Source organism: Euleptes europaea, chromosome 18 (assembly GCF_029931775.1).
Source record: "Euleptes europaea isolate rEulEur1 chromosome 18, rEulEur1.hap1, whole genome shotgun sequence".
Taxonomy (NCBI): domain Eukaryota; kingdom Metazoa; phylum Chordata; class Lepidosauria; order Squamata; family Sphaerodactylidae; genus Euleptes; species Euleptes europaea.
Genome location: NC_079329.1, coordinates 40,436,943 through 40,579,317, shown reverse-complemented (window position 1 = coordinate 40,579,317; position 142,375 = coordinate 40,436,943). Strand labels below are relative to the sequence as shown.

The 142,375-nt window shown below is 49.4% G+C and overlaps 3 protein-coding genes across 3 annotated transcripts; 1 reads left to right on the top strand and 2 right to left on the bottom strand.

Moving 5' to 3' along the window:
- Positions 1-25,906: 25,906 nt before the first annotated feature.
- On the bottom strand, positions 25,907-30,861 carry CCR10 (C-C motif chemokine receptor 10). Its single transcript, XM_056864729.1, has 2 exons — positions 30,835-30,861; positions 25,907-26,977 (listed from the first exon to the last, which is right to left on the bottom strand). Exons 1-2 carry the CDS (start codon positions 30,859-30,861, stop codon positions 25,907-25,909), a joined length of 1,098 nt encoding a protein of 365 aa, XP_056720707.1.
- A 9,910-nt stretch (positions 30,862-40,771) lies between these two features.
- Positions 40,772-105,475, top strand: CNTNAP1 (contactin associated protein 1). Its single transcript, XM_056864727.1, has 24 exons — positions 40,772-40,841; positions 46,377-46,478; positions 47,118-47,311; positions 63,662-63,809; positions 68,960-69,163; positions 71,960-72,144; positions 72,483-72,626; positions 73,412-73,685; positions 76,677-76,826; positions 83,062-83,233; positions 90,087-90,193; positions 90,284-90,403; positions 92,154-92,357; positions 93,026-93,182; positions 93,292-93,419; positions 93,535-93,702; positions 98,562-98,780; positions 99,333-99,572; positions 99,687-99,923; positions 103,220-103,347; positions 103,525-103,618; positions 104,247-104,489; positions 104,988-105,038; positions 105,237-105,475. Exons 1-24 carry the CDS (start codon positions 40,772-40,774, stop codon positions 105,473-105,475), a joined length of 3,978 nt encoding a protein of 1,325 aa, XP_056720705.1.
- A 5,544-nt stretch (positions 105,476-111,019) lies between these two features.
- EZH1 (enhancer of zeste 1 polycomb repressive complex 2 subunit) lies at positions 111,020-135,760 on the bottom strand. Its single transcript, XM_056863147.1, has 20 exons — positions 135,741-135,760; positions 130,607-130,727; positions 128,777-128,905; positions 127,636-127,755; positions 121,109-121,229; positions 120,644-120,817; positions 120,094-120,196; positions 119,293-119,456; positions 118,381-118,472; positions 116,074-116,257; positions 115,520-115,716; positions 115,134-115,225; positions 114,788-114,828; positions 114,196-114,321; positions 113,884-114,062; positions 113,116-113,211; positions 112,339-112,420; positions 112,061-112,141; positions 111,238-111,322; positions 111,020-111,151 (listed from the first exon to the last, which is right to left on the bottom strand). The coding sequence occupies exons 2-20, from the start codon at positions 130,721-130,723 to the stop codon at positions 111,091-111,093; spliced, it is 2,244 nt and encodes a 747-aa protein (XP_056719125.1). The 5' UTR covers positions 130,724-130,727; positions 135,741-135,760; the 3' UTR covers positions 111,020-111,090.
- Positions 135,761-142,375: the final 6,615 nt, after the last annotated feature.

The window sequence follows — 142,375 nt, the reverse complement described above, 5'->3', positions numbered from 1 at the left end:
AGCTCTCAGGTATGCATGTAATAAAGCATAATGCCACATGGACTCAACTGCTGGTACTCCCACTGTGACTTCTTTTACATGATCGTATACACATCTTCACTGGCATGCCTACTTGTTGCTCCTGTACCTCTGTGACAATTCTGCAGAAGTTGCTGACTCACCTGGAACTGCATTTCCTGTTAAGAAAGAGCTGAGGGAACATGGCCAGTTTTGCCTCAGGAACAAAAAGAAAAGGATTGGCAGAAGGGAGGGCATTTGGGGCTTGCTATTCTCCGTACTTGTTTCTTCTTGGGTGCCCAGAGGTTTGCAAAGTCCAGGTTGGGAAATTCCTGGAGATGAGGGGGTGAGCCTGGGAAGGACGGGGTTTAGTGAGGGGAGGAACCTCAGTGGGGTATAATGCCATAGAGTCCACCCTCTAAATATCCATTTTCTCCAGGAAAACTGGTCTCTGGGGATCAGTTGTAATTTCAGGAGATCTCCAGGCCTCACATGAAGGTTGGCAACCCATCTTGCCTCCAGATTTTCTGCCCTCATTCTCACTCCCACTTAGATCTCTACTCCCACCCTAGTAGGGTTGCCAACCTCCAGGTGGTGGCTGGAGATCTCCCACTATTACAACTGATCTCCAGGTGACAGTGATCAGTTCCCCTGGAGAAAATGGCTGCTTTGGCAATTGGACTCTATGGCATTAAGTTCCTTCCCTCTCCAAACCCCGCCCTCCTCAGGCTCCACCCCCAAAATATCCAGGTATTTCCCAACCCAGAGCTGGACACCCTCTGCACCCCAGGCAGATGAGCATTACTGGGGAGTTTGTCAGCATTCAGAAATGTTTGTCCAACATTTGAGTTTGCATCCTTGCTTTTGAAACAACAGATGTTTCTCCTATATTAACTCAACTACCCTCACATACTTACTTAATTTCAGCAGTATTTTCACACTTAACTCCCCTGGGCTTTCCCTTGTTTTGAGCTGAGGGAGTGTGACAGATGATCCGCCTTGGAATAGAGATTTTGGAGAGGGGAAAATGAGGAACTGAGGCAAATAGTGGTAACAAGGCAGGAAGTCCTAGAATGTCTAGACAAACTGCAAATTAACAAGTCACAGGGACCATACGGTATTCATCCTAGAGTTCTTCAAGAACTCAAATGGGAAATTGCTGATCTTCTAACAAAGATATGTAATATGTCCCTTCGATCAGCCTCTGTACCAGAGGACTGGAGAACGGCCAATGTAACACCCATTTATAAAAAGATTTCCAGGGGGGACCCAGGAAATCACAGGCCAGTTAGCTTAACGTCTGTTCCGGGTAAATTAGTGGAAAGCATTATTAAAAATAGAATTGTCAAGCATATAGAAGGGCAGGGTCTGCTGGGCAAAACCCAACATGGCTTTTGTAAGGGTAGGTCCTGTCTCACTAACCTATTAGAGTTTTTTGAAAGCGTCAATAAGCATGTGGACAGGAATGAGCCTGTGGATATAGTGTATTTGGATTTCCCAAAAGCTTTTGACAAAGTCCCCCACCAAAGACTGCTAAGCAAACTTCCTAGTCATGGGATAAGAGGACAAGTCCTCTTATGGATTGGGAGCTGGCTGAAAAATAGGAAGCAGACAGTAGGAATCAATGGTCAGTTCTCACAATGGGGGGATGTGAGCAGTGGGGTTCCTCAGGGATCTGTGTTGGGACCGGTGCTTTTCAACCTGTTCATCAATGACCTGGAGTTGGGGTTAAACAGTGAAGTAGCCAAGTTTGCAGATGACACCAAATTATTTAGGGTGGTTAAAACAAAATCGGACTGTGAAGAGCTCCAGAAGGATCTCTGCATACTGGAAGAATGGGCATTAAAATGGCAAATGAGATTCAATGTGAGTAAGTCTAAAGCGATGCATATTGGGGCAAAAAATCCCAACTTCACATATACACTGATGGGATCTGTGCTGGCAGCGACAGACCAAGAAAGGGATCTTGGGGTGGTAGTGGATAGCTCAATGAAGATGTCAACCCAGTGTGCGGCTTCTGTACAAAAAGGCAAATTCCATGCTGGCCATCATTAGACGAGGAATTGAGAATAAAACTGCTGATATCATACTGCCCTTGTACAAATCTATGGTGAGACCACACTTGGAATACTGTGTCCAGTTCTGGTCACCACACCTAAAAAAGGATATTACAGAGCTTGAGAAGGTGCAGAAAAGAGCAACCAAAATGATTAGGGGACTGGAGCAACTGTCCTATGGGGAGCGGTTAAGATGCTTAGGGCTGTTTATCTTGGAAAGAAGGCAGCTGAGGGGAGACATGATAGAGGTCTATAAAATTATGCATGGTTTGGAGAGAGTGGACAGGGAGAGGTTTTTCTCCCTCTCCCATAATACTAGAACACGGGGTCATCTGCTGATGGAGGGTGAGTGATTCAAAACCGATAAAAGGAAGTATTTTTTTACACAACGCATAGTTACATTGTGGAACTCCCAGCCCCAGGATGGGGTGATGGCTGCCAGCTTGGAGGGCTTTAAGAGGGGAGTGGACATATTCATGGAGGAAAGGGATATTCATGGCTATTAGTTAGAATGGATACTAGTCATGCTGCATACCTATTCTCTCTCGTATCAGAGGAGCATGCCTATTATTTTGGGTGTGGTGGAACACAGGCAGGATGGTGCTGCTGCACTCGTCTTGTTTGTGGGCTTCCTAGAGGCACCTGGTTGGCCACTGTGTGAACAGACTGCTGGACTTGATGGGCCTTGGTCTGATCCAGCAGGGCCTTTCTTATGTTCTTATGACTTCAAGGTGGTGCTTGAAAAAAGGGAGATGAAGTTGAAAGCACTTCACCACCAACCGCGTATTTTGTCTTTGGATATTTGCGGGAAAAGAAATAGAGCAGGTAAAGCAATTTAAACACCTAGGTCTCTATTTTGCCTATAATATGTCTTGGTCATCGTAAATCAGCAGTCAATATTGCCACCACTAGTGCATTGGCTATCTCACGCTTTTTCTACAGCAGGGACAATCAATTTGTTCCAACTGCTTAGAAAGTTTTTATGGCCAGAGTAATTCCACAATTACTCTATGCCATTCCAATATGGATTAATGCCTTTGATATCTGTGTTGAAAGGGTTCAATCCAAGTTTGTCCGGAAAATCATGGGTTTCCCATGTTGTGTCCCTTATGCAGCCCTATGCTTAGAAACTGGCCTTACCATGGTCGAAACAAGAGCCTGGCTTATGTCAATCAAGTATTGGCTGCGGATACACTTCCAAGCCGACCCCAGGAGCTTTTTACACCATATGCTGTCTGAATTAAACATCTCTAACTGGGACATTAGTATAATGGGTAAAATAAATCTAATGGGTCTTTCCATTGATTCTCTGTTTACACTTCCCTTCCTAAGTGCATATCAAATGGTTAAACGTAGAATTTTGGACATTGAATTGCAAACCCTTGATAGCCTTGCCAAAAAAATCTGCTCCCCTTTGAGTTTTGAAATCCCCCTAACTACCGGTCGACTGGCTCCTTATTTGTCTGCCCTACATGCTCCGCAAATGCGTAGAGCATTTGCACTTGCTAGGTGCAATGCTCTCCCTTCAGCTGTTACTTTTGGACGATATAACCAAACCAGTCATTCGGCGAGGCTATGTCCCTGCAACTCAAATTCAATTGAGTCAGTTTCCCATATCCTTCTTTATTGTCCTCAGTTTGATGTTATTCGTCACAATCTACTCGATCCTATTTTAACTAATATGTCAGGACACTCGGAGTCCCTGAAAATTTATTGTCTTCTCAATGACTTGTCAACCGACATAACTGAAAAAGTAGCTGTTTTTTTAAGTTCAGTAATCAAAAACAGATTGGTTAAGGTTAATGATTGATGGTGTCCAATATTCCTTGTTTTCCTATAGCTATTCATCATTTGTATGGATCACTTATTGTATTGTATGCCAATAAAGGTCTTGAATTGAATTGGGTGCGGTGGAACGCAGGCAGGATGGTGCTGCTGCACTCGTCTTGTTTGTGGGCTTTCTAGAGGCACCTGGTTGGCCACTGTATGAACAGACTGCTGGACTTGATGGGCCTTGGTCTGATCCAGCAGAGCCTTTCTTATGTTCTTATCCAATATTTTATTCGGAATACAAGCCTGTGTATAATAATTCACACTTTTTATAATAATTCAAGCTGTCTTTTTCTGTAGTTCCTGAAAACATAGTACAAAGCCATTTCCGCACTAATTATTTGTAACGTTTAATGAGACATTTTATCTTTTTGTATCCGCACCATTTCCCCTCCATTTGGTATTGGATATGTTTTCCAATCGTTTAATCTCTTTGTTTTCGGCAAGCGGTTACATGACGATATTTCCCTTTACTCCATTTCCAAGACAACTCCCCCCGAGGTATTTGGGAAGCCATTCATTTCTCCGCCCCTCTATTGTCCACACCCATTTTGTTGCCCATTTCCCTCCAATTCCCCCTCCACTCCCTGCCCACCAACCATTTCCCTGCTTTTAATTTAATGTATTTTGACTAGTGAAGGAATGTAGGGGCTTTGGACTACCCACCCCCTCCGCCCCTGGTTAATTTTGCTGCTTACTCCATTTCGTAGGAGACATTACCCACAAAAGGGGCATGATGGAGCGTTATCTTATATGGTTCTTGCACGAAACAGTCCCAAGGACAGGATTCCCCTTTCCCTCCCGTCCCCCCTGCTCTTTAATTTTTTAAAATTAATTGTATTTTGACTAGTCCAAGAACGCTGGCATGTTGGACTAACATCCCCCCCCCCCCGCTGATTACCTTATTTCCTGTACGTGCATCTCGTTGCTCATTACATTTTTGCTGCTGGAAATTTTTTCCCCTTCAGATTGTGAAGGGGGGCATGGCCATGATTTATTCTGTGATGATGTTCCCGCACAAAATAATCCTACTGCCAGGTTTTATCCTCAGAGATGAAGGGAGAGTTCTGCTTAAAAATGAATTCTGTAGGCTGCCATTCATCAAGAGTACACATCTAATAGCCGAGAGGACGGCAATTCTGTGATTGTTTGTGGTGGGTAAAGGGAATGTGCCTGCATGAAGATTGTGGTTAGGATTATAACATCCATTTTGAGTAAACTGATTTTTTCTACATGCCGTAGAAATTTGGTGATTTCCAAAATGGTGATGTGACACAAGAATCACACAAAAATGGTGAAGGAAACAATTAAAAAAGGAACCCAGTGAGATGGCAGCCAATCACAGCACACCATCACACCATTGTTAGCACTCATGCACAAATACAAAAAAGAGGGGGAGCACCCTACAACATCAAAAATGATCATCCTCGTCACTCTCCTCTGCACCCGCTCAATTCTGTCCACATCCTTTTTGAAGTGAGGCCTCCAGAACTGCACACAAGACTCCAGGAGTGGCCTGACCAATGGTGTATACAGTGGAACTATAACATCTTGCAATTTGGATGTTATGCTTCTGTTGATGCACCCCAAAACAGCATTAGCTACTTTTGTCACTGCATCACACTGGCTGCTCACGTTTAGCTTACGGTCTACCCGTACCCCCAAAATCTTGTTCACACACACTGCTGCCTAGAAGTGTATCCCCCATCCAGTATGCATGTCCCTCATTTCTGTTAACCCTGATGTAGAACTCTGCACGTATCCTTGTTGAATTGCATCTTGTTCACATCTGCCCACTTTTCCAGTGTGTTCAGATCTAGTTGAATTCTATCTGTCTTCTGGTGTGTTTGCTGCTGCTCCCAATTTTGTGTCATCTGCATATTTACTGAGTAGTCCTTCCACACCCTCATCCAGATCATTTATAAAAATATTGAAAATCCTGTGGCACCTCACTGGACACCTCCCTCCATTCAGATGAAAGTACATTGACAACTACTTCTTGAGTGTGGTTCTCCAACCAGTTCCCTGTCAGTCCACAGCCCTCTAGTTTACCCATCAGAACATCATGGGGAACGCTGCCAAAAGCCTTACTGAAATCAACAGCATTCCCTCGATCCAGTACGCTTGTCACTCGATCAAAGTAGGAAACAAGGTTGGTTTGGCAGGACCTGTTGGGGACAAATCCATGCTGACGTCCCCGGTTCACCAATTTGTCTTTCAGATGTTTGCAGATTGATCTCTTTAATATCTCTTCCCTGGGACAGAGGTCAAAACTGACTGGCCTGTAGTTTCCTGGGTCATCCCTTCTCCCTTTTTTGAAAATTGGGATAATGCTCACCCTCCTCCAGTCTTGTGTCACATCTTCCGTCCTCCAAGAGGTCTGGAAGATGATGGACAAAGGCTCTGCAAGCTCTCTAGTAAGTTCTTTGAGCACTCTCGTGTGCACACCATCTGGCCCAGGGAGGCTGGGGAATTTGTACTCATCCAATGCTGCCAGGTGCTTCTCAACTACCTCTCTGTTCATGTCAACCAGCAGCCTGGACACCTTGCCTTGCCTACTATCATCACCTGGAACCATTCTGGGGCTATTAGCTGGGATCTGTCATTGGCAAGTTATTGGGTTCCCCTGGAGAGGGGAAGGGGCTGCAGTGCTTTCGGAACTAGGAATTCCTGCACCCTGCAAGTATATTCTGGTTCATTGTTCTATGTGGATTAGGTGCCTGTCCACGGCACTAATCACAACTATTTCAAAGAACTAGTCACCAGGGTTGGTCTCTGGAATTGCTCATCTGATCAGATTGCTCTCCGAGCAACCGTGCAGGCCCAGGTAGCAGCTCCAGAGGGTGGGTCCTCATAGCTCAGATTGCACTGAGCTCTATAATGGGAAAGGGCCAGCTCGCCGGGGGTGGGGGTTCTGAGCACAGACTGCCTCATGGCCTGGTCCGGTGGCAGAAAGCACTCAGAGAGCACTTGGCACTGTGCACTTCGCACCAACACCCACCCAGGAGGGCAAAAACCCATACTGTCTGTGACTGAGCTGTCCCACTTAAGAAACTTTGCAGGTACACAGCCAGGACCTGACAAGGTGGAAGTGCTAGGTAAGGTAAGCTGGGCACTCTACTTAGAATCCCCCTATGCCCCATACCCTTTCCCTCTGCCAATCAAAACCTTGCATTCAATGGGGGGGGGGGGTGTCAAATTTACTGCCAAGTAACCTAATGGGGGGTCTGTAAATTTAAATTGATCTAATGTGTGTTAAAATTAATTTTCATGCTGTTTTATTGGTTTATCAATAAAATAGCACCATAAAACAAGAACAAATAAATTGGGGAAGGAGTCGGCTTAGAATTAAATAAATGAAAACAATTGAAAAATGGGGCTGCTGGCATTTTGCAACATAGGAGCACATCAGCCAATCACAAAGAGGTGACGCAAATGGAGGTGCCACGCAAATGGGGGTACTCCAGCTTCTCCCCCACTAACTCGCATTTTTTCCGGGGCAGTATGCATGGGAAAATTCATCTCTGATCATATGCAGGGTTGATGTGGGGCAGTAAACCCATGCATATCGTTTTGAGAATTCGGATTAGAAAAGTGTGAGTCAAGAGAGGGTTGAACCCAGGGCATACTAGCCATGCATAAAAGACCTGTAAATAGAACCGGATTGGTAGACGAGGGGGTGTGGCATTGTGTGTTAAGGATGTTGATGCCTGTGAGGAAATTAATAGTTTGGAGGGAGAGGGGTTGGTTGAAATGGTGTGGGAGAAAATGAAAGGAGAGAGTTGGGATGTTAATGTCGAGGGTGTTTATTAAAGACCAGCAAGTTCGAAGCAGGAATCAGATAAGGTATTTTATGATCAATTATCATTAGTATGTGAGAACAAGGAGGTGGTAATGATGGAAGATTTTAACTATCCTGGTATTTGTTGGGAGTCTTACTTTGCTACTAGTGAAAGTTCTAATAGCTTCTTGGCTTGCTCAGCAGACTTTACATTACAGAAACTGGATTTTAGACCTCATTCTTACTAATAGGGAGGAACTTGTAGAGGAGGTTGAGGTAGCTGGATTCCTTTGTGCAAGCTATCATGTTAGTTTGACATCAATTCCAAATTATTAAGGGGTCTGTGTGAAAATTTGGAGAAACATGGTGCAATTGTTAAATTTCAGTGCAGCTTTCTTAGGAATAAGTCATGTCAGACCAATCTGATATATCGTTTTCAATAAAGTTACTAGTTTAGTGGGACTGGGGAATGCTTTGGATGTGGTCTACTTGGATTTTTGTAAAGTTTGACATGGTGCCCCATGATGTTCTTGTTGAAAAGTTGGTGAGAAATGGACTAGATCTCATCACTGTTAGGTGTATTAAGCTCTGGTTAGTAGATTGCACCCAAAGGGTGATAATTTGTGGTTCCCCATCAGCCTGGAGGCATGCAACCAGTGTTCTGGGCCTCAGCATTCTGCTTATTATCTTTATAAATGCCTTAGATGAAGGTGTCCAGGATGTGTGCCAGTTTGCAGATGATAGTAACCTGGCGTGGTAGTTAATACTTTGGAGGATAGAAATAGAATGTAGCTGGACTTGATAAGATAGAAGATTGAGCCCAAGAAATAAAAGAAGATGAAGAAGAGTTGGCTTTTATATGCTGGCTTTCTCCACCACTTAAGGAAGAATCAAACCGGCTTACAATCACCTTCCCTTCCCCTCCCCACAACAGACACCCAGTGAGGAAGATGGGGCTGAGAGAGTGTGACTAGCCCAAGGTCTGGCTTAATGTGGAGGAGTGGAGAAACAAATCCAGTTCACCAGACTAGCCTCCGCTGCTTATGTGGAGGAGCAGGGAATCGAACCCGGTTCTCCAGATCAGAGTCCACCACTCCACCACTCTTAACCACTATACCACCACTACAATTTTAATAGGGACAGGTGTAAAATGTTGAGGTTGGGTAGTAAAATGAGCTATATAAATATTGGATGGGTGAAACCTGGCTGGGTATCACCATCTGTGAAAAGGATCTGGGGGTTCTAATGGACTATAAGCTTAATATGAGCCAGCATTGTGACACGGCTGTAAAAAAGTCTAATGCGATTTTAGGCTCCCTTAACAGAAATGTAATGTTGAGATCATGCAAGGTATTGATGCTGCTGTACACGGCTTTGGTTAGACCACACCTGGAGTACTATGTTCAGCTTTGGGCACCACAGTTTAGGAAGGATGTCAACAAACTGGAAGAAGTCCTGGGTAGGGCAACAAAGCTGGTTGAGGGCTTTGGAGAACGTGTCCTGTGAGGAGAGGTTGAAGGAGCTGGGAATATCTATGTTGAAGAAGAGACGCTTGTGTGGTGACATGGCACCTTTTGATGCCTAAAGGGATGGATATGTTTTTAGGAAAGGAGGTTTTGTCTAAATTTGAAGGGAAACTTCCTGACGGTGAGCTATGTTTAGCACTGGAAGAGTTTCCCTCATGGTGGTGGATTCTTTGTTAGTGGAGCTTTTTAAGTATTGATTGCATACTTACTTGTTGGTGATATTATAGTTGTAGTCCCTGTGTTGCTGGGGTGTTTGACTTGTGGCCCGTTCCAACTCTGGGATTAAATAAATAAAATAAAGAGGTAAGCCCTATTTCAGTGGTCGGCAAACTCATTAGTCAACAGAGCCAAATATCAACAGTACAATGATTGAGATTTTTTTTGAGAGCCAAATTTCTTAAACTTAAACTATATAGGTAGGTACACTGTTTATATGTTCAACATAGAACACTGACCTTTTAGGGGAGGGGCCGTGGCTCAGCAGTAGAGCATCTGCTTGGCATGCAGAAAGTCCCAGGTTCAATCCCTGGCATCCCCAGTTAAAGGGATTAGTCAAGTAGGTGATGCGAAAGACCTCAGCCTGAGATCCTGCCAGTCTGAGTAGACAATACTGACTTCCGATTCAGTAGAAGGCACCTTTATGTGTTCACGGATCGTTTTTGTTGCCGCACCCCGCAACACTTTGATAAGTTTCAGCCCCAAAATTATTCACCGAGTGCACGGGAGGTTTTGCCTTGGCTTTGCCGCTCCGTTGATGCACATCTTCCCCCATGCCACCCCAGCCGCGGCGAGGGAGACTCTGAAGTGGAGGGCGGGGCAGAAGGCAGCGCCCCCGGCCCGCTCTTCCCCACGTCCCCGCCCTGCCCCGCACCTACCTCGGCCGCAGCCGACTCCCCACGGCTCCTCGCCCTCCGGCTCCAGGGGGCGTGCTTCCCCGGCCCGGCCTGCCCGGGCCACGACCCTGCACCTCCGCCCCCTGGCGGAGGGCCGTGAGCCAGGGGGGAGCAGAGGCGAGGCAACAGCCGCCTGCCCGCTCGCCGCCCACCCGCCCACCGCCTCCACCTGCAGTGCGCCGCCGCCTCCTCCTCCTCGAGAGCCGCACTCAACTGGCCAAAGAGCCGCATGCGGCTCGGGAGCCGCATTTTGCTGACCACTGCCCTATTCACATGTTGCAGTGAATGCATGTGCATCCGGCATCTGTTTGTAAGAGCTGTCACATGTTCACAAATGAAACTGGGGACTAGTAGCTGTATAATTGGGAGGGGGGTTAATTGGGGGTTAAATAACACGTTAACCTGTGTATACATTGAATGTAACATGATAATTACTCAATGCACGCATAAAGAATAATCATAGCCCGGTTCACGTTGCAGTGAATGCATGCACAATCTTTGCTCAACATACACTCAGTCCTTATGTATACAGACAGGAAGAAGACAAAAATACACAGCTGGGATAGTTGCTACTAGCCAGATGTTTCCCAACCACTCTTCCCCTCCCTGCCTCCAGAGCTGAGAGCATGCAAGATGGAAGTTGCTATAGCATTTCCTCCTTAACCCTCTGTTTTGTCCTGGGCAAGGCCCTTGGCTTGGCTTCAATGGTTTGAAACCAAGCAACTCTTTCTTAACTTTTCATCACAACGTTTTTTCTTCTTTGGTGTGACACTTTGTCACTGGGGCTGCCTTGAGCTTCTTTGTTGGTATTGCCATATATTACTAATTCTTATATAAATCGTCTCTATTGAGCAATGAAATTTTGATAGAGCAATGTTGCCAGACCTGGGGTATATGAGAGAAAGACAAACTGAAGTGCTGCTTGTTTCAAATGTAAGCAAGAGTTTATTCTTTCTGTAAATCAAACTTCCTTGATTGTACACAACACTACTAGATATACACAAGTGATAAGGGGGTGCAGGGGAAATTGTTTGGTCTTGAATTTTCTGAAATAGCAAATGAACCATTTGTATATTCCTGAGTTTAATTGTTTCCAGTGGTAGGATTCTATGTTGCAGAAGATAAGGAAGTGACTATGAAGGGCTGGAGTGATGGTTTTCAAATCGTTTTTAATGCCCACAGTGAATCAACACTGAGCTTGAATTGGTAAAATGCTTAGATGTTTCAATCCTGGGAGTTGTTGTGTTGTGAATGCCCACAGTGTTTAGGCCTAAGGGAAACCGAGAACAAGAGATGTGACAGGGCTGAAGAACGACAGGCACCGTACCTTCTGGACTGAATGATTTGCTTCCTGATGCACAGTTATTCAGCGATGAAAAACACTCCCTTGGCCCATAGCACAAGACACTGTGAACATTTTTCTGTTGATCAAAATCACATCGAGTTTGGACATATAGCACTATAAATAAAGATTATATTATTTTTATTCTGAATTTTTTAATGGAACCGGAGATTTTGGTAGTGTTGAAATGGTATGCTATGCGTATCCCTCTTCTCCGAGTGCTGAGAAGTTCCAGGGGTAACATTTCCCTGGGCTAACTTCTATTGTGGGAGACAGAACCAGAAGTTTGTGGCATTCACATTTACATACTGTTAACATTTACATACTAACGCTTGTCTGAATTCACTCTCCTCTACTTGAAGACAGATGGATTCACATTCTAGCTGTATCTAAAGAAGTGAGCTGTGGCTCACGAAAGCTCATACCCTGCCAGAAAATATTTTTGTTAGTCTTTAAGGTGCTACTGGACTCTTGCCCTTTTCTACTACTGCAGACAGACTAATACGGCTACCCACTGTGAATTATATGAAGTTTCTGTTTTTTATCCTTACTCTAACATGCCACAATGAATGTGTTTATTTAAATAATATTAAAAGTAAATCATGGACATTCAAATGGTGTCAAGAAGACACAGAGTTGTTCTGCAAGGCCTGGGCAGAAGCAAGTGTGTTTGCTGATTCTACCTGTTCTGCTGCATCTGCAAAAAGCTCTTGCCACTAGCAGCCTTCTGGGGAAGCGGTACCCACGAGAACTTAAGTCTGGTTTACCACACAAAGTGAAGCAAGAGAAAAATCCCTGGGTGATGGGGGCGGGGGGGGGCTGCTTCCTACAGGCTGGTGCAGATTTCCTGGCAAGAGGAAGCCTGTTGCTTAATAGAGCCTGTTTTTCATTTTCGTTTTTTTGTCCAGCGCTCTGTCCTAGAACACGTGATGACAAAGAGCCTCCTTCTGTCACGCACATAGGCTGTTTCCTTCATCATCAGGTGCTAAGCAGAATTAGGGTGGCCCACCTAGCATCAGCCAGAGCCCAGGCCTTTTCATCGAAGCCCCCTGAAGAAGTGAAGCCCCCCCACTCCCTGGTTATTTTCAGGAGGTGCTGCAAGACCTGCCTGTTTGCCAGGGCTGGTTTAAATGGCAGCCATCTTTTAACCATCATTGTAAGGCACCTTGAACCGAGAGGAAAGATGGGATATAAATGTTTTAATGAATAAACAAACAAATCACACCCTTCTCGATCCACAGAAGTCAGTGGCCTGTGAGGGGTCTCCCTTTGCCTAGGATTGTACTGAGATTAGGAAGCCAAATTTTCACGCCAGAGGATCAGGTCCGGGTCATTCCTGAGCCCTGGTGCGTCTCTCGTGGTCAGTTTCTCCTTGGCACAATAAGCCCAGCTGGGCCTCTCGGTCCCTGTTTTCCTTTTTCACCAAGGAGGGCTCAGTGCAAAATGCCTGGCGCGGCTTTCCTGTTCCCTTTCCCCTCCACACCTTGCAGCCTCTCAGACCCTCCCGCCTGCTGCCACGGGCTGCCCAGATTGGATCCTCTGCCCCCAAAGCTGCTGTGCTGGTCGGCGGGGGGAGAAGCCCACCCAGCCCCCGCAGGACTGCTCTGGCTTGGCATTCTGGGGAGAAGCCCAACTGGTTTGGCGGCTTAGCTGTCACTCTAGGCCTGGAGGGTTTGGCTGGGCCAGGAGCCGGAATGACAAGTTCCTCTGAGATGTGTGCAGCCTCTTTCATATTCTTGACCGGGCTTCTGTGCCTTTCAGGAGATGCTGGCAAGCAGATGTTTGACAGGTGCAGCTTTCCCAAGCTGGATTGCTTCCAAATGGCGGGCCAAAAATGTTCCAAGTGCATCACTCCTGTGCTGCTGCTGCTACTACTCAAGGCAAACCTGCCCTGCTGGGGAAAGTGCTGGCAACCCGGATCTAGGGTTGCCAACCTCCAGCTATTACAACTGATCTCCAGCCGATAGAGATCGTTTCACTTGGAGAAAATGGCTGCTTTGGCAATGGGACTCTATGGCATTGAAGTCCCTCCCATTCCTAAACCCCTCCTTCCTCAGGCTCTGCCCCAAAAGCCTCCCGCCGGTGGCAAAGAGGGACCTGGCAACCCTACCCTGATCCCTATAGGGAAAAGAGTGGAAAGGAAGAAATAGACTGCCTAGTTAGGTTTACCAACTCCAGACTGGGAAGTTCCTGGGGATTGGGGGGGGGGGGTGCCTGGGGAGGGGGCAGTTTGAGGGGGAGGCATCTCAGCAGGGGCATGATGCCATAGGGCCCACTCCCTAAAGCTGCCATTTCCTCCAGGGGGACTGATCTGTGTCATTTGGAGATTCGGTTATAATTCTGGCAGAACTCCAGGACCTGCCTGAAGGTTGGAAACTGGCAGCCCGTTGGCTGGAGGTCTAGACTTTATTCCCTGTGGACTCCCTTGAAGGGCTCCTGCTCAGCTGCTCAGCAGTAGGGTGGGCATAAGAGTGGCATTCTCCTCACAGTTGTGGAGTGGGAATATCAGGCTGGGGAGAGGGGGAGAAGTTGGGGGAGTGATTGCATGTGGTAGGGGAGGGCTCAAGTTCAATAGGGCTAGGGCCCTCCCCTCAGCTCTCCCGCCCCACCTGGGAAGTTTTAAAGGCCTTTAACTTAAGTTACTAATGGCAAGTAAAAACTCGCAAAATGGTCTAGAAAGCTTCAGTCTACTTTGTTAGAAGCAAAGTCCTTGGGAGTGGGGCGACGCTTCCTGTCATGGACAGCTTGTATTGGGATGCGCATAGGGAGGGCGCTGCTGCTTCTCCTGCAGCTTGCCTGCGACTCATCTGCAGGAGCTACCTCTCATGGTTTGCTCTATGTCTCTCCTTCTGCAGGGGCATACCTCCGCTAAGCTGGGATGTGCTGAGCTGCCGAGGGACCTTCTGGGCTGGGTGCTCATGCTGCAGATCGCCTTTCCATCCCTTCCAGATCTGGGGTTTGAGGGTTCTAACAAACTTTGTAGTGGTTTGTGCACAGTGAGCCCGCGTGCTGCTGTTTGGTTACATTCTCTTGGTTTCTTCACGTACTCACCAGTTTTCCGTACATTAACCACAATGCTGTTTTCTGTGACGCCACAATGATTTATGCTTTATTCTGATAATGCAATCGCATCTCTACAGTCTTGGCAAACGATCTAAAATGGCAGGCATCCCACACTTAAATCCAGCTATTTTTATAAGCTGCAGAACACCAGTGAAAGTACATCCAGCGGGGCAAGGGGCCAAGCAGCACTGGAACATCGTCTAGGAGAGGTGGGGCAACGTTGCCAGGGGTTGTCAGCAGGGGTTCTTCATTAAGGCACAACATTCATGATCTGCTTTTCACACAATCCTCTCCCAACGTGGCTGACATCAGTCCGGGGGGGGGGGGCTGACCTCAGGCCTCCAAGTGAAAAAAGGGGAGGGGAGGAGAGAGGAGAGGAGTGTCAGCCTCTGTATCCAGTTAGGGCCAAATTGATCACCCTAGGAAGGAGGGAAAGGGTGCAACCTCCCTGTTAAGTCCGAGTGGGGAGGACACACGAGGTTGAGACGGAGTTCCAACAACAATGCAGCTTTATTGATTTCAGCAATGAACAGAACTGGAAACAGAACGACCTGGCCCTGCTTATATGTCCCCCTGGTCACCCGCGGCTATGCCCCCCCTTATCCGTGATAGGGGGGAACAACCCCGGAGTACCAATGGCGTGTCCTGGCTTAGGGCCAATAGCATTCGCCCACGATGGCCGGCAGTGGCCAATAGGGAATGCAGGCTTAGGAGCCTTCGTCAGGGACTCAAGCTCCTAAGGTTCGTCCTGCAGATCCACCCAACTATGTACATACATAACACCCCTCCCCCCTAAGTACAGACAATGCTGGAACATACAAAGTCCTTGAGGTGTTGAGGTCTTGTTTGTGCTCTTTGAGAACGGCAGGGTGCTGGAACGGGTGTTGGCGGATTGGGTGCTGTCCCCCCCGTGGGGACAGTGGCTTCCGCGGCGCTTGCTGCGGAGGCCCCGTCGGCGCCTGACGCCGGTGGATGCTCTTGTTCGCAGCCATCGTCTTCCCTTGCTCCAGCAGTCGGGTCGCTGGGCAGTGGCCGCTCCGGAGCCACAGTGTGGGTTTCTACATCCGGCGCATCACTCGGGTGGCGGCGCAGCTGGTCAATGTGCCACCGTAAGATGCGACCTTCCGGAGTGGCGACCCGGTAAGACACCGGGCCGGTTGCTTCCTGGACCGTGGCCGGGATCCAGGCAGGTCCCGCCCCGTAGTTCCACGCGGGATCATCTGGCTCTACGACCCTTGGGGCGTTCCTGGACTCCTTGTGGCTCGGGTACGCTGGTGCGTGGTCAGGGTGAAGTCTGTCAAGCAGGGTTTTTGGCCGTCGGCCCATTAGTAACTCAGCAGGACTCCTGCCGGTCACGGAGTAAGGGGTGGTGTGTTGGTCAAGTAGGAACCGTGCCAGGTGCGCATCCCAGTCGCCGTGGCCAAGGCGGCTCAGTGTGTCCTTAGTCGTCCGCACCATCCACTCCGCCTGGCAGTTGGTGGCAGGGTGGAAAGGCGCGGAGGTCACATGCGGAATCAAGTTTTTTGTCATGAATTCCGCCAACGTGAATTGGGCCCCGTTGTCCGAGACCACAGTGTCCAGCAGGCCGTGCGTCGCGAAGAGCTGGCGCAGCACCCGGACGACCACCCGGGAGGTCATGGAAAAAATGGCCACAACCTCCAGCCACTTAGAATACGAGTCTACAACAATGAGGAATGTCTTGCCCTGGAACGGTCCCGCAAAGTCTATGTGTATGCGGGACCAGGGCGTGCATGTAGATTCCCAGTGTTGGGTTGGTGCGCTCGGCATTTCTGGTCGCGACTCCTGACAGAGCTGGCAGCGCTTGACCCATTCTTCTACCGTGGCGTCAATGCCCGGCCACCAGACATAGCTCCTGGCCACGGCTTTCATCCTGACGATCCCTGGGTGGCAGGCGTGCAAGTCTTCCAGGACTTGGGTCCAGAGTTTGGCTGGGACCACGACGCGGCTCCCCCAGAAAAGGCAGCCCTTGTTCAGGGAGAGTTCATGTTGCCAGGTGGCGAACAGCGCAAATTCCCCGCCCAGCCAGGCTTCAGGCCACCCCTTCCCCACCCAGTTCAGAACCCGGGCCAGGGTCCGATCTTTAGCCGAGTGTGCCGCAATATCAGCGACCTGCACGGGCGGTTCAGGCAGTGACACGAGGAGCAGGACATTGTACCCCAGGGACGGGTTGGAGTCCCGGAGGGGCAGGCGGCTGAGGGCGTCAGCGTTGCCGATAGACTTCCCGGAATGGTGGAGGAGGCGGAACTCGTACGCGTTCAAGAAGATGGACCACCGGAGCATACAAGGCGACAGGATTTGGGGTGTCTGCCGGTCAGGCAGGAAGAGTCCAAGCAGCGGCTTGTGGTTGGTAACGATGTCGAACGGCCGGCCATAAACGTAATCATGGAACTTCTTCACTCCGGCGACAAGTGCAAGGGCTTCCCTGTCTATTTGGGCGTAGTTCCTCACCGACGTGGTCAAGGTGCGGGAATAAAAGGCGACTGGGGCCTCTCGCCCGTCAGGTAGGCGGTGGTTCAGGACAGCGCCTATGCCGTAGGGTGAGGCGTCGCACGTTAAGACCACCGGTAGATGCTCGTCAAAATGGACGAGGAGGCTGGACGAGGACAGGAGAGCCTTGGCGGCCTCAAACGCCTTTTGCTGCGGCGCACCTCAGGACCAAGGGGCCGCCCTGTCAAGGAGCCAGTGAAGGGGCTCCGCAACTGATACCTTGTTGGGCAAAAAGGCATGGTAAAAGTTCAAGAGTCTGAGGAACGATTGGAGTTCCTGCTTGTTCCGCGGCAGGGGCGCACTGTGGATGGCCTTGATTTTGTCCGGAGTGGGGTGAATTCCGTCGGCGTCGACCAAGTACCCCAGGAACTCCACCTGCAGCAGGCCCAGTTGGCATTTTTCCCTCTTCACCGTGAGGCCCACATCCAGGAGCACCCCGTGGACATGCTCCACGAGCTCGCTCTCGGAGCCGGTGTCAGGCCTGTGCTTCAGTTGGTTTCGTTTTCTCACCGACTCTTCCTCAAGGATTGTTTTGCATTCCTGCTCTCTTTGAAGCCTGCAGATGTCCGTGGGAGCAATGGCGCCTCTGTACTGTTTGTAATGTGTTCAAAATAATCTCATGAGACTGTACTGCTGAGTGTTTTTTGCAATGCTTTATATTATCAAGTGCATGCCAGTTTCCTCCATTGCTGTCTTGGGTTCTCTATGCTCTGCTTACCTATGCTACCATTAAACCAACTTCTTTGGACAACCTCGTCTCCTGCTGGAACTGTACCTGCACGTGAGTGATGCCCCGGACCGGAACCCAGCCAAACTGGTAGTCAGAGATGAGGAAGCCGGCCGGCTGCAGTTCGGGCAGGATGGCGCGGTGCCCCAGGGCGTGGTACGTGTCCCAGGACATGAGGGAGAGGGCAGAGCCCGAGTCAATCTCCATGTCGCAGGGGGCACCCTCAATCAGGACGGAGATGGAAATCTTGTCCACACCGGTGACTTTGTGCACGTGGATGCTGTGCAGTTTAACCTCGCGGCGGGCGCGGTAGGGCGAGGAGGGCTCATCGTCAACGAAGTCGTGGACTGTAAGCACTTGAGAAGAGAGCAGGACTGTGCGGCGCCATTCTTTCTGGCCGGGCCCGCCGGCCAGCCTTTCCTCACCGAGCGGCAGACATTCATGATGTGGCCGACCTGGCCGCAACCACGGCAGGAGGCATCTTGGAACCGGCAGGTCCGGCGATCGTGGTGGTCGCCGTAGCTGGTGCACGGGCGAGCTGCGGGGCCCTGCGACCGGTGCGATCGGGAGGACAACTGGTGAGCCTCGTCCATGGAGTCATCGTCACTGGCGCGTCGTAGTGGACGGATGCAGGCGGCAGGGCTGCGGAGCCCCGGCTTCTCCCTCGGCCGGTGGTGGGCGTTGCTTCCGCCATTGTGGCCTCTTCGACTGCCGCGGTGAGAATGAAGCCACTCCTGGTGATGAGGTGGCGCCGCACTTTCTCACTCTGGAAGCCGAAAACGAACCTGTTGAGGAGGGTGTCGTCGAGGTCCTTGAACTCGCAGAACCAGGCCAACTGGCGAAGGGTGGCGAGGAACGCAGTGGTGGATTCCCCCGGCTCCTGGTCCCGAAGGTAGAACGGCCGACGGCGAGCGAGGCGCGTGGGCTTGGGTGTAAAATGGTTGCCCAGAGCGGCCATTATGTCTTTAAATGGCGCCTCGATCACCTTAGCGGGTGCCAGCAGGGATTGCGCGAGCTGGAACGTTTTGGCCCCGCATACGCTGAGGAATGTGTACCGCTTCTTGTCCTTGTTGTCAATGTTGTTGGCATTGAGGAAGCAGGTAACACAATCTGCGTAGCTCTCCCAGTCGCTAGGGACGGCGGGGTTGAATTCTTCCAGCGAACCCCGGGTGGCCATTTCAGCGAAGTGAAGCGTCTCAGGTGTGTCGAGTGAATTCAGCAAGGCGACCCGGATTGCCTACCGGGCACTGCGAAGTCACGGAGAACCACAGGAGATTCCAGCAAGAGTGATTCGGTAGCAAGCCGGACTGCCTACCAGCCTTCGTCACCACTGTTAAGTCCGCATGGGGAGGACATACGAGGTCGAGACGGAGTTCCAACAACAACGCAGCTTTATTGATTTCAGCAATGAACAGAACTGAACTGGAAACAGAACGACCTGGCCCTGCTTATATGTCCCCCTGGTCACCCTTGGCCACGCCCCCTTATCCGTGATAGGGGGGAACAACCCCGGAGTACCAATGGCGTGTCCTGGCTTAGGGCCAATAGCATTCGCCCGTGATGGCCGGCGGTGGCCAATAGGGCATGAGGGTTAGGAGCCTTCGTCAGGAACTCAAGCTCCTAAGGTTCCTCCTGCAGATCCACCCAACTATGTACATACATAACACTCCCCATGGCCTTTGGACCTCTGGCCAGAATGTCCCTGCACTCACGTTGGCAGTATCAGGGCAGCAGAAAGTAAAGCCAAGTTCTTTCCTGCTGGGGCTGCTGTGATGGTGTGTGTGTGTGTGTCTTGCTCTTGAAACTGTGCCCTTCTATGGAAGGAGGGGGTACAACCTGCCAGGGGCCCTTCCAGAGGACTTGTGGGTTTATTCCTTGAGGATTTATTCAGCTGTTCTTTCCCACTGTAGCATGGTCAGTTCTCAGCAGAGGAGCCGCACACAGGCAGTGGCAAAGGCAAGACCCCTCCCAGGCAAGGACCACCGCCCACGAGGCATCCCCACTGCTGGACCCCCATGCTGACTTGATGGGAGACCACCCTTTGTACACTCAGAAGACACCTTTGTACAAAGAGAAGTTTCTTCAGTCTGTTGGGAACACTACTGGGTCAACCCTTGTATTTAGTACATGGATAAAAGACCTCCAAGGAATACCAGGGTTGGGATGCAGAGGCAGGCAATGGCAAACAACCTCTGAATGTCTCTTGCCTTGAGATCTGGATGGCAGCTAATTGGTCCCCTTTGAAGCTGTTGACCTCCCGCTTTGACTTGGTGGCAAAAAAAAGTAATATTTGTTTGTCATCTGCCTATGAAATTGTAAACTTCTTTGAACAAATATAAAAGAAGAAAAGTGTAAACAAAAATACACATTCAGCAAAGATTTTTTTTTTTAAAGGATGCTTATTTATTTGATTGGAATTTTGCCAAAAGATGTAAAGTCCTTACAGGGCATTTCTATACAGAGTTGCTCCACTCAAAGTCCATTGAAGTGAATGGGCTTAAACTGGAGTGATTCTGCATAAGATTGCACTGTCAGAAAGAGTCCCCCACCCCTAATCCGGACTCAAGCCAGCCATTTACTTGGAAACAAACTGAGGCCAGTAGGTTTTGTTCTCAAGTAAGCATGCATAGAATTTGCAGTCTGCAACTTTTTATTAATAAAGCTCATTACTATTATATGTATGAAAGGATTAAGTACAAAACAGAGAAGCCTAACTGGGTGATATTACCAAGTGGTTTGAGGCTTGGTTGTGGCTAGAGGCAGTTGGACACAACCTACTGAACCAAGGTAAGATACTTTTCTTAAATTCATTAGCATGTTATCTGTTAAGAAACTGATTGCTGTGTTTGAATGCTCTTCATGTGCAAGGAACAATCAGATACGTATATATAATCCCTTAAATCATGAGATGAATTGACTCAATCAAGGAAGCCACGGCCCTCAGTTTGCAAGACCTGAGCAAGGATGTTAACGATCGGACGTTTCAGAGGACATTGATTCATAGGGTCGGGTTGCCATGAGTCGGAAGCAACTTGCCAGCAACACACACAAAAGGGTACTTTGGTGTATATTGACGGCACTTCACACACACACACACACACACACACACACACACACACACACACACACACCTGATTTTGTAGGGACAAATAAGTGGGTTCTAGATCAAATCTATCCTGAACTGTCCCTAGTAGCTAAAATGACTAAACTGAGGCTATGGTACTTTGGTCAGATTATGAGAAGACAAGAGTAACTGGAAAAGATAATAATGCTAGGAAAAGTTGAAGGCAGCAGAAAAAGAGGAAGACCCAACATGAGATGGAGAGAAGCAGAACTCTTCTGATGTTCCCTGTGTGTCCCGAGGGACAGCGTGATGAGGCGAGAGCTTGTTTAAGAAGAGTCTGGATATAATTGTCTAGATATAATACATTCCCTTAAATCATGAAACTGAGCTGAAAAAGAAGTTGACTCATCCCGAATGCACCAGTGAGGAAACTCAACTCTCATGTGATCCTCATCCTGAAAATGGATTGCACAGCACTCACGATCCAGAGGGCCTGCTCTAAACTAGTCTCCAGAACAGGCCTCCTCATGAAGTGCTTTAATGAAAACATCAATGGGACCTCCTCCCTATGGAAGTAGTATTTCTGGTCCCCCAAGAATGTAGGCAATATGGGGTTTTCAAGGCAAGAGACTAACAGAGGTGGTTTGCCAGTGCCTTCCCCTGCACAGCAACCCTGGCATTCCTTGGTGGTCTCCCATCCAAATACTAACCGGGGCCGACCCTGCTTAGCTTCTGAGATCTGATGAGATCAGGCCAGCCTGGGCCATCCAGGTCAAGGCTGGGAGATTTTAATTACCCGGGTATCTGTTGGAAGTCCAACTCTGCTAAAAATGCAAGATCCAATAAATTCCTGCTTCTCTCCCACTGGACTTCTTGGTTCCTCAAGGTGACTACTTGCTTCAGGGTGACCTCTTTGAAACTAGTTTCACAACTAAAATAGCCCTAACCAGTTATAATATGACCAAAGCAAGCTCAAGGAAACTGGAGAAGCCTTCTCCTTACAAGGGCCACCCAGGTGGCTAACCAATTAAAACATACATGGTACAATCACATTTTAAAATTATTAAAATCAACTCCCCAACACACATCATTAAAACAAACTAAAAAGAAAACTAAAATACATACAAAGACACAAAAACAACATTTAAAACCTTGGGCAGGAACGAGAGATCACTGAGAGAATGCCAAATGAAACAAAAAAAAAGTCTTTACTTGCTGGCTGAAGAAGCCAACAGAAGGGGCAGGTGGGTCTCCCCAGGGAGGCAGTTCCAGAGCTTTGGTGACGTGACCGAGAAGGCCCACTCCAGGATTGCCCCCCGCCTAATCTCAGAAGGTGGGACACCTGACCCCACCCAGGGGGAACCAAGAGACTCCCAAGTGGCCCATCCCCAAAGGATTGGGGGCAAATGCTTATCTGTGCCTGAGACACCTTGGCAATATAGGGCTTGACCTGGGGACTTGCTGCATGCTGAGCCTGTGTTGTTCCAGAGTGCCCGGCCTTTCTCTACCAGCTTTTCTGGTTTTGACCCCAAATACCAGCAAGGCTATCGCTTCTGCTTGATCTCCCAGATCTCCCAGATCTGACAGCTATCACACAGCTGTTACTGTCAGATTATTACAACCAACTTGTTACTCTGACAGTAATCTCCTACGTTCAACAAGAACAAAAACAAATAGCAAACACTACCATGTAACTATCTTCTCCTTATCCAATGCCCGTTTCTAATGTGGCTCAACCTGCATTCCAAGCAAACCTATCCACACGTGGCTGGCGTGGGGGCGTTGTCAGCATGCTGCCCCATGATTTTGTGACACTTCCGGCTTTGCTGGTGACGAGCCGGTATCTGGAGTTTAGGATTGAGCTGGTAGACCTTCTCTTCTCTTAATGTGAATGAGGCCTAGGTGACTGTCAGTTAGACCCTAACATTTAAATTGAGCTGTCATTTGTGGGGGGGCATTGAAATACCTCCAGAATGGTTGCTTTGCCATTACAGCAGAACGCAGGTGTTAAGTGGCAGCGGCACAGATTGGTAAGGGCTTTCTACATATGCCTGCTGTCTCTTTGCAGTCATTTGTGACCCAAAATGCAGGGCCTTCTCGCGGGCATCCACCGTGTCCTGGAAAGTGGATGGAAAACATCCTCCGGGCACAGTGCCACCTATGTGTTCTGTTTGGCATCACACCCAAGACCAGGGAATCGGAGGGTGGGGGTGCGGGGGTGGGCAGGACAGGAGCGCTTGTCTCTGCTGCCCCCTATTGGGCCCTTTTGGGACACAGAATTGTGGCTCCATGTTTTTTTTATTTTCATTTTTAATCCACCCTTCCTCCAGGAATCATAGGGCAGTACACAGTGCATAATCCAGTCTCTACCTCTTTATCCTTACAACAGTCTGGGTAGAGAGGTTGAGGAGCAAAGGAGGGGGAGAGAATAAACATGGGCGAAAAGGGCTGGGAATATGGATCTCCCTGGTCTAAATCAGAACCTGAATGGCTGCACCGCGGTGCACTGGATCCATCAGAAAGCTTTTGTCGCATGAATTTGAGAGAATGCCTATTGTTCTTTCTTGGTTTCTTTTCTTCTGCACAATAGACTTGTGTATGTGAAGAAGAAGAGTTGGTTTTTATATGCCGACTTTCTCCACCACTTAAGGGAGAATCAAAGCGGCTTCCAATCCCCTTCCCTTCCCCACCCTGCAACAGGCACTCTGTGAGGTAGCTGAGGCTGAGGGAGCTCCAAGAGAGCCATGACTAGGCCATGGTCACCCAGCTGGCTTCATGTGTAGGAGTGGGGAAACAAATCCAGTTCACCCAGATTAGCGTCCACCACTCATGTGGAGAAGTGGGGAATCAAACCCAGTTCTCCAGATTAGAGTCCACCACTCCAAACCACTGCTTTTAACCACTACACCACACTGGCTGGTGGTGGACAATTTGGTTCCCTGCTGGCCTGGAGCATTGTGTTGGTGGCAGTCAGCGCTGATGGTCCAGTGTGGTCGGCACAACCTTCTGAGGTTCCAGCTGTGTGGGAGGCTAAAAAACCCGTGTCCGTGCCCACCGGGTGCTAAAACCCAGCAGGCACTTTTGTTTAGCTCAGCCCTCCGGCCCATTGCCATCTTGTGGAGAGCCCCCACCACAGCAGCCACGAAGGTGGGGAGACCTTCACTTGTTTGACAAGGTATCATGAAAGCGTCCAGTGTGTGAAGCATGATGTATGAGACCAGTTCAGATCAAAGGGAGCCATTCTGAGGAGTTGAAGCACTGTCGTCTATCTCATGTTTGAATGTGGGTTCTCAAGTCATTCGTTCCAGTTGGCTATGCTTAATACTTTGGGAAGGGAAGGTATCAGATTAGGAAGCTGAAAGGGGTCTGGCAGAAGAAGAGGAGATTCGGAGTGGCCGCATCCTAATGACTAAAATGCTTTCTTGTCCTCATGCTCCTTTAGGTAACCCCTGTTTGGAATCAAACCGAGGGAGTCATCCTTGCAGCCAGTCCTTGCTGGTGTTTATCCAGGTTTCCTCAGAGGATTAATTTGCTGTGGCAATCTGGGTTCAAGGCCAACCTCCAACCTGAGGGGATCAATGAGTTTCTAGCCATTCCCATTGGGGGCAGGACATGCAGTGTTGGGTGGAGGAAGAGACTAGTGGATGTAATCCAGACCTTGGTGTGCTACAAGCAGAAAGCCCTATAGGTGCCCTACAGAACATGTGTAGACAAAGATCTTTTCACAAAGAGGTCCCCTCTCTCCTCCCAAAGACTGGCTTATGAAAGCTCCTAAACTGCACAGCTTGGTCGTAATGCCAACGCTGAGGCCTAGTGATAAGGAGGTAAAAAGAACAAACAGGGCCTGGGTGCCTTTCCTGGTCCGGGGCTGGGGTGGAGGAAGCCGTTCTGCCAAGGATTGGAAGGGCATCAACCAGCTGCAGATCTGGCCTGGACCAAGCTGGCTCAGCCTCCAGAGCCAGACTTTCTACAACCCAGCAGGGGAAGCTGCCAGCCTCAGGCCCCAGGTTTGGGGCTAACATTAAAGCACAGCCAACCATCAGTTACGTCTGTGTTGTTCCTTTCTTTTACCACCATGGGGATTTATGACCACCTGATCCCTCTGCCCGAAGCACCCAAAGAGCTTTCTTTGCCAGTCTAGCTTAAAGGCCCTTCACTTCTTCAGGCTTGCCCAAGGGTACCACACACCCCTCTCCCAGCACAAATGATGTGATTTCGTTGGGAAGAGGAGATCTATGTACTCCTGGGAGCCTGGCAGAAAGGAGAGAAGTGGTTGTTCTGCAAACCACATCTGGCCCAGTGGTGGCCTTTTGGGGACAGGATCCTGGAATGAATCCGTCCCCAAAAACCTGAGCAGAGGAGCTGTTCAGCACTTGCTGAGGGGACAGCCTGTCCATGAGCCGCCTCCCCTCATCCCACCTCCTGGGATGCGCCAAGTCAGTGGGCAGATGGAGGCCGGATTCAGAGCCTCTGCACATGCGGCGGCACTTCCATGGATCCATAACAGGGGGCTCGAGCAAGCAGGCTGGGGCACACCTTCGTGAGTGGCTTGGGACTAGGCATGCTCAGGTGTCTAGGGGTGCCAACTCTGGGTTGGGAAATTCCTGGAGATTTGTGGGTGGAGCTTGGGGGGGGGGAAGAGACCGCAGCAGGATATAATGCCATACAGTCCAGCCCAAAAGCAGCCATTTTCTTCAGGGAAACTGATCTCTGTAGTCTGGAGATCAGATGTACTTCCAGAACCCATTTCCACCTGGAGGTTAGCAACCTTAGGTGTGTAAAACCAGCCCCTGTGCCACTGGCCAGGCTTTGCATGAAAACCCAGCACGGGCCTTTCCCCCGTCCACAGTCAAGCAGGATTGTCTGCTGGGGGGCTGCTCATCTGGCTCTGGGGCTTGCCCAGCTGTAGCCACTGACCTTGGGGGCTTGCAGAATGCCACCAGGGAACTTTCAAAGACACTGTTCTTAGCATTAGCCTAAACAGAAGTTTTATTGTGAAAAAGGTGGATTCGCCTGGAGATGCAGAGCATGCTGGGAGCGGCACAGCTGCCTCCTGAGGGCCTTCACAGATATCTCCCCACGGCAAGACCCCCCCAGCGGGTCCGCAGTCCCCCTGCTTCATGGTGCTCCTGAGGTTCCTTCCAGACAGGCAGTGGAGAGTGATGCCTGCCGGCTGCCTCTCTTCTGGGCTCTTTTGCCACAGCATGCTCCCTGCAGCCGGCAGCCGGCATCTCTGGCCAGCTGCTGCAGATCCCTCCGGAAGCGCACGCCCAGGAAGGCATGGAAGATGGGGTTCAGGCAGCAGCGAGCCAAGGCCAGGCCACTGGTGATGAGCAGGGCCAGCTCCCGCCGGAGGATGGCTGGGCAGCTCGAGGCCTGGCGACCCACCAGGTCAGCTGTGTCCAGGACAGTCAGCAGAGCGTAGGGGAGCTGCAAGACTACAAACAGCAAGACCAAGGCCACGATCAACTGCAAGGCCTTCTGGGACCGGGCACAAGGGGAGGACAGTAGGGTGTGGGCAATGGCCGCATAGCAGACCCCCATCAGAACAAAGGGCAGCACAAAGCCAAGGCCCACCTGGACCAGACTCACTGCAGCTGTCACGACGGCCACCCTGCAGAGCGGAAAGCCGCTGTGGTCCTCCACCCGGGCATACAGGAACTGGGGCAGGGCCAGAGCGGCTGAGAGCAGCCACATCAGACCGGAGCTCAGCCTGCCCCAACGAGCGGCCATGGGGCGCAGGCGGTAGGCAGTGGGGGCCTGCACAATGGCCACGTAGCGGTCCACTGTCAGGCCCATGAGGAAGAGGAAGCCACTGTAGGAGGTGAGGGCATGGAGGCCCTGCAAGGCCTGGCATGTGGCAGAGCCTAGGTGCCAGCTGCCCACCACACCAGCCACACCCACAGGCAGAGTCAGGAGCAGCAGCAAATCAGAGGCCGCTAGGTGCAAGAGGAGGACGTTGCCGAGGGACCGGGAGTGGCGGTAACAGGCCTGGATCAGCAAGAGTAGCCCGTTGCCCAGGACCCCCGGCAGGCAGAACAGGGCGGCCATCACCGGCAGGTAGACTCGTGCCACAGCGCGGATGGCCTGCTTCTCACACAACTCAGGCAAGGCCGGTGTCTTGGCATCATAGTCCCATGGGTACCACTCTGTGCTGGCGGGCGGCTCGTCTGTCCAGGGACTCAGCTCCTGTGGGATGAGTTCAGGGATTTGTTACTAGGGGGATCTGGAATGGAATTAGCACAACAGGGAGGCACTGGAAGTAAGTGGCACTTCCACAGTGTCTGGCCCAGGGTATTAGCATCCTTTGGATTGACAGGGAGTCAGGACCTAGAAGTGGGTCACGGCTTTCTCACAAGTGGGTCAGAAGGCCAGGAGGGAGGAGGAAGAACTGGATTAGCCGGGAGGGGAAGCTCTGGGCAACTCCATGGCAAATCGGAGCTTGCCTCTGAAGAACCTGAAAAAGGCTGTAAAATACAATCTACTGCTCAGTAGGCGCTATTTTATTTATAAATATTGAACGTGAAAAATAAACTATAAACTTGTTTGGTGTTAAGGGCGGTGCGATTCCGGTGTTTTATATAGGGGAGGGGTAAAGTAAGATGGAGTTAATTTGCCAGAGGCTCCTGAAAACTATATGAAGTTAGACGTGGGTCCCCACTTCAAAAAGTGGGAGAATCCCTGACTGGTGAAGGTTTAAACCATGGGTTTAAATTACAGGTGGAAAAGTGTTGGCAGGATATTAGGAAAAAAACATTTTTACAGTCAGAGTAGCTCAGCAGTGGAATCAGCTGCCTAGGGAGGTGGTGAACTCCCCCTTGCTGGACTAAACGCTGGAGTCTAATTTGATTGACAGTGGGTTCTGGGCTCCTCTAGAATCAGCCCCTCCCTTCTGGTGACAGTCACTTGTAACCAACTGTCGCTTGCAACTGTCATTCAGTCTCATTCAGTCAGTCAGTATCACTCTGTGTTCGCTCTCTGCCTCACACTCACTAAAGATATAACAATGTTTCAATTAATATGAGGTAAAAGTAGTAGAAACCTCTCAAGGAAAATGTTGATTGTTTTAAAGGACTTTATCAACATTTATTAACTACAGTTTTCTTCCATTTTAATACGTGTGCTGTTCATATTCCTCCACATAGTTTTTGGCTGTTTTGAACTCTACTGCTTTATACAGGTGGAATATCCCGCACCAAGTGAGTGCTGGGATATCACCCCACATAAGGGATTGGTTTAATTTCCATTTCCCTCCCTACTCCCCTCTCTGGCAGTCTTCAAGCAGAGGCTGGTCAAGCACTTGTCAGGGATGCTCTAACTCAGGGGTGGGGAACCTCTGGCCCACGGGCTGTTTAAGGCCCGCGGCATCATTTGCTGTGGCCCGCAGACTCCCCAGTGGAAGCTGTTGCCATTGCGGCCACAGGGCCGCAAGAGTGCGTGCGTGTGTAAGCCAGGAAGGCTTCACCTCGATTGCGCAGGGGCATATGTGCGGCCGGGTGCATGCGTGTGTATGTGTGTGGGGAGCTGGGAAGGCTTTTCCCTGCTCACACTGGGCCACTTGCGTGGCCAGGTGCCTGTGTGTGTGTGTGTGTGTGTGTGTGTGTGTGTGTGTGTGTGTGTGTGTGTGAGCCAGGAAGGCTTTTCTCCGCTCACGCCAGGCCACTTGCGCAGCCAGGTGCCTGCATGTGTGTGTGTATGGAAGCCGGGAAGGCTTTTCCCCACCCGTGCTGGGCCACTTGCACAGCCAGGTGCTTGCGTGTGGGTGGGTGTGGGGGGAAGGCAGGAAGGCTTTTCCCCACTCGTGCTGGGTCGCTTGTGCGGCCAGGTGCCTGCGTGTGTATGTGTGGAAGCCGGGAAGGCTTAAGCGTGGTTGCGCCTGGCTGCATGTGCAGCCAGGTGTGTGTCTGTGGGGGAGGGCTTTTCTCTCTTCCTCTTTTTCTGTAATTCTCTCTCTTTCCTTTTCTTTCTCTCCCTCTATTTCTCTCTTTTTCTCTCTTTCTTTCTCTCCCTCCCTCTCTTTCCTTCCTTCCTTTCCTTCTTTCCTTCCTTCCTTCCCTCCCTCCCTTTTCTTTTCTGCATAGCCTCTCCTAGGGTTGCCAACCTCCAGGTAGTGTAAAAAATACTCACAATTCTGGTTACCAAAAGCTAAGGGGGAAAAACCAGCACAACTCAATATATTCAACAATTCATTAACAAAGTGCTAACAGTGAAAAACTACCACAAGGTGTACAAATATATACAATTATTTACAATTGATTATCACAAGCCTAATGGCAAAGTCCAAAAGTCTATCCGAGGCAAATTTTCTTCTAATCCAAATGTGGTCGACAATGTCAAAAATTAGTTGGCACGAAGTCCGATCAAAGAAGGAGGAAACGCTATTCCGGAATTTGATTTGTCCTGTTCTTTTATAATTTTATAAAATTATTTTTGGAGAATTGCTATATGTGCCTTTAAATCCTGGGCAGTTCAGTCTGCTTTATTACATCATGTGACCCTCAGGCTCTATATGTGCTTGACGCTGTGAGTTACAGCTTAACTTTGATGCAGAAGGATCAGCAGCCCATTTTTTTTGGGAGCTAAAAAAAATTTATGTTAAAAATATTAAAAAATTGCAAAAGTTAAAATACTATTGAAGCAATTACTGATTGAAATTTTTTTTAAAGACCTAAAAAGACCATAAACCTCCCTAATTGTATGCTTCTAACACATCGTGAGGTAAGCCAGTATTGTCCAATATATTTTCGCATAATGTTTAGTACATGTAATGGAGGCTAAAGGAATGTTGTAATATTTATATAAATTTTATAGGCTGATGAAGCTATGCTTTGGTGAAAGCGCTACAGAGTATCCGGAATAGCGTTTCCTCCTTCTTTGGATCGGACTTCGTGCCAACTAATTTTTGACATTGTCGATCACATTTGGATTAGAAGAAAATTTGCCTCGGATAGACTTTTGGACTTTGCTATTAGGCTTGTGATAATCAATTGTAAATAATTGTATATATTTGTACACCTTGTGGTTGTTTTTCACTGTTAGCACGTCGTTAATGAATTGTTTAATATATTGAGTTGTGCTGGTTTTTTCCCCTTAACCTCCAGGTAGTGGCTGGAGATCTCCTGCTATTACAACTGATCTCCAGCCAATAGAGACCAGTTCCCCTGGAGAAAACAGCCGCTTTGGCCATTGGGCTCTACTATGGCATTGCAGTCCCTCCCCTCCCCAAACCCTGCCCTCCTCAGGCTCCACCCCAAAACCTCCCTCCGGTGGCGAAGAGGACCTGCAACCCTAACCTCCCCCCGCTGCTGGGAGAGCTACGCCTGGTATGGCCCCCGAATGATGTTATAAATATGCAAATGGCCCTTCGCAGGAAATAGGTTCCCCACCCCTGCTCTAGTTGATCTGGCATTGAGCAGGGGGTTGGACTAGATGACCTGTGTGACCCCTTCCAACTCTATGATTCTTTGCCAGTTCCAGACCTGGGAATTTCACCATACAGAACTGTCCTGGGACCAAAAGCAAGGGGAAAACGCCTTGCCTAAAAATAGGTTTTCATTCGAGTTTAGAGTCATTTGGATTCAGAACCTGACCCCTGCTTCCAAGGCTAGGGCTCAGCCCTGGACTACATGGAAAAGAGGGGAAAGCACATGACCAAGTGCAGAGTGCCTTCCCCTCCCCCTATTAACCATGCCACACACCCCTTACTTGCTACACAGGGCTTGCTAGTTACATGAGGTGAGCCCTGGTTTATCTCTGCTGCATATTTATTGTGCCACAGAAGTCTGAACAGGACCGGAATAAACAAACCGGATGTTTATTCAGTAAGCAGTGGGGTTTTTTAAATTTGGAGTCAGATATGAGTCGAGGGTTCCCATCCTTCATTGCAGCTCACCCCTTTTCCCAAATCAAATCAAGCAGTTTTGTGAGTGCCAGAGAACTCCCACAGAATAGGCTGGGGGATGACTGCAGCCCCACCCTGCACTCTTCCAAGGCTGACTCCGGAGCATCCCCTTCCCACTCTGGACAGCAAACGGAGTCCCACTTACCTGAACCTGAGGATTTGGGTCATTCATCGCAAGCCAAGAAATAGCACGTTTGCTAGGTTTTTAATGAGCCGACGGCTGTTCTGTTCAGCCTCGAGCGTTGTTGCGGTTTATTTTGAAAGGACGCATACCCTAGAAGCTGAGAGAAACACACCAAGAATAAACATCCTGTTGACCTCAACTGAAACCAGTATCACAGGTTTACAAGGTTGGAAGAGACCACAAGGGCCATCCAGTCCAACCCCCTGCCATGCAGGATCCCATAATCAAAGGGCTCCTGACACATGGCCATCCAACCTCTGCTTAAAGATCACGTCTGAGCATATACCTTGTCAGGTTCAGGACAGCGGTGGTGGTGGACCACATGGTGCCAAAGAGTCAGGGGTCCCCAAACAATCTGAGTGGATAAAATGGATTTTTTTCACCTAGGTAGCACACACATACCAGAGAAGTGTGGGATCTAATCTGCATTCATGATTCTGCATGCAGAACAAGGGGTGTGTGTGTCCAGATCCCTGAATACAGAAAACAAACCACATCCGACAGTTTCTCCCCAGTGGACGTTTGGTGCCGATGGTGGGGGTTATGCTGAAGTCCCCCTGATACCAACAGCTGTTGCCTTCAGACAGAATGAAAGTTTCAGGCCAGAGAGCAAATGCCCCCCCTTTGCCCCCCCCCCCAACGCACAAAGCGTGTGCTGGCTGGGGCTCACGAATGTCTGGGCTACACATTCTGCGCTTGAAATCTTTCTGCCTGATCTAAGATGGACAATGGTTAGTGGTGAGAGACAGGCACTCTGCACATCCTCCGAGGCATGTTCTTTTTAATTATGAATGCCTACATCCCACAGCTACACCCTGACTCCAAAACAAATGAACAAATACACAGCAGATGCGAACCCCTCGTTCTGGGATTTAATTTCAGGTCCATTGCCTCTTGGGGCTTTATGACTTTTCCAACACATTGACACAAAACATTTCCATAATCTCTTTATTAACAGGCAGATTAAAGGGGGGGGCAGTCTCTCTTCCTGTCAGCTGAAAAAATCAGTTTGGGATCGTAACAGGCTTTTGGACTTCAGTGGCTATAATTTTTGGAGCCACCACCCCAGTATCCTGGCCCCCAAAATAGCTCATTTCATGTGGGCCTTTCTAGTGGAAGAGGATAGTGATAGACAGCCCTACTGTCTATCACTATCCTTGCCCTCCTACGCAAGGGGTGAGGCTGGTGGTGGTTGGATAAAACAGAAACATTCAGGGGTGCTCTAGGCTGATCCTGCATTGAGCAGGGGGTTGGACTTGATGGCCCCTTCCTACTCTGTGGTTCCATTATTCTACTTGTTTGTAAAGGTCTCTGGAGAGGCAGCATAGGAGTCTTCTCAATTACTTGGAGCTTCTATGACATGATTAACCTTCCAGAGGGTGACTGTGTTCGTCTGTTACAGCAAAGTAAGATAGGAACCCGGTGGCACCTGAGAGACAGACAAAATTTATTCCAGAAACTTTCTCGAGTCACAGCTCACTTCATCAGCTGCATGAAGCGTGCATCCACTACATCAGTCCATTTATATACACAACAGAAAGGCAGGGGTGGGGGTGTTACAAAGACAGGCTGTTTAAAACAAAATGCTACCATACTTTGCCTATCTAACAACAGTCCCCCCTCTGTGTGAACCGGTGACTCCTTGGATTGGATCTAATTTTAAACAAGCCTCTTTTTCTAATTTTCTCTCTCTCACACATACACACACACACCACCACCACCTTTCTGTTGCGTACATAACTGGATCTCCCTGCTGGATTAACAATTCCTGTCTTGAGCTTTGGTTCACAAAAGCTTTTGCTGGGATAAATTCTGCTAGGCCTCTTCTACAAGAGGGGTTTACGGTCTAGCTTTGCTGCTGACAGGAAGTGGGCTTTTTCCTCCTCCCACACAGCACCAGGGTGTCCTCGTGCCCATTCTGGCTTTATCCTGCAATGTGTCCTAAACCGGCTTCATTATGATCATTCAGGAACAACCACAACAAGGCTGGGGGGGGAGGGGCGGCTGCCAGGTGGATCTTTCCTGGCCCTCCGTCAGTGCTGCTTTCCTGCCCTGGTTCCCTGCAGTGGCTATTCCTTCCCCTCACCACTGGAGAGCTTTTGGGATTTTTTAAATAATCAGTAATTGCTATAGTCTTATGTCATTATAAGCTGTTTACCAACTCTTCAGAAGTCCCAGCTTTCATGTTTTAAAAACTAAGTCTTTAGACCTTTCTGATGCAGAGATATGCCTTTCCTGTTATATATCCACAATGAAAGGTGCTAGAGGCTTGCATGTTGGTTTAAATGAAAGCTGGTGGTCCAGAGGACCTAAGAGACATCTTTTTGTGATGCTATAACTATGTAGCAATTGCTGGGGGTGTTTTAATCCCCCAAACGCCCACCACTGGCACAGTGGGGAAATAGTTATTGCAGGGGACCGGGGCAGAGCAAATGTAGGGACTTTTGAAAGATGGTCATGTCTTCCACCATGTGGAAGTTCTGCTTCTGTGCTGAATCAGCAGCCAAAGAGACAACAAGAAAACCACAGAGTATCATAGCCACTGGACTCCTGTTCTGGGATGAACATGACTACACACTCCCCACTTGTCCAAATGTGAGAAGTCCCAGGGAGGAGAAAGAGAGAGAGAGCACTGATCGCTAAACATATCAAAACAAACAATAAGAAATTCTTTAAGTACATGAGGAGTGGGAAACCAGCTAGGGAAGCGGATGGACCTTTGGATGACATTGGGAGGAAAGGAACTCTAAGGGAAGATAAAGTGATTGCTGAAAAACTAAATGAATTCTTCTCATCTGTCTTCACTGTTGAAGATACAGGGCGGATTCCTTCTCCTGAACCGAGATTTTGGAGAGGGGAGAACGAGGAACTGAGGCAAATAGTGGTAACAAGGCAGGAAGTCCTAGAACGTCTAGACAAACTGCAAACTAACAAGTGACAGGGACCAAATGGTATTCATCCTAGAGTTCTTCAAGAACTCAAATGGGAAATTGCTGAAATCCTAACAAAGATATGTAACAAGTCCCTTAGATCAGCCTCTGTACCAGAGGACTGGAGAATGGCCAATGTAACACCCATTTATAAAAAAGGTTCCAGGAGGGACCCAGGAAAATTGATGGAAGGCATTATCAAAGATAGAATTGTCAAGCACATAGAAGGGCAAGGCCTGCTGAGCAAAACCCAACATGGCTTCTGTAAAGGTAGGTCCTGTCTCACTAACCTTTTAGAGTTTGTTGAAAGTGTTAATAAGTATTTGGACAGGAGGACACTGTGTGTTTGGATTTCCAAAAGGCTTTTGACAAAGTCCCCCACCAAAGACTGCTAAGCAAACTTCATAGTCACGGGATAAGAGAACAAGTCCTCTTATGGATTGAGAGCTGGCTGAAAAATAGGAAGCAGAGAGTAGGAATCAATGGTCAGTTCTCACAATGGCGGGATGTGAGAAGTGGGGTCCCTCAGGGATCTGTGTTGGGACCGGTGCTTTTCAACCTGTTCATCAATGACCTGGAGTTGGGATTGAACAGTGAGGTGGCCAAGTTTGCAGATGACACCAAATTATTTAGGATGGTTGAAACAAAATCGGACTGTGAAGAGCTCCAAAAGGATCTCTACAAACTGGAAGAATGGGCGTTAAAATGGCAAATGAGTTTCAATGTAAGTGTAAAGTGATGCATACTGGGGCAAAAAATCCCACTGATGGGATCTGTGCTTGCAGTGACAGACCAAGAAAGGGATCTTGGGGTGATAGTGGATAGCTCAATGAAGATGTCAACCCAATGTGCAGCTGCTGTGAAAAAAGGCAAATTCCATGCTGGCCATAATTAGATGAGGAATAGAGAATAAAACTGTTGCTATCATACTGCCCTTGTAAAAATCTATGGTGAGAGTAGACCACACTTGGAATACTGTGTACAGTTCTGGTCACCACACCTAAAAAAGGATATTGCAGAGCTTGAGAAGGTGCAGAAAAAAGCAACCAAAATTATCAGGGGACTAGAGCAACTGTCCTATGGGGAGCGGTTAAGACGCTTAGGGCTGTTTAGCTTGGAAAGAAGGCGGCTAAGGGCAGACATGATAGAGTTCTATAAAATTATGCATGGTTTGGAGAGAGTGGACAGGGAGAAACTTTTCTCCCTCTCTCATAATAATAGAACCCAGTGTCATCTGCTGAAGCTAGAGGGAGAGAGATTCAAAACTGGTAAAAGGAAGTATTTCTTCACACAATGCATAGTTAAATTGTGGAACTCCCTGCCCCAGGATGTGGTGATGGCTGCCAACGTGGAAGTTTTTAAGAGGGGAGTGGACATGTCCATGGAGGAGAGGGGTATCCATGGCTACTAGTTAAAATGGATACTAGTCATGATGCACACCTATTCTCTCCAGGATCAGAAGAGCAGGCCTACTATCTTAGGTGCTGTGGAATGCTGCTACAGTCATCTTGTTTGGGGGCTTCCTAGAGGCACCTGGTTGGCCACCTTGAGAACAGACTGCTGGATTTGATGGGCCTTGGCCTGATCTGGCAGGGCCTTTCTTAGGTTCTTATCAATTTTTGTAGAAGTGTATTTCCTCAATTTAGAATTGTACAGTACAGCTGGAAGCACAGAAACACTCCTGTAGAGGAAAGCAGATCTGTTCTGCCCCATCAGATCCTGAGGCGGATCTTGTGCCACCCAGGAGTTTCAGCCAGCTCAGAGTCATCTGTCTGCCTTTCCCCTTTAAATCCAAGAACTGCCATTTCTTCACGTGCACACATTTTCCTAGGATGCCCCTGTGCTTTCAGCAGCATAAAAGCAGGCTGAAATTTAACAATTGATGCAAAGCTGGTGTAGCACAAAGAACCAGCCAGAAAAGAAGGAAGGCATCAGTAATTCAAACAAGGTTATTGATTGTGACAAATGTGGGTTTCACTCTCAGTCACCACCCCCAAGCACCTGGGACTCTTTGTTCTCACTTTCATCCTCAAGGCCCATCATACGCCCCTCTCTACACCCTCATGGTAGTGGACAGCCCTCTCCCCTAAAGACATGCAAATCCTTTGGAGTAGACAATAATTCACTGAAGAGACACGCAGGGGATCACGTGCCGCAGCATGCCCGGTCCTCTGACTGGGAGAGACTGCTGCTTCATTCACCCATGTGAGCCTGATTAGGGTTGTAATGCAGCGGCAAGGAAGACACTCTGAACACATTCAGAGACCTCCTCAATTACACGTCAGCCCTACCAGTCAAAGGTGGACCTGAGCTGAGCCTTGGTCAAAGGAAACGGAAGGACTGAGAGGGCCCAGGGAGTGGGTGGGCTTATGTGAGGGATCTGATTGGACCGGACATCCAATCTCAAGTCTCCCCCCACAAGGGTTTCCAGCTCTGGGTTGGGAAACTCCTGGAGATTTGGGGGTAGGAGTCTGGAGAGGGTGGGGTTTGGAAAGGGGAGGGACTTCAGTGGGGTATAATGCCATAGAGTCTACCTTCCACAGCGAAAACAAAGGGCCCTTCTTTTCTTCACCTTCCAAAGTGGCCATTTTCTCCAGGGGAACTGATTGCTTTACCCTGGAGACCAGTTACGATTCTGGGCGATCTCCAGCCACCACCTGGAGACTGGAAACCCTAACACCCACCTCCAATAAGCATGAGGATTCTTTTATTAATAAGTAATGAAATATGGGTAACATAAGAATGACAAAATGTGCATGTTGAATTCAAGTATTATCTCTAGAATTTATTTCCAGAATTAGACATTTAATAATTAAAGCCCCATTAAAAAAAACTCTCAACTGAAACTTGATTCACAAAGAGATGGTTTAATTCCTCTGTGAATTTAGAACTTTTTTCTCAAAAGAAACCCTGTAGTTGCCGTGGTCTGAGAGGGGATGTGGGGGCCAGACCCCCCCCCCGGCCACTTTACGGAGGCGTCCCACTCCCTACAGACACCACATAATTCCCCTGCGTTCTGCTCTGTGATCAGAATACTGGGATCGTTTTAATTCTTATCCCCGCTCCTTCTGTTCCAGTCCCCTGGATGACCTTTCTGCCAAGAAGGGGCAGTGGAGATGGGGCGGGTGCTATCTAGGCCACTCAACCACCTCCCCCCACCATTGCCCCTCGGGCCGAAAATGACAACCGGATCGAGACATTGACTCAGTCCCGGGCGGCTTTCACTGTCCTCGCTGAGGATGAAACAGAAATCCTGAAAGCCCCCTGAGGCATTAATCCTTCCTCGCCCTGATTGCAAACCAGCTGTGCATCTGTCGCCGCAGGCCTGGCCCTGCCTGCCTGCCTGCCCAGATGCTGCCGGCACCAGGAGGGGCCCAGCACTCCCCCTTGCCCGCCTGCCCTTTTGTTCTTGCAAGGCTCAGACTGGCTTTAATAACGGTTGCCCCAGGAGGGCCTCCTAGGAGTCAGGTCCGATCCCTGGGGCCAACCCTTCTCTGCATCTGAGTGGTGAGCACCGCACAGATAGGAGCAGCTTCCAGATGACAGACAGCAGCACCCTCGTGGTTCTGCTGCTGGGCCACTGGAAGCCCCCAGATGAAACAAAGAATGTGCTCCATCCCTCTGATCAGCCAGGCTGCACCTCCTCACACAACCACACCTGGCAATGATAGCACATGGGAATGGGGACACACAGAACTAAAGTACTTTAAATTCGGTTCAGTAGCAGGCAAGGCAGCCCTGCCTCCTTGACTTGTGTCAAAAGGTCCATCACTGTTTCCTGGGGTGGGAATTACCTCCTTTTTGCACCTGTGAGATGGTTGTTCCAGATAGAGCAAGGAGAAAGTTGGTCAGATTGAGAGACAGCAGCTTGCTTAGATCATGGCACCTCTGGGCCTGTGTAGAAGAACAGTATTCTTGTTGACAAATTGGGAAAATGTGGTTTAGATCCTGTCACTGTTAGGTGGATCTGTAATTGGTTGACAGATCGCACCCAAAGAGTGCTTGTTAATGGTTCCTCTTCCACTTGGAGAGGAGTGACTAGTGGAGTGCCTCAGGGATCTTTCCTGGGCCCTGTGTTGTTCAACATCTTTATAAATGATTTGGATGAAGGAATAGAGGGGATGTTTATTAAATTTGCAGATGATACTAAATTGGGAGGGGTAGCAAATATGGTAGAAGGAAGAGCCAGGATACAGGATGATCTTGACAGGCTGGAGACTTGGCCTAAAACCAATAAAATGCATTTCAACAGAGATAAATGTAAAGTTCTGCATTTAGGTAGGAAAAATAAAATGGATAATTATAGGATGGGGGAGACTTGTCTTAGCAGTAGTGTGTGTGAAAAGGATCTTGGGGTCTTAGTAGACCAAACACTGAACATGAGTCAGCAGTGTGATGCGGTAGCTAAAAAGGCAAATGCGATCTTGGGCTGCATCAACAGAAGTATAATGTCCAGATCACGCGAAGTGATGGTATCGCTTTACTCTGCTGTGGTTAGACCTCACCTAGAGTACTGTGTTCAGTTTTGGGCACCACAATTTAAGAAAGATGTAGACAAGCTGGAACGTGTCCAGAGGAGAGCAACAAAGATGGTGAGGGGGCTGGAGACCAAGTCCTATGAGGAAAGGTTGAAGGAGCTGGGTATGTTTAGCCTGAAGAGGTGAAGACTAAGAGGGGATATGATAACCATGTTCAAGTACTTGAAGGGCTGTCATATGGAGGAGGGCGCCGAGTTGTTTTCTGTCGCCCCAGAAGGTTGTACCAGAACCAATGGGTTGAAATTAAATCAAAAGTTTCCATCTTGACATTAGTAAGAATTTTCTAACAGAGCGGTTCCTCAGTGGAACAGGCTTCCTCGGGAGGTGGTAAGCGCTCCTTCCCTGGAGGTTTTTAAGCAGAGGCTAGATGGCCATCTGTCAGCAACGCTGACTCTATGACCTTAAGCAGTTCATGGGAGGGAGGGCATCTTGGCCATCTCCTAGGTATAGAGTAGTAGGGGTCACTGGGTGTGTGGGGGGGAGATAGTTGTGAGTTTCCTGCATTGTGCAGGGGGTTGGACTAGATGACCCTGGCGGTCCTTTCTAACTCTATTCGATGAACTTGGAGGTGGGTGAGTAGAGCGCAGGAGGGGCCTCCCCCACCTGCTGCAGTGGACCAGCCCAGGAAGAGGCCAAATAAGAAGGGGGGAAAGAGAAGAAGGGTTGGTTTTTATACGCAGACTTTCTGTATCTTTTTAAAAGGACTCTCAAACCGGTTTACAATCGCCTTCCCTTCCTGCCCCCTTGTAAGGTAGGTGGGGCTGAAATTGTTGCGAGACAGCTGTGACTAGCCCAAGCTGGCTTCACGTGGAGGAGAGGGGAACCCAACCCGGTTCTCCAGATTAGAGGCCGCCGCTCCAAACCACGATCTCGTGCGTTGCAGTGAGCACCTGCCGCTAGCCGCCCCGCACGGGGTGGGAAGGAAGGGGCTGCTAAAGCGACGGGTGCGCCCCCCCCCCCCCCCGCGAACGGGACTGGCCCGGGCACTTGGGGCGCGGGCCCCGCCGGCTGCCGCGGGGAGTTCCTGGTTAGGAAGGAGGGGGGGGGCGCACAACGGCCTCCTGCTCGGGCCGCAGCGCGGGGGCTGGCCGCTGGGCGGGGCGGGGGCGCGGGGGCGCGCGGGCGCGCGCGGGGCTGCCGAGCGCGGGAGCGCACGTGGGACGATGGCCAGGCGGCGTCTGGGCGTCGGCGGCGGCGAGGCGCGCTGAATCGGGCGCTGCGCTGCGGCTGCAGCATGGGCGGCCGGCTGCTGTGCGCCTTGGCGCTGGTGGCTCTCCTGCGCGCCGCGGGCTGCAGCTTCTTCCGCCGTGAGTGTCCCGGGACCCGCGGCCCCGCCAGCTGCATTGCGGCAGGCGGGCGGGCGGGCGGGCGGGGAGAGGGGCCGGGGCGTCCGGCGCGGGGGACCCTCCTCCTCCTCCTCCTCCTTTCTCGGGCTGGGGGAGCGGAGCGGGCGGCGGCGGCGGCTGTCCCGGGGCCCCTTCCCCCCAGAGCGCAGCCTTCGCCGGGCGTCCCGGCAGTGGCGGGGGGGGGCGGGCGGGGTCCCTCCGGCCTGGCCCTGGCCTTCCGCGGCCTCCTCCTGGCCGGGCCTCCCCACGGCCGGGGGTCCGGGGGGGGGCGAGGGCTCGGGCCCCTTCCCCTCAGGCTGCAGCCCGGCCCGGTGACCTTCAGGACGAGGACGCGGAGGAAGGGCTGGGAGGGGCCGGGCCTGTGCCGGCCCTCAGAAGCCCCCCCGGGAGAAACAGCGCGGTGCGGAATAGCGCCGGGGGCCCCCTCCAGTGGCCGCGCGGGGGGTTGGCTTTGCGTGGCCGGCCAGCCTGCAGGGGCCGGAGCCCGAGAGACCCCCTGCCAGACCCAGAGGCGGCCGCCCTGCCCTGCCCTGCCCTGCCCTCCGGAGCATCAGTCAACCATCCCTGCAGTTTGCCACATCCTTGAGTGCTGGGAGCGAGAACTGCCAGAGCCCGGCCGGGGGGGGGGGGGAGGCACGACAGCCCTGAAGCCCGGGAAATGTGCCATTCGGCCACGTCGCATCACCCAAGGGCTCCGGTTTTTAGAGGACGGGGAAGGAAGATCCCCGGCGTGAATGAATGTCATTGAAGTGGGCCTGGTTCAGTCTGTCAACAGATGTTTGCTTTCTTCCAGAGCTTTATGTCTTGTAACACCTTGATTTGTAAGTTCTGGAAAAGGGTTTGTATAGGGGGGGGTGTGTGTGTTAATATGAGGCCACAAAGTGAAAAGGTAAAAACAAGCCACTGAGGTTATGAAGGGTTGGTGCTTCTAACCCATCGGAAGCCCCCAGCCGGTTGAAGTCACGTCCCTCGGTTCTTCTCTTGTGATGCATCCCATTGGGGTGGGGAGGCTAGAATGAAAGCTGATGGTGCAGGTGACAGAGGAGCCAGGGTTGCATTTTTACCTGGTGCTTTCATGGCTAAAATGAAGTGCCAGGTGCCGGCACTGCAGTTCACGTCTGCCTGCCTGGAAGCTCAACCTGCACTAATGGACGGTGGGTGGAGCAGGTCTGGGAAAGTGGCTAAATAAATAAATGTGTGGTCACTCTCTTATGTGAGGGAAACATAAGCATATTTGTTCCTGCCTTGACACTGAGAGAGGCTGATTCTTGGCTCAGATTGATTTAGATACGGCTTTCCTCCCAACAGAGTAGGTAGCACTTAAGATTGTTGGAATTAGCAATGTCTAGCATGCAAAGAAACGAGAAGACGACCCTGCAGGGCCAGCTAGATAGGAATGTAAGGTTAAGGGCCCTCCATCCTCTTGTCTGTCCTTAGACTGATACTCTCAGGGCAATTTCCTCCTATTTGGAAGCTCACTTTACCTTCTCCTCTTAGCCAGCAGGGTAGCTAGAGATGATATGTCTCTCAGCTTTCCTCTCTAAAACGTAGTTCCCTAATAAACATTTCCCTTTGTGTGCAGCCAGTACCTTTTTCCTTATAACACTGCAATGAAAAGGGCTGGAGAGACTTACTAGTTTCCAGCTTTCATTTTTGTAAACAAAGTATAATGTTGCACTAGATTGTTACATTACAAGTGGGAACCCACAAGGTCTTGTGGGTTGCACCTCCTTTCCTCCTCTCCCACTATTTCCTCTTTCCGTTTCCTGAAAACCCCATAGCCTCTCCCCTTTGCCTGCTTCCGTCTCTCCTTCTAGGGTTGCCAACCTCCAGGTGGGGCCTGGAGGTCTCCTGGAATCACAACAGATCTGCCAACTGCAGAAATTAGTTCCCTCTTAGGGTTGACAGCTCTAGGTTGGGAAATTCCTGGAGATCTGGGGAAGGAAGCAACCTCAGCAGGATATAATGCCATAGAGTCCACCTTCCAGTGTAGCCATTGTCTCCAGGGGAACTGATCTCTGTCATCTGGAGAGCAGTTGTACTTGTGGCTGATCTCTAGCCCCGACCTGGAGGTTGGCAACCTTAGTCCCCATGGAGGAAATTGATGCTTTGGAGGGTGAAGTCTATGGCACTGAACCCCTCTGAGGTCCCTCCCCTCCTCCATCCTTCCCCGGTCTCCACCCACCCAAATCTCCAGGAATTTCCTAACCTGGAATTGGCAACCTTATCTCCTTCCCACTCAAAAGCCAACGTACCTTTATCTGCTCTTCTGTCTTGAGCTTTCCCTCTCCCCCCGCACTGGCAGCCTCTACCTAGGAAAACTGTGTGCGTGGTACTAGCTACTAGGCCAGGCCTACTTGCATGGTACCCCTCAAGGACTTGTGGGGTAGCACCTCACTTTCCCTTGTATCCTTCTCTCCACACTATCTCCTCTTTCCCTCCCGCTAGAAACCCCATATCCTCTCCCATTTCCCTGTCTCATTCTCTTTTTCTTTACCTTTTATCTGTCTCCCATCTCCAGCTCTATTTATTATTTATTTACTTCATTTATACCCCACTTTTCTCCACAATGGGAACCAAAGCAACTTGTATTATTCTTGTCTCCTCAATTTTATACACAACTCTGTGAGGTAGATTAGCCTGGAAGTATGTCTGAAATCACCCAGTGAGCTTCCTCAGCAAAATGGGGATTCGAACCTGGGTCTCCCAGACCCTGCTATCAATCTCTAACTGCTATGCCACACTGGCTTTCATAGAGTGGCTGCTGTTGAGCAGAAGCAAACAGCCAGGCCTAGCTGAGTCATGCAAGTCAGGTGGTATGAAGTCCCCCAGGAGTTGCTGCCAGGCCTAGGGATGCCAGCCTCCAGGTAGGACCTGGAGATCCTCCAGAATTACAACTGAACTCCAGATGACAGAGATCTGACCCCCTGGACAAAATAACTGCTTTGGAGGGTGGGTTCTATTATATTCATCTTTTCCCAAGCCCTGCGCTCCTCAGACTCAACCACAAAATCTCCAGGAATTTCCCAAACTGGAGCTGGCAACCATAGTCAGGCCTGGCCCTGGTGAGTCCTCCCTCAAAGGTCAAAATACGCCTGGAAAGGGCCCTGCCCTTTCCTTCTGCCTTTTACTGTTAGAAACTGAAGCCTGGAATGCTGTGGTTGCCAAGCAGTAGCCACTGAGGAAACCTGTTGCTTAAAGTTACAGGCACTCTTTTGATCATTTTCGGATTTTTTAAGTCCCCCAATGTATTTTTTTTTTAATTTCAGATTTTTTTTTGCAAACTTCTCAGGTTCGTAGAAAGATCCATCTTGCTCTAGTCTCCGGATTTAAGTATCCAAAGATTTGGCCGACTTCACTATTAGAATGCTAAATAGAATGTAGGTTCTGTGCATTCTGTGAAGCAAGTGTTGCCAAGGAGTCCTTCCTAAATTTTGCTTCCCTCCCACTCGTCACCCTGAGGAACACTGAGTCCACTTTGGGGACTACCTGTGTTTATCTTAGTCATTGGGGCCTTTCTGCATGGTACTAGCCAAGAACAAAGAGATACACACCATGCAATACCCCTTCTTCTAGATGAAAATGCCTGGTACAGTTCATTTTTTGGGTGCATCTCAGTCTGGATTTAGGGGGACTGACCACACAGGAAAGATGCTGACCATTGGCTCCAATTTTTCCTGTCTAAGGTGGAACAGCAGTTGGATATTTGCATTGTAGTCACTCTCTCCTGTATAGATTATTTTTCTTCCTGTTCATGTATGAAATTGATTCATCACCTACAGCTTGGAAGTCACCTTATATATTGCTGGCTTTTCTTGTTTGCTAACTTTTGAAGTACTTACACTGGCCAAAGTTTAACCTAAAGTATGGTTTGGGAGTGGGAGGATATATTTTATCGGTCTCTTCTTGCCTCCTCCAAAGTTCTGTACCAATGAACAGTAAGGTGTGAGGGGGGGGCCTCCCTCAGGGGCCGGTTCTGTTGAAGCATGGTGGGCAGCTGGTGGTGCCCTCTGGGGCTAGTGGGGTTGAGGGCAGGGCTGCCAATGGCAGGTGGAGCCAACTAGTTCTGATTTGGTCCTCCATCCTGCCCTCTTGCAATGATACCAATAAAATGTTAACTGTTGTGGTGCAGTCCCACAAGTGAAGTGAAGCATAGTCTCGTACCAGGCGTGTGTGTCTTGCCTACTCCATGAAAATAAAGTAGCACAAAGACGCGAATTGTTCAGTTGTCGTGTGATTTCAATCCAGGATTTCTTTAATCAGCCATTGCTCTGTGGACAGCTTTGCTAATGTGTGAAGTCTCTCCTCAGACATTGCATTTCTCAGGAAAGTCTTTACTCTGTGCAGAACGCGGAACGCTTGTTCTGCTTCTGCAGTAGACTTTGGAGCGATCACTGTCATTCTCAGTAACTTCACTGTTCTTGCTGAACATGCCTTCAGATTTTTGTCCCAAAGTGTATGCAGTAGTGTTGAAGCATCCTTGATATTGAGTTCTTGCCTCTTGTTCTGAAAGCTCCGTCTTCAGTTTGTCTTTCTGCAGCTTTGAATGTGCTTCTGTGGTTTCATGCAGTGCTTGTACTGGGAACTTCAACTTATGTGCTCCAAACAAGCTCCAGTGTATCAAGGTTGCACTTACCAGATGTTTGGTGAACTTGAACCGTACTTTGGCATGTGAACTTATAATGTCATAACCTTCTGCTACCAGTTGACTCTGGGTTTCCTTGCTTTTGCTTCTGGGCAGCTGTGACTGCTCAGGTAACTCAGAACAAGCCTTTTATGAAGTCTCTGGCTGAGAGGGTACTCTCTGAGAGGGTACTCTCCTAATTGCTGCCAAGTTAATGGCTCTTTCTTGGAACTCATTGTAGAGAATATCCAATTAGGCATTACTTTCTGGAACCAGAACAAAAAATAGGGGCGCTTCCCATCATCTTCTTTGAGCAGCTGAATAAATCCCTGGCCTCACACACAGCACTAAGATCACAATCCCAGGACTTTATTTCCTTAAAGCATTCAGTGCATGCCTGCCTTTCCTCAAACATCACACTTCTCAAACATCATATTAATCATCTGGACGTTGAAGGCCAGAGACGAATTATGGGATTCATCTTTTCACTGCTGCCTCCACGGCGTCACTCTTTTTTGCTGAACATGCAAAGGACACGGGGAACCCAGAACATCTCATCCTTGATTTGGGATGCAGCGTTTTGCATTATTAATTTCAGTTGGTGTGCATTCATGGCAATGAACATAGAGGGCACCTTGGATCCTTTTCTGGACTCCTCATTGCTGTCCATGCATCGCACTTGCTTCTTCATTACTCTGAACAATGAGTTTCTGCTTGCCAGTCTCCTCAGAAAAATCCATCCAGATTCTGGTGGAAACTCATGGCAGTTTGCTCAGCACGAGAATCCATCATAGAAGAGTTCCACTGTTGAGGCTTCCCCACTGATGTAGTGGGAAACCAGCTCAGTGTGATGGTGCTTCTTCAGTCTCGGCAGCTATGAGCTAAGTGCCTTTCAACTTCTGCTTTAACTCCTGGCTGGTTGTGAGCCTCGTGGTCAAGAAGTTCACTCTGAAAGGGCTTTATCTCATCCCTGTGCCACTCACTCTTCACATTAAGTTCCCCCTCATGTCTTTGTTCTGTGCAAACCTATGAATCCCCTTCTCTTGGCTTTTCCCTCTCGCTAATGGGAAAGGGGCTGCCTCCTCCTGGGTCAGCCTTTTCTCCCACAATAGTGTTTGCCAGCGTGGTGGGGAACGAGCAGAGGTGCTCTAGGAGTCAGAAAAATGAGCGCGTCTCCCCTGAGAAGGAGCAGTACTTCTGGGTTGGCTGGAGTCGCCTCCTTCAGGTATATTCTGTGTTGCCAGCTCTTAAGTGGGGAAGTTCCGGGGGGGGGGGTTGGGTGTGGAACCTGGGAGGGGAGGGGTGCAATGCCGTAGAGATCAGTTATAATTCTGGTCCTGGAGGCTGGCAACCATATGGAACAGAGTGGATCTAGCTAAAAAAAAAAGCAGGCCTAGATGAATAGGGAGGGGGGGCAGTTGCCCGGGGAGGGGGGAAGGCACTCTTTTGCTGAGGCAGCTGTGCTACAGATGAAAGTTGCCACTGGCAGGGAGGTAGCCAGGGTTGCTAGCTCCAAGTTCAGAAATTCCTGGAAATTTGGCTGGTGGAGCCTGGGGAGGGCGGGGTTTGAGGAGGGACATTGGTGGGATATATTCCATAGAATCTACCTTCCAAAGCAGGGGGAATGATCTCTGTCAGCTGGAGATCAGTTGTAATTCCATGGAATCGCCAGGTCCTACCTGGAAGTTGGCAACCCTATAGGGAGTGGACATGTTCATGGAGGAGAGGGCTATCCATGGCTACTAGTCGAAATGGATACTTGTCATGATGCATGCCTATTCTCTTCCGTATCAGAGGGGCAAGCCTATTATAGTAGGTGCTGTGGGACACAGGCAAGATGCTGCTGCAGTTGTCTTGTTTGTGGGCTTCCTAGAGGCACCTGGTTGGCCACTGTGTGAACAGTCTGCTGGATTTGATGGGTCTTGGTCTGATCCAAGGCAAAGGTTGTCCTTCCAAACTTAAGCCCTAGCTCCTGCCCTTGGAAACAAATCTTGGTCATAGGATGTTGGTTCCTGACTGACTTGAACACTGATTTCTTCCTGCTGTCCCTCTCACCACTTGGCAGGGCATTGCTCGGATGAACTGGTTGGCCCCCTCTACGTTTGGAATCTTGGTGCCTCATCTCGGTCCAGCATCTTCCGTGCTGCCACTTTTGCCCGGATCTATGGTGAGTTCAGCATGTGCAGAATCCAGGGAAGAGGCAGACTTTCCAGAACCCCAGCTCCTCAACCTAATAGCATAAGCCTTACAGAATAAAACAGGAGCTGATCTAAGTTTGACAGTAGTCTTCCAAAACTGGCTCAATGCCCAAAGGAGGGCATGATGGTAGCATTCATCTTCTATACTTAACTGTGATTGTATCCGCAATTGGAGAGATGCATGGTTTCTTAACTGCTGAGCTGCACATCTAGTTATCATTGCTAAGCTGCACTAGAAGGTTGATTTTCTGCCCTGAGTTCTTAGAAGGGAATGGTGGGCTACAGATGGGATAGTTACTTTAATCTGATCCTTCTAAAATTCACTGATGAGAGCCATCATCTCTTCCTATGAGAAGGGTTATCATAGACTCTCTTGTGTGAAATCCTTACTTTTTTAATATGACACAATATGGTTCAGAGTTGTCCTAATCCAGATGCTGCCAAGTGGCAGCAATTCAAAGTTTGTTTTAAACTTTGCAGTGGCCCTGGGGGGTGGCATAGCTGCCCTAAGGACACCTGAGGCCTGAGGGAGGGGTGTCCGTATGCATGTTTCAGCCGTGAGAGACGTGTGCCATGTTTCTGCCCTCCCTGCTCCCTCTCTTGTGCAGGGGCTGGCGGCTGGTCACCTGATCCCAATGACAAGCATCCTTGGCTCCAGATCGACCTAACCAAGAAGTGCCGCATCAATGCCATCGCCACACAGGGCACCTTCAACTCCTACAATTGGGTGACACGCTACATCGTCTTGTATGGTGACCATCCCAATAACTGGAAGCCTTATTTTCAACAGGGGAGCAACTGGGTGAGAGAGTAGAGGCTTCCTCTGCCCTCAGCAGAGTGGGTAGCAACGCATGGGGTTTGTGGGTGTCTCCCCCTCTGTATGCATGCCTGCATCCCTCAGACTTCTGGAAATTTATCAGCAGGACAATGCATGTACAGGAGCTGATGTGTTCCACGCTTCCGCAGTGGTACCTTTCAAGGACTGGTTTTTAGTAGGGTGCATAGACATCCATTGTGATACTAATCTTAAACTAATTCCTACAAAAATGGCAGTCATATGAGACAATATGGACATGCATATCCACAATATGTGGTCAAAATATGCAAAAAAATGTGCAGGTTTTAAATATATTTTTTTCTAAAATAGTTGATTGCAGTATTCATTTAATGAATCCACATTTTCATTCATTCTTGTACGATTGACAGAATGCTAATCATATATAAAATCATTCAAGAACTAACATTTCAAAAAATAAGAAATCAGAAAAAGCAGTGAATGGCAACTTAAGAGCAGATGGATGGCCTCTAGCAAAGCAGAGAATGTTATAGAAAACCAGAAAAATGTACAGGAAAGCATTGTAATGAATGCATTCTAATTAAGGGGGGGAACACCACTTAGTTCTCTGACCATTAATTTGTTAGTTTCATCTGTGATTGTGCATTTATTACCAAGCACTGGGGACTATTAAGTGTGCCTGGTGACCCTTCCAGACTAGCTTGGAGATATGTTCAGGAACGAGGTTCACTCAAAACTTACTTTTCTTTGTGGCTGTAGACCAGTGGTTCCCAAAGTGGGCAGTACCACCCCCTGGGGGGCGGTGGGATTACCTAGGGGGGCACTAAGAGGCAAGAAGGCAGCAAGGGGGCGCTAGAGGTGGGCCCCTTCAACTGTGCTGTTCACTAATTTACAATAGATCAAACTATGGCACCATGCTGGAAAATTTGGTGGAAACGATCAGAATTTTTTTCCAGACTTTGAAGAGCTGGTACCACTGGATCAAGTTCATCAGTTTTGTTGAATAAATTTCAACTAAAAAGTTTTAATTTGATTTTGAATAGATGTGCAATTAATTGTTACTGTTTGGAAATTTTATTGTTATTAGCTTCTTTAGTGAGTCAGGCAACCCCCTATTTTGAATAATGCTTTTTATAGGATAGGGTAGGGGGCGCTGGGGTTGAGTTTGTGAAACCAAGGGGGCGGTGGCCTGAAAAGTTTGGGGACCGCTGCTGTAGACCAAGAAGGTGGGACTGTCATCAGCCTCAGAACCTTACTATATTTCTATGTGGCACACTGTGAATATGCTTTTTGCAAGTGGTAATGTGCAGCGCTTCCTGTTGGAGATATGTAGTCACTACCAAAGTTAGTTCTTGCCACAGAGTTTCTTCATACTGAAATATGTTTAGGGTTTTAATTTTCCAGATTCCTTGTGTGCAAAGATACTGGTATTTTGCACCCAGTTTCAATCAGCAGCAGCTAACATTTTGTTGTAATCCAAATAAGTTTCTATTTTCACAGGTATAAAAGTACCATTGATTTGTTTTTCTGAAAGAGAAAACTAGTTGGCTTTCCATTTGTATCCCATCCTTCCTACAAAGGACAGAGCATAGGAAATTTCTAGGTCTTGGTGCTTGCAGGATTTCTTGGCCTACTGGCAGCTTTTTCAGAGAAGAACGTAGAGACAAAGAGAACTATTATAATAACCAGTGTAAAGAAGTAGAAGAGAACATCAAAAAAGGAAGAACAAGATATCTGTTCCACAAGATCCAAGAAATCAAAGGGAAATTTAAAGCATAGTTTGGCGTGCTGAAAGATCAACACAAAAATACATTAACGGAACAAGACAAAAAAAGAAAAGTTGGGAAAAATACACTGAAGAACCATACAGAAGAAATGAAAGGATGACACATTCCTTCTAAGAAGAATCTTTTGAAGAAGAACCTTTAGTTTTAGAAAGTTAAGTGAGAAATGTAAAGTTTGTCAAAGACAAATATAAAGTTCTGCATTTAGGTAGGAAAAATCAAATGCATAATTATAGGATGGGGGAGACTTGTTTGAGCAGTAGTGTGTGTGAAAAGGATCTTGGGGTCTTAGTAGACCAATCACTGAACATGAGTCAGCAGTGTGATGCTGTAACTAAAAAGGCAAATGCAGTCTTGTGCTGCATCAACAGAAGTATAGTGTCCAGATCACGCGAAGTGATGGTATCGCTTTGCTCTGGTTAGACCTCAACTAGAGTACTGTGTTCAGTTTTGTGCACCACAATTTAAGAAATATGCAGACAAGCTGGAACGTGTCCCGAGAAGGGCAACAAAGATGGTGAGGGGTCTGGAGACTAAGTCCTATGAGGAAAGGTTGAAGGAGCTGGGTATGTTTAGCCTGAAGAGGAGAAGACTGGGAGGGGATATGATAACCATGTTCAAGTACTTGAAGGGCTGTCATATAGAGGAGGGTGCCGAGTTGTTTTCTGTTGCTCAAGAAGGTCGGACCAGAACCAATGGGTTGTAATTAAATCAAAAGAGTTTCCGTCTAGACATTAGCAAGAATTTTCTAACAGTGAGTGGAACAGGCTTCCTCGGAAGGTGGTAAGCTCTCCTTCCCTGGAGGTTTTTAAGAATTGGTTAGATGGCCATCTGTCAGCAATGCTGATTCTGTGACCTTAGGCAAATGATGAGAGGGAGGGCATCTTGGCCATCTTCTGGTCACTGGGGGTGTGGAGTGGGGAGGTAGTTGTGAATTTCCTGCATTGTGCGGGGGGTTGGACTTGATGGCCCTGGTGGTCCCTTCCAACTCTATGATTCTATGAGAACAATTGGGAGAAACAAATCACCAGAAATAGATGGGATATCAATAGAGCTATTCTAAGCCACAGAAACAGAGTTCATCAAAATCTTAACAAGAATATGCCAACAAATATCGAAAACAAAACAGTGACCCACAGACTGGTAACGCTTGACCTATATTCCAGTTCTGAAAAAGGAGATGTCAAAGAATGCAGCTATTGAACCATTGCATTAATTTCTCATGCAAGTAAAGTGAAACAAGCTAACAACAAAGACTGTTACGAAATAAGAAATGAGAAAAGCCAGATGTTCAAATTGGGTTCAGAAAAGGAAGAGGCCCTAGCGATCATAGTGAATATTTTCTATTCCTTGGCTCCATCATCAACCCAAAAGAGAGACTGCAACCAAGAAGTCAGAAGGAGACTGAGACTGGGCAGTCAAGGAGCTAGAAAAGATTCTTAAATGTAAGGATGTGTCACTGGCGACCAGGATCAAGATCATTGTATCAATACCACAGTATTCCCCATTACTATGTATTGGTGTGAAAGTTGGACAATGAAGAAAGCTGACAGAAAGAAAGTAGATTCCTTTGAAATGTGGTGTTGGAGGAGAGTTTTACAGATCCCGTGGACCACGAAAAAGACACACAAGTGGGTTATAGATTAAATCAAACCTGAACTGTCCCTAGAAACTACAATGACTAAACTGAGGCTATCATACTTTGGTCACATTATGAAAAGACAAGAGTAACTGAAAAAGACAATCATGCTAGGAAAAGTTGAAGGCAGCAGGGAAAGAGGAAGACCCAACATCAGATGGATTGACTCAATCAAGGAAGCCACAGCCCTCAGTTTACAAGATTTGAGCAAGGCTGTTAATGATGAGACGTTTTGGAGGTCATTAATTCATAGGGCTGCCATAATTCAGAGTGACTTGGCAGCACTTAGAGGAAAAGAAGGCTTCCTTCAGAAACTGGAAGGCTTATACAAATGAGGCAAATGAGGCTGAGAAACTAAATGAATTCTTCTCATCTGTCTTCATTGTTGAAAATATAGGACAGATTCCTTCTCCTGATGTTTTGGGGAGGGGAGAATGAGGTGCTGGGGCACATTGTGGTAACAAGGTGGGAAGCTCTTGAAGTATAGACAAACTGCTAACTAATAAGTCACCGAGACCCGACGGTATTCATCCTAGAGTTCTTGAAGAACTCAAATGGGAAATTGCTGAACTTCTAACAATGATATATAACATGTCCCTGTGGACTTTGTGCATTTGGATTTCCAAAAGGCTTTTGACAAAGTCTGCTAAGCAAAGACTGCTAAGCAGACTTCATAGTCATGGGATAAGAGGACAAGTCCTCTTATGGACTGAGAGCTGGCTAAAAAATAGGAAACAGAGAGTAGGAATAAATGGTCAGTTCTCCCAATGGAGGGATGTGAACAGTGGGGTCCCTCAGGGATCTGTGTTGGGAATAGTGCTTTTCAACCTGCTCATCAATGACCTGGAGCTGGGGTGGACAGTGAGGTGGCCAAGTTTGCAGATGACACCATCCTTCCTTCACCTTACCTGTTAGCCATGGCTGTGACCTCTTGGACTTTATACTACCTTTCCTGGGCTGCAGTATACAATCTAGCTGAGCCTCTAATATTGAGGACTTGAGTACCCCCCAAGCCTTTTCCAGAGATTTAACCCTCTGTTCCTTTCAACTTCCTTTTTACCAGGTTCCTAATTTTAGACCAATTCCCTCTTTTCAAGTAAAATGTAATTGTGTGAGATTTCCCAGGCATTTTACCATATACATATAAATTAAACGTGATGCCATTGTGGTCACTGTTGCCAATTGGTTCAACCATATCCACATTATGCTCTGGCAGCACCATTGAGTATTAAATCCTGGGTTGCCTCACCTCTGATGGGGTTCATGACCATCTGTTCAAGGGCACAGTCACTGAGGATGTCTAGAAATTTTATCTCTTTGGCTTGACTGGAGCATGCATTTATCCAGTCAATATGAGGGTAGTTAAAGTCTCCCATTATTACTACTTTGGCTGCCTCTCTGATTTCATTCACTGGATGCTTCTTTTGGGCAACCCCTTCTTCAATGTAACTTTTCTTAAGAAGCCCTTCCACCCACCTTCCCCTGCAAGCTTGCTAATTACACCCATCAGTGTGATGTACTGAGACCACAAAGCAGTAAAGACAGATTGCTAACCTGTAAATGTTGTTCTGTGAGTGGTCATCTGTGCATTTGCCCAACTTGCCCTCTTTCACCACTGCAGGTACTATGCTTGTTAGCATTCTCAAAGTATTTCCTGACAGTTGCCCTCCTCTACTTTTTCTGAGTTGGTGTGTCAGGTGATCTCTTGCACATGCTCTGGTGAACAATCACATTCTTGTTCTGTCACCACTTTCTTCTTTTATACATATACTGTATTGACACAGTGGGATAATGGGAGGTGGTGTTCCCAGGCCAACAGTGTTTTGCCTTTCCTAGGCCTGGTTTTTTTTTTTTTTTTTGCTTTTGCATGTTTGGACAATTGTTTTCCTGCCTGTGGAAAGTTTGTTGGATGGCTGCTTTGCCATTCCATTATATTTTGAAGCTGCATTTGTAAATGTCCCAGCTTCCCCCTCCACCAAAAACCAGCAAGTCTGTACAGGTGTACTAGAGAGAAACTGCAGTGCAACATAATTCTATATGAACTATGTTTGCCTGGCTTCAGCATATGTAGGTGCTGGGTGGAATAAAATCAACATGTAAAAATAACCCCCCCCCCAAAAAAAAAAAACCAACAACAAGACATTCAACTAACTAGGAAAGATCTCTTTTTCTTTAACTGACTGGTAGCGTGACTTGACTGTTTAGGAAGGCCCACCTGCATGCTGGCAGTTCAGATCACGCAGTCCAGAACCAATGCTGAGAGGACAGTCGTGGGCTGGGAGAGCCAGGGAAGAAGGTGTGAGAGGAGATCTCCGTCCCTCCCCCCTCACACAGACACACACACACACACAGGAGACCAAGAGACCCCTCCTCCATGAGGAGGAGTGGATCTCCTGGGGGTAAAGAGATGTTACCAAGGAGTGGGTCCCAACCTAGGGAGGAGGGTTTGTAGGGAAAGGGTGTAGTTTGGGAGTCCAGGAGAATGTAAGCTTGTCCTTCTTGATCTGCCTGAGGCTGGAAGCAGTAGGAGGGGGAGAGAGAAGTCTTTCTCCCACCCAGCGCCTTGATTTGGGACATGATTGCAAGTGTTGTTTCGTTTTTTAATGGTGGGCCCTGCCAGAGAAACTGAGGCAGCTTGCAAAAAGGAGGCGGCGGCGGCGGCTAGGAAGTGAGTGTGGAAGTGGCCTTTGAAAGGACCTTTAGAAGAGCAGCAGACAGTACAGATGCCACAAGAATACTTCAGGTACTTTCCTTCCAGAAACACCAGTATAAGGGTGGTTTGAAAAAACAGGGGAAGTTGGGAGGAAATCGGCAGAACAGCAATACTTTGTCAGGTTAGAGAAAAGCCAGTGTATTTAAGAAGCCAAGATAGAGCAAAAACTCCCTGTTGAAATGCCCTTTGTCTTCCTTCTGTAATGGGCTTGTAAATCTCTCTCTCAAATTCTTTTGCTTTGTCTGGGCTGGCAGACCCCCCACCCACCCCCCGGCACTCACCCATGAGTCCCGGGGCCGGCAGCACGGACTTCCTATCAGTGGCACCAACCAAAGGCGGAGCTTTTTGAGGCCACTAGTCAAGCAGGGGTGTTGGGGAGACGGAAGTACGAACGAGTCCCCTTTGGCCCGGATGCTGGGATGGGCCAGGTGCTCAGCCCCAGGGGGTGGAGATTGGAGGAGCCCAGCGTGGTCCTGCCCACAATCCACCTGTGGGTGGCCGAGGGCCCAAGCAGCCAGAGAGAGGGTGTATTGAAGGCCAGGGGAGAGAGGACTAAGGGTGTCATGGAACCCCCCACCTCCCATTTGGCTGAGGAGCCCATAGAGCATGCCAGAAAATTGAATGCCGGTGTGTGTGTGTGTGTGTGTGTGTGCCTAAACTAAAGAGTAAAGGCACTAAAGAGTAAAGGCAAGAAAATATCCAGATGCAGGGAGGATCCATAAACCATCTGTTCTGAATAAGTCACAAACGTTTTATCGTCTGGGGCCTTACTGACCTCAGCACTGCTGTACTTTGCGCTCAGGCCGAGTTGTGCAGCGCAGCAGGGGCAGCCCCAGGAAGGAGCTGTGAGGCCCTTGAGGCTCTTCCTATAGCCGCTGTGAACAGCATCGTTTGACTCCTGAAGATAAACCACATACATTTATGCTGTAGTTTGGGGGGGGGAGTTGATCGCTGTGCCCTTGTTCAATCTTGGCAGCTGGGCCACTTTGGGTCCCCTCCCTTTCCTTCCTTTACTCTTCGGGGATCAGCTGCTCAGCCGGAAGACAGATAGTAACTTTGAAGCCCGCTGTCAGATAGGGCTTCTGACAGCTCCGTCCTCAAACAAGAAGGTTCCCCCACAAACAAGATGGAGTTCTCCGTGCACTCCTCCCCCCCCCCCGGTTTAGCACACGAGCTCCGGCCAGAGATTTACAATTGTATTGGGACCCGCCCGTGTAAATCTTTGATCTGATATCAGGTCCCACGCACAAAGCCGAGGGCTCGGCCATCTCCTCCACTGATTGCTCATGATTATTTCTATTTCAGTTTTACTTAAGTCGTTACCGGCAGGAAACGACTACATTGTCTCTTTGTTTCTGTAACCCTATTGTATCAGCCCTATAAATGTATCCCCACTCCTCCTGTCATGTATTCCAACCTTGTTTGTCTCCTTACTGAAATCATTGACTTTCAGAATAAATCTTTGAATCGCTGCTCTGCCTGGATTTGAGTTCTATTGCCTGAAATGCTGTGCATTTGCTGAAGCCTGACATTAGGTTGGAATGCATCTTTTTTATTTTCTACTAGTTAGTTCTTGAGAAAGATGTTCCCCAGTTCGACCTGATCCGCCGAACAGATCCGGCGGTACGAACGCCTCTGCCTGTCGGAACAGCAGGGAGCGGTCCTGACCCGGGAGGAAGCAGCCCCGAGAGGAACAGATCCAAGCCGGGAGGAAGTAACCCTGGGAAGGAGCTCCGCAGAACTTGCGGAGGGGGCACCGCGGATCGCCGGACAGTACGTCCACCAATCAACCACGGGGCCAAACTTCGATCTCCTATATCGAGGCCCGCTGGAGGACCTATACTCCAGGGAGGAGGAACCGCTCCGAGGCCGAGCTGCAGTCACCTCAACCCCGTTCCCCTGAGAAGAGGAACGCCGTCTTCTGCCGGAGCAGAACCACGACCTGACTCGACAGAACCGGGAGCTTCAGGACCAGCTGGAGATCCTAAGGAGGGAGATGACGGCGCTAGCAGGGACGGTGCGAGGACTCCAATCGTCCATCGGCGCTGCAACTACCCTCCCCGTTCATTCTCCACGCACAGTCGCCCGGGACCTGCAGATCTCCTTTGATGGGACCTGAGCCCAGTTACCCCACTTTCTACTGCAACTTTCTGGCTTCATGAACGATCAGGGTGAGACTTTTCCTTCCGAAGAAGCCCGGGTGCGGTACACCATCGGGCTTCTAAAGAAGGAGGCAGTAGAGTGGGCACTGGCAGTGACAGAAGTTAACCCTGGACTTCTGCGCTCCCTCGATGATTTCCTGGAAGCCCTGCACCGCCGGTTTGAAGACCCTCACCGGGCAGAGAGGGCCAAGATTGCTATGCGCAGATTGAGGCAGGGGTCCTGATCTGTGCTAGAATATGCCCAGGAGTTCCAGTCCCTGGCGTGCAAGGTGCGAGAGTGGAGCGACGCCACCAAGGTCCAACACTTCCGCGAGGGACTGCGCTGGGAAGTGTTGGAGGGCTGCCTGACTCTGGGAGACCCTGACACTGTGGAGGGCTGGATCCGGCTGGCAGGGCAAGTAGAACACCGCAAGCTGACCCTGCAGTTCGCCAAGGATCGCCCGGGGAAGGAACCCCCCTCCAGAGGCCCGACCAAGGGGAACACTGCGACGGAGGTACACCGAGGCGAAGGGAATCAAGGCCGTTTCCCGGACGAGAGAGCGCGCCGCTTCTGAGAGGGTTCCTGTCTACGTTGCGGAAGGATGGGACACTTTGCTGCCAAGTGCACCAGTGGATCGCCCAGGCAGGCAACAGACAAGAATGCTCTGACCGGCTAGCCATTTCCGGACCTGAAGAGGATGGAGGGAACACCCACCCGGCGCAGAACGGCGGCGTTAAGCGCGGACCTGGAGCCTGTCCCATGTGAACATCGCTGCTGTTCCAGAGATGTCTCACCGCCAAAAAATGAAGAAAGCTTCCTGTGAGTGAACCGGCACAGGAGGCTACTTTGCAAGAGAACGAGCTGGTTCCGACCTGGGTGAGTGACCAGGGAGAGAGACTACTGGTACCTGTGGTGTTAAAAAATCCCCAGGGAGGGGATCCAATTGCAGTAGTGGGCATTTTGGACTCTGGCTGTTCCAGGACTTTAATAGACCAGGGGGTGTTTGACCGATTGCAGTTGGGGGCGGTGGAATTGGATCAACCCTTGCGCTTCCGCCAGATGGATGGAAGCGACCTCCAGGGGGGCCCCGTTCATTTGCGCTCTGACCCAGTGTTGTTGGGGGTGGGAGATCACTGGGAGCAGATCAGCCTCATTGCTCCTGGGATCGCTTACCCAGTGGTTCTGGGAAGCAACTGGCTGGCAGGCCACAACCCCAGCATTGACTGGGCGCAGTGTCAAGTGGTTTTTGAGTCTCCACAATGCCGGTGGCATTGCCAGGAGGACATGCCCGATGGGGGGAGGGTGACTGCCGTGACAGCAACCCCCGTGATACTGCCCCCGGAATATCAGGACTTTGTGGATGTCTTTGAGGGGAAGGACTGTGACTTGCTACCCCCTCACCGCACTACAGACTGTGCCATTGAGCTCACTGTGGACATGAAGCCCTCCAAAGCCCGGGTTTACCCCATGAACCCCCTGGAAAAGACTGTGTTGCGGGAGTTTCTGGACAAGAATCTGGCTAGGGGGTTCATCCATCCATCCAAGGCCGCATTCTCTTCACCCTGCTTCTTTGTAAAGAAGAAGGGGACTTTGGACCTCAGGTTGTGTGTGGACTATAGGGGTCTCAATGCAGTGACTGAAAAGAATGCTTATCCCATCCCCCTCATCCCTGACCTTCTCAGTCAGTTGCAGGAAGGCAGGATATTTTCAAAACTGGACCTGGCGGAAGCCTATTACCGGGTCCGGATTAAGGAGGGGGACGAGGCGAAGACAGCCTTCTCATGTTGCTTTGGTCTTTTTGAGTTTAGCGTGATGCCGTTCGGGTTGTCTGGAGCTCCGTCCTGCTTCATGCAACTCATCAACGAAATTTTACATGATTTACTGTTTCGGGGGGTTATCGTGTACCTAGATGACATTTTAATCTATTCTCGGGATCCGGAGGAACACCGGAAGTTGGTGCGGGAGGTATTGCGCCGACTGCGGGAGCACCACCTATACGCCAAACTGTCCAAGTGTGCCTTTTATCAGGACAAGCTTGCTTTCCTTGGGTTTGTAGTGTCTCCCAACGGGTTAATCATGGACCCCGAGAACACCCCTGAACCCGTAAGAAGGTTCAGTAATTTCTAGGTTTTGCCAATTTCTATCGGGGATTCATCCCGGATTTTGCCGAGATAGCCCTCCTGATCACGGACCTCCTTAAGACCAAGGGGAGGGGTCAGGCGGCCACGGCCGCTAACCATCAGGTGGCGTGGGACGACCGCTGCCAGGCAGCGTTCGACTTACTAAAGAGCCGGTTCACGTCTAAGCCCATTTTAGCTCACCCCGACTGTTCTCGGCCTTTCGTCCTGCAAGTAGACGCTTCTGACAAAGCAATGGGAGGAGCGCTTCTGCAGAAGGACGCTCAGGGGAAGCTCAGACCTTGCGCCTACTTTTCCCAAAAGTTCTCGGGGGCCGAGCTCAACTGGCCGATTGGGGAAAAGGAGGCCATGGCTATCAAACATGCCCTCACGGTTTGGCGCCAGTTCTTAGAAGGGGTGACGGTGCCGTTTGAGGTTTGGACAGACCACCGAAACCTCGAGGCCATCTTGGGGCAGAGGAGGCTCTCGGCCAAGCAGCTGAGGTGGGCGGACTTTTTCTCTAGGTTCCGCTTCACCATTAAGCACGTTCCCGGGAGGGAGAATTGCCTGGCGGATGGTCTCTCCACATGCCGCAGTACGACTGCAGAGTCGAGCGGCCGCTTGGGTCCCTTTTCACTCCAGAACACCTGGGCTTGGACCTGGAGGGGGCATGCGCGGGAGTTCTGACCCGAGCCTAAACCCGGGCGGCGCCCCCCCCACCTGCCCCGGTACTTCCGCAAGGTGGCACGAGCGGTGCCACTCGTCCCCCAGGGGTTCGGACCCGGGCCCAGACCTGGGCAGCGGTTACCACGCCTGTACTGGACCTCCAGCAAGAGGGAGCACCCAATGCCTCCCCCCCCCAGGGAGTCCGGACCCGGGCCCAAGCCCGGGCGGTGGGTGCCTCCCCCAGCCCTCCCGCAGAGGGAGGCTCACGATTCCACCCACTTCCAGGAGGTTCCTGGAGATCTGCCCTCTGCCGCAAAGACCAGGTGGGAGGAGGCTCTTCGTGAGGAATGAGGGGAGGGTCCCCTTGGGGTGGAGGAAACTGGGACCCCGGAAGGAAGGACTTATGTTCCCCAGAAGCTGTACCGGGAAGCTCTAGAATGGAGCCACAGCTCCAAGACGGGGGGTCACTTTGGTTTCGTTAAGACCCTACCGTTAAGACCCTACACCTGGTACGGCGGCGCTTTTGGTGGCCAGGGATGCGCCAGGACATAGATGGTTTCGTAAGGTCCTGCCCAACGTGTGCTACCAATAAACGTCTCATGGAAAAGCCCCCTGGACTGCTGAAACCCCTGGAGACCCCGGAGGCTCCCTGGCAGGTGATTGGTATGGACTTTGTAACCAATCTCCCTCCTAGCCAGGGGAAAACCGTGCTTTGGGTCATCACGGATCTGTTTTCTAAGCAGATCCACCTTATTCCGTGCGAGGGGTTGCCCTCAGCTCACAAGTTGGCCCGCCTGTTTGTTCAACAGATATTCCGTCTGCACGGTTTTCCTCGGAAGATCGTGAGCGACAGAGGCTCGGTGTTCCTGTCTAAATTCTGGCAGGCGTTTTTGGGAATTGTGGGGGTATAACAAGGTTTGTCGTCAGCCTATCACCCCCAGACGGATGGGCAGATGGAGAGGGTGAATGCTGTCATTGAATGCTACTTGTGCTGCTTCACCAACTATCACCAGGATAATTGGGTCGATCTGTTACCCCTGGCGGAGTACGCCTATAACAACTCTGTGCACTCTGCTACTGGACAGAGTCCGTTTAAGATTGTCTATGGGATGGAATTTGACCCTTTGGGGGCGGTTCTCCTGCTGGGAGGCGACCCTCCGGAGGTATCTGCTTGGTCTAACACCGTCAGAAATACTTGGCCGGGACTTGTTAAACAGTTGGACCAGGCTAAGGAACGGTACAAGGTGCAGGCTGACAAACACAGAGCGCCTCAGTGGGATCTTGTAGTCGGGGAAAAGGTGTACCTTTCCACCAAGAACTTAGTCCCTGCGTCCTTGTAGAAAACTTTGCCAAAAGTACATGGGTCCGTTCACTATATCCCGAGTAATCAACGAGGTCACTGCTGAACTGGACCTCCCCAAAACTCTACAGGGAGTGCACCCCGTGTTTCATGTTAGCCTCCTGAAACCCTTTTCTCCCACCCCTGATTGGCACCCCGAACCCCCAGGGGCAACACCTATCATGGTGCAGGGGGAACAGCATTTTGAAATTTCTAGGGTCCTGGACTCCAGGCTGCGGAGGGGTCTGCTGGAGTATCTGGTACACTGGAAACATTTAAACTCGAGTCACGATGAGTCGGTTGCGGCAGAACACTCTCTGATCACCGAGTTCCATCGGAGTTGTCCCGACCAGCCTGGGAACCCGGGGAGGGGGCCTTTGGAGAGGCAGAATGTCAGATAGGGCTTCTGACAGCTCCGTCCTCAAACAAGAGGGTTCCCCCGCAAACAAGATGGAGTTCTCCGTGCACTCCTTCCCCCCCCCCCGGTTTTGCACTCGAGCTCCGGCCAGAGATTTACAATTGCATTGGGACCCGCCCGTGTAAATCTTCGATCTGATATCGGGTCCCGCGCACAAAGCCGAGAGCTCGGCCATCTCCTCCACTGATTGCCCATGATTGTTTCTGTTTCAATTTTACTTAAGTCGTTACCGGCAGGAAACGACTACATTGTCTCTTTGTTTCTGTAACCCTATTGTATCAGCCCTATAAATGTATCCCCACTCCTCCTGTCATGTATTCCAACCTTGTTTGTCTCCTTACTGAAATCGTTGACTTTCGGAATAAATCTTTGAATCGCTGCTCTGCCTGGATTTGAGTTCTATTGCCTGAAACGCCGTGCATTTGCTGAAGCCTGACACCCGCCATGTCTGTCCTGCGCCCAAGTGCAGATCCCCATGGCACATGCAGGTGCCAGTGGAGGCTCTGGACCTGGGTGCGATGGATTTCCTAACCATCACCTGTCACAATTTCCCCTCCTGTCACAATACAACTTCCTGCCCATCCCTTTGCTCTGGGGTTCCCAGCGGGAAATGCAAAAGAGACAACAGGGTTTGAAGGGATAAGATCTAAGCTTGAATATAACCCATCAAAGCCTGGATGAATAACTGTGGAAGGCTAACAGGCCAAGATGGTTTGCTTTGTAATGTTTATTTCAGGGGGGAAACAATGGAGATGAGTATTAACACTGTTTACTCAAAAGGAAGACAACCCTGAACGTAAGACAGCCCCCTTAAAAATGTTACACACAGAGAGAAAATTGTTATTGGACATAATTGTAACTTGTATGGGAATGTAAGACAACAATACTGTAATCAAGAGTTGTAGGATGTTAGGTTTCCCACCATCCATGACTCAGGTTAACCCTCTGTCGGGTAGGTTTATGACGTATCAATACAGACCAGACACAGCAAATCCCTGCTGGTCTACAGCCGTGCCTTTGTACAATGAGTTCACCAGGTAGGGAAAATTAACCAAATTCAGATCTTTAATTCACATGTCTGTTAGACTAACCTTTCCCTCTCACTCTTCCAAACCTAACTCCTGGACCTCCGCTGGTCCAGCTCTTCACCTGCCTCACAGCCCACAGAGCGCCCTTGCCTGGTTGGCTCCTTGTGTCTCGTGGGGCACATTTCTGTTCTCTGCCTATCACACTTTGTCCATCTGCCCGCCACAAAGATGTCTTCAAGACATCGGGACAGCAGAGCCACGAAGCCTCTGCGTGAGGGAGTCGGAGGGTACAGCACTCCCACCAGGACCTTTCTCCTGCTTACCCAAAGCCTTCTAAAAAGCTTCATGGCACTCCTGGGACAAGGGCCCCCTCTCCCCCTCGCTCAGATCAGCCATCAGATGGTTGAGCTGGTAGAACTGTTAGAATCCTTTTGGCTTTTCTCAGCCTCACTGTTTCTTGCCTCAACTAGCAGCCCTCGTGTCTGCAGCTGCTGGGTCCACCAGAAGATGCTTCTTGGCAGACGCAGCCAGAGTTCATACCAGGGATTACTAGAGGCCCCAGACAAGGAGGCCCCTGGCTCCTGCCTTCCAAGATATCCTTACAGAATTCTGGGCTACACCTGATAAGCATTTCAGCACAGCCGTGCTTGGGTCTTACCCTCTTCTCTAAGGGTCCCCAACCTTTTTGAGTCTGTGGGCATTCTGACATACACTGGTGGCAGAAGCCACAAAATGGCTGCTGAAGGAGGTGGAGCCCACCACAAAATGACTGGGACGCAAAGCATAACTCTTACCAGTAACTTCAACTTTTCAGACAGAAGCTCTGTTTTAAAATGAACATATTGGTTAAAATATTTTAAAAATATTTAATAGCATCACTGCATAACTGAAGATAAGATCTTTGTGCTGTGGTGTTCAGCTCCCACTGAAGCAACTTTTTAAAAATTTGAAGTCAGTCAAGAGCCCCACAGGGCGAAAGCCCCCTCTGCCCCCACCCACTTTCTAAAAACATGGCAGGCACCAGGAAAGGTGGCAGGTGCCCATGGGTACCAAGTTGGGGATCCCCGCTCTCTGCCTTGACTGCATGAACCTTATGGTCCAAAGGACTGATTAGGCAGCCAACTCCTTAGCAAGGGGCTTCTGCTGCTCTTCAGAAGATGGATTGCTTACAGACCAGATGCACATGAATGTTGATATTATCCTGCGTAGTTCTGTAGACTCTCATGCAGTTCTGGCAAAGACAGCGGTGGCATTATCAAAGCATCTCCAAAACGACCTCAGTGGTTGTCCCAGGAACAGCTGCCAGATATTGAGCAGATCAGTTCTCTGCTCAGGGCTTTCCTTGTGTGGTGGATGGCTTGCAGATGGTCTACATCAGGAGGTCACTCAGGAGTGACCAGGCATTCCCCAAGCAATTCAGAAGAGCTCTCTAAAATGAGCTGTCCTCCAGTGCTGCTGTCATAATTTCCTTTTCTTTCCCTTTAAAGCTACTGCTTTAAAGCTACTGCAGTGGCTTCTCACCTCTTTGCACGTGCACCATTGCTTTAGAATAGATGGAAAAACCACAGCACCAGCCTCTCCTGCTGCTCCCCCTTCATCTGTACCCCACACCAACCTTTGCGCTGGATGGGAACAGAGCCGGCGGTTCAGGAGGCTGGCCCACAGATGGAGTAGCACCCCAACCAAGCCCACTTCCTCCGATCCCCTCCTGCTGCCTGCCTCATCACTGTCTTCACCACAGATCTGGGGGTGGGGTGCAGCAGGCTGCCAGCTGTATAGCCAGTTTAATTAAATTAATGCTGAGTGGATTCAGGACAGACTAAAAAAAAGTACTTCTCTGCTCAGTGAGTACTTAAATTGTGGGATCCACTACCAGTGGACATAATGATGGCCACAAACACAGATAGCTTGAAAAGGGAATTAAAGAGATCCATGAAGGAGAGGCCCACCCATGGCTGCTAGCTGCGATGACTAAAGGGAACCTCCGCATTCAGAGGCAGTTAACCTCTGAGTGCAAGGAAAGTGCATTATTTGGGCTGTGTAAATAGCTAGTTTAGTTTTTGTTCTTTCTGGGATTCTTCTGTAGGTGTGGCTTTTGCCTGTTTAATTTCATAAAGAGAAATGCTCATATTCTGCACTTTTCATATGGAAAACATACAGACTCCTCTTGCTGTACTTTATTCTTCTACTCCTTAAACAAAGTTGGATGATTTAAATGTTCTGCTATGTAATAATAAGAGCCCCTTGCTCAGGGGCTGTGGCTATCATGTTCCTGCATGAGAAATACCACACTCTAGCATCTATATCCTGCCCTATCTCTGGTCATAGAGATGGATGGGGGCCACACAGGCCAACTAGTCCAACTCCCTGCTCTATGCAGGATCAGCCTAGAACATCCCTGACAAGTGTTTGTCCAATCGTTGCTTGAAGACTGCCTGTGATCAATACTGATGCTTTGCTGGCAAGGGGAGGCCTTTCATGTCTTGCTTTTGTGCTTTTCTCCCATATAGACATTCTTTGGCAATGTGAACGATAGCGGTGTGGTCCGCCATAACCTTCATTACCCAATCTTGGCTCGCTACATCCGCATTGTTCCTGTGGCTTGGAATCCTCGTGGCGCCATTGGCCTGCGGGTGGGCCTTTATGGGTGCTACTACCGTAAGTGATACAGCCGCTGCACACGTTGGGGTAGCAGCACTTCTTTTTTTAACACTGAAGCAAAATGGAAATGTAAACAGTTGGGACACTGGGTATGCCTGGGGCGGAAATACTGGTTTTCTCCCCCTCGGCAGTAAAAGGAAAAAACATGTGTACCTTATTTTTAATTTGGACTCTGAAATAGTACATCACAAAGATCCCATATGCCATCATCATTCAGGTACAAAAGAAACTTATTCGTAGGGAAGCAGTTTGGGGAATTAATATTGTTCATCCTTTGTTACAAAAGATAAGTTCATCTGATTGTTTTTCATGGAGAAAGGGGAACAGTTTGTTTCCAGATTTCTTTCTGATATGGGGAATCTCCAGTCAGGAATAGGATGAGATGAGAAGGGTCAGTGTTGGGAGAAGATCTGTTGTTTGGAGAGATGCCCCAAGGCAACAAGGAAACTCTTCCCTGCCCAAGTTCTTTAGTATGACTGGCTACCAGAATCACCACTCCTTTCCGAAGATCCCCTGAATCCAGCAAAAATATAGTTTTTTTAAATGTTTTACTAAATGCAAAGGCACAACGGTTCAGTGAAAACTGACAAATACATGATTAACTGAAAAATGAGCTTGAGAATAAGTCTTTAAATGGAAATAATAAATTTTTATTAGATGTCTTGCCATACAACTCGGAATTGAACTGAAGGCACCAGTAAGAAAATATCAGAGTTCCTAAATACATCAATGATGTAAGAAGGAAGGAAGGGAGAGAAATTCTGGTCAGAAATTCATAGTTACCAGTGCCAGCTATGGTATCAGTCGTTAACTTCCTTGGCAAAAAGTGAAACTGCTGGTCTAACTTAATGGCTGGAATCCCTCCGTAGGTAAAGAATAAAGTCCGCAAAGGCTAATTTTAATCATTTGTATTCCTAGTTGAACTATTTTGCATTTGCGGTTTCATGGTTGAGCCAAACCAGTTGGGTGTTTTTGGCCACTGACCCCCCATCTGGATGAATTTCTGTGTAGACTTAGTTTATAGTGTCAATAATTGATTGGTAGTGGTTTCAGTAATTAGGCAGTTATGCTTGCGATGTCCTTGTTCTTGATCTGTCTCCTGCCACATCCGCTGCTTAGACCAGAACTTGCCATTGGTCAAATTTTGGCTGAAGCTCTGCAAATAATGGATATGGTATTTTCACAGAGTCCTGTGTATGGGGTTGTTGCTTTGCCTGGGGCACATCAGGGCCTGTTCTTTGTGCTGTCAGAAGCATATGCCAGCCACATCCATTCTGAACCAGGGTGGCACAGAGGCAGCCGCGGAGGCCAGAGGAGGCCCCACCCGCTGGGCCAAAGGCAGCAGCTGTTCCAAGGCAGAGGGCTGAGCCCCTCGCAAGAAGGCCGCAGCAGCCTGAAAGGCACAGCAGGAGTGGGGGCACAGCCCCACCTGCAGGACGGTCTCCCACTAGGTAGCAGCAGGGGTAGGAGGTTTGGCATTGGCTATGGGCACAGGGGACAGCAAGGGCCCTATACTGTCAGAAACGCCAATCAATAATCAATAATCAATACTCTTATCCCCTTTATCCAATCTTATTTAGGGATAGAGAAGACCAGACACAGAGAGATCTGTTGAAAGCATTTATTTGGCCATAATAAATGGGAGACAGCTTAGCACGTGCAAGTGCTTCTAGCTGCTCAAAGCAAATGGTCCAGTGCTCGCTCTTTTATAGCCCTTCAGAGGCTCAGCCCCTACTGATGCCCGAACGCCGGCCCTTTTGGCTTCCCATGATTGGATAAAACCAAATTACAGTCTTTCCCGACCGCCCTACAATCCATACATGGTATACATTGACATAATTGAAACCCCCATTTCTAAAAATGGTTAAGTTGCTGATCATTGAAGTTTCAATTCTCATGTCCCTTGAGTTGTTTATGGATGATCATGGGCTTATCTTTGCAAAATACTTGCTGACAGTGTAAGTTATTTCTGATGTTTTAGACCTTGTGACTGTCTGAGTTCTACTGTTCACTTCCCCTATTTCCACGACCATCTGTTAAGATTTCCTTGGGTAGATTCCCTAGACTCCCTAGACTCCTCCTCCCATCTCTGACCATCTATTTTAAGTTCTGTCTGAACTTTTAACCTCTCCTTTAATTCTATATGGGAATCTAAAATCTTCTAATACTTTATTGCTAAATCCAAAAATCAATAGCTGAAGGCACTTGGCATTGTCCCCCTACCTAAACCATGAAGCAGCTAGCCTGTTTGTAAACTACCTCCTCAATATTCCAAACCATTAGACCTTTACACAAACATTCTTCATTTAAACAGTATATTGTTGCAGTCTATTTGTTCTTAATAGTTCTTATACTGCCTTAAAAAAGAGACTATTCAATCTTAACAATGGCATTTGGTGGCATAGTTTGTATTTCCCATAGAAATCTAGGCTGCTTATCTTAACTCTGCATATTTGCTGTGTCTTTCCTCTTTCAGTATCTTGAAAGAACTCTATTTTGTACCTCAATGTCACTTTGGCTAAAGCTGAATATCTCTAAGCATTTAATCTATATTTTCTTCTAAAAATCATTTCAGTTCTGCTCTGAACTTTCTTTCAGTGTGTCTCTCAGAAAGAATTCTATTTTTGGCCCTTGTGTCTGTGAGATCTGTACAGGAAAATGGGGAACTGCCTTAGCCTTTTAGATTTCTCTTAATTTATTTATAAGCTAATACTTACAGCTTTAATATACTGTTGCTATTAACTATTAAGTTCAAGCCTGCATTTCTGTTCTATTTTCCTAAGTATAATTTTATTTTACCCTTAATTGCCAAGCCTATCATTTCAGTGTGCTGTAAGATTCAGTTCCTCTTCTTCCCACATGCTTCGTATCAGGCTCCATGGTGCTTGACCTTCTGCACCCACTGTCTGGGTTTAATGGGACTTTGCAGAATCTCACTGAAGATCCAGAGGCTAGACCATTGAACAGAAGATATTTTGGGATGAAATGTTCCCATCCATTAAATGAATCAGGTCATTTTCCCATCTCTCTGTTGCTTCCATTCCAGTCAAGTCCTCTAATCCAGTGATTGAGACTCTCATTCTTGCAGGTCCATTCCATCAACCTTCTTGACAGGGGCAGGCCTGCATAGTTTTTCTCAGCCATGGGAAAGAGGAGAATTTCATCATCATTATGTTTATTTTATTATTCTTATCTATATATGTGAAATAGTATTTTAATCTATTTGCTGTGAATATACTTTTAAACCAGACTGTCTTTCTCTCCCCCTTCTGCCTGTGCTATTTTAAATTCTCTCTGTCTGCTACCATGAGCTCAACAGGAAATCTGTGCCTAGCCGCAGAGAAAGCGGAACTTCTGAGAGGCCCTGTGTGTTTCACAGAGCAAGAAAAATTTCAGCCTTGTCTTCTGCTTCTCAAAAATCCTCCAGCTCTCCCCGGGAGATAAGACATCTTAAAAAGCCATTTTATATGTTTGCCACCTTTATATATACTGTCATGGGTAAACAGGTAGCTGTCTCTATCAATACAAACCCAGCCAGGGTCGCACAAGGCGGGGGGGGGGGGGGCTAAGAGAGGAACAAGGCTTACAGAAGGGAGAGGCCGTGCAGGGCTTGGCCCCAGGAATAGAAAGGGAGATGTCAGAAGGGGGGGCGGAATGAGGAAGGCAAGCTGGCTGGCAAAGGCTGAGAGGGTGCAGAGAAGAGAAGAGGAGGGGCTTCAAGGAGGAGCTGGGGCAAGATAAGGCTACCAAACCAGGGTAGGCTTAGTGGAACTGTGCAAAAGCAGAGGAGCAGCTCCGCCCCCAGAGGTTTTGAAGGGGCAGAAGCTGGTGGGTGAAGAGAGCTGCACTTGTGAGGAAACCTGCGTGGACTTTGCTAAATCCAAATAAAAAGGCGCGCAAGGAGCACCGTTGTGTCTGGTGAGTCCCAGCTGCCTATGGAAGCCAGTTGTGATGTCCTGCTGCCCCCTGGGGAGGCCACAACCAGAAAGAGAAAAGCATAAATAAAAGACATAATCATGTCTTAGGCCAGTCTGCAGACTAGGGTGGCCAGCTCCGGGTTGGGAAATACCTGGAGATTTTGGGGGTGGAGCCTGAGGAGGGCTGGGTTTGGAGAGGGGAGGGACGTCCATCCCAGAGAGTCCAATTGCCAAAGTGGCCATTTTCTCCAGGGGAACTGATCTCTGTCGGCTGGAGATCAGTTGTAATAGCAGGAGATCTCCAGCCACCACCTGGAGGTTCAAAACAAGAAGACCAGCAACTATGGCCAAATCCAATCACAACTTATACATTTCCCAATATATTACGTATATACATGTATGGTATACACATTCTGTGTATTTATTACCACAAAAATAATACACTGGAAAGTCCAATCTTGGAAAGGAATGATTGGATCTGTTGGATGAAAGCAATACGAAACAGGATATAGCGGCGGAGTCCCTGCCTTGCTCTACCACCCATTGGGGCTGGTTTTGGTCAATTTCCATCGCTTCCTCCCCTGATTGAAGTGGGGCTTTTTTACTGTCTACTGAAACTTGGATGTTTCAGCTTCTCGTCATACATTGGATTCTTATTGGCAAGGACGGCATCATGGAAGTGGGGACTTTCCAGTCTTGGTTCTAGAAACCACGTTGTTATATTATTGGACCTTTGTCATACACAATTGTGTTGGAGGATTGCTATCGTTTGACTGCCATTGGCTGATTATATTGACAGTGTATTATTTTTGTGTTAATAAATATATAGAATGTGTATACCATAAATGTATATACGTAGTATATTGGGAAATGTATAAGTTGTGATTTGGATTTGGCCCTAGTTGCTGGTCTTCTTGTTTTGGATTTCCATTATGAGCACAAGTTTTGATTTTATTTGATTTACCACCTGGAGGTTGGCAACCCTACTGCAGACAGTACTCCAAAAATGACATCCTTCTGAAAAAGAGAGAGGTTGCTGACCAAGGCCCTTGTTTTGCTCAGATTTCACCTCCACTCAAGTTCCGCACTGGCCAGAGAGCCAGAGGAAGCAAGCTGAGTCCTGGAGGTTGGCCAGAGGTTTGGTGACCATCCTGCTCGTGAGCCAAGAGACCGCTTGAAGCACCACCATAATCTGTGACAGTATCTGTTTGTGGTTTATTCTCCCTGCAGAATCTGACATCTTGTACTTCGATGGTGATGATGCTATTGCCTACCAGTTCCGCCCCAAAACTGTCCGTACAACCCAAGACATCATTGGGTTCAACTTCAAAACGATGGAGCGTGACGGCATCTTGATGTACGGGGAGGGGATCCAGGGGGACTACATCAGTGTGGAGCTGCGGCAGGCCCGGCTGGTTCTTAACATGAGCCTTGGTGAGGATGCGGGGGGGGGGGGTGACTCACTGCTAACCCTGTGACCAAGGCGAGAGGTGGGGTGGGGGGTTGTGGCATAATTGCTGATACGAAAAACTGAAAGAAACCTTGATTTGACATAAGAGGAAAAGCAAGAAAACACGGGGTTGTGTACTACAGTGTGCATGAATGCAACTTGTATTGTGCGCCTCACATCCCTGAGCTGTGAGAAGTCCATGCCTAGTGCCACAGGGCTTAGCTCCTTTTGGATGAGAGACAGTGCTGAAGTCTTAAGGTGTCTTCATAAAAATATAAGCCATGCATATTGGAATTGAATTTTAAAGCGGGCAGTTCATCTGTTTATTCAGTTTCTGATCCCCAAGAGCAACATTCAGTCAAGGACTATTCTTTCTGTGTTTCAGGTTAAACTGCTTCTAGCTAGGGCTGTTGAATTAAAAAAAATTCGGTATAGTTCGGATTCGGCTGAATTCGGCCCGTTTAGATTCGGCATATGCCGAAGTCTGAACTCCCCCACTTCGGGTCCATGCAATTCGGCGGGAATTCAAAGTTCGGGGAAAAAATTCGGCCGAATAAAGCCATTAAAAACAACCGCGGCTCTGGGGGGGCATTTTTGGGGTTAGAGGTCCCAAACTTTCAGCGGAGCTTCAAAGGACCCTTCTTGCCAGACCCCTCAGGTTTTGTAAAGATTGGGTCAGGGGGGGCTGAGATATGGGCCCCGAAAGGGGTCCCCCCACCCTTAATGTGCATCTCTGAGCAAAGCTTGCCGCCCACGCACAAAGCTCCCAGCCCCGACAAACAGCTAAGAAGTTTGCAAAGCAACCCAGCTGCAAAGCAACACAAACAAGTAAAGCAACACCTTTGCAACTGTGCAAAGCATGGAAAGGGACAGAGGCAGCTAGCTATGCATAAGGAGCAGGAGGGGGTGGAATTTCCCCTTTTACATCGGACTCAGGACCAGGCAAATGCATTCTTTAAGTCACCATTTGAAAATCAGTTTTGAGCAAGGATCAAAATAGACCTAACCAATCTTATGAATGAGGGAAAACCTGAGGATACACAACTGAAGCCCCCCCTCAAACCAGGGAGAGAGAGACTCGAGGGGGCACACACACCCCGGCAGAACGGGCGAAAGCCCCCTTTGGCTTCCCCCCCCCGCCCACAGAAACTGCTCCCTCCCCACACACACAGACCCTGCATTCCCCCCCACACACACACAGGAGCAAAAGTATAGATTAAAGCCCCCAAAGGGGTCTTACTGTGGCTGTCTTCTGTTCCATTAGGAGGGGCTGGGAGGAGGACTGGGTAATCCAAGACGATTCCATTTAAGCACGGGACGTTTTGCTCTGGAGATGCATACAGGGTGATCCATTCATCCCAATAGGGGAAAGGGGAAAGCCCATATCTCGGGGGGCCCTGACCCAATGTTTACAAAACTTGGGGGGTCTCTTAAGAAGCCTTGTCTGAAGCTCCACTGAAAGTTTGGGGTCTGTACCCCCCAAAATGCGCCCCCTGCAGCCACAGAAAGAGAAAAGGGAGGGGAGCCGATATTTCTGCCCCCACTGAACCCATCTTTACAAAACTTGGGGGGTCTCTTAAGGCTTGTCTGAAGATATCTTGAAAGTTTGGGGGCTGCACCCCCAAAAAAGCGCCCCCTGCAGCCACGGAAATGGAAAAGGGGGGAGGGTAAAGGGGTGGAGCCCATATCTCGGGACCCCCTGACCCAATATTTACAAAACTTGGGGGGTCTCTTAAGAAGGCTCGTCTAAAGCTCCGCTGAAATTTTGGGGTCTGTACCCCAAAAATGCGCCCCCTGCAGCCACGGAAAGAGAAAAGGGGGGAGCCCATATCTCGGGACCCCCTGACCCAGTGTTTACAAAACTTGGGGGGTCTCTTAAGAAGGCTTGTCTAAAGCTCCGCTGAAAGTTTGGGGTCTGTACCCCCAAAAATGCGCCCCCTGCAGCCTCGGAAAGGAGCGAATGTGCACAAGCACCCCCCCACACACACACACGAGGATTTCTCTCACTCTCTGTCTCTCTCCCCGGCCTGGCCGCACATCAGCTGACTCCTCTAGTATTCAATCCTGACTGATTGGCCAGAAGAAGACCCAGCTTGGCCACCGATTGGCCGGGGGAGGAGAATGCTGCTTACTGACGGCCCGAATTTGCCGGATTTATTCGTGAACTCCCGAACTCGCTGAATTCGGGGGCCCCTTTTCCTGCCATTTTTGAGTTCGATTCGTCCTGAACTAAAAACCGCCGAATCTTGGGAAATTCGGCTGTTTTTCAGTTGGGGCCAAACCGAATCGACAGCCCTACTTCTAGCCATCTCTCTCCCTCCCTCAAACTCTGCTGGGGAACGATACAGGCACCAAGCAGGTACCTGCCTCATTTTTGCCCCATGGGACTAACAGTAGCTTCAAGAGGGTCATTTGGTTGTGGGAAATGGTACTAGCAGAACGTATTAAACCCCCCCCCCATGCGCACACACACACACACACACACCACCCCAGTACTGCTTCCCCAATCAAATCAGTCCTTTGCAACTACAGCTGCGCCTTTGTTTTCCAGCTGCGTGTGCTTTGTTTTCCAGACCTGTAAACCTCCCTGCTCGGCCGCCAGTGCAGCCGCCTCTCTTGCCTGTGGAAAATGACACTGGCCAAGTGAGCGGCCACAGGCCAGGCCAGGCCATCCTGTTCTGAGGGACCTCTCAGAGGCATCTTAGCAGCAACTGGCCTCTGCTTACCTGCTCCCACCCCTCCCCGTGTCTCAGTGGCCTCTATCTCCCTCCCTCCCCCAGGCAACAGCCTGCTCAACACCAGCGGCGGGGAGACAACCATGACTCTGGGAAGCCTCCTGGACGACCAGCACTGGCACCAGTTTCGCCTGGACCGCTACAGGCAGTTTGTCAACTTCAGCCTGGATGGGGAAGTCCTGCGGTTCCGTCTCAACGGGGCATTTGAGCAGCTTGACCTGGACACTGAGGTGGTGTTGGGGGCTGGGTGAGATGGGCCCCCCCCGTAAGACCAGCACCTCTTGCCTCCCCCCTCTCCATTCTGGCCTGTCCTTGGACAGCTGCTCAAAGCTGTATGGGGGCTTATAGTCTCCGTGAGGCCAAGGAGCAAAGGGGGTTGAAACGAAGTCAAACCTGGTGCTTCTCTTCCCTTCCTTCTCCTGTGCCTGCCAGTATGGCTAATGTTCCCCTGGCCCCTCCCCGCCCAGGAGTCTTGGACCCCTGATTGAGGGGGAGGGCCAGGACCACCTGCCCCCACCTGGCCCCCAGCTGACGTGAACCACCCTCTCTTCTTCTGACTTCTGTGCAGATATTCTTTGGAGGGGTGATCAATCATAAGAAACAGCGTCTTGCCTATCGGCCCAACTTCCGCGGCTGCATGGAAAACATTGTCTACGACTTGATCTATGTTACCCACTTAGCACTACGTCGCAGGCCAAGCATCCGGTTTGAGGTTAGGGTGAATGTTAGGGGTTCGATTGGGGCAGAGGGCAGTGGGAAGGTCAGGACGGGCTTCCCCACAAGGTGTGCTGCAGAGCCCCCACCCCTTGGCACCAGCTCCCTGCAGAGAAGCAGGTGACGGAAGTCAGGCGACTGCAGTCAGACTTGGCCTGGGAACAAGCATGGCCCCTGCTGCTGCTTCCTTTTTTTCTCCTCTTGTGCGTTACAGAGTAGGCATTTTCATTGAGGTGCCCGAGGCCTCCAGGGCAGTCTCCTATAAAAGCAACAGAGGCAGCTGGGACTTTCCTACTGTTCAAGGAAGGAGAAGCAACAGATGAAGGTGTGGGGTATAGCCTGGTACAATTGTGTGGAGAAAAGCAGCGGGTGAATCACCCAAATGCCACATTCTGGGACTGGAATAACTGGCACATGACTTCGCTTATTTTGCAGAACTTATCCTCATTCTGCTATAGGTTGGGGAAAACCAGGCAATATTCAACGATCTGGAGCCCCCCTGCATTTGCCCACCCTTGGCCCACATACTTCTGAGGGCCTGCCAAGCATTACTCAGTGATGGCCATGTTTATGGTCAGAACTGCAACACTGGCTAAAAGCTGGCCTTTCCCAGAAATGCAGTTTGGCAATATCTAGTCATAAAAATTATATAGAATAATAAATACCACATTTTCGTAGTGTAGCAGATTTGTAGAAGCACCAGATGCAGAGAGCCAGGCTTGCTGTGCCTGAAACTCTGCTCACGGTCTCTTTCCCTGCTCACTGCCTCTTCCTCCCCTGCAGGGCCGTGTGGGCAGCTATTGTCGAGATAACCTCTTGTTCCCCTTCACCTTTGCTGGGGTGAACAACTACCTGGAGGTGCCAGGCTATCCCCGGCGTAACTCCCTGTCTGTCAGCTTCGGTTTCCGCACCTGGGACTTCGTAGGACTGCTGCTTTACACACCCTTTGCAGATGACTTGGGCTGGCTGGAGATGGTGCTAAGTGATGGCCAAGTGAATGTCACCATTGCTCAGCCCAAATCTGAAACAAAAGCCAAGAGGCTGGAGTTTGCAGCAGGTATGAGGAAAGGAAGATATCAAGGGAGCCCCAGACTTCCATGAGGGGTGTGGTGGGACTTCCCAGAGTTGGGTGCTGGTTGGTTGGGAGGGGAGGTGGAAATCTGAGGCTCACAGAAAGTGAGTTGCAGGATTTCTGGAATCTGTGGGGCCATGTAGACACAGGAAGCTGAGTCAGACCATTTGGCATCTCCTCTGACTGGCAGCAGCTCTCCAGGGTTTCTAGAAGACGTCTTTCACAAAATCCTTGTTACTGAAGGTGCTGGGGCGCGGGGGTTGACCCTGCGACCTTTTGCATGCCAAGCAGGTGTTCGACCACTGAGCTATGAAATGATGGAGTCCGCTGATGTTGTTTCGCTTTTGGGTGATGCTGGTTTTCCATTCTGAGATGGGGCAGATGGAAGAGGGCTGCCATCCTTGTTGCTGCCTGCCTTCCTGGGGGTCTGCTGACTCTCCCTGGGGGATTCCTTAAGAATGAGGCAAAAGCACCCCCTCCCCAGTCAGTCAGAGAGCAGGGAAATGCATTACAAAGTATTTATTTACTTCATGTATAGTTTGCTTCTGTCACTGAGACTCAAGACAGATTACAATTTTTCCCCCCATGGATGTTAAAACTACAAACAATGTTAAAACTACAAACTACAAGGTTCAGGGAACCCAAACAATTCCATTTTACGCATTCTGTGGAATGATAAAATTCTGGGAACCTTCCTGGCCTCCTCAAGCAAACTATTTATTCCACAAAGTGGGGGCTGCCAACAGAAAACCCTTGGTCAGGGGGCAACTGCCTATTGTGCCCATTTGCAGAGTGGCTCATGCAGAAGTCCTTGCTCCGACGAGTGACGCTATCACAGTGTAGCATATTGAGAGAGGGGAGTCTGTAGACGTGGAGTCTAGGCTATGAAGGGCTCTGTAGATAATAACCAGCACCTTGAATTGTACCTGGAAGCGAATTGGTAACCTGTGGAGCAACTGCAGAATAGGTGTGATATCTATCAGGAGCCTAGCTCCTGATAGTAATGGAGCTGCTGCATTCTGTATCAGCTGGAGTTTCCGGGTTCTCTTTGCTGGCAAAACAATGTAGAGCACACTACAGTAGTCTAACCTTGAGGCCCCCATGGCATGGTTCCACATGGCCAGTCATCTGGGTTAAGGAAGGGAGCCAACTTCCGGGCTAGATGAAGATGGAAGAAAATGTGTTTTTTGCAGGTGCATTAACTTGCTTCCCCAGCGGCAATGCTGGGTCCACTAAGTGCAAAGTGCAAAGACCTCAGCCTTCCTGACAGCGACATCCCCATCTTCTCAGCTTGTTTCTACCACAGCAGCTAGGTACTGCCTCAGAACTGCTACAGCAGTTCTAGGCAGTCTGGATGAAGGAATACAGAACTAGGTATGATCAGCACCTCATCTCCTTGAATTATGCACTGCTAGAGTGACTTTAAAAGAGTGTGGTAGATCTAGTCATCCTCCAAAGAGTCTTATAGAATCATAGAGTTTGAAGGGGCCATATAGCCCATCTGGTCCACCCCCCTGTTCTAGGTCAGCCTAGAGCATTCTTGACAAGTGTTTGTCCAGCCGCTGCTTGAAGACTGCCAGTGAGGGGGAGCTCACCACCTCCCTAGGTAGCTGATGCACTGTTGAACAACTCTTACTGTAAAAAATTTTTCTTAATGTCCAGCCAGTACCTTTCTGCCTGTAATTTAAACCCATTATTGCAAGTCTTATCCTCTGATGCCAACAGGAACAGCTCCCTACCCTCCTCTAAGTCGCAGCCAAATACTTAAAAAGAATAATCATGTCCCTCCTTAACCTCCTCTTTTCCAGACTGAACATTCCCAAGTCCCTCAGCCTTTCCTCGTAGGGCTTGGTCTCCAGGCCCCTGATCATCTTCATTTCTCTCATCTTCACCCACTCCATTCTGTCCACATCCTTTTTGAAGTGAGGCCTCCAGAACTACACACACTACTCCAGGTGTGGCCTGACCAATGTGGTATACAGCAGGACTATGACATCTTGCGATTTGGATGTTACGGCCTGTTGATACACCCCAACACTGTGTTAGACTGTTTTGCCGCTGCATCACACTGACTGCTCATATTTAGCTTACAGTCCTCCCGTACCCCAAGATATTGTTCATACACAATGTTACCAAGAAGTGTATCCCCCTCTCAGTTCGTGTGCTACTCATTTTTGTTACCCAGATGTAGAACTCGGCACTTGATCCCCCATCCAGTATGCATGTCCTTCATTTCTGTTAACCCAGATATAGAACTCTGCACTTATCTTTGTTGAATTGCATCTTGTTCACATCTGCCCACTTTTCACCATTGTGTTCAGATCTCGTTGTATTCTACCTCTGTCTTCTGGTGTGATTGCTCCTTCTCCCAATTTGGTGTCATCTGCAAATTGAATGAGTAGTCCCTCCACACCCTCATCCAGATCATGTATAAAAATATTGAAAAGTACTGGGCTCAGAACTGAACCCTGTTGCACCCCACTGGACCCCTCCCTCCATTCAGATGAAATGCCGTTGACAGCTACTCTTTGAGTGCTGTTCTCCAACCAGTTCCCTATCCACCTAACTATCCTAGAGTCTATTCTGTAGTGCGCCAGCTTACCTGTCAGAACATCATGTGGGACCCAGTCAAAAGCTTCACTGAAATCAGCCATCCTCCAGCCTAAGCAGTTTTTCTCCAGCGGAAGAGCCACTTAAGTTGGAGGGAGCCTCTTTACATTGGAGGAAGGCTTTGAACTTGAGCCAAAAGGAAAGGTGGGGTATCTATATTTTAATACATAAATAAACTTTGGTCAGTGAAGTGGTCAGGTAGGGGTAGGATCTACCTGAGTGGCTTTATAGAGCAAGGGTTTCACTGTGGTGTGGTGTATCTATACTTTGGGCTGTAGCATGAAGATGAGGGTTGGGATTTGAGGGAGGAGATGGTCATTACCCATCTTCCCAAGTGTGCCGAATTTCTTCTCCTCCCCCCCCCAGGGTATCGTCTTAATGATGGCTTCTGGCATTCAGTATCCTTGAAGGTGCGTGAAACCTCAGCTGTCATAACCATTGACGAACAGAATGATGCCAGCTTCCGTGTTGACCGAAACATTCAGCTGCGCACCGGGAACCGCTACTTCTTTGGAGGTGAGTGTCGTGCTGTGGAGACAATTGTGGCCCATGGAGCGAGAGGGCTGGGTGGTGAGAATTATTGTGGAGAGGATTTAAAGGGTGGACCACAGGTGGTTCAGAAATAGCAGAAGGCCCCTTTGGTCCAGGAAGGACATCGTGAGTTTTTTTGAAGATGGATACTGGAAGGAGTCAGGGAGGTGGTCGAGAGCATAGATGGGGGATGGATTCCAGCATAAAGAGAAGCGAACAAGACTGGTTGGTTCCCACTTCCATATTTGCAGTTCCTGGGTCTTCCTCCAATCCAGTAACAAAGAATTTGATGATATGTGAAGACATTTAAACAGCTCTGCTTTGGACAACCCCAAAATCTGGAGACTGCCGTACAGTGTGACATGCGCTGGTGTTTATGCAATGCACTCCAAAGCCTAATACCCCCAGAAAACTCATCGTTTTGCATTGCTAACAGCTGTAAGCTCTAGCCCTGCGGCAAAGCCCTGCGTCGTAGTTACCCGGATCCTCCTTTCCCCCCTTCTTGAAGATGGGGACGACATTTGCCTGCCTCCAATCTTCTGGCACCTGTTCTCCAAGACTTCTCAAAAATAATGGACAGAGGATCAGAAATTACATCTGCAAGTTCTTTGAGTACCCTTGGATGTAATTCATCTGGCCCTGAGGACTTTGTTTAGTTTAAAGAAAGTAAGTATTTGTGCACTACCCCAAAGCCAATCCTAAGATGCAAATCCCTTCCCTCATCATGTGTTCTGTTTATGCCATGTTGAGCACTGCTTCCCTCACAAGAAAAGACTGGGGGAAAGTAGGAATTGAGAAGTTCTGCCCTCTCTTCATCTCCTGCTACAATTTCACTTTCCGGTCCCTGCAATGGGCTTATCTTGTTCTTACTCTGTACATAGGAAAAGAATCCTTTTTTTTTGTGTTTAGCATCTCTCGCTAGCCTAAGCTCATACTGAGCTTTAGCTTTCCTAACACTCTCCCTACAAGCACTAGTTATTTGTTTATATTTCTCTTTGGTTATAAGGCCCTCCTTCCACTTCCTAAATGAGTCTTTTTTATTTCTCAAATCTTTAAAAAGCTGTTTATGGAGCCACCCTGGCCTCTTTAGGCTCCTCCCATGTTTCCTTCTCATAGGAATGGTTTGTGATTGCGCCTTCAGTATTTTATTTTTAAGAAACTCCCACCCTTCTTGAACTCCCTTCTCCTTAAGTATTTCTGACCATGGGATTCTACCCATCATAAGTTTAAGTTTCGTAAAATTTGCTCTCCTAAAGTCCAACCTATATGTCTGACTACATACAGTTTTTCCTTTCCCCAAGATTGTAAATTCCAAGGTTACATGGTCATTACTACCCAGAGTGCCTACTGCTTTAACCTCATCAATCAGTTCTTCCCTGTTGGTGAGAATCAAGTCTAAGACAGCAGATCTTGTTTCCCTGTCCACTTTCTGGAATATGAAGTTGTCAGCAAGACAAGTCAGGAATTTATTGGATCTTGCATTTCTAGCAGAGTTGGACTTCCAACAGATATCCAGGTAATTAAAATCTCCCAGCCTTGACCTGGATGGCCCAGGCTAGCCTGATCTCGTCAGATCTCAGAAGCTAAGCAGGGTCAGCCCTGGTTAGTATTTGGATGGGAGACCACCAAGGAATACCAGGGTTGCTGTGCAGAGGAAGGCACTGGCAAACCACCTCTGTTGCTCTCTTGCCATGAAAACCCCAAAAAGGGGTCGCTATAAGTCGGCTGCGACTTGGTGGCACTTTACACACACAAAGTCTCCCATGACCACTGTGCCCCGTCTCTTTGAGAACTTTGTAATCTGGTCTAGGAGTGTCTCATCCAAGTCCTCTGCCTGGTTTGGTGGTCGATAGCAGACCCCCACCATAATAGCATGATTATTTCTTACTCCTTTTATTTTTACCCATAGACTCTCAATTGCATTTTATTGTATCAAATACTATGTTGTTAGCTGCCCTGAGCCCGACCTTCGCCTGGGATTTAGGGTGGAATAACAATCAAAATGAACAAAAAAAGAAAATCTGTTCCAGGTAAATTAGTAGAAAATGTGATTAAGAGAGAACTGTTAAGCATGTAGAGAAGCAAAGCTTGCTAAAGGAAAACTAGCATGGCTTCTGCAAAGGGAAGTCCTGCCTCACCAATGTTTTGGAGTTCAGCGTTTTGGAGTCCATCCACATCCGCTCCCCCCTCTTCCTTGACCAGCGGGGCCAAACTCTTTACCATGGACAACCTGGAAAAGGCTGAACCCTGTGGATTGGTGAACCGCATTATTATAAGCATATTCAGCAAAAGGCAATAGGTCTACCCAATCATCCTGATGATAATTAACGTAACAACATAAATAGCATTCCAACACCGCATTCACCCGTTCCGTTTGACCATCCGTTTGGGGATGGAAGGCACTAGACAGTCCTTGTTCTACCCCGACTAACCTGAGAAAAGCCTTCCAAAATTTGGCCACGAAATTTGAACCCCTGTCCATGATTATTTTGCGCGGAAAGGAATGGAGAAGGAAGACATGTGACACAAAGAGGCGGGCCAATTTCGGGGCGGAAGGTATACCCTGCACAGGGTACAAGATGCACCTGTTTCAAAAACAAATCAGTAATCACCCAAAGAACTGTCTTTCCCCCACTAGGGGGTAGGTTCGTCATGAAATCCATTGCAATTACTTCCCATGGTTTCGAGGGAGTCTCTAACAGTTGTAAAAGTCCGGGCAGCTTGCCCTGAGATTGTTTGGCTGCTGCACATATGGGGCAGCTGCGGATGAAGGAGTCCACATCTGACCGCATGCCCGTCCACCAAAACAGTCTCCGTAACAAATGCAATGTCTTGAGAAATCCAAAATGTCCGGCAGTCTTGGCGCCATGAACCAAACCCAAAACTTCCCCCCGCAACACTTTCGGAACATACAATTTAGAATCTTGGTACCAAAACCCCCCGTGTTCAATTAGAGTAGCTGGAAGGGCCTGCGAGGAAAGTTCCGCTTGATAACTGCGAAGGAGAGTCTCCTTAAAGGAATCAGACAGTCCTTCTACACCCTCCGGAGAGGAGTCGGTGGGCAGCTTGACTGGGGACGGAGCCGACACAGGTGCAGGGAGCGACGGAACGGGGCGCTCAGGCCCCGCACCTTGGGAACCTTGGCTGTCTGTCGCTCTGGGGGAGGAGGAAGCGAGGAGGGCGGCGCTGCTGGCTCAGCAGGGCATGGGGCTTCCCCCTCCATCGAATGCGGTGGCGGGAGGGATTGGGTCCAAGAATGGGTTTGTACGGCCAAAGTGGGTGAAAAGCGACTCTTTGGGCCGATCAACCCTGGTGGGATATTGGGGAAGTCTGGATAAAGCGTCAGCCAGAAGGTTTTGCTTCCCTGGTACATATTTTAGGACGAATCGAAATTGGGCAAAGAAGTCCGCCCAGCATACGTGCTTCGCGGACAGCTTGCGAACCCCCGTTAGGGCCTCCAGGTTTTTGTGATCAGACCATACTTCAAAGGGCACCTTGGAACCTTCCAAAAATTGCCTCCACACTGTCAGGGCATGCTTTACTGCAGCGGCTTCCTTTTCCCAAAGGGCCCAATTGAGTTCGGATTGAGTTAACTTTTTAGAAAAATAAGCGCACGGATGCAGGTGCCATTCTCCCCCCGCTGCAGGAGTACACCCCCCATCGCTACGTCGGAAGCGTCTACATGCACTATGAATGGTTGACTGCAGTCAAGGTGCTGCAAAACAGGCTTGGATGTAAAAAGCTGTTTAAGACTATCAAAGGCGGCTTGACACTGGGGGGTCCACTCCACCCGGGCATTGGGTAAGGTGGCTTTACATGGGTCTGCCCTTAAAGACAACTCAGAAACTGCAGTTGGTGCAGAATACTTGTTTAACAACAGAAAATGAAGCCTCTGTCCATTATTTTTGGAAAGTCTTGGAGAACAGGTGAGGTGCCAGAAGATTGGAGGCGGGCAAATGTTGTCCCCATCTTCAAAAAGGGGGGAAAGGAGAATCCGAGTAACTACCGACCCATCAGCTTGATGTCTATACTGGGAAAGGTTTTCGAACAAATCATCAAACAGTCAGTCCTTGAGCATTTAGAAAGGATGGATCTGATCACTAAGAGCCAGCACGGGTTTCTCAAGAACAAGTCATGTCAGACTAATCTTATCTCCTTTTTTGAGAAAGTTACTACCTTGCTAGATCAGGGGAATGCTGTAGACATAGTTTATCTAGATTTCAGTAATGCTTTTGATTAGGTTCCACATAGTATTCTAGTTGACAAATTTGTAAAATGTGGTTTAGATCCTATTACTGTTGGGTGGATCTGTAATTGGTTGACAGATCGCACCCAAAGAGTGCTTGTTAATGGTTCCTCATCCACTTGGAGAGAAGTGACTAGTGGAGTCCCTCAGGGATCTGTCCTGGGCCCTGTGTTGTTCAACATCTTTATAAATGATTTGAAGGAATAGAGGGGGTGCTTATTAAATTTGCAGATGATACTAAATTGGGTGGGGTAGAAAATACAGTAGAAGACAGACCCAGGATACAAGATGATCTTGACAGGCTGGAGAACTGGGCTAAAACTAATAAAATGCACTTCAGCACATATAAATGTATAACACTTTAATCTAAACTTAATCTAAACTTATTATTATCAATCACATTATAAATATTAATTGTTGGTCAATTATTTACCCTTAAATAAAACATCTTGAAAATATTGTTTATGCCTACAGTATAAGAGGTTATTTTCAGTGCTCCCCAACATTTCTTAAATTTTCCATTGAAAAAAAATTGAGGAAGTTCTCAGACTTTTTTATGGTGTATGTTTGGAATTAATGAAATTCTTTGTAACACAAGGCTTTTTCACTCAAAAAGGAACTATTTCATGGGATTTTTTTCAGCACTACCCCAAATTGCTTTTCATGCTATACATTTTGAATGTGAAAAACCTTGCCTTAAGAAGCATTGTACTCATTGTAAAAGAGATAGTATTTCATAGGAGTTTCTTTTCAGTATTCCCCCAAATTTTCCAATTTTCCTTGTGGAGAAATGGAAAAATGGCCTTGGAAAAAATGAGGGGAAAGTTTTGTCCACCCAAAGTTTTCCATCCCCCCCACCCCGGACTCCACATCTCTACTACAGGACTGCCTCTCCCACTATGCTTCTCTGTGACAGCTTCGCTCATCCAAGCAAGCCTTCTAAAGGTGCCACCCTGCAAATGGGTAAGATCTGCAGCTGCCTGTTCATGTACGTCCTTGGTGGTGGCTCCCACCATGTGGAACAGCCTGCCTGTGGATTTAGGGAGGGGAGGGACCTCAGCACGGTCTAATGCCATAGAGTCCATCCTCCAATGCAAGCCATTTCCTACAGGTGAACTGGTCTCTGTAGTATGAAGAGCAGTTGAAATACCGAGACATTGCCATGCCCCACCCACCTGGAGGCTGGCAACCCTAGTTCACATCTATATATTTAATTCCCATGTATTTGCAGATACTTAAATCTGCAGATGGGGGCACACTCACCCCAAACAGATATTTCTTGAAACTTCAAAATCTGAAAAGTAAAAAAAAGGGGGGTTAAATTCCCCTGGTTTTAATAAAGCCTTGTCTGCGCATGCACAGACAACGCTCTTTTCTGTTGAAATGCATCAGCTGCCGGGCCGTGGTGGCAGCAGACACTGGGAGCCAAACTAGGTTTGAACGCAGTGGCGGCAGATGCCTGGGGCCGCTCTGGGGATGGCCACAGCAGAGGTAGACACCTGGGGCCACCCTGGGCCCGGCTGCCACCACCACAACTGATACCTGGGGCTGCTCCAGGCTTTAAGGTAAGTGGTTGGGGGAGAATGAGAGTCCCCCCCCCCCGGCAAGTTTCACAGATCCCCACTTGTTGTTCTCTAATTCCGTAATCCTAATGGTATTGCATTGTTCATAGTCTTATGCTGTCTGATTGCTCTGCTTTATATCCTGTAATCCTCCTTGAGCCTCAGAAAGAAAGCAAACTACAAAGTAAATAAATAAAAATAAACAACCTACTGATGCAAATTTCAGATGTAATCATGGAAATATAGAGACTGTTTGCAATAACTGTAATTAATGATAATATAATTTTGTCATGACCTGGATGGCCCATAGGCAGACTTGACCCTGGAATCTGTTTCTGAGTGGTAAGCACTGCACTGCATTCCTCCTTTGGCTCAAACACTGGCTGGGCCGTTGCCTTCTTGTGTGTTCCAGGCTGTCCCAAGCCAGCTCTGCGAACCGGCTGCCTCTCCAACCAGACTGCCTTCCACGGGTGCATGCAGATGGTCAACGTGGATGGGCAGCTCATTGAATTAGACATGGTTCGCCAGCATCGCCTTGGCAAGTACTTTGAGGTGTACTTCAACGTGTGTGGCATCACCGATAGGTATGCTTGCTGGAAACATTGTTCTAGCTTGGCAAAGTTGCAGCTGGAGTTGTTGGGGGAGGGGGGTCAGAATCCAGGATGCTACCCAAGTGGCCCCATCTGCAGTAACAGTGTCATAGGAGCCCAAGGCAGGATCTGATGCCCTCTCTGGAGCTATGTGGTATCCGTCTGGTTGGTGCCTTGATGAGAGACGCCGGAAACACCATCCTGTGCTCCCTGAAGGCAAAGTGGGACACAGTGGGACAGCCAGATGTTGGGTTCAAAGGTGGTATCCTTGGAAACACAGAGGAAAAGAATGACTTCTCTTACAGTATGTTTCTGTTTTCCTGTGACACAGGAGGGCATCTGCTCTCTTTCGCTGGGAGAGCCAGCATGGTTAAGAGCGGTGGTTGGAGTGGTGGACTCTGATCTGGAGAACTGGGTTTGATTCCCCACTCCTCCACATGAGTGGTGGATGCTAATCTGATGAACTGGATTTGTTTCCCTAATCCTACACTTGAAGCCAGCTGGGTGACCTTGGGCCAGTCACAGCTGTCTCAGCCCTACCTACCTCACAGGGTGTCTGTTGTGGGGAGGGGAAGGGAAGGTGTTTGTAAGCCGGCTTGATAGAGAAAGTCGGCATATAAAAACCAACTCTTCTTCTTCCCCGTCAGGAGGTCAGGCCAGCCAATCACCGACTCCTCTGTGGGAGGCCACCCCAGTCTTCCAAACAGGACCAACCAATCCCCACCAAAAAAAACAGGAATGCCACCAGGGTAAAAACAGAGGGAAAAAATAGTAAAACTGTAATGGGGGGGGGATGAATTTGGGGTATTCCCATTCCCATTTCCACCTATGCCTGCCATTCAGAAAGATGAACCAGTCCCACCTGAGATCAGGTGGGGAGTTATGGTAAGAAATTTATCTTTTTCTCCTACGGACTCGGGAGGAGGGCATTCATTGTCCTTCAGGCTATAGCTCAGTCGTGGGCTCCCAGTTGGCTTGAGAATTCTTTCTGGTAAAGAACCCTCTGCAGAACTGTCTTGACCAAGACCACATCTGCAGCTGCAGATTCGTAATGCAGGGTGAGCATGCACACTGATGCCATTTAGCACCCATACAGGATTAAACAAAAATCAACCACCAAAGGCCTTCTAGTGCTATGGAATAGGCTTGATGGTTTCTTTGTCCAGCAGGTATTGAATGGCGGTTGAGAGTGAAATGGTGCTTACTTTCAATCTTGGCAAAGTCACAGATTTGCCCTTGGGATACTGGAAAATGACAGACCTTTTCCCTTGGGGCCCATCTCCCTTGCCCAGGAATGTGCGGGGGCCTCCGTGCATCTTAGTGCAAAGTGAAGGGTGCTTATGGTCTGGCATTTGTCGGGCAGCTTGGCGTCAAGCATAACATGGCTTCTTATTTCTTTATGAGGAAGGGGAGGAGGACAGTCCACCCGAGTGGGGCGAGGGTCCCCTAAGAACATAAGAACATAAGAAAGGCCCTGCTGGATCAGACCAAGGCCCATCAAGTCCAGCAGTCTGTTCACACAGTGGCCAACCAGGTGCCTCTAGGAAGCCACTAACAAGACAAGTGCAGCAGCACTATCCTGCCTGTGTTCCACCGCACCCAAAATAATAGGCATGCTCCTCTGATACTAGAGAGAATAGGTATGCAGCATGACTAGTATCCATTCTAACTAATAGCCATGAATACCCCTCTCCTCCATGAATATGTCCACTCCCCTCTTAAAGCCCTCCAAGCTGGCTGCCATCACCACATCCTGGGGCAGGGAGTTCCACAATTTAACTATGCATTATGTTAAAAATACTTCCTTTTATCTGTTTTGAATCTTTCACCCTCCAGCTTTAGCAGATGACCCCGTGTTCTAGTATTATGGGAAGGGCAAGAGTCCAGCAGCACCTTAAAGACTAACAAAAATATTTTCTGGTAGTATTATTGGAGAGGGAGAAAAACCTCTCCCTATCCACTCTCTCCAAACCATGAATATTTTTATAGACCTCCATCATGTCTCCCCTCAGCCGCCTTCTTTCCAAGCTAAACAGCCCTAAGCGTCTTAACCGCTCCCCATAGGACAGTTGCTCCAGTCCCCTAATCATTTTGGTTGCTCTTTTCTGCACCTTCTGAAGCTCTGTAATATCCTTTTTTAGGTGTGGTGACCAGAACTGTACACAGTATTCCAAGTGTGGTCTCACCATAGATTTGTACAAGGGCAGTATGATATCAGCAGTTTTATTCTCAATTCCTCATCTAATGATTGCCAGCATGGAATTTGCCTTTTTTACAGCAGCTGCACACTGGGTTGACATCTTCATTGAGCTATCCACTACCACCCCAAGATCCCTTTCTTGGTCTGTCGCTGCCAGCACAGATCCCATCAGTGTATATGTGAAGTTGGGATTTTTTGCCCCAATATGCATCGCTTTACACTTACGCACATTGAATCTCATTTGCCATTTTAATGCCCATTCTTCCAGTATGCAGAGATCCTTCTGGAGCTCTTTACAGTCCGATTTTGTTTTAACCACCCTAAATAATTTGGTGTCATCTGCAAACTTGGCTACTTCATTGTTTAACCCCAACTCCAGGTCCTTGATGAACAGGTTGAAAAGCACCAGTCGCAACACAGATCCCTGAGGCACCCCACTGCTCACATCCCCCCATTGTGAGAACTGACCATTGATTCCTACTGTCTGCTTCCTATTTTTCAGCCAGCTCTTAATTTATAAGAGGACTTGTCCTCTTATCCCATGACTATGAAGTTTGCTTAGCAGTCTTTGGTGGGGGAGTTTGTCAAAAGCTTTTTGGAAATCCAAATACACAATATCCACAGGCTCATTCCTGTCCACATGCTTATTGACGCTTTCAAAAAACTCTAATAGGTTAGTGAGACAAGACCTACCCTTACAGAAGCCATGTTGGCCCAGGAGACCTTGCCCTTCTATATGCTTGAAAATTCTATAGTTAATAATACTTTCCACCAATTTATCTGGAACAGACGTTAAGCTAACTGGCCTGTAATTTCCTGGGTCCCCCCTGGTACCTTTTTTATAAATGGGTGTTACATTGGCCATTCTCCAGTCCTCTGGTACAGAGGCTGATTGAAGGGACATATTACATATCTTTGTTAGAAGTTCAGCAATTTCCCATTTGAGTTCTTGAAGAACTCTACAATGAATACCATCTGGTCCCTGTGACTTGTTAGTTTGCAGTTTGTCTAGACGTTCTAGGACTTCCTGCCTTGTTACCACTATTTGCCTCAGTTCCTCATTTTCTGCTCTCCAAAATCTCGGTTCAGGAGAAGGAATCTGCCCTGTATCTTCAACAGTGAAGACAGATGAGAAGAATTCATTTAGTTTTTCAGCAATTGCTTTATCCTCCCTTAGAGTTCCTTTACTCCCATTGTCATCCAATATGACAATGTCAGATGGCTTCAAGAGCAGCCACTTATGTTTGTACCTACTGGCTCTTGGGTACTGTAGAGCTGTGTGAAACACCAAAATGACTGCTAGACCTTGGTTGACTTGCCCTCCTCCTTGGCAGTTGGGAAGAAGTCGCCTAGTCCTTAGTTTCTTTTTTGAAACATGTGTATGAACTATATTATGTACCCTCAAATACAATTAATATTGCAATTTATTTCCACACAAAATAGCATCAGACAGAACTATAGTTAAGAACTCCTATGTTACATAATAATTTAACAATAATAGAAACGTTTATTCCAAAAGTACTCCTATGGTTATGTTGTTGTTCTTTTGTTTTAAATCTCAGCTTTGAATTCAGGAAGGCTCCCTGCTCTCCTGGCTTTCCACAAACTATTCAAAATTGAATTATTAAAGAGGGCTCTTCTATGCAGGCAATAGTGTCACACTGTACTAAGTGTTTCACAAAGCTATTAGGATAAATTATTTGAGACTTGTGGTCTATACTACTGTGTATACTTTGTTGAAACTAGGATCCTACTATAATTTTTGCATCATTTAATGTGAATAAAATAAATAAAACTCTGTGACTGATTCTTATGAACCCAGTTCATCACCTCACTGTTCCCATCCATGCAAAGCTCTTGTCCAGGCCTCAGTTATTCCAATACCATCACTTATTTATTTACATTATTGATAGACCACCTTTTGCACTGGGACTGGAGGCAGATTATACAGGGTGTGTCAACACAATCAACAGGATGGGACATTCAGTTAACTATATAATAGGATAAGGGCTGTAGAACCAGCCAGAAATTTAAAATCAGAACTGAAGCAAAGCATAAGTGTTAACATGACACATTGAATGATTTCAGAGTTACATAGTAGGATCCTACTTATAGCAAGCTATATTCAGTAATATAGACCATAGTCCCTCATCATTTTATATCTGTTTTATAATATATGATTTGGATGAAGGAATAGAGAGAATGCTTAATAAATTTGCAGATGATACTAAATTGGGAGGAGTAGCAAATACAGTAGAAGACAGAGCCAGGATACAGGATGATCTTGACGGGCTGGAAAATTGGGCTAAAACCAATAAAATGCATTTAAACAGAGATAAATGTAAAATTCTGCATTTAAAGAAAAACCAAATGCATAATTATAGGATGGGGGAGACTTGACTTAGCAGTAGTGTGTGCGAAAAGTATCTTGGGGTCTTAGTAGACCAAACACTGAACATGAGTCAGCAGTGTGATGCGGTAGCTTAAAAGGCAAATGCTATCTTGGGCTGTATCAACAGAAGTATTGTGTCCAGATTGCGCGAAGTAATGCTATCGCTTTACTCTGTGCTGGTTAGACCTCACCTAGAGTATTGTGTTCAGTTTTGGGCACTGCAATTTAAGAAAGATGTAGACAAGCTAGAACGTGTCCAGAGGAGGGCAACAAAGATGGTGAGGGGTCTGGAGACCAAGTCCTATGAGGAAAGGTTGAAGGAGCTGGGTATGGTTAGCCTGAAGAGAAGACTGAGAGGGGATATGATAACCACCTTCAAGTACTTGAAGGGCTGTCATATGGAGGATGGTGCCGAGTTGTTTTCTGTTTCCCCGGAAAGTCGGACCAGAACCAAAGGGTTGAAATTAAATCAAAAGAGTTTCCGTCTTGACAATAGGAAGACTTTTCTTACACTTAGAGCGGTTCCTCAGTGGAACAGACTTTCTCGAGAAGTGGTAAGTGCTCCTTCCCTGGAGGTTTTTAAACAGTTCATGGGAGGGAGGGCATCTTGGCCATCTTCTAGGCATGGAGTAGGGGTCACGGGTGTGTGGGGGGGAAGTAGTTGAGAGTTTCCTGCATTGTGCAGGGAGTTGGACTAGATGACCTTGGTGGTCCCTTCCAACTCTGATTCTAAGTAACTTTGTGAATATTTTTTGTACAGTGCAACCCTCCTGCCTGCATAGAAAAGCCCTCTTGAATAATTCAGTTTTGTATAGTTTTCAGAAAGCCAGGAGAGTCAGGCTGGCCATTCCACAAGGTGGGGGCCGCAATGGAGAAGGCCATGTGTACGGGCAGTTGTTGATTTTGCTCATTTGCAGGTTGGCACCTGCAGAAGACTCTGCTCAAATGAGCGAAGCTGTCGTGGTGGAGCAGAGGGGGAGAGAGAGAGACGGCCTCGCTGATATGGAAGTCCAAAAGGCCATGAAGGGCTCTGTATGTGATAGCCAATTGCCTTCAGTTGAGCCCGGTAACTGATAGGCAGCCAGTGGAGGGACTGCAGCATGGGAGTCATATGCGTGCTCCATCTGTGTATGTGTGCTGTCGAGTCACAGCGGACCTATGGCAACCCTGCAGGGTTTTCCAGGCAAGAGACGTTCAGAGGTGGTTGGCTGTTCCTTGCCTCCACGTGGGCTGAGAGAGTCCTGAGAGAACTGTGACTGGCCCAAGGCTGCCCAGCAGGCTTCATGCTCCATCTAGCTCCCGATAATAGCTGAGTCACAGCATTCTGCACCAACTGGAGTTTCCCAGATTATTTATTTTATTTATTTATTATTCAAATTTATAGCCCGCCCTCATTCCCAACCAAGGCCAGGCTCAGGGCAGGTAACAACCTTTAAAATACATAAGAACTTTGGAACAATAATTTAAAAACTCATATTAAAACCATAAACCAGATGACCTTAAAACAACTCAGATGCCACAGTGTAACTGCGTAAAGACAGGTCAGCCCCCCACAGATGTTAAGAGTGGGGGGAAGGATGGGGAGGCCAGCAATGATGGATAAACTGCCCTCAGCTGTAGGCCTGGTGGAATTCTTCCGTTTTACAGGCCCTGGGGAACTCCTTAAGGTCCTGCAGGGCCCTGATGTCACTAGGAAGACTATTCCACCAGGCTGGGGCCAGGGCTGAGAAAGCCCTGGCCCTTGTTGAGGACAGTTGATTTTGTGGGGAGAAGAATGTACAGTGCTTTACAGTAGTCTAGTCTCGATGTTAATGTGGTGTGGATCCAGGTGGTCAGATCAGCCATATCAAGGGAAGGGGTCATCCTACGGGCTAGGCTGAGTTGGAAGAAAGTGTTTTTTGTACCTGGATTAACTTGCTTTTCCAGCAATAACGTTGGGTCCAGTATAACTCCAAGGCTCTATCAATGTCCCTCATACTTTCCATATATTTTAATCTTCCTTCCATATACCATGACAGGTAAGTTAACTCCAAATGTGTCCCAAAAAACCCCCCCTCCAACCCCTTTCACCTCCCATTCCATCAACTCCTTTTCCCCTCAGTACTGCACAAGGTATGTGCACATGGCAAAAAATTAATGGTATTTGAGAGATTTAGATTTCAGGAAGGGAATAAATGGCAGCATTCAGTGGTATACTTGGAGCCTCTATCTTCAGTACTGACATGCTTCCCCACCCTCCACCCCAATTCTTTTAGGTGTTCTCCCAACTTGTGTGAACATGGCAGTCGCTGCATGCAGTCCTGGGATGACTTCCAATGCATCTGTGACTTGACAGGTTACAAGGGGGAGACCTGCCACAAACGTGAGACATGGTTTGAGCCACGGGGACAGGAGGGGGGAGGACCGGGAGGGTCACTCTGCCCACCAACCTCTTGATTCCTTAATCTTGCAGCTGTATACAAGGAAACGTGTGATGCCTATCGACTCAGCGGCAAAATGTCTGGCAACTACACCATCGACCCAGATGGCAGCGGGCCCTTGAAGCCGTTTGTTGTCTACTGTGACATTCAGGGTAGGGAGGAAAGAATGGCCCTGTGCAACCGTCCGTCTGTCCATTACATTTTTATCCTGCCCTTCCTGTCAGGAGCTCAGGATAGGGTACATTGTTCTCCCCTCTTCCAGTTCATCCTCCCATTTCCTAGCAATTTCTAATCTTACAGTTTAAGGGTAGAATCATAGACCTGGGAGGGGCCAGACAGGTTGTCTAGTCCAACCCCCGCCTGCTCAATGCAGGATCAGCCTAAAGCATCCCTGACAAGTGTGTTTGTCCAGCCACTGCTTGAAGACTGCCAGAGAGGAGGAGCTCGCCACTTCCCTAGGCAGCCGATTCCACTGCTGAACTACTATCAATGTAAAAAATTTTCCCCTAAAATCCAGCCGCTACCTTTCCGCCGACAATTTTTAATCCGTTATTGCAAGTCCCACCCTCTGCTGCCATCAGGAACAGCTCCCTGCCCTCCTCTAAGTGTTTCAAATATTTCAAGAAAGCAATCAATTCCCACCTCAACCTCCTGTTTTCCAGACTAGACATTCTGGAGTCCTTCAGTAGGGCTTGGTCTCCAGCGGAGAACATATGATTTCTATGTAGCACATCTTTATTTTTGTCCTTAAAAAATCCTTATTAAAAATTAACATGGATCCAGGAAGACCTTCTGCCTAGTTATCTGGCTGGTCTCCTTATAGACCTGAATTCAGGCAAGCTGTACATAAACAATACCTAGGTTTCCTGTAATTGGGTATTGAATGGGTAAAAATATAACATAGCTTCAACACTGCATTCAATGTATTCTTTTGAAGGAAAATTCCCTGCTCATAGCAGCTGTTGTTCTAAGCTGCGGTTTAGCCTGAATTGCAGGGCACATTAGAAATTTTTATGTTAAGATAATTTCTCCATATTTCTTAAAATCCATCAAACTAGCTGAGAGATGAGAAATTAGAATTTTATAAATTCTAGAGGCCATTCCTGTAGTGCTGTTTCCTGACTCTAGGAGTAAATGCTCAATTTGACAAAGGGAAGGTGTACTCTAAAACTGTTGGGATACTAATAAAATGTATGAGATGATGTTGATGAACCCAAATAACCTTTCTGCCCTGTAATACAAAGATTAGTTTTTCAGTGCAAATCTGGCTGAATGAGTTAAATTTGGGTGCAAGAGTAACTGTGTCTTCCCATGTCTTAAGATACCCCTCCAAACCTGGATTAGCTGGATGTGGGGGAGAAAGACCTGTGCCTCATGAAAGGCAAATTGCAACTTTGGGGGCATGGAATTGACACCCAGTCACCTGCATCATCACCTGCCCCCCCCCCCCCAATCTTCAGAGCTGCCTGCTGCAGCTGGAAATTAACCTCAGCAGCCTCTGATCACAGGCCTTTTACACTGTAGAAATCAGGGGCGGTTCTGCAGAAGGCATCCTGGGATTTCAGCTAGGGATTGTCCAGCATAGCGTAGTGGTTAAGAGCGGTGGTTTGGAGTGGTGGACTCTAACCTGGAGAACCTGGTTTGATTCCCCTCTCCTCCACATGAGCGGTGGAGGCTAATCTGGTGAACTGGATTTGTTTCCCCACTGGATTTGTTTCCCCACCTGAAGCCAGCTGGGTGACCTTGGGCAAGTCACACTTTCTCAGCCTCACCTACCTTACAGGGTGTCTGTTGTGGGGAGGGGAAGGGAAGGTGATTGTAAGCTGGTTTGAGTCTTCCTTAAATGGTAGAGAAAGTCAACATATAAAAACCAACTCTTCTTCTTCTTCTTTTGTCTTACAGAGGACCGGGCATGGACCACTGTGTGGCACAATCGCTACTGGGCCACTCGAGTGACCGGCTACAGCCCCGAAAGGCCCTTCCTGGGCGTGGTGGACTACTGGAATGCCTCCTGGGGGGAGGTGTCGGCCCTGGCCAATGCTTCGGAGTACTGCGAACAGCGCATCGAATTCAACTGTTACCTCTCCCGCCTGCTCAACACCCAGAGTGAGTGAGTGAGTGTGCGGGCGGGAGGGAGGGAGGGCTACCTGTGGGCTCTGCGGTTTCTCTTGCCAGCGCACAGATTTTGAGCTGCATGCAGTGACTTGGAGAAATGTTCAAACCCAGTAGATAATGTGCACAGTTCTTTCTGCAATTTTTCAATTGGGGGAAAACACAGGGCATTTTGAAGCACTGCTGGGCTATCCTCTTAACATTAGACATCATTCTGGCCCTTAGTGGTTTCTGAAGGCAACTCCCACACCCTTTCATGTAGTCCCTTCTTTATTTAGTACGCATTTCTCCTTCCCTTTATCCAAGAAGCTCAGGGTGGTGTACGTGGTTTTTCCCTCCTCCATGATATCCTGACAACAACTCTGTGAGGTAGGCTAGGCTGAGAGTGTGTGACTGGCCTGAGGTCACCCCATGAGCATCAAGGCTGAGGGAAGGCTTGTGCCTGGGTCTCCCCAGGTCTGCTCCAGCCCTGTGACTATGACCATTGTGCCGGCTGTCTTCGGCCATCACAACCTAAAACTGACCTTCAGCGTGAGAGCTGAAATTCTTAGGGGGCCGAATGCTGCTCCCCATTTGTGCCGCGCTGCCTCGGAAGGGGTCGGTGCCGGCGGCGGTCTAACCCTCCTTCTCCTGCTTTGCCCCACCCCCTTGCTGCCCTTCAGCTGGGATGCCCCTGAGCTTCTGGATGGGCCGAAATGCTGAGCGCCATTACTACTGGGGGGGCTCGCCACCGGGGCTGGGACGCTGTGCTTGCGGCATGGACAAGAACTGCGCAGACCCCCGTTTCTACTGCAACTGTGATGCCGATCATGCCATGTGGTGAGTGGGGGTCTCCCCCTCCCTCTAAGTAGGGCTAAGGTGATGAAGAAGGGGAACTTGACTGACATCTCGGGGCCGCTTCTCCACACCTTCCTCCTCTTTATTCCAGGCGGACAGATAAAGGGCTACTGACCTTTGTAGACCACCTCCCAGTTACTCAAGTTGTGGTGACCGACACGAACCGCACAGGGTCAACAGCCCAGTTCACGCTGGGCCCATTACGTTGCTATGGAGACCGTGAGTAGCAGATGGGGTGGGGAGAAGAGGTGGCCTCATGGCTCTGCCGGAAATGGGCAGGAGCCCCTGGGGGTTTTCCGGACCCTTCCCATAATGCCCGTTGTATGTCTCACAGGCAACTCCTGGAACACCGTCTCCTTCACCAACGGAACACCCTTGATCTTCCCCACTTTCCAGGTTAACTACAGTCTTGACATCAGCTTCTTCTTCAAGACTTCTGCCCCATCAGGCACTTTTCTGGAAAATGTGGGCCGAAAGAACTACATCCGTGTGGAGCTCAACAGTATGGAGTTTGGGGTCCATGGGGGTCGGGTTGAGGGCAATGTCACAGAGACCTGATTTACAATATTGATTGATTGAACTGGATTCCCATTTCCCAGTACAGACACCTCATGGTAAATAGCACTATAATTACATCCAGTCTGTGAGGCTTTTCCAATTCCCCATCACCGTTGCCACAAACGCAACGATATTTGCAACAGCGCATCCACACAGGAGATTTTTTGCGAGCTTCCCACTGTCAGCTGCCAGCTCCCCAACATTTCCCCTGCCATACCAGGAGAGGGCTTTCGTCTGGCTTTTTGAAGCAATCAGTAACTGCTATTGCACTATAGCATTATAACGATCTACTGCCCCAATCTATTAGCTCCTCTGAATTTTCAGCTTCCAGTTGTTGTTTTTAAAAGTACATATTTAGCACTTTTTCTTTGCCAAAATATAAGGGGAAAGTTATATATCTGTGCATCGAAGAGAGCTGAAGACCTACTTTTAAAAAATTACTTATGGAAATTCAGAGGAACATAACACTGTAGCAATCCAGCAATTATCAATTTTGCCATTAAAAGGCGCCCCCAATGACTTGGGGGAAAATATCAGCCGAGAGGGGCTGAAGCAAGGGAAACGGTGCCAGTATGGGCAGGGCATTCACAAGTGCTTCCAGTGCTTCCAAACAGGGTTTCTAATGGGATTTGAGCTTGGGATTGTGGCCAGAAGTAAAGAGGGGTCGTTGTGTGTCTGTTTGCATGAGGTTGTGTGGTTTCTGAGCTGTTTGGGTTGTGTCTGTGTGAAAATCTCTTGCTAGCTTTTGGTGAGTGCACATGGTTCTGCTAGGAGGGGCTTCTGCTTGAGTGAGCTGAGTCATCTGCCTGCTGTTGGCTGACTCTCGGCGGTTAAGCGGAGCACACTAGAGGTCTGACTCTGCAAGAGACACAGGGACCCCTGTGGGGCTGGCAACCAGTGCTTTGAACGGGGGACCTGCATTTGGGAGTTCAGCAAGGGAGATCGAGGAGGAGGAGGAGGAGGAGGAGGAGGAGGAGGGAACCCCTCTAGTCCGAGTTCCTGGGAAAGGACATGCAAGGTCCACATCGGCAAGGAGGGTGGGTGTGCCACTGTATCCTTTGTGCTACATAAATCTGCACAAATTCAGGTTTCACCCTAAAACAGTTTTAAACAACTAAACCAGTTATGAAAGCCGAGGAGACTGGGGCTATCTGGTGTTTTGCAGGGAGTGCCACATAGATGGTGATCTTCCACTCACTGGGCAGAAGTCATGAGTGTATGCTTGATGCATGGAGCTCTTGGCTCTTAGGGAACAGGTACATCTCCTTGAGGCTAGGGTTGCTGACCGGAGGAGGGAGAGAGAGAGAGGTCTGGATACAAGACCTTCAAGGCCCGACCAGAACAGTCTCACTCTTGTGCTGCTGACAGCTCTTCTGCCGCTGTAGAGAGTGAAAGTCTTGTGGCTGGAGGAGGCGGATCCGTCCCAAAGCCATTTAATTTGGCAGCAGTGTTTCAGGTGGGCCACCGATGGCCAGGAGTGAGCAGAGCCAAGCCCATGCAGTTCTGCCAGTGCCCTCGAAACGGCTGGCCTGGGACCATTCAGCACCAACAGTGGTGGGGTCACCACTGTTGCCTCCTCCCACACCACGGTCAGTTGGGGCCACTCAGCTTGTCTTGCTCCTGGGCCATTTTGACTTTGGGAGGGCAGGTGGAGAAGCTGGAGGGCCTCAGCCTCAAGCACAGGCGGATCTGAGGCAGCAGGAAACCTCCGTGGGCGGAGTAGGCTCAGTGGCTGAACAGGCTCCTCCAGCACAACCAGCCGGCATAACTCAGCGTAGTCCGCAGGTCTTGCCCCACAGAGCAGGATTGTGGGCACAGCAGAAGACAGCCTAGGAGACCTCTTGAAGGTGTCCCTCCTCACCTCTACAAGAAACAGAAAAGGAGGAGTTCAGGAGGTCTTGACAGATTGCTGACACCCTGTTGCTCCTACAAGGAGACTTCTGGGGAGGGACAGCACAGATACGCCAGGGACAAGGGGAGGCAGGGATTCTTGGAGAGGAAAGTGAGGTACTGGTGCCTGTATGGCGATGCTCAAAGCCAGGATAGGAGAGCTGGAGTGTTCGGAGCTAAACAACAATGTGGATAGAGCAGGCATTTCAGTTATCTCTGGATATAAACTCCGTAGACAGGACAGGCAGTGACATCGCAGGGAGCAGCGTTGCCCTGCCCGTTAAAGAGGGCCTAGAGCCAAATCGAGTAGAAGACATCACGGAAATAAATTCCCCCACAAAATTGCTATGGGGTGGAGATACCAGGCACAGATGATTACTTAAAAGAGGGAGTGTGCCATTGCCTCCCTGATCAAAACCATGAGGTAGATCTTTAGATGGAGTAAGAAATGTATTTATGCAGGATATTTATATGCTGCCTCTTCAGAGCCCTGCTTGAAGGGACTTACAGTGTACAAACGAGCCATTTAAAAGAAGCCATTGGACATAAGCAGCATAAAAACTGTTCATGAAACAGAAGCAGAACATTTTAAAAGCTGGTAAGATAATTCCCCAATTAAAAGCCTGGGTAAAAAAATTTTTTTTTGTCCTGGTACCTAAAAGAAAGTAAACTAGGTGACAGACCAGCCTCCTAGAAGAGGCCGCTACAGTCATGAGGGGCCACCACAGGAAGTGCCCTGTCTCTAGTCGCCATTGGCCTAAGCACAGAAGGCACAAGTGCGGAGAGCAGGTTTTGAGAGGCAGATCTTGGCTAGGGGGTTGGGATGGGTGGGAGGAGGCAGTCCCCCGGGTACACCCTGGCCCCAAGCCATTCAGAGGTAAGAACCAGGGCTCTGAATTGGGCCTGGAAACCAGTTGGCTAACCCGCACAGATTTTCCAGCACTGGGGTGATACGATCCCTATAACCAACTCGTGACAGAACCTTGGTTGAAGTTTCCAGTGGTGACTAAGGTGGAAAATATTGTAATACTGGATGACTTCAACTACCCTTGTATTGACTGGGCAAATCTGTGTTTGAGTGATACTGTAGGCATCAAATTTCTAGATATCACAAATGACTGCACTGGAGCAGATGGTTATGGAGCCAACTAGAGGCGTAGCAATTCTGAACTTGGTTCTGAGTGGGGCTTAAGATGCAGACATTGTTAACACTGATAGGAACAGTTACCACAGCGCTATTAAATTCAGCATCCGTGCCAATTGATGGCACTTTATACATACACACACCCCATTGTTCATGTTGAGTCTTTTCATTGTTGTAAACTGCCCTGGTGGGACAAAAATCGTGTAAAAATATTTTTTTATTTGTATAGCAAATGCTCATGCAAGAGTGGAGAGAAAACAACACTTTTGGACTCTGGCGGGACACCAAGAGGGGAGACTGTAGGCCAGGGGCGGGGAACCTTTTTTCCGCCAAGGCCATTTGAATATTTATAACATCATTTGCGGGCCATACAAAATGATCAACTTAAAAATTAGCCGACCAAGCCCCAAGCAGGCAGCTGCCCAGATGACCCCCCTGCGCGGGCAAGCAGGCAGGCATCCAACCGGTGGCGCACTCGCCCACCTGGTGGCACAGGATGGTCTGTTGCACCAGCCGGGCATAGCTGTCCAGCTGCACGCCGGAATTGCTTCTGCTCCGCATAGTTGGGGCCAGATTCTAAGCCGGCTCCTGCTACCTCTACCTGCAGGGATGAAATGAGTACACACTGGCTAAGAACTCCTCCCCCCCTGCGCATTCTGGCCCTGCCCCCTTTAACCCTTCCATTGTCGCCACTTCCACCCCCAGTCCTCTTGTAGTGCAGAGGGAATACGTTTCTCCATGGCCCTAGTGGGAAAGGGTTAACACAGTTTCTTGGGTGGTCCTAGCAGCCCCATAGCTAACGACTCTTCTGCAAGGGGGAAAGAAGGTTCCTTTTCTCTGCAAAATAAACTCACATCTGCCTTGAATAGAGGCTATTCCTGCCCGCGGGGTGGGGATCACCAGTCTTAGATCCTTCTGAGCTAGAGATCTGCCAGGACCCATGAAGGGCCAGACCAAATGATTTTGCGGGCCTTAAACACCACCACCCCACATTCCCCACCCTGGCCATAGGCTAAAGAGGATTTCACATACTAGTGTGAACCTCTTGGCATTTAGCGATTCTGCATCTTTTCCTGTCTTAAAAACAAATACTTTAGAAAAGCTTCTCGGGCATCACCTTTGTGTCAGTGGCCGAGGGAACAAAATTCCACACTACCTTTTGCAAGCTCTTCAACCAGAGTCCCCCTTACATGAGTTGGGAGAGAGTTGGTCATGGAGTTGAGGGGAGCAGGCAAGTTGGGAGTTTAGAAGCTGTGCCTTTTCATCTTTTCTGAAAGATTCCCCAGTAGGGACAGAATAGAGCTGACAAAGTCTGCTTTTTAAAATCCCAAGCGCATGGTTCCGCTGGAGCCACTCTATAGTGCCTCGTTGATGTGCAACGCCCACCTGAAATCCATTTATGTAAGATTTGCCCAAGTGCCATGAGCTCTGGCCCGGTGTCTTGCACCAGGAAGAAGGCTCTCAGATGTAGGCACTTGGGAGGAGCTCCTGAGGTCTCCATTTGCCAGGAAGTCCTTAGAATGATTCTGCCCTGAACCTGTAAGGAGGGGAAGGGGAGAGTGAAGCCACACCCTTCCCTTTTGTACTGATTCCCCAATTCAGCTGATGGATGGGTAGCCCCCCCCCCCATTGTAGGGGAGACACAGAACCCTTGGCATAGGTATCTCTGGATGGCCAAAGACCTTTCCTCTTCATGTGGACGTGTGGCTTGCAAGCAGCATAGTATGAGATGGCCCCCACCATGCCTTTATTCCCCTGCTGCCTTCCAGCTACCAAGGATCTGGTCTTTGCTTATGACATTGGAAATGGTGACGAGAATTTGACGGTGCACTCGGAGATGCCCTTCAACGACAATGAGTGGCACGAAGTCAAGGCAGAGATCAATGTCAAGGTCGCCCGGCTGCGAGTTGACCGGATGCCCTGGGTGGTGAGGGTGGCCCCGCCTCAGAGCTTTGTCCACATGAACCTCACCAGACCACTCTACGTGGGTAAGCGGGAACCGGCTCGATGCAGAATCCTCGAAGCGTGGGTGCCTTTGGGAGGGTGTGTACAAGAGAGAGAGAGAGAGGTTGCGTCCTTTGATCATCGTCCTTTAGCTCCCACCCATTTTCCTCAGTCCCTTTCTCTCCTTGCTTCCTCTCTCCCCTGAGCTGCTGTTTGCCTCACAGATGAAATATACAGGCATTATGTGGTTATGTGAATGTTTTCCTCCCTTGAGGCAAATGGCAGCTAGCAAGGGGATTGAGGTTGGGAAAGCAGCACACGGGGGAAGGGGGTTAAACATCTTGCACAGCCACCTGAAAGAGCCGATGAGTCAGTTTACATCTCATTTGGCCTTTAGGTGGCTTTGGATGGGGATTCAACAGCTTAGTCGAGGATAACTGTCCACGGTTATTAGCCATCCCGTATAGAATGGCGTGCGGGTTCAGAAGCCACCGCCTTGCTGAAGGCCTCTGAGCCAGATGCATCTTTGGCCTGCTGAGCCAGCCAGGCCTCTGCTTCTTGCCTTTGACACAGCCTTTACTGTCCTCCTCTCCTAGGCTCTGCAATCTACTCTCTGCGCCCCTTCCTGGGCTGCCTGCGGGGCCTGCGCATGAATGGGGTGACCCTCAATTTGGAGGGGAAGGCCAATGAGTCCTTGGGAGTCCTGGTGAACTGCACTGGACATTGCCGCCGCCCTTTGGTGCCCTGCCAGAACTATGGCACCTGTGTGGAGCACTACAATCACTACACTTGCAATTGTACCGGCTCTGCCTACGAAGGTCCTTTTTGCAACCAAGGTGAGAGCTGGTGCCAAGAATGGGGAGAGCAAAGGTCGGGAAAACGCGCGTGCCCCAGGGGCTAGGCCGTGGTGCTCCTCTCCCAGGGATTGCTGCTCTGTTTCGCTTTTGCAGATATCGGTGCCTATTTTGTGCAAGGAAGTTGGGTGCGCTATGACATCATGACAACGCCCTTGTACGTGGTGCGGGAGTTTTCCAACATCGTCCACCAACCACTTCAGCCGTTGCCTGGCTACAATCTGACCGGGGAGACGGTGGGCCTCAGCTTCCGTACCTCTTCAGCCCCGGCCGTCCTCTTCTACATCAGCACATTTGTGAATGATTACTTGGCCATTTTGCTCCGGGATGATGGTGAGCACTGCTGGAGGTAGCACCCCCCCCACACACACACTCCCACCTGTTCCTGGGGCTCTCCTGGCCTGTGCCTTGGCAGGGCCTTTCCCGTGATGGACCCCTTTCTCTTTGCATAAGCTGCCCCTTCACCGAGCCTGCAGGGCGAAGAGGTGAGAGCCCTTCCCCTCCTCCCTACACGGGCATCTCTCCTCCTACACACTCACATTAGGAGGAGGTCAGCACAGTGGTGGTGATTTCCACCCATGATAACTGGTGCTCCAAATACATTGTCTTCTGCTGCAGTAGGAAAGGTACTGCTGAGTCCAGGGATCACAGGGTCAAGGTGGAGAGGCAAGGAAGTTTCCTTGGGAAAGTGTAAGTCTTGCCCAGATGAAGCAAGCAGAAAATGAACAGAACGAGCAATAGGCCAGTAAACAACTTGAGGAATTATTGCCCCAAACTATTCTGACAGGCAAGAAAACTTCTTTAAGTGCAGGAGAATCAAGAAACCAGCCCAGGAGGTAGTTGGGACATAAGAACATAAGAAAGGCCCTGCTGGATCAGATCAGGGTCCATCAGGACCAGCAGTCTGTTCACACAGTGGCCCAACGAGGTGCCTCTAGGAAGCCCACAAGCAAGACGACGGCAGCAGCACCATCCTGCCTGGTGTTCCACAGCACCTAATACAATAGGCCTGCTCCTCTGATCCTGGAGAGGAGATGGCAAAGGGGGTGCTAAAAGAGGATAGGGAGATTTCAGAGATCTAATTTGTTTTTCCTAGGAGGGTGTCTGAAGAACAAATAAACGGAACAAATAAAAGTGACCAGGTACAACTGGGAGTGGGAGACAGTCAGGGCCAAACTACGCATTCAGGTATTTAAAGAGTTGGGCCCAGGTTCCCCGCAGCCACACGGCAGCTGCAGGGAATGGCTTTAACAGGAAAAAAGAGGCCAAACTCCCCCCTTTTTGCGTGCACCACAGAAACAGTCCTTGTTAAAACCCCACTCCACTCGTTCAAGATATCCAAAGGCAGACGTGTGGGTGACCAGGCGTTTACTCCACCAACAAGTTGGGATTCAACCTGGTTTGAAATCCCGGCTTGTGGGTGGTTCCAATTCACCTACCTGTCAGCGTTGAAAGGCCCTGGGGAATTGCAGTTTCCCTTCAGGAGTACTCTCTGTGTAAGGGGCGGGGGGGAGCACATGGCCACAACGAACAACAAGTTTGTGCCTCTTGTTGCAAACTTTAGTTTTAATTGCTGTTTTACATACTATCTGAATGCAGCCCAGTTAGATTTGAATCCAGCCATTTCTTGCTGGAGTCTCCCTTTTTTGAAGAATGGATGACTTCCAAGTCATCAGTGGCGTATCCTGATAGACTGAAATATTTTCCCCATTTTTGATGGCAAACTGTGTCTCTTAATCTTTGTGCACAGAACATTTGTCCTGTGTGAACCAGAGTAGGGCTTTGCTGACAGAGAAGTGCCTGTATGATAGGACCTTATTAGGTCCTGGAATAGTGTTGCCTGAGGGATGGGGTCTTCTTTCTTTCCTTCTTTCCTTCCTGCTATCCCCAGCAAAGCTGGGCTCAGAGCGGTGAACAACACATAACATATAAACACATTAAAATTCAACAAATACATGAAAACCATTTGTATAATGTTAATAAGAGCCCCTTAAAATATAAAAGAAACATAGACCCTAAGTCCCTGGCCAGTGCGCAGGGCCAACGAGGGCTTGTCAGCAGCCATGGGTGAGCAGCTGTTCTTGATTCGGGGGCCGTTTCTGAGCAGGTCTGGTGCAGTGGTTTGGGTGTCAGACTAGGGCTGGGAAGACCCAGGTTCAAATCCCCTCTCTGCTGTGAAGGTCACTGGGAGACCTTGGGCCAGGCAGTTTCTCTCACCATAACTTACCTCCCAGAGTAATTTTGAGGATAAAAATGGAGAAAGTAAGAATGCTGTGTACCACCCTGAACTGCTTGGATGAAGGGCAGGAAAAGTGTACTAAATAAATGTGCCATAGAAGTCCAGTGAGCAAGACGTGTCTTCGTCTCAAAATGGGCTCGAGCTCGCTGGCGATGTGCTAGAGTTGAGAGCTACAAGGGGGCAGCCAGGGATGTTCTGTCTGCCCGAGGGAGCTTTTGTGCATCCATGAGTCGGTTGGTCTTTAAGACGCCGTGTGGCAGCCCTACTGGAATTTGTCACCCATAAATGGGTGGAAAGCATTCATAATGGAAAGTTATTTAACACAGAGAAGAACAAACCTTGCTGGGGGAGAATCAGCTTGCAACAGAAGCCCTGCATTACTAATCTTTTAGAATTCTTCGAGTGTGTCAGGAAACTTTGTAGACACAACTGATACTACAGACATAATTTCTTGCACTTCCACAGAGTTTTTGACACAGGCCCTCACCAAAACCTCCAGAGTAAACTTAGTAGACAAGAAATAAGAAGGCAGATACTTCTGTCTATCAGTACCTAGCGAACCAGGAGGAGGGTGGGAATCAGAGCATTCTTCGCAGTGAAGGGAAGTAAGCAGTAGGAGCCGGTGACGGCCTGTATTGGAACCGGGTCAGTTTAACAGGCTCTGAGGTGAGGTGAGCATATCCCACGCTGCGGACAGCACCTGAGTCTTCAGCATTGTGAAAATGCTTCAGAACAAGCTCTCTGGAATGGACGACAAAATAACACATGGAGTGCAGCGTAAATGGGGGCGGGGGAAAATCCCACCTGTAATTCCAGTTGTGATTAACCAGGAAAATTAGTGTAAAATGTGAATTCCATGGTCTGTATTGGGAGACAAATGGCCGATGTCATAAAGCTTTTATATAAATAGGTGGCACAGCCACAGTTTGACTACTATGAGCAGTTCTGTTGTCTCTATCAAAAAGCTGGGTACAGAAAAGGGCATTAAAATAAAGAAAAGGTAAATGCTAGGTCATCTCAGTAGAGAAAAATCACAGCAAAAAGAGATTTCGAGAGATTCTTTTCCCTCACGAGAGCAGAGCCCACCACCGATACATACAGATGGGGGCCAAAGTGAGCGTGCCTTCATACACGGCGGCACCATTCTTATGGCATTCCCTGCCACTAGATGTGGTAATGGCCCTTGGCTTGGATATTTGGGGCAGAATGCCAACTGCTGTGTGTGTGAGTCCTGGGGGGGGGGGGCTCTAACAGTGTTCATAAGCTGAAGCCGAAAGTGGCAGCCCCCCCTCCCAGCCGGCACTTCCCTCTCCTTCCCTCTGCTGCACGGTGGGGAGTGGGCCGGCCCTCCCAGTCTCCTTGTACCTGTTGACGTTTCCCCTCCTTGCAGGCATCCTGCAGCTGCGTTACCAGCTGGGCACCCTCCCATACGTCTATGCCCTAAGCACCCGCTCAGTAGCTGATGGGCAGCCACACCGCATCAACATCACACGTGTGAATCGGACATTGTACACCCAGGTAAGTGGGGCTGGGCGGAGGGGAGGAGATAGCCCAGCCGGGGCTCTCTCTGTCTGTGTGGGGAAGGGGCAGCATCTTGGGAGAGCCCACCCCCCCCCAGCGCCTGCCCGAAGGTGAGTGAGCAGCCAGGCCCCCCTGGCCAGCTTCAGAGTCTCTCTTCCTTTTTCCCGTCTCCAGCTGGATTATTTCCCTGTCATGGTGCAGCACTTCTCTGCCTTTGTGGACAGCAAACTTGACTCCCCCAAGGCGCTCTATCTGGGCCGCTTCATGGGTGAGCATTTGTTGGCATGGTGCCCCTGCTCTCCAGGCTGCCCGTGGCTCCAGGCCCTTTGCCCACACAGACCCTGTTCTCCCTCCCTTGCTGCTCGTGCCCCTCAAGACCCATGCTGCTCCTGCGCTTAACAGAGCCCGGCCTCAGCCGCTCCTCCTCCTTTGCCCTCCGACCCTCTTGGCTCTCCTTTGCAACATCTCCCTCTGCACCGTTGTCCCTACGCCCCCCGTTTGCATTTCTTGAATACCACCCTACCCACCCTGTGGGCTCTACGTCAATGAAGACAAAAAAAGGGGGGTTTCATAGCTTCTGTGGCTGTTGAGTTACGTGGGGCTGCATCAATCATGCAGAGTCAAGTGCTTAATTTGGATCACACCCTCTCCTGCTGCTGCTTGCTGTGAAACCCTGGCCCCGGGAATGTGCTCTGCCGACAGCACCAGCCGAGCTTTTCACCAGTTCTTGCCCGTTGTTTTCACCAGTTCTTGCCCAACTTGCATGATCCTGGCTTCGAAAGGGGCTCCTAGGGCCCCTGCTATTGAGGATTTTTTCAGGGAAGTGAGGGGAAGGGGAGGAGGAGCCAGCCCTTTGTTAGCCCTTTCCTGTCAATACTCTTCTTACTGGTCCACAGAGACAGGTTCAATTGACCCTGACATCCAGAGATACAACACGCCAGGTTTCACAGGGTGCCTCTCTGGGGTGAAATTCAACAGCATCGTGCCTCTCAAGGCCATCTTCCGACCCAGCAGCAACCCCGTCAACCCCTATCGCATCAAGCCCAACCGGGCGGCCCTGGTGGAGTCCAACTGCGCCTCCCTGCCTTCCGCTTACAGTGAAATGCCTCCAGAACTGGACCCTTGGTACATCGACCCGGGTAAGAGAGTGTGGGGGCTTTGGGGGCTTCCTGCACTGCTGGGGGGTTTTCTTGGTCAACGGGGCCAAGCACCACCGGATATGCCTTGGGATATGTTGCAAATGCTAGCTTCAGTATACAGTACTGCTCCCTTTTCTGGGAGTCAGCCCTGCTGGGGAGAGACAGTAGGCAGCCCTACTGATTAGGCAACTTGCCGGCTCCCTCAGGGGCCCAGGCTGGCTACATCAAGCGTCCTGCCCTGGAAGGGTCTCTGAGGGGATCCTTCTTCCGAAGAAGGGATCCTCCCACCCTTCTTATTCATGCAGCCAAAAGGAACAGAGCCTTTTGGGGGATCGGGCCCACAGAGGAAGTGAGCCCACAAAACATAATGGGGCAGAGAGAACTGAGGTGCCACCCCAAAATGGGGACAGTGGCGCTACAGCCTTTACCGTGAAGTCAGTGAGGGCCTTGTGGCTCCTGCCCCTGGGTGAAAGCTCCTTGTGTTTTCTGTTCTTCTAGCGGACTTTCTATACATCCATGATGATGGCTGGGTGGCAGTTGTCATTGGAGGTGAGTGAGCGAGTGAGCGAGCAAGGAAAAGAGCCAGAGGACGTCTTCCTGGGCTGGGCCAGGTTTCAGCTTCCTTGGCTAGAGGAAACTGAGGGGATCTCCAGTAAAGCCCCACCAGGCGGCCCTGGCAGCCAGGCCTTGGTTTTGAGGTGTGTTGGTGCCGCCGGCTTTCTTCACCCCCTTTCTTTCCCCTCCCAGTTGTCGTTTTCCTGCTGCTGCTCCTGGCGGCCGTCCTCCTCTTGATGTACCTGCACCATCACCGCTACAAGGGCTCCTACCACACCAATGAGCCCAAAGCCATCCAAGACTACAACAGCGGCGAGAGCAGCGTGAGCAGTGCCAGTGGAGGTGGGGCTTCTGCCCCTGCTGCCAAACCAGGTGCCTCCCGGAAGGATCAAAACCTTCCGAAGATCCTGGAAGAGGCCAAGCCTGAATAGCCGAGCGGAGCCGGCAGGAGGAGGAGGGGCTGCGGTCAGCCACGTGGGCTCAAACGCCACCGCCTCCAGCCCCTTGGCAAGGCCAGCCCTGAACTGCCAAATGGAACTGCTCGCTGAGAAGCCAACTTGTCTTCCCCCCCCACACACACACACACACACGATGGCTTGTCTGTTGCTCTGTCTTGCCTCACCTGCACACCCTGAGAAAGGTGGCCTCTTCTCCCAATTTGACCCCGTATCTGCTGGCAACTGTCAAATCCAAAGCCCTCTGCTGCCTTTTTTGGAATTGCCAGGTTCCGACCCATTTCTCTTTCCTTGTGAGGGCAGAGGGAGAGAATCAAGTTGTGCCGAAGCAGTTGCCAAAACGATGCCTGACTTTCACACAGGTGTTCATCCTCTTCTCTTCCCCTTCTCTTCCCCTTGGGACAGTTTGACGTCTTCCATCAACCCAGGGAGAGTTCTGGTGTGTGCTGGAGGGCGGAAGCAGTAGGCCATTCCAAGCAGCCTGACTTCCAGTTTACATTGGACTTCTTTCCAGTCAAACTTCAGAGCACCTTCCAGTCTGGACAGAGATGTGACTGTCGATATTGCACTTTTTTATTTTTAAGAAACAAAGAAAACGCAACGCAAAATCCATGCTGGCCTTTTCACATGACTCTTGAAGCACATAGTCTTCCTGCTTAATTGCTTAACGCCAAAAAATAAGCCATTAGTCAAGCCATGCAATATAGAGTATTTAGAGTCTGGCACGTTATATTGTGCCCGGAGAGAGGTCAATGTGCAATATAGTCTCTGCCTGCCAGTAGATATGTGCACCTGCAGCGCATGGAAGAGCCCGCTTGCACTTTGCTACCACTTGCTGCTTTCGTAAATCAGGGTGTTGAGAATCTTACATTATTTCTACTTGTTTCCCTCCCCCTTTTTTGTTGTGGATTATTGCATTAGACCAACTAGGTTTTTTTTTTATTCTATCACTTTGTATAAAAACACAAAAGCAGAAGAAATGTTAAATGTCTCATGTTCTGTTTTAAAGTGAGGTGCTGTCTAGTGTTGTTGTATGGGGCGAGGAAGTTTTGCTCTTGGTGAGTTTGCGGCCCTCTTCCCCCTTTGAAAGTTCATAGTAGATACCCGGGCAGGGGCAAAATGTATTTATTTTATCCAAATGCTATTCCGAGGCACCTGACGTCTTAAGCAAGACCTGTCTGACTGAACAAAATGTGAAGGTTACCCAAATTAAAACCAACAAACCAACAAACAGGTTGATGGGTTGTGCTGTGGTCCTCCATCGGGGAGAGGAGGAGACGCCAGCCCACCCAGAGCCAGGCTTCACCCGGGGCCAGGCTTCTTCTCACGTGCCTCTTATTTCTGAGTTCATGGGTGCTTCTTTGCCCTCAAACTGTATTCCTGAAGGCTGCACAACCTGGGTTTTGCTGTCCACCCTGTTGCATAGAGAGCCAGCATGGTGAAGCTGTTAAAGTGTCAGACAAGGACCTGGGGAAACTCCAGTTTGAATCCCCACTTGTGCCACAGAAGCTTGCCGGGTGACTTTGGGTCAGTCACATACTCTTAGATTAACTCAGGGTTGTCGTGAAGATAAAACAAAGAAGAGAACGATTTAAGCTGCTTTGGGTCCCCATTGGGAGAAAGGTGGGATATAAATTAAGTAAATTCACTTTGAGACCATCCCTTCCCCATCTCTAGCCGTGGGCTCAGCTGCCTGGGGCTGCTCTTTCTCCTGCCAGCCTCTGCCTGCATAGCACGTTCTGTGTCCCACCCCCACCAAAACACCCCTCTTAGCTGAAGTCCTTTCTCAGTCTTCTACGGTATTTACCACAAGCGCAGACAGGAATAACTCTTCTGCCTGGGCAACCATATGTGTAACTACCATGAGGGAGAAGGGGTTTAGCAGGCATCTGAGGAAGATCTTGGAAGGCTTTAAGAGGGGAGTGGACATGTTCATGGAGGGCTATCCATGGCTACTAGTCAAAATGGATACTAGTTGCGATGCATACCTGTTCTCTCCAGGATTAGAGGAACTTGCCTATTATATTAGGTGCTGTAAAGGAACACAGACAGGATAGTGCTGCTGCAGTCATCTTGTTTGTGGGCTTCCTAGAAGCACCTGGTTGGCCCCTGTGTGAACAGACTGCTGGACTTGATGGGCCTGGGTCTGGTCCAGCAGGGCCTTTCTTATGTTCTTAACTTCAAAGCAGTTTAACAATGGAATATTCTGTCCTGGGCCAGAAGGGCCCGGACCAAAGAAATTGGGGGTTCCCAGTCAGTTCCATGAGCCAAAGCCCAACAGGAAAGTCTTCTGTAGCTGGGAGATCCTGCAGTGAACACATGAAGCTGCTTTATTTTGATTCAGACCTTCAGTCCATCTAGGTCAGTATTGTCTAAACTGGCAGCAGCTCTCCGTGGTCTCAGAGGCCTTTCACATGACAAATGACCTGATCCTGTTAACTGCTGGGGATTGAAACTGAGCCCCTCTGCATTCAACGCAGATGCTCTCCCACTGACCCAGCCCCACTAAACCAAGAAGGTGCATTTCAGAGGGACCCGGCTACACTTTGCAGCTCAGACCCTCACTCTAGAGTCACCCTGTCAGTGCACAAGGAGTCCCTGCTTAAGGATGTACACGGCAACAGAGGGAGCGGAGAGCACCTGTTCTGGGCCCTAGAGGGAATGGGCTTGCTGGCGGAAGGCTGACAGCCAGGTCTCCCACCAGCAGCAATCCTGACCCTTGAAGATCTGACCCAAGCACCGTTTGCAGGGCCAGTCAGCAGAGAGGGCACTCCCCTGCTTGCTGGGGGGAGTTCTGACCAGGGATAGCCCCAAAGTAAATCAAGTTTATCTGACAGAGAGGACAAGCCTGAAATGAGGTAGACTTTTCAGCTGTTACTAAAAACTTTATTAAGACAAAAATGTACAAGCCATAATGTAAAGTGCACATAAGTTGCAAGCAGGAAAGCAGAGCAGCAAGGGGCTGAGGGGGAGGAAGCCATGGGGCAGGACAGGAGAGGGAAGGCTGGGGATCCCACGCTTCGCTCGCTTCCCTCCCTACTGAACGGAAGAGCAGTTTGAGATAGCTTGGGAAGCAGGAACAAGCCCTTCCTGCCACACCCTCCCTGCCCAGCTTCTGCAGTTTTCTCAAAGGTTTGCAAGGGACAGAGCACGCCTGCAAAACAGCAATGCCCTTCTCACTGCTGAGCATTAGAAAATGCCAAACGCTACCAGAGGGGAGAGAATCTTACAGAGTGGGGCATAAGGCCCAGCCACTCAGGCACTGTGAGAAGAATGCACCTACCAGTCAAGTTAAGTTGGAACATGCAGATGAACAGACCAAAGCACCCCCTGCTGTAGGCCGGACTTCCGACAAACCATCAGATTGACCATTTCAGCCGGGATAGCCTCTTTCAGAAAGGCAGCTGCTGGATCAAAAAGAATGTGCCACTTGCCCAACGGCCGAAGGGCAGAATCCCAGCCCTGACCACGCGGAAGACGGCACTAACGGGGCTCAGGCTTGCTTGCTTCAGGCTGGAGAAAGTGCACCCCCCCCTTAATGCAAGATTGCTCTTCACCTCATAACTGACAGGGAAACACACCCTGTTCCTACCCCCTCATCTGCACAATGGCATTCTGCAGGAGCCCGAAGGCACGGTGGACACAAGAGCCCTGCCCAGAAGGTGGCAGTAAAGAAAGTGAAGTAGAACCTCCCCCCCTCTTCAAATGAAGCACAGAAAAATGGGAAAGAGGCACGTTCCCTGCACTCTGGTGACAGGTCGGGACTGCTTGTCCGGTAGGTGTGTTCATCTGCTGGAAAGCAAACGCATGAAGAGGATTCTTTGCGGGGGGGGGGGGAGGGTGAGATCAGCTGCTTACTTCTACGAGTGGCATTGGGTGCCACAGCTGACTCAGCTATTGTCAAGGAAGCCCTTCCTGATTCTAGAGGGCTGCAACAGTTTACATACAGCACTAAAGGTATGCTGTACATGCCCAGAGGCACTCTGGGCAATTACTTCACATTCCACATTCACATTATATCTAGGGCAGGGGTTTGGCCAATTAACAGTGAGAAGTCTATTTCCAAGTACTTTAACTCAGGCAACTATCTCACCTCAACTTATGGTGAACTCCTCTTCCTATGGCTTAGTTCTTTGGTGTGCAGTCATGGGGAGGACACCACTCTGCTATCACAACCAAGAGTTCCCTGCAACTCAAAAGCTTCATATCCTCCATCACCAAACCCAGTCCCTTAAAACATCACTTTTCCCCTCTCTCGTTTTACAGCCGCTCCTCCTCCGTGCTCCCCTCCTTGAGCACAAACGTCTCCCGGAGCGACCCTTTAACTCAGTGCAATAAACCAGTTTTCAGCACTGGTGTGGGGCTCAGCCAATCTTGGTCAGTTTGACTAATTTCGAGTCCAGATGATAAAAGACATCCCATAAACTCCCTACCCCCTGCAGCCACCAGGAGTCCGGCCCGCTGGACTTGGTGGAGGGAATTACTCTAAAGTGCATGCTTTTTGTGTGTGCATGAACAGCCAAGAAGAAAATCCTGATTGCTGAGGGGAAAGGAATTGAGCAGTGCTTTGGTCCCCAGCCGTGAGTTTCTCGCTCCCTGGGACTCGCTCAGACACACACACCTCTGTGTGCTCCACCAGGAAACCACCCCAGCTTCTTAAAAAAGTATTTCTTAATTATGGAAAAAATCTTAAACTGAAGAGCCTGACAGACAAAGCTCCGTGTCGGGCTTCTGGGAGAGTCCAGTGAGAAGCCCCACGGTCCTCTGGAGCAGGTCACGGGCAAGAGGAGGCCACCTTCCTCTGCTTCAGAGGCAAAGGACACCTGATCAGCAGCCCACGGAGGGAGCCCCTGCCCTACCACCACCCCTGCCAGTGCTGTAAGTCTTTTGGACAATACATTGGGAAGAGAAACTTCTCAGCCCCTTCCCGTGAGAAAGACATCTGGGTCAGTGGGCAGACAGACGCAGGGCTCTTCCCCGTCAGCCAGAGCAAACCCACTGCAAAGATTTCACTCCAGACTCTCAGGACAGAAAGCCTCCCCCCCCCCCCGGGGCTCCAAGAGCATCCGCTGGGGGGAGGCTAGAAATGCCTTTTTCTCCCACAACTATCAGAAGGTGGCAAACATGGTCACGACTCTGAGTGAAAAGGTGCCATCACCCCCCCACACACCGCACACTCCAAGTTCACACCCTCTTTTGCGCCAAAATCCATCACTGGCCTCTCAGGCAGCAAATTCCTTGCCCCAAAGAACCTCTGCTTGGCACCCACAATCCCCATCTCTTTGCAGCTAGGGTCACTGAGGCTGGGAGCTCTCCCTGCTGCTGCCCACAGGGGTGGTCGCCAGAGGAAAGGAATGCCTTCTGCTAAAACCCAGCATCCCCACCCCCCGCAAGCACATGGGGCTTCGATCCAAGACAATGGTTCTGCAATTCCAACACCACCTCGCTTCTTGCCAGCAGCAATTCCCCAGGGCTCCCCGGGTCCCTCCCTCCTCTGCAGAAGAGGAATCTGGATGGAATGAAGCTCTGACAACACACACAGCAACGAGGGAAGCAGCACAGATCCGGATGGGGCTGGTTAGCAGCAGCGATTAAATGATGTCTGTTTCTCTTTCTATGCCGACATACTTGAGCGCATCTGCCTGGCTATACCTGTGGGAAAAGAGGCAGTGCAGTCAACAGCTGCGTTCTCTTTCCAGCTGCCTGCAGGACACCCAATATCACATGTGTGCACTCACCTGTAATCAAAGAAGAGCTCCTCGCCCGCCTGGATTGCCCTCTTGGCAAAGATCCCGATGCGGTGGTCTCCATTCACCATCACCACTAACACAGGATGAGACAGAGAGAGAGAGTCCAGTGGTGCCCAATGGCACCAGCTGTATGACCCCCCCCACCAGCTAATGACGGTCACTGGCCCTCCAGACTGCCCGCAGTTCAAGTCAGTCTTTCAGCTACAACACACCTGGGAAGAGAGTTCCACAGACCCCACTCTGGCACAACACTTTAAATCAACAGGGGACCAGAAATTGGGGCTCCTGGACCAAACTCTGATTCTTTTCTCACAGAGATTAGAAGCATGCCTGCTTGACCTGGAAGCCAGGATTCCCACCACAGCTCAAGCACCTGACCACACCCCAGAAACTCAGCTAGAGCGTTCAGCGAAGAGACGTTAAGAGCTCCCCCCGCCCACTTTTGCCTCTTCTGCCGTGGGCCAAGGAGGCGGCTCCTTTGCAGACATCAGCGCTCCAAGCTCTTCTTCTACCTCTGGCTGCTCCAGAGTCTGCGAAAGACTTTTAAAATCTTTTTTAAAATCTACAATTACATATGTGGACTTTGGGAATACAACCATATGGTTTGAAGCAGTCGTCTTCACTGATGCTTTAAAAGGCATGCCTTTTCACATTGGAAAAGCTCCTGAAACAATCTGCCCCAGGAAAGGCTGCTGTCCAGGAGAGCTCTGGAAGGGCCTGCTGAGAAGCCACCCTTCCCAGTTTTGTGTGTGTGTGTGGGGGGGGGGGCTCTGCCGTGATACAGGGGCACTTGAGCTTCTCACAGCCTCACCTTTGGCGTAGCAGTTAGGATTGACAGAATGGTTTGCAAAGCGGATTTTGTTGCCTTTGCGGGTTGCGTCAACAACGAAATCTGTCCAGGGAAGAGAGAGGAGAGCTGAAATCTCAAGGGGCCAGAGGCCAGGCCTACTGCACAGGCTGAGGGCTGATACAACCAGCACAGGAGGACGTCTAGATCCCCACCACTTTCCTGATGCTGGTTGCTTCTCCTCCCCTTCCCATTACTTGAAGATGAAACAAGCTCTCTTGGCCCTCAAAACAGCTAGTTACCATTATTGAGGTTGAAGAGGAAACTGGACATGTATTTGTCATAGACTTTCCCACGTCGGTCAGCCTCGTCTTGAGAGATGAGCTGGGAAGAGGAGGGACAGGAGAAGGTAGCAGAATACCCAGCCTTTCCTCATCTCTCAGACTGCCGCTGCACCTAAATGGGCCCCCAAGGGTGACGCAGAACCAGAGTGCAGCATATAAACCAACTAGAGCCAAACTGAGAGCCCGCGTGAGCCTGAGAGAGAGCTGCCCCCAACCTAAGACAGCTGGCCAGAAATGGTAGGTCAACACAGGGTCAGCCTCAGGCGGGCCTCCCTGTGGGGCTCCATCCGCAGCCCGCTTAGCAGGAACACACAGCAAGGCTGAAGAAAGATGTGAGGCTGTATTTATAAACCAAATAATCATAACCTGAAACCAGGGCAAGCTAAGGAGGGAGCCTGAGGAATCCAGCGGCAGGCAATTTTCACCCGGCCCCCTCTGCCTCGAGGGCCAACATGTTAGGAGAGGCTGAAGCAGAACACTCCACACAGGGATTGGGCAGATGCGCAGGGATCCTCCCACCAACTACCAGGCCTGTTTCCTGGCAGGAGTGAGAAAAGGTGGATCTCTGTGAAGGTGGATCCCCTTTTCTCCTATCCAGCCGGCCAGGCTCAAAGATCAAGTTGTCAAAAGACCTCACTTTGGGAGCAGTGGAGCACCAGCCCCGCCCTCGACTCATGGAGGGCCGCAGGGGGGTGGGGCTGGGACCTCAAAGCCGTGGCCTGGCTTCCGACTCACCTCCCCGCAGTACTCCGAGATGAATTCGTTCTTCTGCACGGCCTCCTTGATGAAGGTTCCCCAGCCAGCAACATCGGACGGGGCTAGCAGCAGGTGCTGAAAGGGGAGAGATCAGCGCTGCCGCAGCCGGCCTGGAGCTCAGCTCGCAGGAAGGAAGCGGCAGATCAGCGTCACCCCAAGGAACTGCGGGGCTGGGAAGTCCCAAGCGAGCCACGGCTTCGAGAGCCCTGCCCACAACCAGGCGATGTCTGCCCTCACTAGATTCTGGACATGTGTCTCTCCTTCCCAGCCTGCAGCTGAGAACACGGGGCACTGGCTCCGTGCACCTCAGGAGCAGCTCCTCTGAACCTTTATGGTCTTTATGGGTGTGGTGAGAAGCTCGGCAATGCCTGGCAAAGATCTCAGAGGCTGGAGCAGGGATGATGAACATTCCTCCCCCTCCCCCCAAAAAACATTTCTTTATTTAAATGACATTTCTAAGCACCCTCAACCTTCATACAAAGCAGCTTATGAAATCAGAACATGTTCAAAATGCAAGTACTTCAACCCCGCCTGCCATCTGCTGGGCCTGAGTTCTGTCCCACGGCTCCTTGCCCCTCTGCTATCAGGAGCAGAATGAACTAGCCACACCCGGGGAGCCTCCTCACATCTGCCCCCCACCCCCGCCCAGCAGGGCAACAGTTCGTCCTTCTCAGCCCCAATCTCACATCTCCACTCCTCGCCAGCCTCCTCTCCCACTGGCCTCTCCTCTCCCGGGCGGAGACATACCTTCTTCAGGCCCCGCTGGATGCTGCAGTTCTTGCAGGAAACCACCTTGGAGTCCCAGTGCTCCGAGGCCCCACAAGTCAGGCAGAGGTCCGGGTCGCACTCCCGCACGGCCAGGTAGCATGGGCACTGTTTGGTGTTGCACTGCGTCTTGCACCGGCAGCCAGGAAAACGGTTCTGGCCTTGCGGGAGAAACAGGCGGTTTTAAAGGGACACGCAAACCAAGAGAAAAACTGCCCAGGAGAGGAGGGCCCACCCACCGCAGGAAGCCGCACCCCACACTCGGCCCATGTGGCCCAGGGCCTCAGTCCTTACAGTCTGGATTACACTGGCAGAACTTCTCGCAGAAATTCTGGGTCATGATGCAAGGGCAGGAGCTGTCGCAAGGGTGCGCGGGGTGGTCACAGGGCTGATAGTTGTACACCTGAGTAGATGAATTATCTGGCCAGAGAGAGAGGGGGGGGAAGAATGTGAGGGGGGCACCAGGAAGAAGGCGGGTTCCACAGCTGCAGCCCCACGGCCACCAGCAGAAAGCGCGGTGTGCTCCACACAGAACCAAAGGAGTGGGGCCCCAGGCTGCCGGGAGGCTGGAAGGTGAGCTTCTGTTGGGCCTCTGCGGAAGGTGCAAAACAGTTCGAAGCAATAAAGTTTACATCCCACTTCAAAATGTTTGAGAACCGCCACCCCCACCAGCCCCCTGGGTAGCAGCTGCTACGGTGTGCCCTGGACAAAACGCTGTGGTGCCCCCGGCTGCAGCAAGCGCCACGGGAAGTGCTGGACAGAAGGCACGGGGTGGGGGGGTGCGGGGCTCCTGGAGACCCTTCAGGCTCCACTGCTGCTCCCCATGGGGGGGGGGGGGGAAGGACAGCCAAACCACTGGGGATTGTGGGGGGGTCAAAGAAAATACCTTTCTTAAGCTGGATCTTCCTGCAGTGAGCAGCCCACAGCCTTTGGGGGAGGAGAGGGTGGGGGAGAGAGAGGGAAAGAATGCCCTGATTATAATCTGGTTGATCCCTGAAGATGCCCAGACATTTCTCTCCCTTAGCAAAAGGGGGATTGGGGAACAGCACGGCAAAGGTCTAGCACAGGTCAGCCAAGTCTCAGGGGAATCCACCACACCCTGGATCTCCGATTCAACTCCCCGTGGTATGCAGAGGGGAAAGTCTGGGCACCCTCCACTCCCAAAAGCAGAATCTGCACCCAGGACAGCTGAATTCCACAGCCCACACACATGGGGCGCCCTGGGCATGCACCTGTGCTTCCTCTTCTTCTTCTGGGAGGGGTTCAGGAGCTCATGTGTGGGAAGCTTCGTTATCAAGGACTCCTTCACTGCAAATTGAAATACCTGCCGGAAGAGTGATGTGCCATTTATACCCCACTTTTGTCCCCAATGGGGACCAAAGCAGGTTACAACCTCATTATCCCCTCCCCTCTTTTATGCTAAGAATGGCCCTGTGAAGTAGGTTAGGTTGAGTGAGTGTGATCAGGCCAAGGTTTCCAAGCAGGCTTCCATGGCACAAGCGAGGATTAGAACCAAAGTCTCCTGGGCCCTGGTCCAACCTTCTAACCGCTACACCGGCTGACTCAAGAGGCTGGGTGGGGGAGAAAGGTGTGACAGCTGCTGGCCACAGGCCCGCACCTGCTTGCAGGTCTTCGTTCCCAGCAGTCTAGCGATTGAGCAGAAATTGTTGTAGTAGGTTCCATGGAAGACCCGGAAGAGAGACTCCTCTGCCCCTGTCCATTCCACGGGCTCCACGGGCTCCTCAGACAGGACCGGCTGCGAGACGGCCGGGCTCAGCTTCTGCTTCGTTGGAGTCTGGCAACGTGAGTTTGCCTCTAGAGCAACCAGAAAACAAGTGCAAAGATCTTGAAAGTGTGGTCGTGAAAGAGAAACCACCTGCTAAACCACCTGCCCTGAGATTCGACGCTGAATCCCAGGTGTACAACAGCTGGCTCTGAGGAGAGAAAAGCGCTCTGCACAGAGCGATTTAATTTACTCCAGCAAAGATGGGATCTGTTGCGCAAGCCCCTGTCTCTCGCTAAGCTCAGGGTGGGGGACCTGTGAGAAGCAGGCCACGGTCTGCCAAAATCTGCTCGCCCCTCGACTGCCAAAGCCCAGGAGGAAACCCCCCTCCACCCCCCCTCACGCAGCTCCAAGGCCGCAGGAGATGCTCTCGAGGGTGCCTCCAGTACCAGAGGAGCTGGAGGCCCAGTCGTTGCCGGTGTCTCTGTCACTGTCGCCTTCCTTGGCTTCGGTGCTGGCCGAAGTCGAAGCACTGGAGGAAGAGGAGGTGTTGAGGGTGGGGTGCCTGCGTCGGCGCCGTCCAGAGCACTTGGAGCGTGGGTTGCGCAGCGCAGCGAACTCCTTGGCTCCCTCCTAAAACCAAAACCTGGTCAGAGAAACACAGGCACACCAGGGAGGGTCCACACAAGCAGGCAGGCAGGGCAAGAGAATTTTGCAAGGGTGGACCGGGACATCTGCCTGGGCCCAGCGCAAGCTAAGCCAAGCCACTCCTGCGATGCTGGCAGAGCCACAGGGCCTACCCAGCACCAATGCCGGCAACAGCAGCAGGAGCAGTGGCGGGGGCCACTGGGAGAGTCCAAGCCAGCACTGCGGGGCCACCCGGCTTGGCTTGCTCCTGGCCACCAGCAGCCCATCCAGAACACTCCTGGTCAGGTCTGCCCCCAGGCATTCTGGCCCACAGCTAACAGGACAGGGCTCTTCCCAACCCCAGTCATGACTCTTCAGATTAATGGGGGCTGCTCCGCCTGCCAGAGCCTCAGAAGCTGCCCATTCAAAGAGCCCTTCCTTCCCTGCTCCTTCCCAAGCCCAACTGGCAAGTTTGCACTGGGATGCTCCTCTGAGGAGGAAACCAAACAGCCCGCACCCGGATGCTCTGGGGCTGCCGCACTGGACTGTGTGGCCCACTGGGAGGGAGGGAGCAGTGGCTGCTCCAGCCTTGGGCTTCCCGAGCACACGCAGCTCCCAGACGCTTGGGCAGGAGCCAAGAAGAGGGCTTCAAAGGCTTCCCTGCTCAGAGTCCTGAACAGCTGGAGGCAGTTTTTCTGCAGAGGTCTGTGTGGGGGAAAAACTCAACTGCCGGGAAGGGGGGCCAGAAGCCTGGCAGCTGCCCCTCCTCTGCTGGGCCAGCTGAGTGTGCCTTTTAGGCGAACAGCGGAGAATAGAAGATCCAGAGAGCTCACTGACCACCTTCAGCACATGATCCAGAATCATGGTGAAAACGACAAGGCTGGGGGCTTGTGACAAGAAGAACTATTACCAGGACACACCAAAGCAGATAAAGAGGGAGATCGGTTTATATAAATGATTCTCCCCATAGGAATACCAAGCTTTTTCTGCCTCTCTGTAGCAAGAAAAGATGGACCAACAATGACATCCCACAGCAATGGGAAGAAGCACCTGCAATTCTTTCTGGTGCTCAGAACGTGCAGCTTGTGCTAAATGAAATCCCACCATTCAGTACCAGGACAGTGGTTTGCAGGGTCTGTCTGAGGTTTGGAGAGCCAGCGTGGTGTAGTGGTTAAGGAGCAGTGGTTAGGACCGGTGGACTCTAATCTGGAGAACCAGGTTTGAGTCCCCACTCCTCCACATGAAGCCAGCTGGGTGACCTTGGGCTAGTCACAGCTCTCTTAGAGCTCTCAGCCCCACCTACTTCACAGGGTGTCTGTTGTGGGAAGGTGATTGTAAGACGGTTTGATTCTTCCTTAAGTGGTAGGAAAAGCTGGCCTAAAAAAACCAACTCTTCTTTCTTGAGTTTTGCAGGTTCACTATACAATGCCGATAAGGAAAAAAAATCTTGGCAATGATAATATGGGGTTGGGAAGGGGAGCTAGGGAACACTGAAGCTTCCAGGCCAGGGCTGGCAGCCTGCACTGCCCCTTCAGCCCAAAGCCCTCCTCTTTTCAAGGGAAAGATCAACCATTTCAAAGCAGCCCCCCACCCTGGTAAGTCAACACACCAATATCCAGGGAAGAGGTGGGGGGCATCGGTTGAGCAGCCTCTACAGGAGCACAAGCAGAGCGGAACGTCAAGTAGGAAACCTGCGATCAGAATCCCCCGTGGAGTTATTAAGGCCCAGACAGCTATTGGGGGGTGGCTTTTGGATGAGGGAGCAGCACTGGGGGAAGGGAAGGGGGTGCTTAACCCTTCCCTCCTTGGTTTCCTGATTTTAATCTCCCGTTAAGAGTGTCTGGTTTCCTCTCAGGGCAAGCAGATGGACCGGACCAGGCAAAGGGTAGGCGAGTAGGGTGGGAAGACATCAGTCAGACAGAGGAGCGGTGGCAAGGGGTCCTCCCCCCCATTTCTGTCTCCCAAAGCCCACTTAGTCCCTTTGTAGATGCTCTGACTGAGAAAGGGAAACAAGTGACTGGTGGGGCATCCTGCTCATGCAACTCTCACAGCATCTCTTCTGGGGCTCCCACATTTTCATTTCTATGCAATACTTTCCTGCCCTCTACATGACTTCTGACCCTACCTACCAACCACAAGAAGCAGTCTGGACCGCAGGGCTCCGTCTCAATTTTGATCTCTCTGCTCTTCCGCTTATACACATTGGGAGTAGCATGGAAAGCTGAAAGACAGGAACCACTTTGCTAAGGGTAAAAGGGGGAGTTGTCAGAACAAACTCTACGTGGCTGCAGGCCTCAGAAATGGGTTATGAAACCCCCCCCCCAACACACACCTTCTAAAACACCTGCAAGCATCATCATCACAATCCGCTGCTATTCAACCTCTGAAAATGACCACACTCAAGATTTAGCCCAGCCCAAATGCAACACTGCTAGATCAGGAGGAAACACAGACCAGAACCAAATCTCTCTAAAAGACCTGCTGAAAAACTACCAGAGTCGTTTGCATTACAAGAGACACATAAGCAATTTTGTTTCCTTACCAATTAATAAACCAGAGCCAGGCTGCCCAAGGACATTGTTTGTTTCCAAAGAGACCTACCCAGCAGTGCTGCCTTGAACTGGAATTCTGATCCAGCTGTTTTATTGCCAGAGAGTTCTGGCTTTCGTGCTCTGAGTTAGGTTTGGCACGTCTATTCATGTGCTGTGCAAAGTTTATATAGACACACAAAATGATAAAAATAAGGCAGACAACAAACTCTGTGAGGGGCATAACAGTCCAATTGATTGGTGTACACATGTTACAGAGGAGGAGTTTGATCCTGTCAGCAAACAGACCTTTGCTGCGCTCCAGGATGCCAGGATGTGTCCAGAGCTGTAGGAAATGTTTCCCACACACAGGGAACACCCATGGAGGTCATCCCTGACATTTGTGGCCACCTCCTTGAAGCGGTCACTGGCTGAGGACATTCACTCCTAAACCGGGACAGAAGAGGCGAGGACAATGGGGGGGGGGGGCAGGGGACCCTGTTGGGCACTCACGGTGGAGGAAGCAGTCGTACTTGAAGCACCGCCTACAGAACAGAGTGTGGAAGGAGTGCAGGGCCTGCTCACGCTGGACAGACTTGGCACACGGGCCATCGATGTTCGGTGTGCACTGTGGAGGGAGCGCGTTCGGGTCTGACTCTTCGGTCAGCTCCCTGTATCTGTAGGGGAGGAGCACCAGACACACAGGGGTTCCAGAAGGGCTTGCAGCAGGATGCAAGGAGCCCTGACTTGACTACCCTTTCTAGTAGAATTAACCCCCCCAAAAAAGCTACAACTTTATGGTTTTGTAGGCAAGAGACAGATACTTTCAGTGCTGCACAGACCATAAGGAACAGCCCAGGGACACAACCAAGACACAGGCCGGATTCTACATATCTGTGCAACCCCAATCACACAGCAAGATGTGAAACTGCAGGATCAGACTAGGAAGGGGCCACAAAGCCATGCAGCCCAGCCAAGGTCAACTGTTGGCCAACCACGGATGCATCAGCCAACATCTTTCACACTGAACAAGCAGAGAACAGGTGCAAGCAAGCAGGTATTCACTGCGCATGTCACCAGATGACCCCCCTCCCAAGCCAAGCCTCCCCCACCCACACTCCAGATCACTTTCACAGTCAGTGCAGCTTGCATTTTGATCTCATACACTGGGAAACTGTAGCTGGAACTACGTTTTTAATACAGATTCATAATTTTTTCCAGGTACAGATCATGGGTATTTATACCTCAATAAACTACTGCTGTCCCTCAGCCAGAAAAGCCGAAGGTACTTGGCTCCCGTTGGAAAATCCTTACCTCTCCTTCATATCATCTGGAAAACCATTCTCAGGGAACATTGAGGAAATAGCAGTAAAGATCATGTCATTTGGAAAGTGCTTCTTGGAACCTTTCTTGTTGCCTGTATCAGGTAGGGAGGGAAGCATGAGCATTTCCAAATTAAGGCAGATGTTCCCCTTTCCAGGAACAGTCTTTCAACATAGGCTGGGCCAAGAGGATAACCAGCCACAAACCACTAAAGAGGGAGGACACGCTTGGAAGTCGTGTTGTATCACAAACAAACAGAACAGTGAAGGAGTGTAACCAAACCGACTTAACAGCTTCACACACAAGATACTGGACAAAAATGACCATGACTTCTGAAGGGGGGGAGGGGGCGGAGGACAGAAGCAAGCACTAGCACTCTTGATTGTTTTTGCCTCCAGTCCAGACAAAAAAGACCCAATCAAGGAGCTTTGACCGCAGAGACCCGAAATTCCCCACCACCACTGCCTGACGATTCATTCCACTCAAGGCAAGTGGAAGTCGGATGGCATCTGAGCGGGCCAAAGAAGGGAGGGAGACTTACTTTCCACAGAAAGCCGCTTTCTCTTCCGAGTGACCGGCAGCTCATCCTTGCCAGCTTCCAGTTTGCCCTCAGCAGCGTCGTGCCCTTCCTCTTCCTCCTCGGAGTGCTGATTCAGTGCATCAACCAGCTCAAGAAACACGGCATCACTGATGAGGACGGAACTAGACAGCATTTCTGGAAGAGAGAACTTGGCGGATGATGGGTCTGCAGGAGGCACCACGCCCAGCACGGAACAGGACCTGCCTCTTGCACCAATGCAGACAGGGAGGCTGGCCCTGCATCCTGGCAAGAACGGCAGCCTGCGTGTCAGGCTGAGCCCTGCTGGCGAAAGAATACTCGCCTCCAGTCCGGACAAGCCAAGGAGCAGCCAAAAGGAGGAGGAGGACATCCCCTCTCAGGTGGAATGCTAAAAATTCACAGAGTCTTCCCAACCCCACCCACAGACTGGCCGGGGCCTTCAGCTACCTTCCTCTCCATGCACTTTGCCATCATAGTTGTTGATGAGCTCCTCAATGAAGGTTTCGTCTTCCTCTTTTACCTCGTCCCCCATGTAGGGGATGTTGCACAGAACAGTCTCATCTTCCACCTGCAGAGTGAAGCAGACACAGCCTGTGGGAGCCTATGCCACTTGCCCATTCACCAGGAGAGCCTCCGAGTGGTAGGGGCGCGCGGTCCGCAGCACACCAGATAAGTGTCTTGACCTGAAAGGGCCGCCCGCTCTAGCTTCAGGGGGGAGGCCTTTGCGCTCAGGAGCAACTGGGGAGCTCCACCCCAGAGGAGACCCACCAGAACACAGCGCTTGGGAGACGAGAAAGAAAGATTTAGATGAAAATCACAACTTTAATAGTATTACTGTATGCTTTATGTTGTTAAGGATTTATTATAGTAACTTGTGTTTTTTAGTGGGTAATATGCAAGATGCCCGGGGTCTATGTAAAAGCAAAGATGTAAATTTACAAAGACATCTGACATGACTTGCAGAACTTACTCTTCCTTTGAACTTCACTTGGCCTGGGATCTGTGATCAAGCTTGGACAGATTTATTTGGTCCATTACATTTTAGGCTCATTGTGTTAATGATCCTTCCAACCAAATTTTATATTCTAGGATCATAAAGAGATCCAAGAAGCCAAAAATGGCATGCATGTAATACCTTCGTACAGGGGTCTCCAACTTTTTTGAGCCTGCAGGCACCTTTGGAATTGTGACATAGCATGACGGACGCAGCCACAAAATGGCTGCCACAGTAGGCGGAGCCAGCCACAAAATGATTGCCACAGCTTTAACTTCAGCATCATGATGTAAATCTTTGGGCTGTGGTGGCAGCCACTGCCAAAGAAACATCTAAAAAAATCTGCACAGCCCATCAAATCTCCAATAGTCAGTCAGATGGCTTGCTGGGCAAAAGCCCTACCTGGCCCCACCCACTTCCTAAAAACACTTGGTGGGATCCAGAAAAGGTACCACACTGGGGACCCTTGCTTTAGTAGGATCAACCTAATGACACATGCCATTTAATGTAATATTATTATAATTTTTATTTTTTTAACATCTGCCCTGTTGAAAAACTCTAGGGAAGTCAAAAAGCTCACACACTGCTACATCCTAATAAAAGTATTACATGGATGGTGTTTTTGGCTTTCACTTTTGGCGTAGCACAGCTGTACACAATTTGTCAGAAAAACAGAGTTAGCAAGAGAGTTAAAATTCTTACAAGGTACCTCAAACACTGAAAAGCAGGAAGAAAAAACATTGATCTTTGAGAAAGAAGAGTTTAAGGGAGCCCAAGGGATTGGGAGAGGTTGCCATTGTCACAAATAATGACCATGCAACTACTGACACTAGTCCCAAGGAGGGGCATTGGACAGTTCTAAAACAATCTGGCCAATTGACCAGTCAAATACCTATCAAGGATTTTAAGAACACAATCCATGTAATACAGGTAGAGTATCCTTTATCCGGACATCCCATATCTGGACTGATCCGAAAACCGGACCCTTCGAGACGGCAGGCAGATCTGTGCTGCCTGCTTTCAATATTTCCTCTCACCTCAAAAAATAAAATACAGTGTATTCTGCATCACAGGTGGAGACTGAAAGCCGGCTGTTGTTATAGTTAGTTTGTTGTTGCTCTTGTTTAACAGCTGATACAGGTATTCTAGAGAGACAGTTACACCTCTGCTTCCTGATGATTCAATGTACACATATTTATTAAAAATATTGTTTAAAGTTACATTCAGGCTATGGGTATAAAGATATTTCATTATGTATATGCAAAAATTCCAAAATACAGACCATTTCAGGTCCCAAGGATAAGACATGCTCAACCTGTACTTTTTTTTATGACCAAGCCAATGATGCATAGCACACCTTGTTATATTTATTGCATGAATTGTGTTCCTGGTTTTGGGGAGGGGGTTACTTTTGGAACAACACAGAATCATAGAATCACATAGTTGGAAGGGGCCTCCAGAATCATCTAGTTCAACCGCCTGCACAATGCAAGAAATTCACAACTCACTCCCTCCCACACCTCCAGTGACCCCTGCTCCAGCAAAAAAAAAAAAAAAAAAATCCTCCAGGATCCCTGGCCAATCTGGCTTGGAGGAAAATTGCTTCCTGACCCCAAAGTGGCACCCAGGGCATGCAAGAAAGGGCCACGAGAGCCAAATGCTGATGCAACCCTTCCTGCCCTCCCTCTCATGATCTACCTAAATTCACAGAATCAGCACGGCTGTCCGATGGCCATCTAGCCCCTGCTTCAAAACCTCCAAAGAAGGAGAGCCCACCACTTCCCGAGGAAGCCTGTTCCACTGACGAACCGCTCTAATGGTCAGAAAGTTCTTCCTAATGTTTAGCCGAAAACTATTTTGATTTAATTTCAATCTGTTGCTTCTGGTCCGACCTTCTGGGGTAACAGAAAACAACTCAGCACCATCCTCTATATGACAGCCCTTCAAGTACTTGAAGATGGTTATCATAACACCTCTCAGTCTTCTCCTCTTCAAGCTAAACAGACCCTTCAACCTTTCCTCATAGGACTTGGTCTCCAGACCCCTCACCATCTTCGTTGCCCTCCTCTGGATATGATCCAGCTTATCTATATCCTTCTTAAATTGTGGTGCCCAAAACTGAACATAGTATTCTAGGTGAGGTCTAACCAGAGCAGAGTAAAGCTGTCCCATCACTTTGCGTGATCTGGCACCAAACTTCTGTTGATACAGCCCAAATATCACATTTGCCTTTTTAGCTACCACATCATATTGCTGACTCATATTCAGTGTACGGTCTACTAAGACTCCTAAATCCTTTTCGCACATACTACTGCCAAGACAAGTGTCTCTCATCCTATAATTCTCCATTTTATTTTTCCTACCTAAATTCAGAACTTTACCTTTATCTCAGTGAAATTCATTTTATGTGTTTTAGTCCATATCTAACGCATCTATAACGAGGATTAACTTCTTTAAAACAAAGAGAAACTATCGAGTGGCTTTGATTTTTCTCTCACTTGCAGCAATCTCTCTCCAATTTTATTCAACCCCTACTTTCAGTTCTTTTAACATCTACGTTTGTGCTGAAATCCAGTATGCTCTCCCACAAGAGCTTTACAGAGCACACAGTCAGATCACACGGAAGGGATATTTATTCCCTAGACCCTGTAGCAAGTTTGGTCTTTTGCCACCAGCTACTACTTGTGTGCCTACTTTCAGAGTAAATTAGAATAGTTGGCCAGGAGAAGCCTGCAGTTCTTCATTTGGAAAAGAGTTTTTAAAGAGTCTAAAGGAGACAGAACAGGAATATGTGATGACAAGCACTGACAGATTCTCCATTCTGTTGGCAATGGTGGGATAAGGCTAGAGAGGTGAACCTCTCACTAGTGCCTTGGGACCTGGGCCAGTTGTGTAAATTCCTCCACAACAGAATGGAGGTGGCTGCAGAGGCCATTTTCACCTCAAGGGCAAGTAAAACAAACTGGGTTGCCAAATGCTCCCCTGATGGGGGACTGGAATAGGTCCATATGTATCATCCAAGAACCATCTTTACTGACCAGCCTGTCAGTCCTACTAGAACTGTTTGGACTAGCAGCAATCAGCACAGGACTGACCAGTCAGGATTTTTGTCAGCGATCGTGCCAACTCAACACCCACAAAAGCCTCCCATGGAAACAACCCAAAAATCTGCCTTCCAGAAGACTGCACCGTTGATCTCGCAAAGGGGATGAGGTGTGACGGGCTATGACGTAAATGGAGAGTAACATGCCCATGGAATCCCACATAAATCTCAGATGTATAAACAAAGAAGAATAATGTAATGCTGTTATGTATCACTGTAATGATGGGGCAATACTTGTTCTCAGGAAGAGGGTTTTCCAGTACTTCTCTAAGATAAGCATGGAGTGCAGCTCTCTGCTACACCAAGGTTATGAGCTGTATAGGGTAATATAGTTGCCTGCATATGAATGTGAAATGAGACATCAGCACTAATTATCAGAAGCGAAGGGTTTTTCTTCCTCTTATGAGTAAGGTTAAGTAGTGCGACCTAGTCCTCTGTCTTGGAGCAATGTCATATTTAGAAGGTCACTAGATAAGAAGCAAATGGCTCCTCAGTAAAGTGCTGACAGGTACAAGAACACCGTAACCCTCTGCTCCAGAGGGGCAGAAGCACTGAAACCTTAGATCAGATAACCACTGATCTTGAAAGAATATAAGCTGGAGTCAAGCAGCCATTAGGTAGAAGAGTTAGTGGAGGACAGCATCTGCTGTCTGGCCATTGACTTTCTCCATCTCTTGCGTGAAGATGTAAAAACTTAGTGAGTTATTGGAGGGCAGCATCTGCTGTCTGGCCTTTATTCATTCCATATCTTGCGTGATATGTAACTAACATTTCACAAAACTTCTTGTGAGAATGGAAAAGACTCCTTTTGAGGGAGATTCATTTCAAGATGACTTGCTAAGGCTGGATGTCTGAAATGGATGCTTGCAGACTATTCCTTCCTATGAATAGGATGGAGACTCTTAGAATTCCTACTAACCTTAATGTGGGTCTAAGAGTATCGGATCTTTCCATATTTGGAATACTGACATCTCATTAATTCCAGCAAGGATTAATGAGTTCTCACAAAGATCTATATAGTCTGACTTGGCTTTCCAATACTTGCAGACACAAGTCCTTCAAAGAGATGAAGGGACTAGAAACATGTTCTTTGAGACACTCTCAGAGGTTTCTCTAGTCAACCAGAGATATCTCTTAGGGTATGAGCCAGAGGTTTCCCCAACGGCCAGGGGACGCTTCTGCACTCAGTGACAATGATAGTACATACACAGTATAGTCTATACATGGATTAAGGTCCATGGAGCTTTTGAGCTCTTACATAGAACTATAGGTTCACATACAAGGTTCTCTCTAATATTGGCATAACCAGAGAGACCTCAGAACAGAGTTGTAAGTAAAAACTCTTGAATATTAAAGCTACACATAGCTACAAATTACCAATTGACTATAGTCTTGTGTGTGTGTGTAAAGTGCCGTCAAGTCGCAGCCGACTTATGGCGGCCCCTTTTGGGGGTTTTTCATTCCAAGAGACTAACAGAGGTGGTTTGCCAGTGCCTTCCTCTGCACAGCAACCCTGGTATTCCTTGGTGGTCTCCCATCCAAATACTAACCAGGGCTGACCCTGCTTAGCTTCTGAGATCTGACGAGATCAGGCTAGCCTGGGCCATCCAGGTCAGGGCGACTGTAGTCTTGCATAGCTCTAATTTTAGCTTTGCATAGACATAGCTTTCTCTGATACATAGACTTCAGAACAATTTTTCATGAATATAAACTAGCATGAAATACTGAAGTTTTGGACTTCAGCTCTTATATGAACTAGGAACCAGAGATTCTCTGACCTTTGCATGTACCAAAGATATTGCAAGAACATAGAAATATTGGAAAGATTCTATGTCCTTACAGAAAAGGTTTGAATATCCTAAACATGAGTTGGGACCTTTACAAATCTCCCTAAGTTGAGCATATAAACTGGAGAGGTTTGGAAAAGACATAATTAAGCAAAGCTTTATGTCTTATATTTTATGAAATGGTAGGTGAATTAAGATGCTTTTAACTATAACAGGTCTTTTCCCATTGTATTAATCATATTTTACAGGATTTCTGTAACTGTTATATTCCTGAATGAAATGGAATTACAAGTTCAAGGTTTGAACTCTTATAAAGAGAAATATAAAGAAACATAGAAACTGCTTAAGGTTGTTTAAGATTGCTTGCATATATGAACATGTATAAGAATCATAATGTTTGTACTTTATGACATGTTTTTAATAGTGAATAAATATTCACATGCATATATTTTATGTGAAATAAATGGTAAATAATGAAACCCACTGTTTATAAATTTATTGGCACACTTCAGTAGAGAGCCTACTTCGGTAGGAATCATTGAGTCCTGCTTATTGGGTAGCTGGCTGAATAAGATAATATATCACTTCTCAGGAAGTGGTCCTTTCTAAAAGCCTGTAACTTTAACAGCATGAACCGTGACAGAGGCACTTGAGAAGCACCTGCTTGCCCAGTACCATCTAGTCTGCAGAACCCATAACCAAGGGAGCTCCTCCTCCTCCCACAGCTTTTGACCCAAGCCTTAAGCACTCGCGCATGTAAGCGTACATTCATCCAGAGCAGGGTGCTGTTTGGGGGAAAGGTGATGACAAGTTAACCCCGTCCACCTGTAAAGAGCCAGCGGCCACAGCTTAACCAGAAGCCAGTGGACATGAGAAAGCTGGGGGGGGGAGGGACTTGGAATCATGTTCAGGTGCACAAATACAATATAAGGCACGCAAACTAAAAGCATCCCTCAAAAAAGGCTGGTGATTGCAGGGCAGACATCCCCCAAACAGATTGAAAAGTCTGAGCAAACAGTGCCCCGGATTCAAAGAAAGCAGCTCCGGTTCCCCCTGGGGCAAGCCCTCACAGACCACAGCAGTGACTTACCATGAAATTCTGTTGAAGTGGGGACCAGGAATACATGATAGGCACCAGGGCCACCGTGTTGAGGGTCCGCATGAACACAGTCTGTGTGGTAAAACTGGGGAAGATGCTCTCAATAGTGCACTAAAGTGGGGAGATAAGATAAGTGTGGTTGATAAGAAGGCATCTGTGGGGCTGCCCTCCCAAACAGGCCTCTTCCTGCCAACAGCCACTCTATTCAGTCTCAGGGTGGAACGTGGAATATTAACTGTCATGCAGTGCAGTCTGTGGGGTAAGGGTAAGTTATGCTCTTATACCAACACAGGTTTATCTGTTGGACTTGGGAAATATGATCCCCAACTTATATTCCAGGAACAGGATGGCATTTTATGGTAACAGATGTGCAGCCAAATCACCAGGCCAAATTTCACCACTTTGGCTAGGCTGTCAATTGCCCTGATAAATTATTATTAGCCTCTCACCCCTTTGGGCCTCAAATCTACATTTTGAAGTGACTGGTCAAGAGTAATCTTGGAGAAAATTTTAACCTGCACCTCTGTTTGGCCCAGGAAAGGAACTCTCAAATTAGGGAAGAAATCCATAAGAGAGAGTCAGAGACAGACAGACAGGCAGATAGGCAGAATGCATGCTTAGGCCTCAGTTTTCCCAACCGTAAATGCCCCCAGGAAGCTGCTATTTGCCCTGTTGAGGAAATGTATATGTAGCCATTAGCACGTGTAAGTTTTTGCAGAGGGGCCAACAGATGCTTCCTGAAGCTTAACCCTCCCTCTCCACATGCTGTGACCCATCTGAATCGGTCCTGTGTGCTTCTCGGAATTAAGTTCCAAGCAGAAAACTCCAGGTGTATGTTTGATGTACAGGACCTATGACAGCCACAAGGACTTTACAAAATGACTTGGCTTTCAATGGGACAGAGAGTAAGTGTGTCTGATATAGGTCAATCTGGAAAGGCTTTCCACAGGCTGTCCCTCAAATTCCAGTGAGAAGATCACACACTATGGCATGGCAGCATAACACAGAAGGTCCCTTATTTGGGGGGTATGAATACCAAGGCTGGAAAAGTAGGCCCAAAGGGTCCCTGTGTCCCTATAAGATACCATGTAGACAGATGTAGAAAAGCCAGCAGCAGCCTAGTCAGAAATACCTGTTTGAGAAAAGGATGTCCTCTAACCAGCTTCATTGACTGAATAGGTTGAACTCTGAGCTTCTTCCAGTCCTCATTCAGGATGTTTCTCTGTTCTTGTACCTTCGCGTAGTTAGAGGCAAACAAAGCCTAGAAAGAAAAGAGGGAGGCAGAAAACGTTTGATTGCTGACCCCATGTTTAAGAATCAAAAGGGCCGGAATCCTCTTGGCAGGGTGTTCTGCGCAGGCCTCTCCAACTCAGCTGTCAGAAAGTTGACTGTAAACCTGCCTCCCTGATCAAAGAAGACAAGGACAGTGTGCAGGAGGCAGGGAGAATTCCAAAGAATTCACAACCTTTTTATGCCTCCTACCACAGAGCAAACGTATTGTGGCAGAAGCTCATGAAGACCAGACTCCCCACACATAAACTTATGCCACAATCAATACGTTTAGCCATAGGGAGCTACAAGACTCTTATCTTGTGGTGGGGTGAGGGTTGCAACAGACTACTAAATTGGTTGCAGATGACACTAAATTGGGAGGGGTAGCAAATATGGTAGAAGACAGAGCCAGGATACAGGATGATTTTGACAGGCTGGAGAATTGGGCTAAAACTAGGAAAAATCAAATGGAGAATTATAGGATGGGGGAGACTTGTCTTGGCAGTAAAAAGGTAAAGGTCCCCTGAGCAAGCACCGGGTCATTCCCGACCCATGGGGTGATGTCACATCCTGACATTTACTAGGCAGGCTTTGTTTACGGGGTGGTTTTCCTGTGCCTTCCCCAGTCCTCTTCCCTTTACCCCCAGCAAGCTGGGTACTCATTTTACCGGCCTCAGAAGGATGGAAGGCTAGGTCAACCTTGAGCCAGCTACCTGAAACCAACTTTCCATTGGGATCAAACTCAGGTTGTGAGCAGAGCTTGGACTGCAGGACAGCTTACCACTCTGCACCACAGGGCACTTAGTCTTGGCAGTAGTATGTGCAAAAAGGATCTAGGGACCATAGACCGAACATTAGTCAGCAGTGTGATGTGGTAGCTAAAAAGGCAAATGCAATTTTGGGCTGTATCAACAGAGGTTTGGTGTCCAGATCACACGAAGTGATGGTATCGCTTTACACAGGGGTCACTGGGGGGGGGGGGAGTGGGGGGGAGGTAGTTGAGAATTTCTTGTGTTGTGCAGAGGATTAGACTGGGTGACCTTGGCAGTCCCTTCCAACTCTATGATTCTATGACTAAAACTCTTCTGAAATGTATGCTTCCTCTTGGTTAAGAACAACCCCCCTGGAACCGACTCAGAAGGCCATTCCAATGGTTTGTCCCATTCTGCCTGGATCCAGCTCCAGACAAAAGCCCCCCTTCCTTCCCCATCGATGGCGACATCAGAGGGAAGGCGCAGGAGCACCAGGCCTGCATCTAGCTCAGCTGACAACTCCCTCGACAAGAAAAAACAGTATGGAATTTTAACATAATTCATATTTCTTGCTTTTATAAAAATTCCTCGAGCAAATTTGGGTGAGAAGTGGGATAAAAGCATACATTTCGAAAATGCTTGTTGGATTAACTGGGAGATCTCCTTGCTTCTCCCCACGCACAGAAGGCCAGAATGTCAAAGATCTGTTTTTCAACATCATCCTTTCCCCTAGATGTTTCTTGCACGGACTGCTGATGTAATTCAAGCTATCTTCTAGTCAGCTTCAGTGCTAAAACCAAGGAGGGGAGAAGATGTGAAGGGCCACAAACTCCCTAAGCTCCAAGAGGAAAACCAGCAACATCTCTCGCCCAGCAATCCATTTGCCCACCCCTACTGAAACAGCAGCTTTTCTATCCACAGCTAAGGTACAACTTTACCTTTGCTCCCATGTTCGCTTGGAACCTCTTGAGCTGTCTGAGGCGCATATATTCTGACTTGACTTTCCTTTTCCAATAGAGAATGCACTTTGAAGTTGGTGGGGCTGGAATCTCCATTTTCCTGGGGGGAAAGAGAACACCCAAAAGGTGAGCTGTGCTAACAGCATCCTGGTCAAGGGGCAGGGGCCCCCTTCGCTAGGTAGGTCCATACTCCATAAAAGACAAAAAGTCGAAGCCTCTTTCTGGAGGAAAGCAACGTTTGGTGACCTACGTCACTCACATAAATGGCCATGTTGGCTTACCTTGCATAACATAGCCAGCAAAGAGCCGTGTTACAATTTGGCTGACAGCCCTCACTCATAGAAATTACAGCAGGCGGTATAAAGTATGTTTTGAAGTAGTAGAAATAGAATCAGAAATTAAAAGGCTTAATTATGATATTTACAATTTATTACAGTAGATGACGAGATAACTGAATATATGTAGTAGTTTTAGCGGAAACAGCGAGTGATTCACGTAAGAAAAGAAATAGGGTTTCAATCAAAGAAGCGATGAGGGCCGTGGTCGCACTAGAGGATGGCAAGAAATGATGTATATTTTTTCCCCCTTCCCATATTTTTTTCTGTACCCTCAAAAATCCAATAAAATATTATTTAAAAAAAGAAAAGAAATTACAGCAGGCAAAGCCAAAGACGGTGCTACGCAACACTCCCATACCAGCTCCATTAAACAAAATCTATTTTTTCCTTCTAAGGTAAGTCTTGTGCTCTCAAGCTACAACCTCCACGCAAACCAGATTGTGTGTATGCATGAGTAGTGAAATTGTCCTAAACACAAAAACAGGATGGCCCATTAAAGAAGCGTAGACACACAGATCTGGAAGGGTCCTCAAGGGTCATCTAGTCCAACCCCCTACATAATACAGGACTACCTTCCCCCCACTCCTGCGGTAACCCCCTGCCCAGAAGATGGCAAAAAAACCTCCAGGATCTCTGGCCAATCTGGCCTGGAAGAAAGTTCCTTCCTGACCTCAAAGTGGTGATCAGCATTACCCTGGCATGTAAGAAAGGGCCACGAGAGCCAAGCACTGACTCATCCCTTCCTGTGCTCTCTCTCATGACCTGCCTAAGGTCATAGAATCAGCATTGCTGTCAGCTGGCCATCTAGCCTCTACTTAAAAACTTCCAAAGAAGGAAAGCCCACCACCTCCTGAGGAAGCCTGTTCCACTCAGGAACCGCTCTGTCAGAACGTTCCTCCCTAACATTTAGCTGAAAACTCTTTTAATTCCAACCCGTTGGTTCTGGTCCAACCTTCTGGGGAAACAGAAAACAACTCCACACAATCCTCTACATGACAGCCCTTCAAGTACTATCATATCACATCACCTCTCAGTCGTCTCCTCTCCAGGCTAAACATTCCCAGCTCCTTCAACCTTTCCTCATAGGACTTGGTCTCCAGACCCCTCACCATCTTTGTTGCCCTTCTCTGGACACATTCCAGCTTGTCTACATCCTTCTTAAATTGTGGTGCCTAAATCTGAACACAGGTGAGGTCTAACTAGAGCAGAGTAAATCAATAATTCTGTTGATACAGCCCAAAAATCGCATTTGCCTTTTTAGCTACCACATCACATTGCTGACTCATGTTCAGTGTATGGTCTACTAAAACTCCTAGCTCTGTGTTGGCGAACCTATGGCACGTGTGTCGCAGCCGGCACGCCGAGCCCTCTCTGTGGGCACGCGCGGATCCGTCGCGTCTGCCTAGGGCTGTGCCGTGTTGCGGGCTCTGAGGGCGGTGCTCCTTCTCCCCAAGCCCATGCTCCCCAAGCCTGCGCTGGCACCCTCCCTCTCCTTGCACCTGGGGCAAGCCCCTCCCTCTCTCACAGTTTGTCGGGCCCACCCGTCTTCAGTTTGGACCTGGGACGCTGTGGCCGAGCACCTTGCCACGCCCCCCTCTCAGCTGAGCTGCGGGGCCCCCGCCCGTCTTCAGTTTGTCTGGGGCCCTGCCCCCCTAAAAAAGCATTTAGAAAATTCTACATTTGCAGACAATCCTACAAGCCATCAGGAAATCTACAAGGAATTTTCTAGCATTGTAGCAGCTGCAAAGGTGAATTTTACCAACAGATTTTTACAGTTCCTTAAGATGGAGACAACCTTGCTAGCCCCCCCCCCCTCAGCTGAGCTGCGGGGCAGCTCGTCGGGGCCACCGTCCGTCTTCAGTTTGTCTGGGGCCCCGCCCCTCTAAAAAAGCATTTAGAAAATTCTACATTTGCAGACAATCCTACAAGCCATCAGGAAATCTACAAGGAATTTTCTAGCATTGTAGCAGCTGCAAAGGTGAATTTCAGTAACAGATTTTTACAGTTCCGTAAGATGAGACAACCCTGTGTTTTCTTACTTCTCCAGATAAAGTCAAATTTGAAGAACCTGATCTTTCCTGCCTACACTGGTTAGATTTAGAAAATCTGGAAATGGAGCTAATAGAATTTCAAGAAAGCTCTATCTGGAAAAATAAATTCTATGACCTGCTTGAAACACTTGAGAAGATAGAAGGGATGACAAAGGACAGCACAGTTAGTTCTGAAAATGAAATCCTTAAAGTGTGGAATTCTCTGCCAAATAATTTTAAGTCAATGAAAGCACTTGGGATTGCTTTCCTTACTTTGTTTGGATCATCTTATGCTTGTGAGCAGCTGTTTTCAGCTTTGAATTAAATCAAATCTGACACCAGAAACAGGCTAACAGATGACCTGAGTCCTGCATGTGTTGCTCTCAAACTTACAAAGTATGAGCCAAGGGTAGACAAATTATCAGCATGCACACAACAGCAAAAATCACATTAATTGTTCAAAAAATTTGACAATGTCGTCAAAGATATCACAAAAATGGTGAATTACATGGCTCGTGCTCTGAATTGTTGACAGTTTCAAGCACTTCTTGAGGAGGTTCAGGCACAGTATAATTGTTTACTTATGTACAATAATGTCCGGTGGCTGAGCAGAGGACGAGTCCTGGAGAGATGCATGCCAAATGCAAACTTTTACCTTTCAATAAAAAGTTGTTTGTATCATTGAAAGCTCTGTTATTGTGTTTTTCTTTTAATGCAAAATATGTGAATGTATGAGTTGTTTTTTCTAAACTAAAACCTCAGTATTCAGGTTAAATTGTCGTATTGGCACTTGGTGATAAATAAGTAGGTTTTGGGTTGCAGTTTGGGCATTCGGTCTCTAAAAGGTTCGCCATCACTGTCCTAGGTCCTTTTCACATGTACTCCTGCCAAGACAAGTTGCTAGTCAAAATGGACACTAGCCATGATATATACCTATATTCAAGTCAGAATACATGTGCCTTAAGCAGCTCAAGAGAGCCAGTGTGGTGTAGTGGTTAAGAGCGGTGGTTTGGAGCGGTGGACTCTAACCCGGAGAACAAGGTTGGTTTCCCCACTCCTACACTTGAAGCCAGCTGAGTGACCTTGGGCTAGTCACACTCTCTCAGCCCCACCTAACTCACGGGTGTCTATTGTGGGGAGGGGAAGGTGATTGTAAGCCGGTTTGATTCTTCCTTAAGTAGCAGAGAAAGTCGGCATATAAAAACCGACTCTTCTTCTATAATTCTCCATTTGATTTTTCCTACATGAATGCAGACCTTTACATTTATCTCTGTTGAAATTCATTTTATTTGTTTTAGCCCAGTTTGCCAGCCTGTCAAAATCCTCCTGTATCTTGACTCTGTCTTCAACTGTATTTGCTATCCCTCCCAATTTATTATCATCTGCAAATTTAACAAGCTTCCTATTCCTTAATCCAAGTCATTAATAAAGATGTTGAACAACACAGGGATCAGGTCAGATCCCTGAGGCACTCTGCTTGTCACTCCTCTCCAAGATGATGAGGAACCATTAACAAGCACTCTTTGGGTGCGATCTGTCAACCAGTTATAAATCCCAACAGTAATAGGATCCAAATCATATTTTAAGTAAGAATATAAGAAAAGCCCTGCTGGAACAGACCAAGACCCATCAAGTCCACCAGTCTGTTCACACAGTGGCTGACCAGGTGCCCCAAGGAAGCCCACAAGCAAGACGACCGACCGCAGCAGCACGATCCTGCCTGTGTTCCACAGCACCTAATATGATAGGCATGCTCCTCCGATCTTGGAGAAAATTTGTATGCATCACGACTATTATCCATTCTGACTAGCAACTTACCACCTTGTCAACAAAAACATTACGAGGAATGGTTTCATTAACCTGGCACCATCATCACCAACAGATGCCACTGAAACGGAAGCATGGTGGGATTTTGGGATTCCACCTGATTAGGGCTGCCCATTCCTAGCTGGGAAATTCCTGGAGAGCTGGGGTAGGGAGACTGGGGAGGGCAGGGTTCGGGGAGAGAATAACGCCACAGCGCTCCCCCTCCAAAGCAGCCATTTTCTCCAGGGGAAACTGACCTCGGTTGTTTGGAGAGCTGCTGGTCTCACCTCGGGACTGGCAGCCCTGGAGCTTGTGCAGCCTCGACCTCGGGAACCTTGCGGGCAGTGGGGAGACTCGCCCAAGAGCAGGCGTGCTGCTGCTGTTTGACCCCCATGGGCATCCCCCACACGCACGCACGCACGCACACACACACACACACACACACAGGCAGGCTTCTGCCGCACGTGCCCGCTCTCCGGGCTTGAGCGCCAGCGAGCCACGCGCCACCTTGTTCAAGCCGCCAGCGCCGAGAGGAAGCCGACAAACAGCCCCTCTGGGCCTTCGCGGGTGGCGACGGGGCAAGACAAGGCGGGCGGCTCCCGGGCAGACGAGCCTGCCTCCGCCCCAGGCCCCGTCCCGCAGGGGCGACCCCGCCGCTCACGTCCACGCGCGCGCGCGCGCGCCCGCCCGGAAGGGGCCTCTGCAGCCGCCCCCCCTCTCCCCCGCCCCCGCCACGGTCCCTCGCCCCCCGCCGCCCCCCTGCTCCTGACGTCGGCGTCTCAAGCGGCAGAGGAGCCCTCTCCCCACGGCCGGGCAGCGCCACAGACGCGGGAGGGGGAGGGGCACGCCGCACAGGCCCCGCGCGCCCTCCCCACAGGCTGCCTTCCCACCTACGGGACCCCAACGTCCCCCCCCCACACACACACACAAGGTCGTCACCTCCTCTTCGCTTGCCCCTCCGGGTGGGGGGCGGCTGTCGCTGGCGCCCCACACCCCCACGAGCAAGCCGGGGCGCGCGCCGCTCCCTCACGACACTCGTTCCTTCCCTCCCGGGCGGCGGCGGCGGCGGCGCTCAGGTGACCCGCAGGAGCCGCGGCGTCGTCAGTGCCAGCCACGCATGCGCCGAGCAGCGCCTCGCCCCGGCCGCGCCCCGCAACGCCCCGCCCCCTCTGCCGCAGAGCTCCCGCTCCGAGGCCCCGCCCACAGCACACACACACACACCCCCTCCCGCTTGGAAAGGGCCAAGCGCGGACAGAGGAGGAGCCGGACTGAACCACCCGCCGCGCCGCGCGGGGAGACGCAGCAGGGCTGGCGGGGACGGGGCGTCCTAGACGGGGCGTGTCTGGGTCAGATGCAGCAAGGGCGCCGGGGGTTGAGCGCCGCTGCTCGGGTGCCCCGGCCGGCTGGAGCCGCGCCAAGAGCCCGTCGCGTTGCTGGAGGCGGGAGGCGCGGCTGGGTCTACGCGGAGGAAGAACGGGGGGGGGTTGGGGGGGAGGGAACGGGGGGCGGAAGGGGCGTGGGGGCGCACGCTCTAGGCACAGGTGGATCTACTGTGACACGAATGAAGCTTAAGCTTCAGGGCCCCTACTCCCGGGGGGCCCCCCTGGAAGCAACTTTCTTTTCTCAACAGAATCGATGGAGTTTTTCAGTGATAGAACCATAAGCCCCTGGATTGAAGTACACAATGTGAACTTGAGAACGTGCTCTAATACCCATTTCATGTGGCCTCAAAATGTCCCCGTGATGGGTCAACTTTCACAGTTTCCTCGGGGGCTCGCAGCACCCGAACCCCCAGCTGTCAGGGCTCACGGAGCTGGCCAGAATCTATTCATAGCCTACATTCTGGCAGCTGGAGCCTCGAACCCTTCGTTGGTGCGCGGCTTAATAGCTCTATAGCTCAGCCCTTAGGCCAGAGCCAATCGGAACCATAAGAAGACGTCTGAATTCTCAATTCAGGCGGCTTGTGCATTTTAACACCAAAAATCAATTTTCACCGCTTTATCCTAACAACCCCCCTCTGATGACCTTCTATCTCCCTATTATTTATTTATCTATTAGTTAAATTTATAGCCCACCCTCATTCCCAGTCAAAGCCGGGCTCAGGGCGGGTGTCATGAGCGCAGGCCTCAAGGGTGGCCTACAGGCCCCAGGGAGGCCTATATTAAAGTAGTTACCAGGCCTACACTTCCCAGGTACCCTCTGGGCCTTGTGATTGGTGGAAGAGGATTTGGAGGGAAGGCTCGGGCCAATCAGGGGTAAGGGAATGGGGCCTGGGGAGAAGGAATAAAAGGCCTTGCCTGGAAAGGGAAGGGGGTTCACTCCTAGGGAGCAGGGCTGGGGAGAGGCTGCTGCAGACGGAGGGATCCCTCCTCCAGGAAGGGGTTAGTTAGCCTGAGGCCTAGTGCCAGGAGACGGCTAGGGACAGTAAAGCGTTAGGGTTTTTATTGGGTTGATTGACTGGCTTTGTCATCCTGTTGTGGCTTGAGTTATCGTTATGATTAGACTTCTTTAATAAACTGCTGGTTACTCTGCCTGGGTCCTCACGCTTCATACGGTCACCTAGACCCCAATCACGCTGGGCCTGCCTTCCTTCCTTCCTTCTGATGTGACCCCTCATTGACATAGAGTCCAATGGAGTAAATGAAGACCAGGAGGTTGGGTTGAGCTTCACAGCTTTCTTTATTGGCCAAGGAAGAAACCAGGTGATCTCAGATGCAGACATGATGAGCTCTACTATCTGGTCACACAGAGGGAGGGGCAATGCAAGAGGTTATATAGACAATTCACATTCCAATCAACATCCGATGTAGCTTGTCACTGCCCCGTCGTAGTCTTTACAGAGTGGGTGGGAACTGTTACATTACTGAACAGAACTCTTGCTCCCTAGCAGGCTGAAGCGAGAAAGTATCAGAAAGGGGGGAATAGGTGGGAGGGAGGCTGTTCCTCCTTATGTGAGAGGGAACATTCCAGCCTTTGTCCTGTGTGTGTGTGTGTGTGTGCGTGCGTGTCTGCTTGGTGCTAGAGAGAAGGGGGGCCACTGGGCAGCAGCCTCTGAGTTCTATTTGTCAGCAGTTTCTACGTGTAGCTTGCGTGTATGTCTGAACGTGATTACTCAATCACTGTAAGCACTTGTCCCCGTGGTAATCCCACAAACAGCATCCACAGACAAGGAGTCCAAAAGAGAGCTGATTTATTGGAAAACATACAGGTATGCAGAGCTTACAGGTACATTGGCACAAATGGCAATTGGAAGCACAGTGCAGGCCTATAAGGGAAAGTATTAGTCACAATGGGTCAAGGCGCCCCCCCCTCTACCGAGGAGCTGTTCCCACGGGAGATAGCGCTGGAACAGGAATTCAGTAGTTCGACCTTGAGAGGCACCTGGTGGAATCGAAACTAAAACATTCACAGTCTGACAGGCTGCTAAGAGCAGTGGAAAGCAGGCCTGACATCCTGCCCTCCTTTAGGCCCCCTCCCTACCGCTCCCCCACCGGTCCATTTGGAGGCACTGGTTTGTGAGGGTAGGCAGTATGGAATTGGTGGATCAAACGGGGCGCAGATACATCACATGCGCGTACCCATTCATCGTGAGCGGAACCGAAATGTTTCCAACGAACTAAATAGTGGAGAGATCCATGATGGATACCAGGATTTTTGCAATCTCAACATGTTCTTCCCCCCCAACCATCACTGGTACTTCAGGAAGTGGTTCAGGATGCCACTCGGGAGAAGGCATATGTGGTTTCAGCAAACTGACATGAAAGACAGGATGGATCCATCTGAGAGATTTTCGGAGGGAAAGTTCCACAGTCACTGGGTTAATGATACGAGTAATGGGGAAGGGACCCACGTACTTGGCACTGAGTTTGTTACACGAACGGTTGGACCGTAAATTTTTGATGGACAAATAAACCATGTCTCCCACTGAGTAGTCTTTGCCTGGTGAGCGGCGTTTATCAGCTTGAGCTTTGTATTTACGTTTAGCTCGCTCTAGATTTCGTACCAGCCAAGGCCAGGTTGTCTGAATCGTGTGAACCCAGTCAGCAACACTTTCACCCCCCTCCACCCTGGAGACATCGTTATGGCTTATGGGTCCGAAGTCTTGCCCATAAACGGCCTGAAAGGGGCTGAATCCAGTGGATTGATGCACAGCATTATTGTACGCATATTCAGCAAAGGGTAACAATTCAACCCAATCATCCTGTTGATAGTTAACATAACAGCGCGAGTAGCATTCCAGTACAGCATTCACTCGTTCAGTTTGGCCATCGGTTTGGGGGTGGAAAGCACTTGAAAGACCTTGTTCTACCCCCACTAATTTTGAGAAAGCTTTCCAAAATTTAGGTACGCAGCTACTTCCGCGGTCGCTTATCACATTGCGCGGAAAGGAATGTAGACGGAAGACGTGACACAAAGAGGCGGGCCAGTTTTGGGGTGGATGGGATACCTGCGCAAGGGACGAGATGTACCATATATACCCGTGTATAAGCCGACCCGCGTATAAGCCGAGGTGCCTAATTTCTCCCCAAAAATGGGAAAAAATTAGGCACCCGCGTATAAGCCGAGAGTCGACTTATAACCCCTCCCCCCCGCAGGCTTACCTGAAGGGCTCCTGGCGGCGAAAAGCAGCATGGGCCCGGCGGGGGCGGCCTTCCTGCAGCCGCAGGAGGCCCCCGCAGGCCGCTCCCGGCGGCAGAAAGTGGTGTGGGCCCAGCAGAGGCGGTGGCGCGGCCCGGCGGGGGCCGGGGCAGCCTCCTGCAGCTGCCCTTGCGCAGGTATCCTACCCACCCCAAAACTGGCCCGCCTCTTTGTGTCACATGTCTTCCGTCTACATTCCTTTCCGCGCAGCTGCAGGAAGCCGCCCCCAGGCCGCTCCCGGCAGCAGAAAGCGGCGCGGAGGCGGCGGCGTGACGGGGGTTGGGGCAGTGTCCCTGCAGCTGCAGGAGGCCACCCATAGGCCGCTCCCGGCGGCGAGAAGCGGTGCGGGCCCGGCGGGGGGGCGGCGCAGCCTCCCGGCGGCCGCATGAGTGTTTTGGAGGCCGCTCCCAGCCGGGGAAAGGCGCGAGGGCCCGGCGGCGGCGGTAAGTTCCCCCCTCCCTCCTCTCTCCCCCCTCTACCGTATTGACCCGCGTATAAGCTGAGTTCGGCTTTTTCAGCCCTTTTTTTTGGCTGAAAAACTCGGCTTATACGCAAGTATATACGGTACCTGTTTGGAGAACAGGTCTGTGATTACCCAAAGTACAGTTTTCCCCTCGCTAAGGGGGAGGTCAGTCATAAAATCCATAGCAATCACTTCCCAAGGTCTAGTGGGGGTCTCTAAAGGTTGTAGTAATCGGGGAGGTTTCCCTTGGGCCCGTTTGACCGTAGCGCAGACTGGGCAACTGCGAATGAACGAATCCACATCAGTCCGCATGCCCGCCCACCAAAACTGCCTCCATATCAAATGCAATGTTTTTAGAAACCCAAAGTGTCCTGCGGTCTTGGCCCCATGGACTAGTTGTAGGACTTCTTTTCATAGCTTTTTAGGCACATACAGCTTAGCGTCTTTGTACCATAAACCTCCACGTTCGGTTAGAGCAGAGGGGAGGGCTTGCTCAGAGAGTTCGGCTTGGCAAGTGGAACGAAGTGAGGCCAAAAAAGAGTCTGTGAGATCCAACCCATCTGGCGGTGTGGGTTCCATGTTAAAGGGGGGGGGATGTTCCCGAGGGGGGTGGGATGGCTGGACTGTCAGAGTAACTGGGTGCCGGCGGGGCTGGCGAAGGAGGCGAGGGGGGTGGCACATGAGTGGAGGGGAGGGGGAGGAAGAGTTCCTGCTCCCTCCCTACAGAAGGAAGGTTGGAGATTTAGAAGCTGGTGGGCTTCCGGTGAGCTGAAAGGGGCTTTGGGGAAAGGAAGGAATGTAGCCATGGTTTTTGTGGTACAGTCTGTGGTTACGGGCATAATAAGTATGCCGTTTGCAATAAGCTTTGCATAAAATAGTTAATTTGCATTTAATTAATTTAATTAAAACTGTCAGGCAAAATGGTTGGCCCTCGCGCATGTTCACTTCATCAAATCTGGCTCTCTTTGAAAAAAGTTTGGACACCCCTGCACTAGGTCATAGATGCAGAACAACAGCTGCCCCATTACAAAGGCCAGAGCCTCACGCACTGGGCGTGGCCAAGCCCAGCCAGCCAGAGGCTTCTGGGAAGGTCACAAGCAGATTATCACGGGGCACCCATCCCCCTCTGTCCTGCAAAAAGTATCAAAGGTAACGTGCTAATCATTGTCCTGTAAGTATCAAGATAATGTGCTAATGAGGGTGTGGTATGTTAATATGGAACCACTGTATCCTAAAGTGATCTGTTAATATGTGAAATCCAAAGCTAATCCGCATGGCTATTGTGGACTGTAGTCTTTGTTAGTCTGGAGGTTTTCAGGACAGGAAGCCAAGCCTTATTCATTCTTAAATGAATTATTCATTCTTAAATGAATAAGACTATCAGCATTCCTGTTGAATATGGGGGCCTTCAGAATATGGGGGCCTTCAGGAACCTATTCAGTGTGAAAGTTCTAGGAGAACCCTTCCTTCAACCCCCCATCTCTGCTTTAAGGGTCAGCAATTCTGGGATGTGAGATGAGCTTTATGGGCCCTCCTAGAAATTGTCTCCTCCTCAAAAACTGCTCTTCCTTGCCTTTTGTCTTGCCAGAACTTTGTTTCATTTAATTAGTGGAATATCAGTAAACACTACATCAGACTTTTTGGTCTTTCTCAACTAGCAAACTCCCACTACAGTGCATAATTTTTGTGCTTTAAGAAAAATCCTTGCAAAAATAACTTGAGGTTTTTAACATCTGTATCTAGAGGTTTTCTTTCTTAATTTCAAGCTATTTTGATTGTTAGATCACTTAAATACCGTATATACTCGTGTATAAGCCGAGTTTTTCAGCCCAAAAAAAGGGCTGAAAAAGCCGAACTCGGCTTATACACGGGTCAATACGGTAGGAGGGGGGAGGAGGGAGGGAGGAACTTACCGCTCGCAGCCTCGCCCGGGAGCCTTTCTCCTGCTGGCAGGGGCCTGGAGGGGCCGGCAGGAGGCCCCTGCCGGCTGCGCCGCCACCACCCACGCTCCCAAGCGCCTTCCTCCGGCCGGCAGGGGCCTAGAAAGGCCTCCTGCCGGCCCAGGAAGGCCACGCCGCCGATTCGCCGCGTCTCCCGGTAAGTAGGGGGTTCAGGGGCTCTTCCCCCTCCCCCCCTTGGATGGCACTGGGGGTGGGGTGGGGTGGGGCGGGAGGGCCTGGGAGGCCAGCGGGAGGGCGACCTGGGGCAGGGGCCCTGCGCTCTAAAATGGCAGCCTCCATTTTCGAGCGCAGCATTGCCGATAAAGGGAATTTCTTATTGACCCTTGGCTTATACGCGGGTCAATAAGAAATTCCCTTTTCTGGCCTCAAATTTGGGGGGTCGGCTTATACTCGGGTCAGCTTATACCCGAGTATATACGGTAACCAATATTTTATACAAGTAACATTTTCTGGGTGCATACATATACTGAAACACTGGATGGCAGGGCAGGATTAAGTGTCCAGTTTTGCCG

Coding starts and splice junctions, on each gene's coding strand:
- CCR10 (XM_056864729.1), bottom strand. CDS start 30,861: ATGAATGACCCAAATCCTCAGGTTCAG. Junction 26,978..30,834: donor ACCCAAATCCTCAGGTTCAG/GTAAGTGGGACT, acceptor CTCATCCCACAG/GAGCTGAGTCCCTGGACAGA.
- CNTNAP1 (XM_056864727.1), top strand. CDS start 40,772: ATGAAGTGCCAGGTGCCGGCACTGCAGTTCACGTCTGCCTGCCTGGAA. Junction 93,420..93,534: donor ATTACGTTGCTATGGAGACC/GTGAGTAGCAGA, acceptor TATGTCTCACAG/GCAACTCCTGGAACACCGTC. Junction 104,490..104,987: donor CCCTTGGTACATCGACCCGG/GTAAGAGAGTGT, acceptor CTGTTCTTCTAG/CGGACTTTCTATACATCCAT.
- EZH1 (XM_056863147.1), bottom strand. CDS start 130,723: ATGGAGATTCCAGCCCCACCAACTTCAAAGTGCATTCTCTATTGGAAA. Junction 120,197..120,643: donor AAAGCGGCTTTCTGTGGAAA/GTAAGTCTCCCT, acceptor TACCTGATACAG/GCAACAAGAAAGGTTCCAAG. Junction 115,717..116,073: donor CTGGGCCTCCAGCTCCTCTG/GTACTGGAGGCA, acceptor TGGTTGCTCTAG/AGGCAAACTCACGTTGCCAG.